Here is a 123,004-nt window from a genome sequence, read left to right as displayed (position 1 = left end):
CACTACGTACAAAACAGTAACAGGAATTGATAAACTTGATAGGGAAGATTTCCCGAGACCTGGAATTTCAAGAACAAGAGGTTATAGATTTAAACGAACTAAACAAAGATGCCGAAGAAATGTAAGACAATTCACTTTTGCAAACAGAATGGTAAACGGTTGGAACATGTTAGGTGAGAAGGTGGTGGAGGCCAAATCCGTCAAAAGTTTCAAAGCATTATATGACAAAGAGTGCTGGGAAAATGGGACACCACGAGTGTAGCTCTCCATCCATCTGATTGATAACCCAAATGAATTTTTCATGGATATGATACCAACATCAAATCATAAATCAGATGTGATCCTATCCCCACTGGATTTTGAAGAAGCCATAGACAGTATGCCTATGCACTCTGCACCAGGCCCTGACTCTTGGAACTCTATATTCATCAAGAACTGTAAAAAACGTTATCGCAGGCCCTTCACATTCTTTGGAGACAAAGCCAAGATACTGGCATTGTCCCTGACATACTAAAAACAGCAGAGATAGCACCGCCCCATAAAGGAGGAAATAAGGCAGAGGCAAAAAACTACAGACCGATAGCACTAACATCGCACATCATAAAAATCTTTGAGAGAATGCTAAGAAGTAAGATCACAAAATACATGGAATCACAGCATCTCCATAACCCCAGACAACATGGTTTCAGAACAGGGCGCTCTTGCCTATCACAGTTGCTGGACCACTCTGACATGGCACTAGATGCCATGGAAGACAAACAAAACGCTTTGACAAAAAAAAGCCTTTGACAAATGTGACCATTGTGTTATTGCACATAAAATGCGTTCAAAAGGAATTACCGGAAAAATAGGCAGATGGATATACAACTTCCTGACTAATAGAACCCAATGTGTAGTAGTCAACAAAATAAAATCTGGACCATCAACCGTAAAGAGCTCAGTCCCCAAGCGTACTGTGCTTGCTCCAATACTTTTTCTCATCCTCATATCGGACATAGACAAGGACACAACCTATAGTACTTGATCATCCTTTGCAGATGACACTAGAATCTTCACGAGAGTAGGCAACATAGAGGACACGGCAAACCTCCAATCAGATGTAAATCAGGTCTTTCTATGGGCTACAGAAAATAACATGGTGATTAACGAACATAAGTTTCAGCTCATGCGCTACGGAAAAAATGAAAAATATAAAAACGGAAACCACTTACAAAACTCAGTCAAATCATAACATTGAACGGAAAAGCAACGTAAAGGATTTGGGTGTACTGATGTCAGAAGGCCTTACATTTAAAGAACACAATAAAGTAGCCGTCACAACTGCAAGAAAAATGACAGGATAGATAACAAGAACTTTTCACACTAGAGATGCTATACCGATGATGATAGTTCTCAAGACGCTACCCAGCAAACACAGAACGTTTGTGGACGTTTTTAAATGGTTCCACAAAGGTAATACTGTAACTTTTGACATAAATACGTATATCTGATGTTCTTAAAACCAAAGGATATAACTAAAAACATATATTCTTGAGACACAGTTTTTTAAGATTTATGTAAAAATTTAAAAATAATAGTGAATGCTATGGTATTATAATGTTTTCATGCTTTATATTTAAGAATAAATAATTTTCAGTCAACATTTAGTTTTTTTTGTTTACTTTCTGTAAAGCTATCCAATTTACGTTCTTATAACATAAATATAACATTTATATGACGTCAGTATAACGTTATTTACACGACATCATTACGTTATTATGATGTTATATTAACGTATAATTCCTGTGTGAAAACCAGAATATATATTGAACTTTATGTTTTAAACCTTGTAAAGTTATCATAAAACTTGGAATAAGACGGTAAGCATGCTTTACTTATGAAAATATACAAACAAATCAACAAAAACATTTTAACATAAAAAACATAAACATAACATAAATTAATTGCATGCATGGGAGTTAACTGGAACTCTGTAATATTGCATACATGAACCTTAAGGTACAAACCCAGTGTATTTACTCATGCAGTTCTTTCCTAAATCTAAATTTTTCCAATTTTTACACTTTGTTTCGAGTTCTGTCTTGTGTTGCTACTTTTAATACCCCATTAATGTCCCCTTTGTTATGTCCATTCATCCCATTGTGCACCTCTACCATATGTCACTCCTAATTCTTTGCTTTTCTAGAGAATGTAATATAAGCTTTGACAATCTTTCTTCATATGACAGGTTAACAGGTAGAACAAAGATTACCATTTATATATGGATAACTATTATAAGTCGGTTTGAATGAGTGAATTGCTGCTTGAAGATAGGTATATACACCTGTGGTACTATCAGATTGCATCGTGGTGAGCCTAAAACCCTTCAGATCCAAGCAAAGGGTAAAATGCCAGCAGATACAATTGCGAACACATTGATACCAAAATGAAAGACATATGACGAGAATTGAGGTAACCAAAGTGAAAAGAGTGTTCACATTACATTGCACTAGAGTGCTCCCGGGTTACTTTCTCTCACTTTCTCTGTTTTGTGCGGATGGTACACCTTGCTTTTGGAGTTTATATGCATTTAAACCTGTAGATAATTCTATTGCTAACACATTGATACCAAAATGAAAGACCTAGGATGACAATTGGGGTGACCAAAATGAAAAGAGTGTATACATTTTATCGCTCTTGTGCGCTCCCTGGTAACACACTCTCGCTTACTCTGTTTGTTGCGGATGGTAAGCCGGGCTTTTGGAGTTTATATGCCTTTAGTCCTGTAGAGAATTCTATTGCGAACACATTGATGCCAAATTGAAAAAACTAGGATGAGAATTGAGGTAACAAAGTTGAAAAGGGTATACACTTTTCAGTATTATCACGCTCTCTAATGTAATGAGAGTTGCCTGAGGGTGGCTCAGCTTTCTTTTTCTGGTACCCTTGGCCTACATTCATCTTGTCGGCGGGTGGAGCGCGCTGCTGTCTTTGACATTATATGCACATAGTTCTGTTGGGAATTCTATTGCGAACGCATTGATACCAAAATGAAAGACATAGGACGAGAATTAAGGTGACAAAGTTGAAAAGAGTATACACTTTTCAGTATTTCCGCGCACTACCAGGGAATGTCCAAACAAAAATGGAGAGAGTGGAGGGGTAACTTGCCCAAAACGCGAAAGTGTTTGGGGAGATTAACTTTCGTTCAATACTATTATGCAAAAGGAGCCACACATCTATGGTTCATCCAATAAAATCAGCAGACTTCTAGATGTTACTACTGCTCGGCTTAGACTCGGTTACAAGTATTTCTGGGAATTCTCATTATCTGCCGATGTAGACCTGACCAAATGTTAACTGTCAACAAAATTATTTGCACACCCCTTCGTCACTATGTGATAGTGAATTCAGAGACAATTCTATAACCAATGTACCAACGATGTGTCAATATTTCATTCAAAATGATCTGGTACCAGAAATTTTAGCCAAATATCCCCAGTTTGCTAACTGTAAGTAGTAACTAAGTGATTGTAACCTATCCACCGCTGCCCACTGGATGGGGAGCGGTGTGCAGGACAAACATATCAATTGTGACACTAGCTCTCCACATATGTCAGTTGCTTAATTTAGAAACTGTACTTGTGATCGATCTCGAACCTATTGTTGATGTGACGACTTATACTGAATTTTGTAACTAGCTCATCAAGATTGTAACTTGCTTAGCTAAATGAATTGTTGGGTTCAGTCCCTGAGCCCATTATGTGCCTCTGCAACCCTTTCCACTACCGCCCACAAGATGGGTATGGGGTGCATAATAAATGAACTAAACTAACTTTAAGGCATCCTGAAAGAAAGCTTGGAGGGCTTGAAAAATTGCAGAACGAAGCCTTGAGGATAATCCTTGGGTGCCTTCGTACCACAAAGATACTTAATATGAGAAAGGAACTTAATATTCCGAGCATTGTTTATCGTGTTACTGAAAATAACTGTCAAATTGGTATAAAAATGCTTAGGCTAGCTCATCCTAACCGTTGCACAGAAGCCCTCCAGAATTTCTTTATTGAATGTAAACATTGTTTCAAATAGATAAATAAAATTGGAACTGAACTCAGAAAGTATCAGATTTATAATTTGTACCAAGAGAGACAACAATAGCACTTTCCTGCACTGTAGGAAATTACACCCTTTTCAATTTTAATCCCTCCCTTTCCATCAAAGGAGCAAATTAAAGATCAGTCCCAGCTTTGTCTTGAGGCAAAGCTCAACGTCTTAAGCCATATTGATGCTCTGTCCACAGAGCATTCTCTCTCTCAAATCATATACACTGAAGGTTTCCTACAGCGCCTAACGGGTGCAGCTGGAAGTGCAGTTGTCCTGGCAATAGGATATGACTTATATTTTGAGTGGGGAGTCCGTATAAACAACTGGGCCTCTACCCTTCAGACTGAACTATTTGCCTTGCTCCTTGCACTGAAATGTGTACAAGTATCCAAACTTGATACATTAGTTGTAAGTGACTCTTTATCATCCTTAATTGCTCTCAACTCTTTAAGACATAACTGTAACATGCTTGTGTCTGAAGCTAGACACAAATACAATAACAACTTGAGGAACCTTATCATAAACAATAATCTCAACAAAAATCACATAGTTCTCAGAGGTGATTTCAATATTGACCTAGGGCTACAAAATAACCCTCAAGTAGACTGTTTCCTCAACAGCATGAATTCCTGTATGCTCATCCCCGCAATCACCAGGCCCACCCGAGTCACTCAAACATCTGCGACTACCCTGGATCACTGATGGACCAACATAACAGCTCCTCTTACATCAAGTATAATCACTGACAGAACAACTGACCACTATCCTACCTTCCTTGTAGCGAACATGGCCATAACACCACCAGGTAACAAGAAAATTACCTTTAGGTTACAATGTGAAGCGGCAATAGGCAATCTCACAAATGCCCTCCACAATGTAAACTGGGAATCTAAATTTATCAATACACAGGATAATAATTCGTTAACTAGCCTCTTTCCAAAATTTAAAGCCTTTACAATACTTATTGTCCTCTCCTCACCAAGCAAGTAACTGGCAAAAAGGTTAAATAATCCCTGGCTCACTAATGGCATACTTAAAGCAATCGACAAGAAACATGAATATGAAAAAAAAACTTAGGATTGGCCTAGTTGGAAAAGAAGTAGTTAAGAGGTACTCGTCAGTGCTTACCAGAATAAAAAGAGCAAAGCGTTCTTATTACGAGAATAGATTCAAAGAAGCAAAAGGCAACATAAAAAGCACATGGAGAGCCATCTCTACCATCCTAGGAGCTAAACAACATTTACATAATAAGATAAAAATCTCCAAGGATGGTTATACACCTGCAACAGATCTTGAAACAGCAACTGAATTTAATAGCTTCTTTTCATCGTTTGGTGCTCACCTTGCCCGAAAAATCCCAGAGACTCAGACATATGTTACCACATATCTTTCACGCAGCTATCCAAACTCTCTTCTCCTCTCTCCGGTCAGCCCTACAGATGTTGTGTCCATCATTCACTCGCTAAAAACCAAAGCTGGGAACATTAGTGAAATACCATCGATGGTACACAGGCGTGCCTCCCATGCCCTTGCACCATCCATAGCACTGCTGTTCAACAAATCCCTAGAGTGTCATACCTTCCCTGATATCCTTAAAAAAGCAAGAGTAACGCCAGTTCATAAAGGAGGTAACACGGCAGACATAAATAATTACAGACCCATATCGAATCTACCTATATTATCAAAATTATTTTTTTTTTTTTACAAACAGCTCTACTCCAATCTTGTAAAATTCAATATACTAAGTCCCTGTCAGTTTGGCTTCCGCTCCCAAAAGAGTACCAATGATGCTATTGTTAGTCTGCTTGACTTAATCTTCTCAGCCCTTGACAAAAGTGAGTTTCCAATTGAACTCTTCATCGGCCTGAGAAAGGCCTTTGATACTGTTAACCATAACTACCTCTTACTTAAATTCCACCATTATGGAATCCGTGGCCTTGCCCTAAACTATATCCGATCCTATCTTAGTAACAGACACCAATATGAAGCCATCAATGATATAACCTCTCCCACTCTACCACTTAATTACCGTAAAGGTGCCACAGAGCAGCATCCTAGGACCCTCCTGTTTCTTATATACATCAATGATCTCCCTAATGTCTCTAACATACTTAAACCTATATTGTTGGCTGATGATACTACTCATCTACTCTGACCCCAACCCACTCCTGTTAAATAATGTTGTAAACAATTAATTAAAAAAAGTCTACTTGTGGATGTCAACCAACAAACCTCACACAAAACATAGAAAAGACCTACTATATCTGATTTGGAAACAAATCAACAAATGCAATTCAGCTTCAGATAGATAATGTAAACATTAGCAATAAAAATGATGGAAAGTTTCTTAGCCTATACTTAGACAAGAGACTCAACTTCCGCACCCATATACAACACATAACTAAAAAGGTTTCTAAAACAGTTGGTATACTGTTTAAGATCAGATATTATGTACCCTACTCTGCTCTCCTCTCACTCTATTATGCACTTATCTATCCCTATCATTCTTATGGCGTTTGTGCTTGGGGTTCAACCTCTGCAAACTACCTCAAGCCCATCATCATCCAGTAAAAATCTGCTATCAGGACAATAACTAACTCTACCTTCAGACAACACACAGCTCCCTTGTTCAAATCCTTAAACATGCTAAACAAATTCACTCCATACATTCTCCTGTGTAAATTACGTTTATAAAGCCCTTTTTCTAACTGCAAACCCTGTTCTGAAACTCTTCCTGGACAGATGTAATAGAACACATGGCCACGTCCCCACCAGACATAAATATCTCTTTGATATCCCCAGAGTCAAACTTAATCTATGTAAACACTCTATGTAAATAAAGGGACCTAGTCTATGGAACTCACTCCCTTATAATGATTTGAAAAGCTGTCCAACTTCTGCCATATTCAAAAATAAAACCAAAAAGTACCTGTAGTACTTTTTAAGTACGAGGGAGTAATGCGCAAAGCGTCCCTCACCTGTGACGTCACAGCGTCATCTGACGCCATATCAACACATCGGCCATTTTGTCGTCAGTTCAGTCATGGCGAGGACTAACCCTTCATGCAAACTGCACCTACTATCAAGAAGAAGAAGATTTTGTGTTCCACCGATAGTATTATCGTAAGTAAGCACTTATATTTTATATTTTATTAAATTAATTGATTCTATTTTTCTGTAATAAAGGTCCAAAGGGTTGTTAAGGAACAAGGGTGTATACGCTCAGTGCGCTCAACTCACACCAAAGTATCACCTGTGTAGCTTCTGTAATTAGTGTTAATTAGTTATGCTATAAGATAATGAAGCGAGTATAAGATTAACTCGCTACAAGGGTACTGTGTTGGGAGGTGAGGGCTGTTACTGGTGTCTGTGGGGATGTGAGGACTTGTACCAACCACTATCACCACCAGTACCTTGTCTTGCATCCTGCTTAGTATTCCTATTGAGATATGAAGTATTATTGCATTCATATAATTATTCATTCATTGTCATTACTATTTTTATGGGCTATGTTCTGTTACCCTAATGCTTTTTACCCCTGGGCATGTCCATTTACTCTCCAGCCCTTCACAAGCCACTGCTGCACCCCCTCCATGCCCATACTTACTGTGCTTATTCTTACAGGACTGCACTGCATTATGTGGTGCTCACTGCCTGGACACCTTGATACATGCATTATAGGGTTCTGGTAGTTGTTCTACTCACCAAGCCCTTCCAAGGCCAGGCTTGACATGTGAGAGCTTGGTCCAACAGGCTGTTGCTTGGACAGGCCCCTCAGGCCCACATATCCACCACAGCCTTGTTTGTCCGGCACTTCAAAATCAAATGTTTATTTACGTAAGGTACATACATATTTTTAGGTAAGGTACTCTTTATTTGGGTAAATTTATCTTCGTAGTATTTAGCTTTGGCTCGTCTAATTATCTTGGATAGCAATAACGAGTAATTCTTTGAGAATTCTTTGGAGACAATTCCTAACCTATACTTCTCCCAACCTATACTTCTTCTCAAGGTCATCTTCACTTCTTGAAGATGTTCAGGTTTTCTCTTGAAGATGTCGACGGTTGTTCCAGCAATACTGTATTTCTTTTATTGCTGAAAACCTGTTTTCAGCCATAAAAAAATAATCCTGAATCCAGAAAAAAATCCCTTTTGTATCGTCTGGAAATTTTCAAATATTGCTGATCAAACCTGAGTCTAAATTATTTGTATATATTATGAATTACAGAGGTCCCAGGACAGGGTTTTTAGGCACTCCACTTACATTTTCCCACTCTGACTTAACCCCCATTTATACAAACTCAGTCTTATCTTTTAGCTAATAATTTATTGTACACACCATACTCAGCCTGTGTAGGGTAGTTTATTGTGCATGTGTAGTATATATATTTGTGTAGTATATTTGGTATATTTAATGCCTCTAACCTCTCCTCATAGTTCTTGTCCTTCAGTTCTGGGAGCCACTTAGTAGCATGTCTTTGCACCTTTTCCAGTTTATGTGCTTCTTAAGATATGGGCACCATACAACCGCTGCATATTCTAGCTTTAGTCTAACAAAAGTCGTGAACAATTTCTTGAGTATTTCGCCATCCATGCATTTAAAAGCTCTGAATATTATCCTTTACCTGCAATTGGTTGTTGCTGTATTTATAGAATATGATTTGTTCTACTTTACATTTGTTTGTTCCTTTTTTTCAAAATTTCTTTCTGCCTCTCTCCTCACTGCCGTGTAGTTGTTTCTCTTTGTATTACTGGTATGTTTGGGGGTTTGGCCTCTTCGTATATTGATTCCATTTTTGTGTCTTTTGGTCTCTGTCCGTCTTGAAATTTCAGTTGAACAAATCCTGTTTCCTAGTTCTGCATCTTTGTTTTGGTATAAATGTTTTTGTTCCTTTATCATATATTTCACAAAATTGACATACTGTGCATTAATTCATCTCAATTACTTCCTTTCCTAACAGCAAGCCTTTCCAGTAAAATTCTTTGAATTCTTTTCTGACTTCTGGCCTAATGTTTGTTTTATCCTAGTGTGTATGATGCCTAGCGTGTGTCTGGTGCCTGTTGTGTTAAACCGAAGATAAATGCATAAGTATAGGTCAGTAATTTCTCCAGCTTTGAAAGGGGCTTTCATTATGCAGCAGTATTCCACTCTAGAGAGCACTATACAGCCTTTGACATGATTCGGGAGGTCATTCCACATTCTGGGTCCCTTGATTTGTAGAGCACTTCAAGTTTGGTTACACACAGCCAAATTGAGTAACAGGAAGAGGTCTTGGACACAAATTTGTTCCATGCTAAATGTAGAGGAATCAGCTGAGTATTCCTCAAATAAAATAAGTTGCCTCAGCTTATAAGGTAAATAAAATAAGCATTTCTCAAATAAGTAGCTGCCTCACCTCACTGCCTTACTGCTACATAGCCTTCCCGGCATGGTGCCTTCTTTTGATAATTACTTGTTCCACACCCAAATTGTATAACAGGAAGAGGTTTTGGACCCCTACTTCCCTCTCTCTTTTTTAATAATCTACAGTATATAGTCATAATTATAGCTTTAAGTATTCAATGAATAAAGTTTGTGACATTTTTACCCTTCTCCTTACCTAACATCATTTGTGCAGCATATTTTTATTTTATGTTTCACCCAGATTTAATTTCAAAATAAAACCAAACTAAATAAATTAGAAATGGGTATGTATACCTAAGGTACACCCTTACTACTAGGTGAACAGGGGCATTTGGTGATAGTAAATGATCCCATCAGGCAGGGCTCATCACCGTCTCTCATATTTCATGTTCACCAGTGTTTATTTACTTAATAACTACTGGTATAATATCTTGCTATTATAAAACTAATTCTACTATCATCAAACACATATTTACTTCAAGTTTCAAGCAGAGAATGCATATATAACTAACACGAAGGACTCCTCTTCACTAGATTCACCAGCTATAATATTTTGGTCATGTTCCAATATCATAAATCGATCCCAGTGTTATGTAGTAGAGAAAAAATGACTTATATCCAGTTTACGTAAAGCTACGAGTGGTCGAAACCACACTTAATTCCCGGAATGAACTTACGAAGGTTTTTCCACTTAGGGTAGCTCTTTGAATACGGACCTAGCCGCCACGAAGGCGCTAAGAAGGAATTCGTTCTTAGCTAAGAGGAAAAACCTTCGTAAGTACCTTCCTGAATGCGGCCCCTGAACACATCCACTATGGGAGAGCTGTTTCCTTCAAAAAGTATAATCGTGTGACAATATGTTTAAAGAAACAATTCCAAGTACATTCTTTGATTAAAAAACATGAGAATAAATACAAGTGTTAATTTTAAATGACTAGATATAAACAAAATTAAGAGGTTGGAAAAATGATATGTGGAACCAGACCAAAACATTGGAACGCTCAGGCAATGAGAGAGTAAACAACCGCCGCCATTTTAGCAGGCCGGTGATGTCCAGCACGAGCATTAGATTCAGATTCAGATTCAGATTCAGATTCAGATTCAGATGTTTATTCAGGTAAGGTATATACATACAAGTGATGTTACATTAATGGATTGATATATAGATAGAGCTAGTACATACAATGCCTAAAGCCACTATTACGCAATGCGTTTCGGGCAAGAAAAACATTAATATCTAGAACTTAATACTAATTGAGCATAAAGAATAAAAGATGTTGAGAACAAATACAAATAAAGATAAAAAAAAAGGGGGAACATGACTGAAAAAGCAGCACAAATACAATAGGTTGACAAACAGTGTTGATTAAAAAAAAAAGAAAAAAAAAGAAAATAACAGACATGGGTTGACAATAGAGGAGTGAGGTAGATTACAGGGAATTTATTAGGTAGTGTTTAGTTTTTATCTTAAACTGGTTGAGAGAGGTACAGTCTTTAACATGGTTGGGAAGGTCATTCCACATTCTGGGCCCCTTGATTTGCAGAGCATTTCTAGTTTGATTAAGACGTACTCTAGGAATATCAAAACTGTATTTATTTCTGGTGTGGTGCTCATGGGTTCTGTTACAACCTTCTATGAAGCTTTTAAGATCAGGATTGGCATTATAGTTTAGCGTTTTATATATGTATAATACACATGAGAGAATGTGCAGTGACTTAATATCTAACATATTAAGAGATTTGAGTAGGGGTACCGAGTGATGTCTGGGGCCAGAGTTGGATATTGTTCTAATAGCGGCTTTGTGTTGGGTAATTAGAGGACGTAAGTGATTTTGGGTAGTAGAACCCCAAGCACAAATACCATAGTTGAGATAAGGATAGATAAGGGAGTAATAGAGAGTCACCAGAGCAGGGCGTGGTACATAATATCTGATCTTAGAAAGAATGCCCACAGTTTTTGAAACTTTTTTTGATATATTTAGAATGTGTCCCTGGAAATTCAGCTTGTGGTCAATGAGAATGCCAAGGAATTTGCCATCTAATTTGTTACAAATTTGGGTATTGTTTATTTTGAGATTTATAAGACTAGAGGATTTATTGCCAAACAGAATATAGAAGGTTTTGTCAATGTTAAGGGTGAGTTTGTTGGCAGTTAGCCAAAGATGGACTTTATTTAGCTCAGTATTTACTGTGGCATTTAGAGCAAGAGGGTCAGGACTGGAGTAAATGAAGGTTGTGTCGTCAGCAAATAGAATTGGTTTGAGGTGTTGGGAGGCATTTGGAAGGTCATTAATGTAGATGAGAAAGAGGAGAGGGCCAAGTATGCTGCCCTGAGGAACACCAATGTTGATGGGTAGGGTGGGAGAAATTGTATTATTCACAGAAACATATTGGAGCCTGTCAGTAAGGTAGGACTCGAGGTATTGTAGGGAGTGTCCTCTGACTCCATAATGATGTAATTTAAGAAGAAGGTTTTGGTGGTTGACAGTATCAAAAGCTTTACGCAGGTCCACAAATAACCCAACAGGGAGCTCCTTTTTATCAAGAGCTGTATGAATCGAGTTAAGCATACTAATAAGTGCATCGTTAGTGCTTTTTTTGGGTCTGAAGCCATATTGGCAAGGGCAAAGTATATTGAGTTTGGCTAGATATGAGTAAAGCTGCTTGTATATAAGTTTTTCAAAAATTTTTGACAAGTTTGGCAGGATTGATATAGGTCTGTAGTTGTTAACATCTGTGGGGTCACCACATTTGTGGACAGGCGTTACTCTCGCTTTTTTTTAGAATATCTGGAAAGGTTTGGAGTTCAAGTGACTTGTTGAAGAGCAAAGCAATAGCAGGGGCTAAAGATCTGGAGGCTTTTTTGTAAATTAAAGTTGGTATCTCCTCAAGGGCACCAGACTTGGTTTTAAGGGAAAGGATTATCTCATTGACGTCAGTGGAGTTAATAGGCTTTAGGTACAGAGACTGTGGATAGTTACCTGTAAGATAGTCCTTAATGTCAGTACTGGAAGATGGAATATCATTTGCAAGGGATGAACCAATGGAAGAGAAGAACCTATTGAACTCAATAGCAGAATCAGAGGCTGAAAGCTGACCATCGTTATTAGACAGGAGAGTCGGTTTGTTATTTAAAGATTTCTTTGATCCCAATATTTGTGAAATTGTGCTCCAAGTTTGTTTAATGTTGCTCTTTATTTGAGTAAATTTATCTTCGTAGTAATTAGTTTTGGCTCGTCTAATTATCTTAGTTAGCAATAATGAGTAATTCTTTGAGAATTCTTTGGAGACAATTCCTAACCTATACTTCTTCTCAAGGTCGTGTTTTTTGTTAATGGATTTCAGTATTCCCTTTGTAAGCCAAGGATTGTTAAGCCTTTTGCTTGTGACTTGTTTTGTAAGCCTAGGACAGTGGGTGTTATAAAGGCTAAGAGTTGTTTGTAGAAAAGATTGCACTGCTAGGTTGATGTCCCCTATGTTACCTAATTCGGACTCCCAGTTGACATTATCAGCAGCAGTTATAAAATTGTTTATAGCAGTTTCATTGTGCAGCCTAAAGCTTAACTCCCTTGTTTCTAGAGGTGGTTAAGGGAAAACCTTGACACAAACTGCACTTATCATAAAGAAGAAGCACCACCATTGACCGCCAAGTGCTCACATCAAGTCTAACTCTAAGAAACAACACTCAAGCCTTGACGCTTCTCCCAACATCCGGGGGAGAAAACCTTCACACAAACTGCACCTGTCATAAAGAAGATGAAGACTCACCAGTGTCCACAGTGTCCGAAGGTATTCACCGGTGCTTCACATGTGAAGACTCACATGTTAGTGCATTCAGGAGAGAACCTCATGAGTGTCCAGAGTGTGGGAAGAAATTCAGTCAGCTTGGAAATATGAAGACTCACATGTTAGTGCATTCAGGAGAGAAACCTCATGAGTGTCCAGAGTGTGGAAAGAGATTTATTCGTCTTGGAGATATGAAGACTCACATGTTAGTGCATTCAGGTGTTAAACCTCATGAGTGTCCAGAGTGTGGAAAGAGATTTATTCGTCTTGGAGATATGAAGTCTCACATGTTAGTGCATTCAGGAGACAAACCTCATGAGTGTTCAGTGTGTGGAAAGAGATTTAGTCGTCTTGGAGATATGAAGTCTCACATGTTAGTGCATTCAGGTGACAAACCACATGAGTGTCCAGTGTGTGGGAAGAGATTCAATCGGCGTGGACATATGAAGTCTCACATGTTAGTGCATTCAGGTGACAAACTTCATGAGTGTCCAGAGTGTGGGAGGAGATTCAGTCAGTGTGGACATATGAAGAGGCACAAGATGGTGCATGTGGATGAGAGATCTCTTCAATGTGCTGAGTGTGGCAAAAAATTTAGATTACGTGGAACCATAATAAGGCACATGTTAGTGCATTCAGGTGACAAACCTCACGAATGTCCAGAGTGTGGGAAGAGATTCAGTCGTCTTGGCAATATGAAGAGGCACAAGATGATACATGCAGATAATAGGCTAAACACTTTGAGTGTGAAAGATAATTAAGAGAATGTTGAAGGATAATGACGCATATAATGGTATATTAACATACTGTACTTTTAATCTAACAGTGTGCTATCACAATGTCAGTTGGATGTTCTTCAGGGGTAATTATATTTTGTTTGAGAAACACAATGAAAGGTAAAGATCTGAAGAAATTTTATTATATTTTTTTTTATGAAAGTTAGATGACCAAGCAAGAACTGGAGAAGCTGTCACTAGGAAAACTCAAAATTGCTTATAAATATAGAAATATCTCTTTAATTTAGCAAAGGTAAAACAAAGCTTTAAATGTTTTTCTTCATATAGTTATGTAAATAATGTGCTTCCTTTTTTTGCTTCCTGTGGAAATTTATTTAAAATGTAATATACTCTGTAGCTAAGTTATGGACATTTTTGTTGTAATATTATTTAGCATAGGAGTTGGTGAAGAAGACAATCTGAGATGTACTTAAGGTGACACCATTTGATTGGTAAGGAAATGTATATTAATCAAGGAATTTTCTCATCAGATTCATATGCAAACTGATGTCCATTTTTTATTTTTTGTTTAGGCCTATTTATGAGTTCTACTCCTGATTATAAATATTTCACCGAAGAGTATATTGAAGGCCGATTGGCATATATAGCTGTCAGTCAAGTTAATATGAAATTTAAATTTATATTACTATAGAAATTTATCACTCTAAATTTACCAGAAATTTATTTTCTGATCAGGGGAAGGAAGACATCAAGTCATGGGGGCGTAATTTTTATTGACATGATAAATAATTCTGCAGAAGTAAAACAGGCTTTTAAATAGGACTTAACAAATGTATAACATAGCCGTGGCTAACTCAAAGTACACGAAGCATCTTAAATTGTACACCCGTAGTAAAAACGTAATCTTATAGCCTAGTAACAAACTCTGCAGAAACCTAATGTCCTAATGTCTAGAATTAGCAGTGAGGCGAATGTAACAAATCTAATTCTAAGTATAATAGGACACCAAAGTGAACAACATAACATAAGGGAAACCCTAGCTGGAGAATAATCAGGCGGCAGAAAATACATAGTGACTGGGGAAGCCTGATATGTATTTGGAGAAGAAATTAACCCCAGGCCAGAGGCCGAGCCGCCAAGGAAGGAATTACCTGACAAGGTAGGGCTTACTATAGTTGAATGGCTGTAAAGTCAAAGTAGTAGCTGCGGACAGCGGAACACTTGGGACGGGCGCTGCACCCCCACCCCGCAGGCCAGCAGGCAGGACCCCCCCCCCCCCCGAAGGGCGAGTGCCCGCTGGCCGCGAGGGAAACCTCAGGGTGGCAGAGCAACTACGCTACCAAACTAGGAAGGAAGGAGGACAGACTGGAGGAGCTCGCACGTCGCCTCGACTTATGCCCCCTGGCCCTGGCCCGTGGGCGATGATCGGTGAAGGTGGGGGGCAGGGCGGCTGTAGCAGCCGCGGCAGGGTCGGCCTCGGTGGTTCCCATGCCCAGAAGGCTTGTGACATGAGAGGGCCCCCGAGCCTGCGCGATGGGCGCCTGTAGCGTCGTCCAATCGTCGGCCGAAAAAGGTGGAGGCTGCGACGCTGTGCCACCCGCCGCTTTGCCGGCAGCTCTGGGAAGCTTTGGTCGCTCTGGGAAGTGTGCCACACTTTGCTCTGGGAAGTGTGGTCGCCGTCCACATCAGAGCCGCCCGAGGAGGCCCCCAAGGAGGGGGAGGCGAAGCGGGCGGGTTTTGTCCTGGCCCAGGCCGGCTGCGTCCTCACACCACTGTGCTGTTGTCCTCGCACGACGTCGCCCGAGCCCTCTTCCGTGTTGCAGTTGCTGCGTGATCCGGCTTCTCGCCACTGCGGAAAATGAAAAAAGTAAGCATCGGCAGGTCTAACGGGGGGAAAAAAAAAACAGGCAGGGAGACCCAGCTGCCGCACCAGCAACCGTCACATACACAAGTAGACAAAAGCAAGGTAAAGTTAAGTGTCCATAGTGATTGAGAATACCGGACATAGCCAATGCTATCGTAATAAAAGCCAATGTAATAAAATCTGAGCAGTTAAAATAGATTAAGAGAGTAATATTCATGTATAGATTGAACAGTATTATTCATGGTATAGTTTGGTTATAATAAGACCGTATTATTCATTGTATAGTTTGTTTATATTAAGACAGTATTATTCGTGGTATAGTTTGGAAGAATTCAAACAATAATAATCTCAAAAGTGAAAAGCAAAATTATTTGAGTATCCCACTAGAAATGTACACTGCTTTAACACTGCAACAGTGTTATTAAGTAAATACCGGGCATAACTGAAGCTGGACTATGTAACAAATTAATCTTAGAAACTTAAATAATATAAATAACATAGCGAGGCCAAAACAGTAAGAAAGGCAGGAGGCTTAAGCAGTACTAGAAAACAGAGAATAAATAGCGGAGTAAATACAAGACAAACTGAAACTGAACAAGTAAATAGCTTAAGACCGTATTATAATATACTTGTATTTAAGCTGAACAAATAAAAGATATAATATACTTGTATTTAAGCTGAACAAATAAAAGAGTAAACAGTGATAATCATGGATAATTTGGGTAGATTAAAGCAGGACTATACAAGGTATAGGATGGTTAGGTTGAACAGTAATATATGCATGGAATAGTTTGGATAGATTAAAACTGTAATGTTCATGGGATAGATTGGTTAATTAAACAGTACTTATTCATGGAATAGATGGTCTAGAGTAAAACAATAATAGTCTCAAAAGTGAAAACAAAATTATTTGCATATCCCACGGTAATGGACACTGCCTTAACGCTGCAACAGGAATAGTAAGTAAATACAAGGCATAACTGAAAGCTGAACAAAGTAATAAATTAATTTAGGGAACTTAAATACATGATAACATGGCGTAGCTCACCCAAACCGACAGACCGCTCTACGGCATGCGCCTACCCTGGAGGAGTAGAACAGAACAGTGAGAACGGGAGGGGAATATTATATTCTAATAATAGAATAAGACCGTAATATAATGTACTTGCATATAAGCTGAACAAATAAAAGAAACAGTGGTAATCATAGGAAGATTTGGTAGCTTAAAGCGGGATTAATCAAGGGATAGGATGGTAGGTTAAACAGTAACGTGCACGGTATGGTTTGGATAGCGTAAAACTGTAATGTTCAAGGGATGGAATGGTTATTAAAACAGTACTAATCAAGGGAGAATGGCTAGCCTAGCAATAATATTCTCAAAAGTGAAAGAAAATTAGTTGAGTATCCCACAGCAATCCCAGCAAACATTTTCATGTTTTTAAAACATCCTAAAAACGACATTTCATTGTTTTCAGCACGTTTATAATTACGTTTAGAAAAGGTTTTTTGAGAACTTTTATATACAACCTTAGAACGTAAATAATTAACATTTCTAAAAACTTTTTTATGATCTTTTAATTACCTACATTAAAACGTTTAGGGTAAATTAGGGTATAATAATTTTTTAATTCATATCTGAAATAGAAAGGGGAGAGAAAGAAAGAAGACATATCTGAGAAAGAAATGGACATCCTATATATGTATGTGTAAATTACAAATAAATAGGGTACAAAAAGAGAATTAAAATATTATATTTTTTTAATTAAGAATGAGTAATACAACAAAATATATGTAATAGCTCGAAATATATAGACTATATCTATAACAGAATATAAAAGTAAAAATTTAAAAATCTATAAAAATCTATGTATGGAATATGTGAACACAATAGATTTTGTGATCAAGCAGCCTGTGATTCATGTCATGCTGAGATCAGTCTGACGTTACAAGCAGTTATTGTTACTTAAAACTAAAACAAGTAAAATTTTCCGAGTATACATATAACACTATAGTTTTTCTATGACTAATAATAAAAATCTATTAATCAAAAGTTTAGGACTAATTAACTAAAAATAAAAATCTACAAGTGAATGTAAACACAGTCAAGTATAATATTCATGTAGAAAGAGAAAGAAAAAGAGAGAGAAGGAAAGAAAGAGAAAGAAGGAAAGAAAAAGAAAGAAAGAAAGGGAGAAAGAGAGAAAGAAAGAAAAGAAAAAACAGTCATGTATAATATTCATATTAGCACCATGCAATATAACTTAGATTAAGTAAAAATCTCAGACATTTTTAAATCAAATGAAATATGAGAGCCAGAGAGAGAGACCCAGAGCCAGAGAGAGAGTGCCACAGAGCCAGAGAGAGAGAGAGTCAGAGCCAGAGAGAGAGTCAGAGCCAGAGAGAGAGCCAGAGAGAGAGAGAGAGCCAGAGAGAGAGCCAGAGCCAGAGAGAGAGAGAGAGCCAGAGCCAGAGAGAGAGCCAGAGAGAGAGAGAGAGAGAGAGAGAGAGAGAGAGCCAGAGAGAGCGAGAGAGCCAGAGAGAGCGAGAGAGCCAGAGAGAGAGAGAGAGCCAGAGAGAGAGAGAGAGCCAGAGAGAGAGAGAGAGAGAGACAGAGACAGAGACAGAGCCAGAGAGAGAGAGAGAGAGCAAGAGAGAGAGAGCAAGAGAGAAAGAGAGAGCCAGAGAGAGAGAGAGAGAGAGCTAGAGAGAGAGAGAGAGAGAGAGCCAGAGCCAGAGAGAGAGAGAGCCAGAGCCAGAGAGAGAGAGAGAGAGAGAGCCAGAGAGAGAGAGAGAGAGAGCCAGAGAGAGAGAGAGAGAGAGAGCCAGAGAGAGAGAGAGAGCCAGAGAGAGAGAGAGAGAGACAGAGAGAGAGAGAGAGAGCCAGAGAGAGAGAGAGAGAGCCAGAGAGAGAGAGAGAGAGAGAGCCAGAGAGAGAGAGAGAGAGAGAGCCAGAGAGAGAGAGAGAGAGAGAGCCAGAGAGAGCGAGAGCCAGAGAGAGCGAGAGAGCCAGAGAGAGAGAGAGAGAGAGAGAGAGAGAGAGAGAGAGAGAGAGAGAGAGAGAGAGAGAGAGAGAGAGAGAGCCAGAGCCAGAGAGAGAGAGAGAGAGCCAGAGAGAGAGAGGGAGAGCCAGAGAGAAAGAGAGAGCCAGAGAGAGAGAGAGAGAGAGAGCCAGAGCCAGAGAGAGAGAGAGAGAGAGAGCCAGAGCCAGAGAGAGAGAGAGAGAGCCAGAGCCAGAGAGAGAGAGGGAGAGCCAGAGAGAAAGAGAGAGCCAGAGAGAGAGAGAGAGAGAGAGAGCCAGAGCCAGAGAGAGAGAGAGAGAGAGAGAGCCAGAGCCAGAGAGAGAGAGAGCCAGAGCCAGAGAGAGAGAGAGCCAGGAAGAGAGAGAGAGAGAGCCAGAGAGAGAGAGAGAGAGAGAGAGAGAGAGAGAGAGAGAGAGAGAGAGAGAGAGAGAGCCAGAGAGAGAGCCAGAGAGAGAGCAAGAGAGCCAGAGAGAGAGAGAGAGAGAGAGAGAGAGAGAGAGAGAGAGAGAGAGAGAGAGAGAGAGAGAGACAGACAGAGACAGAAAGACACACACACAACAAAAGAGGAGACAGAACAAAATTAAGGCAAGGAGAGAGAAGACAGAACAGAAACAACAGAGAGAGGAGAGAAATGAGAAATCATTGAAGAGAAGGGGAAGAGAAACACAAGATAAGAAAAAGATACAAGAAAAATATACAAGATAAAAATGACATAAATGAATACCACAAATATAAAAAGTAAAGGAAGAGAGAAGCTAGAAGAGACAGGAAACGAGAGGTGTTAGAAGAGAGGAGGAAAGGAGAGATTAAAAGACAAGAAAAACAGGAGAGAAACGTAAAAGAAATAAAAAAAAGGGACATTTGTGAGGAGAGAAAATAAAGAGACCAGAGAAGACCATATATCAAGAGTGTGAGGATAAAGACTTATATATTTTCTTAGTAGACATCCTCTGGCTCTTGTTGCCCCTCTTGTATACGAATTGTACTTGCAAGTTTTCCCTGAAATGGCCCACTGCCTTTTGACGAAAGGCAGTGGAGTTTCTGACGGGGGAAGGAAGAGACAATTGCGCATCGCGTCCCGCAGGCGTGGTGCGGCCAGCCTGGGTGGCATAAAAGGCGCGGGAAGTCAGGTCCCGCTCTCACTCCCTCTCCCGACCAGGTCCAAGATTCACGAAGCGGCTCCACGCTCAGCACCACGCCTCATCGACACGTGGGCCAGTACCCTTATTTATTTATTTATTTATTTATTTATTTATTTATTTATGCATATACAAGAATGTACATAAGGAATGTGAGGATACAATTATGGTAATTACAGTCTTGTAAAGCCACTAGCACGCGCAGCGTTTCGGGCAGGTCCTTAATCTAAGAAAATTTTAAGGAGGTAAATACTTGCAAAATTTATAGACAAAAAAATGATAACAGATTACATGGAATGAAAAAAAAAAAAAAAAGATGAGAGAAAATTATAGGTACAGTATATTAAAGCACATAGGTAGCTATGATTGATTGCAATGACAGCTTAAAATGGTAGTTGACAACAAATTGGTAGGCACAATACAGCAGAAACAATATAAGATTGATTGCAATGACAGCTTGAATGGTAGTTGATAAAAATTGGTAGTCACAATACAGCATATGGCTAGCACATAAAAGAAGACAGCAATGAACACAATGATAAGGTTGTTTGATATTACATAAAAATTAGGAGATTGGGTACCACTAGGTACAGAGCAAATTTAAAGCTCAGTGTAGGAAACTAAATAGATGAAGTTAGGTACTTTTTGGTTTTGCTTTTAAATAAGGCAAAAGTTTTACAGTTTTTCAATTCACTAGGGAGTGAGTTCCATAGACTAGGTCCCTTAATTTGCATAGAGTGTTTACACAGATTAAGTTTGACCCTGGGGATATCAAAGAGATATTTATTTCTGGTGTGGTGATAATGGGTCCTATTACATCTGTCCAGGGAGAGTTTAAGAGCATGGTTTGCATTTAAGAACAGGGTTTTGTAAATGTAGTTGACACAAGAGAATGTGTGGAGGGAGTTAATATTTAGCAAGTTTAGAGATTTAAACAAGGGAGCTGAGTGTTGTCTGAAAGCAGAGTTAGTTATTATTCTGATAGCAGATTTTTGCTGTGTGATGATGGGCTTAAGGTGGTTTGCAGTGGTAGACCCCCATGCACAGATACCATAATTAAGATAGGGGTAGATTAGTGCATAATATAGTGAGAGGAGAGCAGAGTTAGGAACATAATATCTGATTTTGGAGAGTATACCAACTGTCTTAGAGACTTTCTTAGTTATGTGTTGAATGTGGGTGCTGAAGTTGAGTCTCTTGTCTAGGAATAGGCCAAGAAACTTGCCATCATTTTTATTACTGATGTTAATGTTGTCTATCTGTAGCTGAATTGCATTTGATGATTTGCTTCCAAATAAGATGTAGTAAGTCTTTTCGATGTTTAATGTTAGTTTGTTCGTTGACATCCATAAGTGGACTTTTTTTAATTCATTATTCACAACATTATTTAGTGTATGTGGGTTGAGGTTTGAGTAGATAAGGGTAGTATCGTCAGCAAACAATATAGGTTTGAGAATATTAGAGACATTAGGCAGATCGTTTATATATATAAGAAATAGAAGAGGTCCTAAGATGCTGCCCTGTGGCACTCCAACGGTAATTGGTAGAGTGGAAGAAGTTGTATCATTGATGGTTACATATTGGTGTCTGTCACTAAGATAGGATCGGATGTAGTCAAGGGCAAGGCCTCGGATTCCATAATGCTGGAGTTTAAGTAAGAGGTAGTTGTGATTAACAGTATCAAAGGCTTTTCTTAGGTCAATGAAGAGTCCAATCGGAAACTCATTTTTGTCAAGGGCTGAGTAGATAATGTCAAGGAGACTAATGATTGCATCATTGGTACTCTTTTGGGACCGGAAGCCAAACTGGCAGGGGCTGAGTATGTCGAATTTTACGAGGTAGGAATAGAGCTGTTTGCAAATAATTTTTTCAAATATTTTTGATAGAATGGGTAGATTTGATATTGGTCTATAATTGTTTATGTCCGCCGGATTGCCTCCTTTATGGACTGGCGTTACTCTTGCTTTTTTGAGGATATCAGGGAAGGTGTGACACTCTATAGATTTGTTGAACAGTAGTGCTATGGGTGGGGCAAGGGCATGGGAGGCTCTCTTGTACACAATGGACGGAATTTCACTGGTGTTCCCTGCCTTGGTTTTTAGAGAGTGTATGATGGACACAACATCTGCCGGGCTGATTGGTGAAAGGAGAAGAGAGTTTGGATAGCTGCCTGAGAGATATGTGTTAATATGTGTCTGAGTCTGTGGGATTTTACTGGCAAGATTAGCACCAACCGATGAAAAGAAACTATTAAATTCATTTGCCATTTCTAAATCAGTTGACGGTATATCCCCATCCTTGTAGAGTTTTATTTGGTTATGGTTTGGTTTGGTTGGCCTTACCACTTCTACGTTTTGTTTACTGTGTACACGGGATTGCTCAAGCAATCGGACTCCCTCTCCGCTACTATGGTCCCACAACTGATATTCTCCGATCCTTTGGGGCCTTCCACATCCCAGGCCGGTACCGCAGGGGCCCCCTGCCCTACCCAGCAAACCCTAAGGTAAGAGAGTTTCCTGTACAAGTTAGTCAGGACTACCCCCAGTGCTGGCGTGTGTTTGCGCCGTCCCTCGCGGCCCGTTCGTTCCGCTTAGCTAGTTCCCTAGGGCCTTCCGCCTGCTTGCCTCCCTGGGGTTGCTGGCGTTCCTCCAGGTCGGGACTGGTGCGCTGGTTATCTGCGGCGACTTCATGTGGCCTGGTTTCGGTGGTCCTGTGCCCTGGGGCCCGGCCCTATTGCGTGCTCGGTGGACCATTCGTCCCAGGTGTGCCCTCCCCGGTTTGCTGTGCCCCTAGGCTTGCCCTAGGGGCCATGTTTCGCCCGCGCCTGGCCGTGCGTGCGCGGCCAGGCTCCTTCTGTGGTCTGGCATCGCCCTCTGTGGCGACGCCACGCGGCGGTTTCCGGGGTTCTGAGCCCTGGGGCCCAAGCCCGGTAGGCGGCGCCCACGTGGCTTTGAGCTCGGTGATGCACTCGCCCCAAGGATGCCCTTCGTTTCCTTCCCCGTCCCAGGCGTTTTCCCCGGAACCTGGTTTGTTGCGCCCTCTTGGCTTGGCCCTAGGGGCCAGGGTTCGTGATGCACTTGGACGTGCGTGACCGGCCAGGTTCCCTGCGAGCGTCCTGGCGTCACCCTGGTGGCGACGCCTCCTGGCCGGGTTTTTAGTTGTCTTTGTCCCTAGGGCCCGACCCTAGGGGCCCATGCCAAGGACGGCATCACCCACGTGGCATGGAGCTCCAGGAGCGCTTGCCTTGGGCTGTGTTCGCTTCCTTCCTGTCCTTCTCCCTTTTCGCCCTCGGGCAGGAGACGCCCTTGTGGCGGCGGTGCCCCGGTGGGTAGGCCCAACACTTTCTTGTTATTGGCTGACTTGCGTCAGCTGGTGTCGTCCGGCATGTTCTTCTTCAGACGTTTGTCTGGACGGTGATGCCCTGCTTGTTCGTCCCAGTTGTTTGTCCGTCCGGTGTTGCTCGTTTTGTCCGTATCTAGGCGTTTTGCCTGGCTGGGGTAGATCAGCCTGTTCGTTCCTAGACGTTAGTCTGGCTGGTGTAGCACAGCCTGTTTGTCCCTGTAATTTGTCTGGCTGGTGTAACCCAGCCTGTTCGTCCTAGACGTTTGTCTGGCTGGTGTAGCCCAGCCTGTTCGACCTAGACGTTCGTCTGGCTGGTGTAGCCCAGCCTGTTCGTCCTAGACGTTTGTCTGGCTGGTGTAGCCCAGCCTGTTTGTCCTAGAAGTTTGTCTGGCTGGTGTAGCCCAGCCTGTTTGTCCTAGAAGTTTGTCTGGCTGGTGTTGCCCAGCGTATTCGTCCCTAGACGTTTGTCTGGCTGGTATAGCCCAGCTTGTTCGTACTAGACGTCTGTCTGGCTGGTGTAGCCCAGCCTGTTCGTCCCTAGACGTTTGGCCGCTTGGTGTAGCCCAGCTTGTTCATCCCAGTTGTTGTCTGGCCGGAGTAGGCCAGCTTGTTCGCCCCAGACGTTTGTCTGGCTGGTGTAGCCCAGCTCGTTTGCCCAGACGTTTGTCTGGCTGGTGTAGCCCAGCTCGTTCGCCCAGACGTTTGTCTGGCTGGTGTAGCCCAGCTCGATTCGCCCCAGACGTTTGTCTGGCTGGTGTAGCCCAGCTCGATTCGCCCCAGACGTTTGTCTGGCTGGTGTAGCCCAGCTCGTTCGTCCCAGACGTTTGTCTGGCTGGTGTAGCCCAGCTCGTTCGCCCCAGACGTTTGTCTGGCTGGTGTAGCCCAGCTCGTTCGCCCAGACGTTTGTCTGGCTGGTGTAGCCCAGCTCGTTCGCCCAGACGTTTGTCTGGCTCGTGTAGCCCAGCTCGTTCGTCCCAAACGTTTGTCTGGCTGGTGTAGCCCAGCTCGTTCGCCCCAGACGTTTGTCTGGCGGGTGTAGCCCAGTTCGTTCGTCCCAGACGTTTGTCTGGCTGGTTTAGCCTGCTTGTTCGTCCCAGTCGTTCGTCTGGCTGTTGAAGCCAGTCTGTTCGTCCCAGTTGTTTGCCTGGCTGGTGTAACCCAGCTTGTTCTTCCCAGTCGTTTGTCTGGCTGTTGAAGCCCAGCGTGTTCGTCCCAGTTGTTTGTCCGGTCGGTGTAGCTCAGCTTGTTTGTCCCAGTCGTTTGCCTGGCTGGTGTAGCCCAGCTTGTTCGTCTCAGCTGTTTGTCTGGCTGGCGCAGCCCTGCTTGCTCGTCACAGACGTTTTGTCTGGCCGGTGGAGCCCGGCTTGTTCGTACACGGATGTTCAGTCTCATCCGGTGATGGTGTAGCCCGGTGTAGCCCGATCTGTTCGTACCCAGTCGTCTGGGATGGCCGGTGTATCCCGGCTTGTTCGTACCCAGTCGTTTGGGCTGGCCGGTGTATCCCGGTTTGTTCGTCCCCAGGTGTTTGCTGGCCCCGGTGTCCCACGTTATGTTCGCCCCAGCCGTTTGGCCTGGTCGGGGTAGACCGGCCCGTTTGTACCTTGACGTCTCGTCCACTCGGTAGCCGCCTGTTGTTCCTGCACGTACACGTTCCCTCCTGTTTCCCTGTCCTGTCCTCCAGCGCAGGCGCATGCCGTCGGGCGGTCTGTCCGCTTGGGTGGGCTATGTTATGTTATTATCTTTTATTTAAGTTTCTAAATTAATTATTGCATTGTTCAGCTTAGTTATGCCTTGTATTTACTTACTATTCCTCTAGCAGCGTTAATGCAGTGTCCATTGCTGTGGGATACTCAACTAATTTTGTTTCACTTTTGAGAATATTATTGCTAGGCTAGCCATTCTCCCTTGATTAATACTGTTTTAATAACCATTCCATCCCTTGAACATTACAGTTTTACGCTATCCAAACCATACCATGCACATTACTGTTTAACCTACCATCCTATCCCTTGATTAATCCCGCTTTAAGCTACCAAATCTTCCCATGATTACCACTGTTTCTTTTATTTGTTCAGCTTATATGCAAGTACATTATATTACGGTCTTATTCTATTATTAGAATATATTATTCCCCTCCCGTTCTCACTGTTCTGTTCTACTCCTCCAGGGTAGGCGCATGCCGTAGAGCGGTCTGTCGGTTTGGGTGAGCTACGCCATGTTATCATTTATTTAAGTTCCCTAAATTATTTTATTACTTTGTTCAGCTTTCAGTTATGCCTTGTATTTACTTACTATTCCTGTCGCAGCGTTAAGGCAGTGTCCATTACCGTGGGATATGCAAATAATTTTGTTTTCACTTTTGAGACTATTATTGGTTTACTCTAGACCAATATATCTGAAAAGATATTTTCGGTATATATATAGAGGTACAGGAAAAAGATATGAAATAAAATGTGACCAACAACTCCTGGCCTTCTTAAGTGATTGTGGTATATCTGAAAACCTGAACCCGACCAATGCCAGTACTTAAAATAACTCTTTCAGTGCCTGAGCCTAACCTAACTTAATCTAACTTTGTCTAAGGTGCTGTCTCTGCTTTACCATTTACCTAATGTTCTCTTATTCATATAATTTCCTAAATATTCCATCAAGTCTCCATGAACTTATGCAAGCATCTACCTCAGTTTCATTGTAAAATTTTACTCTTAAATCTAATCATACCCTATTCCATTTATATTTTAAATTTATTTGTATTGATCTATGTCATTTATTGAAATCAATTATTGATCTCATTTTTGTTCTTTTAATTAAGTTCATACTAATTATAAGTTAAAACTAAGCTTAATAAAATTTATTATCTCTAAGATTATTTTACTTTACAATTATCATTTGTCAATTTTTTTTATATATTCATCTTGACAGTCTCTACTGATTTTTTGTTCTCTCCACCAAACTTGTGTATCCTCCATGGCTATCTAGTGACCTTAATTCTACCTCTAATTGTTTCAATTCTTTTGTTTACTTGCATTTATTGTTGTGTTTTGCCATAATTATTCTCTAATTTCGCAGACTCAATACTTTGTAAGCTCTTATTGTATTGTTATAGTATTATATTGTTGTGTTTTGCTATAATTACTTTCTATTTTACAGCAGATTTGCTTTCATCTGTTCCTGTAACTGCTCATCTTATTGTATTGTGACATTCTTATCTATATTGATATATATTATCTATCTATTGTTACTTACAGTGTACCTGAGAGCACTTGTAAGCAATCTACCTCATTTTTCATTTTTGATCAATATGTTTTTGTATTGCTTAGTCTTGTTTATATTTTTGTTTTGTATATCTATATCTTGTGTTTTGTATAGTCCATGTTTATATGTTTTTTCTTTAATCTCATTTATTACCTAGGTTGCCTAGCCTAGCCATACTCCCTTCCTCCATTGTACCCCTGTAAGCCCCTTTTGTGGTTGTTTTGCACAGTATTGTGTACATTTTTTTTTTCCCCTATTTTATAGCTTATTTCTACCTTGTAATCTGCCTTTCTTTCCTTGTTTTTCCTGCATTCAGCTTTTTTTATGCAGTCAAGTATAGACCCTGAACTTAACCTCTTATCCACTATCTATGACAATAATCACTTTAATGATCTAAATTGCAGATATTTTGCAGCACATGATGTAAACAATGTAGTAACTCATAATCACAATATCTCTGTAATCAATTTGAATGTTAGATCCCTAGGTAAACACTTCGATGATGTTAGTGCCTTGATTGAAGCTATTGACAACAAATTCTCTTTTATTATACTTACTGAAACATAGTTGAAAGAGGATACCACTCAACTCTTTAACATGCCTAACTACTCAGCAATTCACAACTGTCGTCAACTTCAGAGAGGTGGTGGCACTGCTCTTTACTACCACCAAGAACTAACATGCTTAAAAGAAATTAGAACTAGAGACTGCTATGGGGAGTATATCTTTGCCAGCTTCAGAGTCAAGGGTGCCGAGTCTGTCCTGTCTGTGGGTGCAGTTTATAGAATTCCTAACACTGATGTGTCCGAATTCAACTCAAACCTTAGAAATCTAATACTTGATAACAGACTGAACAAAAACCACCTAATTATTGCAGGGGACTTTAATATTGACCTCTGCGAGCCAGAACACCCTACTGCTGTTAGCTTCCTCAACTGTATGAACTCCTGCTTCCTCATACCCTTAATCACTAGACCTACTAGAATCACTGATAGCACTGCCACGACTCTAGATCACATCTGGACAAACATAACCTCTCCGCTTACTTCAGGTATAATCACCGATAGCACTACAGACCATTACCCCACATTTCTCTTAACTAACATTAGCAAACCACCTCTTGAGTCAAGAGAGATACGTTTTAGACTACACAATGAAACTGCTATAGACAATTTTATAACTGCTACTGATAATGTCAACTGGGAGTCCGAGTTAGGTAACATAGAGGACATCAACCTAGCAGTTCAATCTTTTCTTCAAAAAACTCTTAGCCTTTATAATACCCACTGTCCTATGCTTACAAAACAAGTCACAACCAAAAGGCGTAACAATCCCTGGCTTACAAAGGGAATACTTAAATCTATTAATAAAAAACATGACCTTGAGAAGAAGTATAGGTTAGGAATTGTCTCCAAAGAATTCTCAAAGAATTACTCATTATTGCTATCTAAGATAATTAGACGAGCCAAAACTAAATACTACGAAGATAAATTTACCCAAATAAAGAGCAACATTAAACAAACTTGGAGAACAATTTCACAAATATTGGGATCAAAGAAGTCTATAATTAACAAACCAACACTCCTGTCTAATAACGATGGTCAGCTTTCAGCCTCGGATTCTGCTATTGAGTTCAATAGGTTCTTCTCTTCCATTGGTTCATCCCTTGCTAATGATATTCCATCTACCAGTACTGACATTAAGGACTATCTTACAGGTAACTATCCACAGTCTCTGTACCTAAAGCCTATTAATTCCACTGACGTCAATGAGATAATCCTTTCCCTTAAAACCAAGTCTGGTGCCCTTGAGGAGATACCAACTTTAATCTATAAAAAAGCCTCCAGATCTTTAGCCCCTGCTATTGCTTTGCTCTTCAACAAGTCACTTGAACTCCAAACCTTTCCAGATATTCTAAAAAAAGCGAGAGTAACGCCTGTCCACAAATGTGGTGATCTCACAGATGTTAACAACTACAGACCTATATCAATCCTGCCAAACTTGTCAAAAATTTTTGAAAAACTAATCTATAAGCAGCTTTACTCATATCTAGCCAAACTCAATATACTTAGCCCTTGCCAATATGGCTTCAGGCCCAAAAAAAGCACTAACGATGCACTTATTAGTATGCTTAACTCGATTCATACAGCTCTTGATCAAAATGAGTTCCCTGTTGGGTTATTTGTGGACCTGCGTAAAGCTTTCGATACTGTCAACCACCAAAACCTTCTTCTTAAATTACATCAATATGGTGTCAGAGGACACTCCCTACAATACCTCAAATCCTACCTTACTGACAGGCTCCAATGTGTTTCTGTGAATAATACAATTTCTCCCACACTACCCATCAACGATGGTGTTCCCCAGGGCAGCATACTTGGCCCTCTCCTCTTTCTCATCTACATTAATGACCTTCCAAATGCCTCCCAACACCTCAAACCAATTCTATTTGCTGATGACACAACCTTCATTTACTCCAGTCCTGATCCCCTTGCTCTAAATGCCACAGTAAATACTGAGCTTAATAAAGTCCATCTGTGGCTAACTGCCAACAAACTCACCCTTAACATTGACAAAACTTTCTATATTCTGTTTGGCAATAAATCCTCTAATCAAATAAATCTCAAAATAAACAATACCCAAATTTGTAACAAATTAGATGGCAAATTCCTTGGCATTCTCATTGACCACAAGCTGAATTTCCATGGACACATTCTAAACATATCAAAAAAAGTTTCAAAAACTGTGGGCATTCTTTCTAAGATCAGATATTATGTACCACGCCCTGCCCTGGTGACTCTCTATTACTCCCTTATCTATCCATATCTCAACTATGGTATTTGTGCTTGGGGCTCTACTACCCAAAATCACTTACGTCCTCTAATTACTCAACACAAAGCTGCTATTAGGACAATATCCAATTCTGGCCCCAGACATCACTCGGTACCCCTACTCAAATCTCTGAATATGTTAGACATTAAGTCACTGCACATTCTCTCATGTGTATTATACATATATAAAACGCTAAACTATAATGCCAATCCTGATCTCAAAAGCTTCATAGAAGGTTGTAACAGAACCCATGAGCACCACACCAGAAATAAATACAGTTTTGATATTCCTAGAGTACGACTAAATCAAACCAGAAATGCTCTACAAATCAAGGGGCCCAGAATGTGGAATGACCTTCCCAACCATGTTAAAGACTGTACCTCTCTCAACCAGTTTAAGTTAAAAACGAAGCTATACCTAATAAATTCCATGTAACCCACCTTACCCCTCTGTTGTCAACCCATGTATATTTTTTGTTTTTTTGTTTTTCAAATCAACGCTATTTGAATGAAATTTTCTGTAATAATTTGTAATTGTATTTGTGCTGCTTTTTCAACAATGTTCCCCCCTCTTTTACCTCTATTTTTTATATGTACTCATCACATCTTTTCTTTTTACCCATTAGTTTTAAGCTGTAGTCATTAATGTTTTTCCTGCCTGAAACGCTTTGCGTAATAGTGGCTTTAGGCATTGTATGTACTAGCTCTATCTATAAAGCCAACAAACTTTGTAAATCTCTTTATGTATGTACCTTACCTAAATAAAGATTATTATTATTATTATTATTATAATATCTGATCTTAGAAAGAATGCCCACAGTTTTTGAAACATTTTTTGATATATTTAGAATGTGTCCCTGGAAATTCAGCTTGTGGACAATGAGAATGCCAAGGAATTTGCCTTCTAATTTGTTACAAATTTGGGTGTTGTTTATTTTGAGATTTATTTGATTAAAGGATTTATTGCCAAACAGAATATAGAAAGTTTTGTCAATGTTAAGGGTGAGTTTGTTGGCAGTTAGCAGTTTTAAGGCAGTTTTAAGGATATCAGGTAACGTGTGACTTTATTGGATGAAACATAGATGTGTGGCTCCTCTTGCATGATAGTATGATGATAGATGGAATTACTGGTGTCAATTTCACTTTGCCTCAGATCTACAAGATCTTGTTGAAGTTCTCGGTGTACTGCTGCTCTCAGATTGCTGATTGACAATCCAAGGTTACACTCAACGGCTCCTTTAAAGGCAGATTCTTTGGCTAACTTATTAGCTCTATCATGCATTCGGAGGCCAAAATGAGATGGAGACCACATGAAATGGACTCTGTTACAATCCTTAATAATTTTGTCTAGCTTCGGACACGAGCATGTTACAGTTATGTGTTAAAGAGTTGAGAGCAATTAAGGATGATAAGGAGTCACGTACAATTAATGTATCAAGTTTGGAGACTTGTACACATTTCAGTGCAAGAAGCAAGGCAAATAGTTCGATCTGAAGGGTAGAGGCCCAGTTGTTTATACGGACTCCCCACTCAAAGTACAAGCCATCGCCCATTGTCAGAACAACTGCACCCGTAGGCCGGTGTAGGGAACAATCAGTGTATATGATTTGAGAGAGAGAATGCTCTGTGGACAGAGCATCAATATGGCTTAAGGCATTGATCTTTGCCTCAAGACGAAGCTTGGGCTGCCCTCTAATTTGCTTCTTGGGTTGAAAGGGAGGGATTAAAATTGGAAAGGGTTAATCTCCCACGGTGCAGGAAAGTGTCGTTGTTGTTTCTCTTGGTACAAATTATAAACCTGATACATTTTGAGTTCAGTTCCAGTTTTAGTTATCCATTTGGAACAATGCTGACCTTCAATAAAGAAATTCTGGAGGGCTTCTGTGCAAGGGTTAGGATGAGTTAGCCTAAGCATTTTTATACCAATTTAACAGTTAATTTCAGTAACACGATCAACAAGAGTGTGTTTATTAAGATATTAAATAAGGTAGGACTGAGGACATCTCCCTGCGGGGTGCCTAGTTATCCATTGATGGATAACTTAGGCACCCCCTGCAGAGTGCCTAAGTTATCCATCCTTAGCTGGAGCATCTCTGTGAATTACATAATTTATCAGTATTGTGCAGCCTGTGATCCCTGCCTGGCTAGATACTGATACCTAGGTAATTGTAAACATATATAGTTTCACTTGGGTTATAAATATGTCTATAGTAAAGTATTTAAAATGAAGCTTATGTTTCTGTCTTTCTTAAGATATATAAAACATTTTTGTTTATTAACGAATTTACGTGAAATAAACATTGATGTGAGAGAGAGAGAGTAGCTCCGTCGATCGATCAAATATCTTCGGTGTTACTTAAGATATTTGTCTGGTAGATATCTTACATATAGCTTCCATTTCTGTCCTTATTCTGACTAATAATTTTGGTTTAATAAGTTATCAAGATGTTTTCAACGATATTATTTCGGCGTTCGTCTATTCCAACATGGGATGACCATTTTGAAAACGCGATACATGGGTTAACCCAACTGATACTTGGGTCTGTTTCCATTATTCTTCAGAACGCTTTAGTGCATATATAAATTTTTGGAGTTATTAATTTCCAATTTAAGTGGGTAATTACTTAAAATTAAAATTTTTACTTACTCTGTATTTAGGTTAATGGTGCATAGGCGATATGCCTCCTTCATCATTATTAAGACCAAACTAAACTAAGTCCAAACTTTGGACTAAAAACCAAAGTTGGGAACATTAGTGAAATACCATCATGGTATTCAAGAGTACCTCCCATGCCCTTGCACCACCCATAGCTTTGCTGTGGGTGGTGCAACCCTTGCTCAGCCCTTGACAAAAGTGAGTTTCCGATTGGACTCTTCATTGACCTGAGAAAGGCTATTGATACCATAACTACCTCTTAATTAAAATCCACCATTATAGAATCCGTGGCCTTACCCTGAACTGTATCCGATTTTGTACCCCCAAAATGTTTTCAATCCTATTATAGTGACAGACACCAATATGTAGCCATCAATGATACATCCTCTCCCACTGTACCGTAGGGGTGCCGCAGGGCAGCATCCTAGGACCTCTCCTATTTCGTATATACATCAATGATCTGCCTAATGTCTCTAACATGCTTAAAAAAATCCACTTGTGGATGTCAACCAACAAACTCACACTAAACATAGAAAATCATTTTACTTAAATAAATAAATAAATAAATAAATTGTTAAAATATCTTTTTTTTTTTTTGGTCAGGCTGGGTGAAGCAATGAAGGGCGATTTTGTTTTTATTAATAAACACTTTACTCCCCCCGCGGACACAAGATCGTGTCCGCCGGGGCTCACTTGAAGCTTCCCGAGTAGACATATTTTTTTGTCCGACGAACAAATATTTCTATAAAATTCAATTCTTATCTGATCGACTTGGGAATAGTATGAACATGTTTACCATAAAATTTACGTTTTTTCTAACAGCCACATCGCCTATTTGGGAGAACGGTATTGTCTTGTATCTTCGTGGTAAGACTATTGTAGATCGCCGAGGTGTGGTAATGGGTAACATTTCGCCCACTTCCCACACTTTTGCGGGTGGGCCGCGATCATGATTCTACATTTATATGCATATGTCCGTGTAGGAAATTTTATTGCGATCTATTTATTGAGAGAAATCTATTTTATTCTATTTTACATTTTATTCTATTTTATTCTATTTATTCTATATATTTTATTCTATTTACAATCTATTTTATTGATTATTATTTATTGAGAGAAAATTATAGGCACAGTATATTAAAGCACATAGGTAGCTATGATTGATTGCAATGACAGCTTAAAATGGTAGTTGACAACAAATTGGTAGGCACAATACAGCAGAAACAATATAAGATTGATTGCAATGACAGCTTGAATGGTAGTTGACAAAAATTGGCAGTCACAATACAGCATATGGCTAGCACATAAAAGAAGACAGCAATGAACACAATGATAAGGTTGTTTGATATTACATAAAAATTATGAGATTGGGTACCACTAGGTACAGAGCAAATTTAAAGCTCAGTGTAGGAAACTAAATAGATGAAGTTAGGTACTTTTTGGTTTTGCTTTTAAATAAGGCAAAAGTTTTACAGTTTTTCAATTCACTAGGGAGTGAGTTCCATAGACTAGGTCCCTTAATTTGCATAGAGTGTTTACACAGATTAAGTTTGACCCTGGGGATATCAAAGAGATATTTATTTCTGGTGTGGTGATAATGGGTCCTATTACATCTGTCCAGGGAGAGTTTCAGAGCATGGTTTGCATTTAAGAACAGGGTTTTGTAAATGTAGTTGACACAAGAGAATGTGTGGAGGGAGTTAATATTTAGCAAGTTTAAAGATTTAAACAAGGGAGCTGAGTGTTGTCTGAAAGCAGAGTTAGTTATTATTCTGATAGCAGATTTTTGCTATGTGATGATGGGCTTAAGGTGGTTTGCAGTGGTAGACCCCCATGCACAGATACCATAATTAAGATAGAGGTAGATTAGTGCATAATATAGTGAGAGGAGAGCAGAGTTAGGAACATAATATCTGATTTTGGAGAGTATACCAACTGTCTTAGAGACTTTCTTAGTTATGTGTTGAATGTGGGTGCTGAAGTTGAGTCTCTTGTCTAGGAATAGGCCAAGAAACTTGCCATCATTTTTATTACTGATGTTAATGTTGTCTATCTGTAGCTGAATTGCATTTGATGATTTGCTTGCAAATAAGATGTAGTAAGTCTTTTCGATGTTTAATGTTAGTTTGTTCGTTGACATCCATAAGTGGACTTTTTTTAATTCATTATTCACAACATTATTTAGTGTATGTGGGTTGAGGTTTGAGTAGATAAGGGTAGTATCGTCAGCAAACAATATAGGTTTGAGAATATTAGAGACATTAGGCAGATCGTTTATATATATAAGAAATAGAAGAGGTCCTAAGATGCTGCCCTGTGGCACTCCAATGGTAATTGGTAGAGTGGAAGAAGTTGTATCATTGATGGTTACATATTGGTGTCTGTCACTAAGATAGGATCGGATGTAGTCAAGGGCAAGGCCTCGGATTCCATAATGCTGGAGTTTAAGTAAGAGGTAGTTGTGATTAACAGTATCAAAGGCTTTTCTTAGGTCAATGAAGAGTCCAATCGGAAACTCATTTTTGTCAAGGGCTGAGTAGATAATGTCAAGGAGACTAATGATTGCATCATTGGTACTCTTTTGGGACCGGAAGCCAAACTGGCAGGGGCTGAGTATGTCGAATTTTACGAGGTAGGAATAGAGCTGTTTGTAAATAATTTTTTCAAATATTTTTGATAGAATGGGTAGATTTGATATTGGTCTATAATTGTTTATGTCCGCCGGATTGCCTCCTTTATGGACTGGCGTTACTCTTGCTTTTTTGAGGATATCAGGGAAGGTGTGACACTCTATAGATTTGTTGAACAGTAGTGCTATGGGTGGGGCAAGGGCATGGGAGGCTCTCTTGTACACAATGGACGGAATTTCACTGGTGTTCCCTGCCTTGGTTTTTAGAGAGTGTATGATGGACACAACATCTGCCGGGCTGATTGGTGAAAGGAGAAGAGAGTTTGGATAGCTGCCTGAGAGATATGTGTTAATATGTGTCTGAGTCTGTGGGATTTTACTGGCAAGATTAGCACCAACCGATGAAAAGAAACTATTAAATTCATTTGCCATTTCTAAATCAGTTGACGGTATATCCCCATCCTTGTAGAGTTTTATTTGGTTATGTGAGTGTTGTTTAGTTCCTAGGATACTAGAGATAGTTTTCCAAGTGTTTTTCATGTTGCCTTTTGCTTCATTGAATCTATTCACATAATATGCAAGTTTAGCCTTTCTTATGATACTGGTAAGCATTGATGAGTACCTTTTAGCTACTTCCTTTGAAACTAGGCCAATCCTAACTTTCTTTTCATATTCATGTTTCTTGTTGATTGAGTTGAGAATGCCACTTGTGAGCCATGGATTGTTTAATCTTTTGTCAGTTACTTGCTTTGTAAGAAGGGGACAATGAAGGTTGTAGAGGCTTAGAGTTTTGGAGAGGAAGAGGTTAGCTAATGAATTTATATCATGGGTATTATTGAATTCAGAATCCCAGTTAATATTGTGAAGTGCCTCTGTAAGATTGTCTAAAGCTGATTCACTGTGTAGCCTAAATGAAAGTTTCTTGCTTTTTGGTGGTGTTATGTCCATGTTCGCTATGAGAAAGGTAGGATAGTGGTCAGTTGTTCTGTCATAGATTATACCAGATACAAGGGAAGCTGTTATGTTTGTCCATATGTGGTCCAAGGTAGTGGCTGATGTTTGAGTGACTCGGGTAGGTTTGGTGATAGTGGGGATTAGCATACAGGAGTTCATGCTGTTAAGGAAATAGTCAACTTGAGAGCAGTTTTGTTGACCCAGGTCAATATTAAAGTCTCCTCCCAGAATGATGTGGTTTTAGTTGAGATTGTTGTTTATAATAAGATTCCTTAGGTTGTCTGTGAAAGAAGCTATGTTAGTATTAGGAAATCTATAGATGGCTCCAATAGTCAAAGAGGATTTAAGGGATTTAATTGTAAACTGAGCAAAAGTATATTCACAGTAGTCATCTCTGTCACTAATAACACTGTTGCAGATAAATGTATCTCGGTAATATATAGCTGTGCCACCACCTTTTTTATTAGGCCTACAGTTATGAATGGCTTTATAACCAGCTAAGTTGTAGAGTTGGGTATAGTCTTTATTTAGCCAAGTTTCTGTTAAAATAATGAACGATAGGTTAGTACCTAGTGCTGTGAGTAGTGCATTTAAATCGTCAAAATGTTTACCAAGTGATCTAACATTTTGGTTATAAACTGATAGATAGGTGCTATTTTGGAGTTTGTTTTTAGCCTGGTGTGCTGTGAAATACTTGCAATAATGATGATCAATGTGCTGGTTGGTATAGATATGAGACAGAAGATTTTGATCAGGATCAATATCAGTGTGCATAGAGATGCAGAGGGATCACGATACAAGATACACGATAAAGCAAAACACAAGAATAAGAGCAGATACAATAAAATAGTAACAATTTAGAAGTAAAATAAAGATCCAATAGATAGCCAGGGAGGACACAGAAGTTACATAAAATAAAACACAAAAAATCAGTAGAGACTGACAATATAAATGTAAAATAAAAAATAATAAGAAAAATAATAATCATAAAAAAAATGATCTTGAAGATAATTAGCTTAGTAATGGTTAATTAACAGGGTAATAAAAGCCCTAGGTTTAGTGACAAGGGGATTAACTAAGAACAAATAATTAAGAGTATAAAACAGGCAAAGATGACAAACAAAAAATAAAGTAAAAATAAAAATAAAAATAAAAATAAACACCTTTGGAAAGGAAAGGCAGAGCTTAAGTACACTTTGGTTGTATGTGAGACTACAAATTATGTTCTGGTTATTCAGCTGATATCCCACAGTCATCCAGGAAAGAAGTGAGGTGTGCTTCAGTGGTTATGACATAAGTTTTTCCAGAGTCAGTCTTCCTAGCTATTATTTTACCATCGCGCACAAAACAATGTTTAATAGCAGGGGATCTTTTGCAAATTCCACGTAGTTTAAATAAGAGATTTTGTCTGAATCTGGTAAGACATTCGTTCACATAAACATTGGATTTCCTAGCGACTGCAGCAGTGATAAGGTCTGACTTGCAGGAGCAGCTATCCAACTTCACACGTATCTTTCTGTTGTTTGTACCAGATGATTTGGTACCCACTCTATAAGCTGACTTAATGTCTCTTGCTTCGATTGAATAATTCAACTTAGTACGCAATTCCTGGATCACGATGGCAGTACAGTCTTCTCTGTCAGTTTCATGGAGAAAATCATGTGATGAGATGATGACAGAATCAAGGAGCTTAAGTTGGTCTGATTCGTCTTGGGTTGCAGTGTGTTGCTGTTGTAGGGAGTTAAAATGGTTCTCTAACTTTTGTAACATCTCTTCTTGCTTCTTAGATGTTTCTGCTGGTTTAAAGTTAGTAACCGAGATCTGAAGAGAGCTTAATTCCTGTTCGAGGTGGTCGACTCTGACAGACAGATCTTGGTTAATCTTGTGCATGGCCAAAGCATCACTCTGTAGCTTCATTATCAGGTCCGACTGCTCTCGGATTATAGACTTTTGGTCATCATGTATTTGAGTCAATAATCTGAGCCATGGATTATCAGCGAGACGCTTAAAGTCAGAACATGGGGAGGCAGCTCGTTTAAGTTGCTCCATATGGTTACATAACTGTTGTAAGGCTCGAGTCAGTGACGACGCTTCAATCAGCTGGGAAGGTTTGTTATTGTTGACGCAGGGAGGGTCGGTACTCCCCCCGGTAGCCACTAAGGGGGAGACTGCCGCGTTATTCCTGTTGCTAGCTTGGCTGGTTGGGTTCATCCTGATAGGTGTGCTATCTTTCTTTGCGGCCTTACCGAACTTAGAATTGTTTTGCATGGTAGCAGCAGATGGGGTAGACTCGTTGATATGGCAGCAGCAAACGTCAGGTTAGCTTCCTCCAGGGAGCAACACTAATGAGGTCGAGATGAGCTAGTAGGTTAGGTTTTGACGAATATTTCGGTCACATTTAGGTCACTGGGTACTTAGCTGCCTTCTGGGGTTGTTACATCATGTTTGGGATGTTGTGGGCTCAAGGAGCAGCTGATAAAGTTGGAGGGGCAGCAGCACTTCCTTACTTATAGTGTAGATATGTTACTTTAAAACAGGGATGTAGAGCCAATGTGCATTTATAAACACTTCAAACCTTCAAACACAAGAGTAACAACATGGGGCTGGTACCATATTTTTTGAATTGGCAGAACTCGACAATCAAAGTAGACTTGTTATTGACTTGTTAATAGACTTGTTATTCACAAACAATGATGAACTAATCAGAGACATCACAATCTCAGATACTTCATACTCAGATCATAAGCTCATTGAAGTGCGAACTAGCATAAAAAACGGTAGTAGGTCTAAGAGACCCAACAAGTGAGAAGGAATATTTAATCAATTCAATTTCAACAATAGGAGGATTGACTGGGAAAAAATAAATGTAGACCTTGCAACCATTCAATGTGAGACGGTCTTATGCGACAAAACTCCCACACAGGGAATAGCTCAACTGACAGCTGAAGCTTACAAGGTCTGCTTGAAGCACGTGCCTGTGAGGAGGGGCAGAAAGAGGACCACTCTAGAAAGAGAACGCAGACGACTGTACAGGAGAAGGAAAAAATAACCGAAATGCTTCGGCAGACACAACTATCACAAGCAAGGAAAACAAGCCTAAGCAGGGAGATCGAAGAAATAGAACAAACATTGAAGTGATCATATGAGTCTGAGGAAATGGAATTGGAACAGAAAGCTATACAAGAGATAAGGAAAAATTTGAAATATTTTTTCACATACGCAAAATCAAAATCCAAAACCTCAACCAGTATTGGACCGTTAATTACAAATGAAGGTACGTACACAGAGGACAACAAAGAGATTAGTGAAATTCTAAGAGACCAGTATGAGGCTATGTTTAGCACACCAATAAACAACATGAAAGTTGATGACCCAGACAGCTTCTTTATGAATGACATTCAAGCTGCAGATAATATAACAGATATTACCACAAACTCAGAAGACTTTGAAAGAGAAATTGACAAAATGCCTATGCACTCAGCTCCTGGGCCTGACTCATGGAATTCAATATTCATAAAGAATTGTAAAGTACCAGTAGCGAGAGCACTCAGCGTAATATGGAGAAAGAGCCTGGATACAAGGGAGATACCAGTAGCACTTATATCTACAGATATAGCTCCGTTGCACAAGGGGGGGAGTAAAGCCTTGGCAAAAAAAGGCCAGTTGCACTAACATCACACATAATAAAAGTGTTTGAAAGAGTGATTAGGAATCAAATTTCTATTTTTTTGGAAAACAATGAATTGCACAATCCAGGACAACATGGATTTAGGGCGGGAAGATCCTGTCTGTCACAGTTACTCAATCACTATGACAAAATCACAGAAGCCCTAGAAGAAAAGCAAAATGCAGATGTTGTATACACAAACTTTCCAAAGGCGTTTGACAAATGTGACCATGGGGTGATAGCTCACAAAATGAGGTCAATGGGAATAACTGGAAAAGTAGGACGCTGGATACTCAATTTCCTGTCGAACAGAACACAAAGAGTAACAATCAATCAAATAAAATCGAGTCCAAGCGATGTTAAAAGCTCTGTACCTCAAGGTACAGTCCTTGCACTGCTACTGTTCCTTATTCTCATATCTGATATAGACAAAAATACACGGCACAGCTTCGTGTCGTCCTTTGCAGATGACACAAAAATCAGCATAAAAATTACCTCTGCTGAAGACATTGAAAAACTACAAGCAGATGTCAACAAAGTTTTCGATTGGACAGCAGATAATAACATGATGTTTAACAGTGATAAATTTCAGGTACACTGTATTCAGGTATGGCAAAAATGAGGATCTGAAACATAATACAGGGTACAAAACACAATCGAATCTTCCCATAGTAGAAAAACAGCATGTCAAGGATTTGGGAATAATGATGTCCGACAATCTAACATTTAGGGAGCATAGCAAAGCAAATATCGCTTCAGCCGGAAAAATGATCGGATGGATTACGAGAACTTTCAAATCCAGGGATCCCATCACAATGGTTGTACTCTTCAAGTCACTTGTACTCACCTAGTTGTGTCTGCAGGATCGAGTATTGACTCTTGGATCCCGCCTTTCGAGCATCGGTTGTTTACAGCAATGACTCCTGTCCCATTTCCCTATCATACCTGGTTTTAAAATTATGAATAGTATTTGCTTCCACAACCTGTTCCTGAAGTGCATTCCATTTTTCCACTACTCTCACGCTAAAAGAAAGCTTCCTAACATCTCTGTGACTCATCTGAGTTTCAAGCTTCCATCCATGTCCCCTCGTTTTGTTACTATTCCGTGTGAACATTTCGTCTATGTCCACTCTGTCAATCTCTCTGAGTATCTTATACGTTCCTATCATGTCCCCCCCTCTCCCTTCTTCTTTCTAGTGTCATAAGGCACAGTTCCCTCAGGCGCTCCTCATACCCCATCCCTCGTAGCTCTGGGATGAGTCTCGTTGCAAACCTCTGAACCTTTTCCAGTTTCATTATATGCTTCTTCAGATGTGGACTCCATGATGAGGCGGCATACTCTAAGACTGGCCTCACGTAGGCAGTGTAAAGCGCCCTAAATGCCTCCTTACTTAGGTTTCTGAATGATGTTCTAACTTTTGCCAGTGTAGAGTACGCTGCTGTCGTTATCCTATTTATATGTGCCTCAGGAGATAGATTAGGTGTTACGTCCACCCCCAGGTCTCTTTCATGCGTCGTCACAGGTAGGCTGTTCCCCTTCATTGTGTAGTGTCCCTTTGGTCTCCTATCTCCTAGTCCCATTTCCATAACTTTACATTTGCTCGTGTTGAATTCCAGTAGCCATTTTTCTGACCATCTCTGCAACCTGTTCAGGTCCTCTTGGAGGATCTTGCAATCCTCATCTGTCACAACTCTTCTCATCAACTTTGCGTCATCCGCAAACATCGACATGTAGGACTCTACGCCTGTAAACATGTCGTTAACATATACAAGAAATAGAATTGGTCCCAGCACCGATCCTTGTGGTACTCCACTTGTTACTGTTCGCCAGTCCAACTTCTCGCCCCTTACCGTAACTCTTTGGCTCCTTCCTGTTAGGTAGTTCCTTATCCATGCTAGGACCTTTCCCCCCAACCCCGCCTGCCTCTCAAGCTTGAACAGCAGTCTCATGTGTGGTACTGTATCAAAGGCTTTTTGGCAGTCCAGAAATATGCAGTCTGCCCAACCATCTCTGTCCTGTCTTATCCTCGTTATTTTATCATAGAATTCCAGGTTTGTTAGGCACGATTTCCCTGTCCAGAACCCATGTTGATGTTTGTTCACAAACCTAATGTTCTCCAGGTGTGCAACCAGTCGTAGCCTAATTATTCTTTCCAGTATTTTACAGGGGATGCTTGTCAGTGATACAGGTCTATAGTTAAGTGCCTCCTCCCTATCACCTTTCTTGAAGATCGGCACGACATTTGCCTTCTTCCAGCAACTGGGCAATTCTCTTGACATAAGTGACTCATTAAGTACCTAACTTAAGTAAGTTAAGTGGCTCAGCTAAGTACCCAGTGACCTAAATGTGACCGAAATATTCGACAAAACCTAACCTACTACCTCATCTCGACCTCATTAGTGTTGCTCCCTGGAGGAAGCTAACCTGACGTTTGCTGCTGCCATATCAACAAGTCTACCCCATCTGCTGTATACATCTCTGCTGCTACCATGCTAAACAATTCTAAGCTCGGCAAGGCCGTAAAGAATGATAGCACACCTATCAGGATGAACCCAACCAGCCAAGCTAGCAACAGGAATAATGCGGCTGTCTCCCCCTTAGGGGCTACCGGGGGGAGTACCGACCCTCCCTGCGTCAACAATAACAAACCTTCCCAGCTGATTGAAGCGTCGTCACTGACTCGAGCCTTACAACAGTTATGTAACCATATGGAGCAACTTAAACGAGCTGCCTCCCCATGTACTGACTTTAAGCGTCCCGCTGATAATCCATGGCTCAGATTATTGACTCAAATACATGATGACCAAAAGTCTATAATCCGAGAGCAGTCGGACCTGATAATGAAGCTTCAGAGTGATGCTTTGGCAATGCACAAGGCTAACCAAGATCTGTCTGCCAGAGTCGGCTACCTCGAACATGAATTAAGCTCTCTTCGGATCTCGGTTACTAACTTTAAACCAGCAGAAACCTCTAAGAAGCAAGAAGAGATGTTACAAAAGTTAGAGAACCACTTTAACTCCCTACAACAGCAACAAACTGCAACCCAAGACGAATCAGACCAACTTAAGCTCCTTGATTCTGTCATCATCTCATCACAGGATTTTCCCCATGAAACTGACAGAGAAGACTGTACTGCCATCGTGATCCAGGAATTGCGTACTAAGTTGAATTATTCAATCGAAGCAAGAGACATTAAGTCAGCTTATAGAGTGGGTACCAAATCATCTGGTGCAAACAACAGAAGGATACGCGTGAAGTTGGATAGCTGCTCCCGCAAGTCAGACCTTATCACTGCTGCAGTCGCTAGGAAATCCAAGGTTTATGTGAACGAATGTCTTACCAGATTCAGACAAAATCTCTTATTTAAACTACGTGGAATTCGCAATAGATCCACTGCTATTAAACATTGTTTTGTGCGCGATGGTAAAATAATAGCTAGGAAGACTGACTCTGGAAAAACTTATGTCATAACCACTGAAGCACACCTCACTTCTTTCCTGGATGACTGTGGGATATCAGCTGAATAACCAGAACATAATTTGTAGTCTCACATACAACCAAAGTGTACTTAAGCTCTGCCTTTCCTTTCCAAAGGTGTTTATTTTTATTTTTATTTTAATTTTTACTTTATTTTTTGTTTGTCATCTTTGCCTGTTTTATACTCTTAATTATTTGTTCTTAGTTAATCCCCTTGTCACTAAACCTAGGGCTTTTTATTACCCTGTTAATTAACCATTACTAAGCTAATTATCTTCAAGATCATTTTTTTATGATTATTATTTTTCTTATTATTTTTTATTTTACATTTATATTGTCAGTCTCTACTGATTTTTTGTGTTTTATTTTATGTAACTTCTGTGTCCTCCCTGGCTATCTATTGGATCTTTATTTTACTTCTAAATTGTTACTATTTTATTGTATCTGCTCTTATTCTTGTGTTTTGCTTTATCGTGTATCTTGTATCGTGATCCCTCTGCATCTCTATGCACACTGATATTGATCCTGATCAAAATCTTCTGTCTCATATCTATACCAACCAGCACATTGATCATCATTATTGCAAGTATTTCACAGCACACCAGGCTAAAAACAAACTCCAAAATAGCACCTATCTATCAGTTTATAACCAAAATGTTAGATCACTTGGTAAACATTTTGACGATTTAAATGCACTACTCACAGCACTAGGTACTAACCTATCGTTCATTATTTTAACAGAAACTTGGCTAAATAAAGACTATACCCAACTCTACAACTTAGCTGGTTATAAAGCCATTCATAACTGTAGGCCTAATAAAAAAGGTGGTGGCACAGCTATATATTACCGAGATACATTTATCTGCAACAGTGTTATTAGTGACAGAGATGACTACTGTGAATATACTTTTGCTCAGTTTACAATTAAATCCCTTAAATCCTCTTTGACTATTGGAGCCATCTATAGATTTCCTAATACTAACATAGCTTCTTTCTCAGACAACCTAAGGAATCTTATTATAAACAACAATCTCAACAAAAACCACATCATTCTGGGAGGAGACTTTAATATTGACCTGGGTCAACAAAACTGCTCTCAAGTTGACTATTTCCTTAACAGCATGAACTCCTGTATGCTAATCCCCACTATCACCAAACCTACCCGAGTCACTCAAACATCAGCCACTACCTTGGACCACATATGGACAAACATAACAGCTCCCCTTGTATCTGGTATAATCTACGACAGAACAACTGACCACTATCCTACCTTTCTCATAGCGAACATGGACATAACACCACCAAAAAGCAAGAAATTTTCATTTAGGCTACACAGTGAATCAGCTTTAGACAATCTTACAGAGGCACTTCACAATATTAACTGGGATTCTGAATTCAATAATACCCATGATATAAATTCATTAGCTAACCTCTTCCTCTCCAAAACTCTAAGCCTCTACAACCTTCATTGTCCCCTTCTTACAAAGCAAGTAACTGACAAAAGATTAAACAATCCATGGCTCACAAATGGCATTCTCAACTCAATCAACAAGAAACATGAATATGAAAAGAAAGTTAGGATTGGCCTAGTTTCAAAGGAAGTAGCTAAAAGGTACTCATCAATGCTTACCAGTATCATAAGAAAGGCAAAACTTGCATATTATGTGAATAGATTCAATGAAGCAAAAGGCAACATGAAAAACACTTGGAAAACTATCTCTAGTATCCTAGGAACTAAACAACACTCACATAACCAAATAAAACTCTACAAGGATGGGGATATACCGTCAACTGATTTAGAAATGGCAAATGAATTTAATAGTTTCTTTTCATCGGTTGGTGCTAATCTTGCCAGTAAAATCCCACAGACTCAGACACATATTAACACATATCTCTCAGGCAGCTATCCAAACTCTCTTCTCCTTTCACCAATCAGCCCGGCAGATGTTGTGTCCATCATACACTCTCTAAAAACCAAGGCAGGGAACACCAGTGAAATTCCGTCCATTGTGTACAAGAGAGCCTCCCATGCCCTTGCCCCACCCATAGCACTACTGTTCAACAAATCTATAGAGTGTCACACCTTCCCTGATATCCTCAAAAAAGCAAGAGTAACGCCAGTCCATAAAGGAGGCAATCCGGCGGACATAAACAATTATAGACCAATATCAAATCTACCCATTCTATCAAAAATATTTGAAAAAATTATTTACAAACAGCTCTATTCCTACCTCGTAAAATTCGACATACTCAGCCCCTGCCAGTTTGGCTTCCGGTCCCAAAAGAGTACCAATGATGCAATCATTAGTCTCCTTGACATTATCTACTCAGCCCTTGACAAAAATGAGTTTCCGATTGGACTCTTCATTGACCTAAGAAAAGCCTTTGATACTGTTAATCACAACTACCTCTTATTTAAACTCCAGCATTATGGAATCCGAGGCCTTGCCCTTGACTACATCCGATCCTATCTTAGTGACAGACACCAATATGTAACCATCAATGATACAACTTCTTCCACTCTACCAATTACCGTTGGAGTGCCACAGGGCAGCATCTTAGGACCTCTTCTATTTCTTATATATATAAACGATCTGCCTAATGTCTCTAATATTCTCAAACCTATATTGTTTGCTGACGATACTACCCTTATCTACTCAAACCTCAACCCACATACACTAAATAATGTTGTGAATAATGAATTAAAAAAAGTCCACTTATGGATGTCAACGAACAAACTAACATTAAACATCGAAAAGACTTACTACATCTTATTTGGAAGCAAATCATCAAATGCAATTCAGCTACAGATAGACAACATTAACATCAGTAATAAAAATGATGGCAAGTTTCTTGGCCTATTCCTAGACAAGAGACTCAACTTCAGCACCCACATTCAACACATAACTAAGAAAGTCTCTAAGACAGTTGGTATACTCTCCAAAATCAGATATTATGTTCCTAACTCTGCTCTCCTCTCACTATATTATGCACTAATCTACCCCTATCTTAATTATGGTATCTGTGCATGGGGGTCTACCACTGCAAACCACCTTAAGCCCATCATCACACAGCAAAAATCTGCTATCAGAATAATAACTAACTCTGCTTTCAGACAACACTCAGCTCCCTTGTTTAAATCTCTAAACTTGCTAAATATTAACTCCCTCCACACATTCTCTTGTGTCAACTACATTTACAAAACCCTGTTCTTAAATGCAAACCATGCTCTGAAACTCTCCCTGGACAGATGTAATAGGACCCATTATCACCACACCAGAAATAAATATCTCTTTGATATCCCCAGGGTCAAACTTAATCTGTGTAAACACTCTATGCAAATTAAGGGACCTAGTCTATGGAACTCACTCCCTAGTGAATTGAAAAACTGTAAAACTTTTGCCTTATTTAAAAGCAAAACCAAAAAGTACCTAACTTCATCTATTTAGTTTCCTACACTGAGCTTTAAATTTGCTCTGTACCTAGTGGTACCCAATCTCCTAATTTTTATGTAATATCAAACAACCTTATCATTGTGTTCATTGCTGTCTTCTTTTATGTGCTAGCCATATGCTGTATTGTGACTACCAATTTTTGTCAACTACCATTCAAGCTGTCATTGCAATCAATCTTATATTGTTTCTGCTGTATTGTGCCTACCAATTTGTTGTCAACTACCATTTTAAGCTGTCATTGCAATCAATCATAGCTACCTATGTGCTTTAATATACTGTACCTATAATTTTCTCTCATCTTTTTTTTTTTTCATTCCATGTAATCTGTTATCATTTTTTTGTCTATAAATTTTGCAAGTATTTACCTCCTTAAAATTTTCTTAGATTAAGGACCTGCCCGAAACGCTGCGCGTGCTAGTGGCTTTACAAGACTGTAATTACCATAATTGTATCCTCACATTCCTTATGTACATTCTTGTATATGCATAAATAAATAAATAAATAAATAAATAAATAAATTAAAGATCATTGCCAGAGGCACGCTGAGGGCCTGTGCTGCTTCTTTTAGTATCCACGGTGATACTTTGTCTGGTCCAACTGCTTTAGTTGCATCTAGAGTTGTCAACTGTTTCATTACCTCCTCTGCTGTCACCTCTATATCTGATAGTCTTTCATCTATGGTAACCCCTTCCAACAATGGGAGCTGCTCAGGCTCGGTAGTGAACACTCCATGGAAACTGGCATTCAGTGCCTCGCAGATTTCCTTGTCACTTTCAGTATATGCCCCCTCTGTCTTCCTTAGTCTTGTCACTTGGTCGTTCACCGACATTTTTCTTCTTATATGACTGTGTAGTAACTTAGGTTGTTTTTTCGCTTTGATTGCAATATCGTTCTCATAGTCCCTTTCCGATGTTCGTCTTATGTTAATGTAATCGTTCCTAGCTCTGTTGTATCTGATCCTGTTGTCCTCTGTCCTTTGTCTTCTGTACTTCCTCCACTCCCGCCTGCTGGCCATTTTTGCTTCCTGACACTGTCTATTAAACCATGGGTTATTATATTACTTGTGTTGTCCCATCTCGAGTACTGCTCAGTACTCACTTCCCCCTTCAGAGCAGGAGAGATTGCTGAAATAGAGGGAATACAGAGAACATATACGGCACGCATAAACGAGATAAAACACCTAAATTATTGGGATCGTCTCAAAGCTCTTCAAATGTACTCTCTAGAAAGAAGACGACAGAGATACCAAATAATATACACATGGAAAATACTGGAGGGTCAGGTCCCAAATCTACACAGTAAAATAACAACGTACTGGAGTGAACGATATGGAAGGAAATGCAAGATTGAACCAGTGAAGAGCAGAGGTGCCATAGGCACAATCAGAGAGCAGTGTATAAACATCAGAGGTCCGTGGTTGTTCAACGTCCTCCCAGCGACTATAAGAAATATTGCCGGAACAACCGTGGACATCTTCAAGAGAAAACTGGATGGTTTTCTAAGAGAAGTTCTGGATCAGCCGGGCTGTGGTGGGTATGTGGGCCTGCGGGCCGCTCCAAGCAACAGCCTGGTGGACCAGACTCTCACAAGTCGAGCCTGGCCTCGGGCCGGGCTTGGGGAGTAGAAGAACTCCCAGAACCCCATCAACCAGGTATCAACCAGGTAAAGTACAGTACATGCATTACATTTATTAAAACACAGGAAATGGGACAATACACTACCAAGGAATAACATCTCGCTCACCATTAATGACAGTATTCCAGTCACAGAGATATAATGGAGGTAAATAACCCCACACAGTGAGGTGGACTCCTCACCAGCACACACCACACACCCGCAGCGTGTGAAGTCTCGCTCCTCCCTCTCTGTCCTCGTAGAGTGCTGGGACGGTACTCTCACGAAAATTTGTGGGAAAACTTAATACACACAATCATACACATTTACTAATGTTCAATTTAACATACTCTCACATTACTGGAGTGACAAGACACAGGAATACAAAGGTTAAGAATAAAGAGAGACAAGACTCAGGAACACATATGTTACAAGTAAGGGGAGACAAGACTCAGGTACACAAAGGTTACGAGTAAGGGGAGACAAGACTCTTGTACACAAAGGTTACGAGTAAGGGGAGACAAGACTCAGGAACACATATGTTACAAGTAAGGGGAGACAAGACTCAGGTACACAAAGGTTACGAGTAAGGGGAGACAAGACTCTTGTACACAAAGGTTACGAGTAAGGGGAGACAAGACTCGGGAACACATATGTTACAAGTAAGGGGAGACAAGACTCAGGAACACAAATGTTACGAGTAAGGGGAGACAAGACTCTTGTACACAAAGGTTACGAGTAAGGGGAGACAGAAGACTCGGGTACACAAAGGTTATGAGAAAGAGCAGACAAGACTCAGGTACACAAAGGTTACGAGTAAGGGGGAGACAGAAGACTCGGGTACACGAAGGTTATGAGAAAGAGCAGACAAGACTCAGGTACACAAAGGTTATGAATAAGGGGAGACAAAACTCAGGTACACAAAGGTTATGAGTAAGGAGAGACAAGACTCAGGTATATTAATACACTCACCAACACACGTTAGCAACAACTGTTATGAGCCACCAGTCCCTCATAATATCCACCCCACCCAGTATGAGAGTTATAGTATTCCATACTTATACCCTGTTTGGACTGGCTTATAACCCATTAATATGCAATACAGTATGTGTAGTTAGGTAGGTAGTACAGTGGAACCTCGAATAACGAATTTAATCCATTCTGGCACTGTGGTCGTCATGTGAAACTGACGTAATTCAAAACGAAGTTCCCCATTGAAAATAATGTAAATAAAAATATTCCGTTCTACCACCAAAAAACATCAGTATAATATTCGATGTTATAAATAATGGGGAGCAGCCTACCTCACATACACTGAACAAACCTTTATGACATTTTTCTTTCTCAAAATTTGTTCAATTTTTTTTCTTTTTTTCTTTTTTTGTATAGCAAAAGGTTCGTTCGGTGTTTGTCAGGTAGGCTGCTCCATGTTTCTTAAAAAAAAATGAAGAATTTTGAAAAACAGAACAAATGTCAAAAAAGATTCATTCGAGGTTCAGCAGGTAGGCTGCTCCATGTTTCTAAAATAAAAAAAAATAAAAATAAAAAAATAAAACAGTTATATACTTTGAAAAACGGACAAATGCCATAAAGGTTCGTTCAGTGTTTGTCGGATAGGCTGCTCCATTATGACACTCTTTCTGTGTTTCAATGTGTTCCATTTGTTTTGTATTTTTCATTTATTTCTCAATAATGGAGCAGCCTACCCGACAAACGCTGAACGAACTTATATGGCATTTGTCCTTTTTCAAAGTTTTTCAAAGTTTTTTTTTTTTTAAGAAACATGGAGCAGCCTACCTGACAACCAATAAATGAACCTTTTTGACATTTGTTCTTTTTTTTAATTACTTTCATTTTTTTTACAAAAAAAGTCAATGCTTTACAACATCCCAGCATCAATAGCATCATTAACCCTTGAGCCGCTAAAGGTCATAATGGCTTCAACACCCACAGGCGCAACAAAAAAAAATAAATAAAAAAATTCTTTTGTTTTATAAAAGTGTTCATTTGTGTTCCATGGTCATGGAAAAAATAACAAAAAAATCATAGGTGGCATATTTTGGCCACAATTGGGTGGGGAAGTCTGGCAAAAAAGAAGCGTTGACAGAGCAGTCGCCAGACAAGGTCTGCTCTGCCCGAGCTGTCAGGCTTTGTTGCCACAAAGATATTATTACCTAATTATTTCAATGTCTCTGATTGATTTTTTCTTTGTTGTTTTGCAGTAATATTATTCAATAGTGTGTATTGTGATATATTTATATAATAAAATGTGTGAACCATCGCTATACTCAAAATTATGGTGTGCATATTAGTGATTCAATTATTATGTTCATAAAACAATAAACAAATAGTTTTGCTGTTATTATACAATATACACAGGTTATATAAAGGTATCTGCATGTTTTACTCACCATAACGAACCACTAAGTTGGTATTGTGAGTCAAAATGCAACGAGGAGTGACCGCCACACACCAGCCAGCCACTCGCTGGCACTCCCTCCCTCAACAACACCTCACTTGCCCACATTCTCCTCTCACGCTACTGTTTTTGCCTTTATTCACTATACACAGACTTTATATATAAGTATTTACATGTTTTGTTCACCAAAACTGTACATCTAAGCATGTATGACGAGTAAAGACAATAAGACATAGCTACTCACACAGTCAGCTGGTGGCGGCCACCTTCACTGGTTTGAGGCCAGATGCACTAATATTTCTCCTCCAACAATACTGTTTGTGGTGTTATTACACTATATACACACATTATATATAACTATCTACATGTTTTATTCACCATACCTGTACAATTAAGCTGGTATGGTGCCCAAAGACCATAGTGGCCACCAGTAAACAACAAGACATGTCTTGCAGATGATGCACCTCTCTCACCAAAATGGTGGCCCCAACATACTTCTATTGCTGTTATTACACTCTATACACACACGTTATATATAAGTATCTACATTTGTGTTCACCATAGTGAACCACTAAGCTGGTGTGGTAATTCCAGTCAATAAAAGGTGGCCACACACAGTCAGAAGATGACGCCACAACCCTCCCTCCCTCCCTCAACATTACTCCTCCCACCATGGAGCAAAGTGCTAAATATCACCACAATCCTGCTATTATCAGAATCCTGGTCAGTTTGATCACATTCAGGGGGGTCTTCTGTAATACTATCATTGCTAAATAATAGCATGAACATATATATTTTGACATTTTTAGGTGATGCTGTGGTCACAAGCTGAACAGTGGTTCTGTGAGCTCATGCCGCATGCGTCAGCCTTGGTGGCTCGCTCAGTATTGAAGCTCTCACACCCAGGAATGTTGGCCAGGATTTTTTTTCTAGGTGGTGTCTGTCAACTATCGGTCATGGCTGCACTATAGCTGCCCCCTATCCTATGCGGGGTGTTTAAATTAAGGCACTAAACACTAAAACAGCTATTAATGTATAATGTTAAACAAAGAAAAATAATTTATTTGCATCGTCGGAGGCGTTCGAGAATCTGCGAGAAGCAGCGCGACCCCACCATGTGGTGTTGACATTATTCAAACGAGTGCTCGCCAAACAAGACGAATTGTCGGCAATCGAGGTGTTCGTTAACCAAATTGCTCGCCATTTGAGGCGGTCGTCACTCGAGGTTCTACTGTAATGGATTTATAAGTGTTTCAGGTTCTCCAAACAACAGGGATCAACAAAAACTCCATGATTTGCTCATCATCAGCTCTACTGAACTGCCTGAAGAACAAGAATGTGAGAACTACTCTGGTGTAGCTCATCAACTGATTAGATCAGAGATAAACTTTAATGATACTTTTAAATCTATCAGAATAGATAAAAACAGTCACTAAAGCACCAGACAGGTAAGCTCACTAAACTAGCTTATCCCAATGATAAGTAAGATCTCATTCAATCAGCTATAAATATAAAACTAACCTTTATATTAATGAATGCCTTACCAAGCAGCGTTGATTCTCCTCTACAGACTGCATCATGTTCACAAACAAAACCTAAATCTTATCAAGCAGTGCTACACCAGGAATGGAACAATCATTGGCAAGAAAGAACAGGCAAAAGACGTGAAATAAAAAGTGTCCAACAATTATTGTCTTTCTTTGTTGATTGTAACATAACTGGAAGCCAGCAAACTTCCAATGTCATTGCTGAAACTAACACATGAGTGACCAAGCCTTACCTAGCCTAACCTTATTTAAATTTAGTTTTTTTATATTTTTATATCAATTAATATATGCTTCTTTTTTATATAATTGGCTTCAAATACATGTAATTTACCCTCTTATAACTATTACTACAATGACTTCAATTTTATAAAATGTAATAATTTTTTGAATGCTTAATTCGTCTAGTTATCAGATTCTTAGCTTACAATATTTGCAACTTACCCATTTATCTGTTGATACTAACACTTCAATTTCCCAAAATGTTATAAACCTTGAACTCTTAATTTGTCAAATTATCTGAATCTTTAATTCATTACTTTGTGAATTAAAAATTAATAATTTAATTTCTTACTTATATATCTGCCCATTAATATTAGCTACTAGTCTTATTTGTTGTCTAATATTCCAGTATTGTTAATGGATTCTTAAGCTTTAAGTACATCAGTGTTTCCAGCCCATATGTGTTTCTTTCTATTGCATACCCTTATCCAACTTGTCTTATTACCATATGATATTACTGTATTACAATTAAGAGATTATTGAATTTTTAATTTGATTAAATATGTATCCTTTTTAATTAATTATTTTGAATCTGAATCCATTTGTTTATTCATAATCTTAATCTAATTGTCTAATTCTAACTTTGTTCTCTCTCTTTTTTTTTTTTTTGCCTGTTTATATTACATATCCTTGCCCTTCTTGTATTATTACCTGTTACGGACCCGAGTCCAGTGTCCGAGCCCGGAGCAGTGACGACCACGCCATCTGTGGGTCAGCTCCCGAAACCCCCTCCAAATGGACGGCGCCGTCTAGTGAGGACGAGATATACTGGCCACAAGGGCTAGTTTCCCGTCCTGATCAGCTCATAACACAGCCGCTGCGGACCTCTGGTGAGGTGGAGCTTAGACAGCAACGCCATCTATGGAGTGGATAGGTGGGCGTTTGTGTCTAAGCATGTAAGTGAGGTGCCCTAAAGTGTCTCTATTACTGATGACGTGTCTGATTACAGAGTCGACCTGGGACTGCTGTAATGGAAGTTGGATGAGTCTACCCAAGGCAGCCGAGTAACCTCCACGTATTTGCCGCTGAAACTGTGAGTCACCCCCCGGATGAACACTGTTGTGTTAGCCTGCCTGTGAGGTGGCAGATCCAGGGATTGTCGTACCTGGGGCTGACTAGTGGAGAAGACTAACCCCTGGGGTGTTGTGGTGAGGAGAGTGATCTGTGGGATCACACGAGGCTCCTGCCTAGGGCTCGCTACCCTAGTATCGGTCGTGGAGTGGCCTAACCTGCGGAGCTGATTGGAACCTGCCAGCTACAGGCTGGATTTGTGGTTGACGGCCTCCACGACGGTGCCCCCAGTGGAGCTGTGATTTGGCTGGCCTGTGGCCAAGGTAGACTCGAGAGAATCGATGGATTCATTGTGAGGCCACAAGAGGACCGAGGGCTAAGCATTGTTGAACACCGTGGAACACTTCGCGTCTTCAGAGGAAGACCACATTGTATATTCTAGTGTTTATACCTCCCCCGTGTGATCATTTATATATTATTTATGGTGATGGTGATAATTATATTATTAAGTTTTTGCCTTTGTCTCCCTTCCCCTTTAATTTACTTGCGTTACGGAGCACACCCCTTGAAAGCCACTACTAGCTTGGGGTCGGATACCCAAACTCTACTAACATCAGAGAAAGAACCCAGTTGCGACCCGAGAGGGCCGTAACATAATTGGCATCCCCAGCGGGATCCGACCCCTTGTCAAGTATGTTTGACAGGGGTGGTGAAGTGGCACATTCCCTGTAAATAATTCCCCCTGTGTGTGACTATTAGGACGTTATACGTCCTGTGCGGTGCTCGGTGTGATTCAGTGCAATATTGTAGAGCGAAGTGCTCGCTGTGATTAAGTGCAATATTGTGTAGTGCGGTGCTCGGTGTGATTCAGTGCAATATTGTAGAGCGAGGTGCTCGCTGTGATTAAGTGCAATATTGTGTAGTGCGGTGCCCGGTGATTACGTGCAATATTGACAAGTGAGGCGCTAGGTGCGATAAAGTGCAATATTGACGTAGAACAGTGCTCGGTGCGTTAAGTGCTAACGAAAGCGGTGTGTTAAGTGTTAGTGTTCCATCTCGGTGACGATGGCGGAAAAAGCGACCATAGATGATCTAGACGATGTTCAGGCCTTTCTGAACAGGGAGGACTGTCTTGCCAGATTAAAATATCTGGGGAAACAAGAACTCGTCTTGGTTAGTGCCTACCTGGAGATTAAGATACGGGCCAGTGATTCCTGTGTGGAGATCTTGTCCAAGGTTCACCGGCATTTGATGGCCGAGGAGAAAGAGGAAAGCGAGGCACAAGGTACAAAAGAAAGTGAAGAAGTAGCTTCCACTGAAAAGGAAGATAAAGGCAGTGACATTGACAGTGATGCAGGTGAGCTAAATATAAGTTTACTTACAGTCAAAATGCGTGCCTTAGAGATAAATCGCGAGATAGAATGGAAGAAGTTAGAATTAGAACGAGAATTAAAAGATAAAGGCATGGAGATGAAAAATAAAGAAATGGAGATGAAAGATAAAGAATTGGCGATGAGGCATTTAGAATTAGAAGAAAAAGAAAGAGAGAGACAACATGAGCTAGAAGTATTGCGGTTAGGTGGTCGGAGGCAAACAATGGTAACAAGTGGTTTCGATCCGGTAAGGAACATAAAAATGGTCCCGAAGTTCAACGAGAAGGAAGTTTCGAAGTTCTTCGCGGCCTTCGAGAAAGTCGCAGCCTCTTTGGAGTGGCCGAAGGAGAATTGGGCCATCATGATACAGTCTGTCTTGACTGGGAAGGCCTAAGTCGCCTACTCCACGTTGTCCCTTGATGACTCTGGCGATTACGACAAGGTGAAGAAGGTCGTGCTCATGGCGTACCAATTGGTACCTGAGGCTTACAGGCAGAAGTTTAGAAACCTGAAAAAGACCTCAGAGCACACTTTCACCGAATTCGCCACAATCAAGGAGCGACTTTTCCAGGAATGGTGTGCCTCTCGGAAGGTGGAGACCAAAGAAGACCTCGAGCAGCTCATACTGTTAGAGGACTTCAAAGACTGTCTGTCCGGAGATCTAAAGACGTACTTAGAAGAGCAGCAAGTGGAGACCTTGAGTGCGGCAGCCACCATGGCTGAAGAGTACATCCTGACGCATAGGCCTTCTGCTAAGTACGTCCCGTGGAATTACCCCGCCGGTTTTACAAGCCTCGTCAGGAAGAAGAGAGACCTGTCCCACGAAGCGCTGAGAAGACGCCCCCAAGTAGCCCTCGAAGGACTAGTCCTAACAGTCCGAAACACCGGAGTCCGAGGAGGAATATGGTGTGTTGGACTTGTGGGCAGAAAGGGCATGTAGCTGCTATGTGTCGAGGCAGAAGAGGTAGCGGCCCACGTAGGGAGGTGATGCTGATGAGCTGCGTAACACTACCAGCAGGAAGCCAGTCTACAACTACGCAGGAAGAACCAAGATTGTTTTCCCCTCACACTTCAAGCGGGTATGTAACGAGTGATCATACTGGTAGATCAGTTGTAGTGCTCAGAGATAGTGGAGCAGCCCAGTCCCTGATCGTGAAAAACTCGTTACCCGAGGGAGTGAGTGTGGATGGGAGACAAAAAGGTTGTCCTGGTTGGGTTTCCTAGGACGCAGTACATCGCCCCCTTAGTGCCGATACATCTCGACTCGCCTTACTTCAGCGGCACATGTGCGTTGGCAGTAGTTGATACCCTCCCTATAGCTGGGATTGACGTGATACTAGCCAACGACTTGGTGACAGATTGGAGCAACAATCATCCCAAGGTCGCGGACGAGTCTGCCGGAACAGCAAGGTCTGAGGTAATAGCAGGCAGTGGTAATGTCCAGGTACAGACAGACCCGGAATTGAAAATGTTTAATCCTTCCTCTCACCCGCAGATCGACAGCATTATAGCAAAGTCTCCTGATTCTTCTCCCGACGAAGAACATGCGGTTACTGTGGTAGAAGCGACTGAGCGAGAAGAGAGGCCTCGTGTACGGACACCCACGGATATCCTAGCGTCTGGAGTGAAGGCATCTGAGTATTTGCAGTATGGCAAAGTACCGCGTTCATTGAACCGGCCAGAGATTCCCCAGACGTCAGAGGTATGTGAGGTATGTACGAAAATTCTAGTGCCCTCTTCGGTCCAAACCAGGCTAATGGATATAGCCGGTTATGGACATTACAGGCTCAGGAAGCTTATCCCTCAGTTGGCCCCATGTCTCTTAGCGGTATTTTGTTTTATTCTCGTGTGTGTGTTCTCAGTAAAGACCAGGGGACGACCCGACAGATGATGGCTCCCATGAACATCGTGAAGAGATCCCAGGGATTAGAGACGTGCACTGTGAGTGTTGCAGTCAAAGAAGGGACCTGGAAGGTGATGGTAGATACAGGAGGTATGAGAAGTAATATTATGAGTGACTGTTTCCGACAGGTTGACACCCCCCGCGTGATTGCTGAGCCTAAAATGCAGCGTTATACGGAACGTTGGTCGACCTGACGGTGGCAGAGCGAATGCCATCCTCGATGTACGAGCAGCCCTGTTGGGACTAGGTGTGGGCCTAGTAGAAGAGTATGCTGTGAGTACTGATTTAACTATCGCTATCACTCTGAATTATCAGACCCCTGTATTCCAGGTTCCCGTCTCCCTGAAGGACTACCGGACCGGTACCAGAAATGCCGTCTGTGACCAGCCATCATCAGTGCCACGGCACACGGAAGTGTCGAGTCGCCCCAGATCATGTCAATATCAATCCTTACTCGAGGCACGTGAGATTATGCCCCTGCTTGAAATTGCAGTGGAAGTGTGGAAGATTACATCAGGCAGGTCATTGCCTTCTATCTTCAAGTTTCCTTTGTGCCAGTGTTTCTCCTTAGGACAGTTCTGTGGAGAAGACAGCCTCGCCACTCCAGTTTACAGTGTACGTGAGTCCATTTGGAGTTGTATCCCCGTACTAATTTGGTTTGTATTTTTCTTTATAGAACCCCAAACCAAATTCCTTTTGGTGGGGAGGTGTTACGGACCCGAGTCCAGTGTCCGAGCCCGGAGCAGTGACGACCACACCATCTGTGGGTCAGCTCCCGAAACCCCCTCCAAATGGACGGCGCCATCTAGTGAGGACGAGATATACTGGCCACAAGGGCTAGTTTCCCGCCCTGATCAGCTCATAACACAGCCGCTGCTGACCTCTGGTGAGGTGGAGCTTAGACAGCAACGCCATCTATGGAGTGGAAAGGTGGGCGTTTGTGTCTAAGCATGTGAGGTGCCCTAAAGTGTCCCTATTACTGATGACGTGTCTGATTACAGAGTCGACCTGGGACTGCTGTAATGGAAGTTGGATGAGTCTACCCAAGGCAGCCGAGTAACCTCCACGTATTTGCCGCTGAAACTGTGAGTCTCACCCCCCCCCTCCCCCCCCCCCGGATGAACACTGTTGTGTTAGCCTGCCTGTGACGTGGCAGATCCAGGGATTGTCGTACCCGGGGCTGACTAGTGGAGAAGACTAACCCCTGGGGTATTGTGGTGAGGAGAGTGATCTGTGGGATCACACGAGGCTCCTGCCTAGGGCTTGCTACCCTAGTATCGGTCGTGGAGTGGCCTAACCTGCGGAGCTGATTGGAACCTGCCAGCTACAGGCTGGATTTGTGGTTGACGGCCTCCACGACGGTGCCCCCAGTGGAGCTGTGATTTGGCTGGCCTGTGGCCAGGGTAGACTCGAGAGAATCGAAGGATTCATCGTGAGGTCACAAGAGGACCGAGGGCTAAGCATCGTTGAACACCGTGGAACACTCCGCGTCTTGAGAGGAAGACCACATTGTATATTCTAGTGTTTATACCTCCCCCGTGTGATCATTTATATATTATTTATGGTGATGGTGATAATTATATTATTAAGTTTTTGCCTTTGTCTCCCTTCCCCTTTAATTGCGTTACGGAGCACACCCCTTGAAAGCCACTACTAGCTTGGGGCCGGATACCCAAACTCTACTAACATCAGAGAAAGAACCCAGTTGCGACCCGAGAGGGTCGTAACATTACCATATTATATTCATGTATTACAATATTAAATTAATTCTTAACTTAGCTAATTATTTGTATTCTAATTGATTAATTATTTGAATCTCAATTTGTTTACTCTAGAAATCTTAATTTGATTAATTATCTAATTTCCCACTCTTCTGTTCATTATTTTTACTTTTATATCTGGTAAATTTTATTACTTATATGCAGTATCTGATAAATTTTATTACTTACATATCTGCTGAATAATATTTGCAATCACTTCTCTATTCTTGCATTTTTTCTTTTCAAATACAGTGCATCATCACTCTAACAGACCCCGCTCTAACGAATTCCCGGATGGTCCAAATGAATTGCATTTGGCACTAAATGTTCAGTGGAACATACAAAAATTCATTTGTGTTGTTCCACTGATGGTGGTGACCTAGTCCGGCATGGCAGGGCTGTGAGAGCTGTGTATTGTACACACTCTCCACAGCGTTCACTTCACTATGCATATCACTAGTAGCAGACACCTGTGTTAGGTCTTTTTCCAGATTTGGGTTATCAAAATCATTGGCATGCTCATCTTCAAGCAATATGCCTTCTTAAAAACATGGCCGACTAGGGCTGGGAGCTTGATATGGATGAATACGACATGGTTGCTACCTTGAATATGAGCCTACCCATGACCGTGGGGAATGCTGGGAATTTTTTTCAATCTGGCAAACACCTCAGGAATCCATCTTGTACCCAAGTCAAAACCGCATTGGACAGGTGTTTGGGAGCCAAAGGCACGTGTGCCACCCATTGTTGCTCACTCAGTACTGCCCCAGCCAGCAGCCCTAGGACATTCTGGGAATTTTTTCCAAGATGGCTGCCTCTCACTGGAGGTCCTAAGAGTCCATTTTGTACTCAACCTACCGCAAGCGCGCTTCGACCGTGTACGAAGAAATAAAAAAATACTTGTGTCAGTTGGCGCAGTAATTGGCGAATGGCATTTGTCGTTTGGCACAGTGCAGTGGTTAAGGTGTTATGCGCACCCCTGATTGAGCAATATTATACGCTAATTGCATTTCAGAGGGTTAATACACTCAACATAACTGGGTAATAACACCATGATTAACCCTTAAACTGCACAACACGTCATATGATGTGTTGAGTAACTTGCTATAAATTGTGCATGATGTCATATGACGTGATGGAATACCACACAAGATTTGAATGGCCAGTGGGGTAGGGGGGGCCCCCATACGCTGCCCAGGGGCTATAGTAAACCAGCTGCCATTTTGTAAAAAATATCCAGCTCATGCTACCAATGCTTGGGAGGTACCAATTACCCAGCGGTCACCATGGCGAACGCATGGCCAAATGCCTCCTGAGCACGCACCACGCAATCACTTACTCAAGAGCAAATAACTAGTGAATTATTTTCTGATGGTGAGGACAGTGATTTTTGATGACCCTGACATTGATAAGGACTACAGACAATTGTCCGATGATAGTAGCACAGACAGTGAATATGAGATACAGTACAGTCTCCTCCCATGGCGAGGCCTACATGCTCACCCGTGCCTCCTCGCCCAGTGTCTACTCCAATTCACCCACGACCACACAGTTCTTGTGCTTATTTAGAGTATGAGGATATTTTGGGCGATGAGTCAGAGGAAGGTGACTCATTTTCTGGTTTTAGTGAAGTGGTTTCAGAGCATAGTGTTATCATGCCTGTTGCTAGTACCAGTGGTGATACTGGGCGAGAATTTGTCGCGTCAGCAGCGTCTCGCCCAGCCAAGCGCCGCCGCATGCACCACATGAGGAACCAAGACCCTCATGTTCACGTGATTTCACCTCACGTTCACATAGCGCCCGTACTATGCATAGACGGACTTTAGCTCCTGGTCCACGGTGTGCAATGCTTCCTCGCTGTCGAGCCGCTGTTGCGTCTCGCAGGACACCAGGTGTACTTGTGTGGAGTGATGGTGACGATTTTATTCCTTTAATTCCTGCCTTTGACAATAAAGAAGTTGGGATTACAGACCTTTTCTCTGATAATGGTGAGGACATGTGTGAAATGGATTACTTTACAGCATTTTATGATGAGCCGCTCATGGAATATATTGTACACCAAATGAACCTTCATGCGACTCATCTCATTGGAAAAGAGATAACAGAATATTCCGATTGCAGCGTTAGAAAAACAATACTGTAGGTGAAATGTATGTATTTTTGGCAATATGTATGTTGATGAAACATTGTGTCAAACACGCTATCACAGATTATTGGAGCAAAGACCAGACTATTTCAACACCTTTCTTCGGGAAATATATGTCCCGAGACAGGTTTCAGATACTCCTCAGGTGTCTTCATTTTGCAAGTAATGAGGACTGGACAGAGGATGATATACTTTGGAGAGTCAGGTACTATATGAATGAAGCGATTGGTAAGTTCAGAGATTTCTACATACCAGCACAGAAGCTGGTGATTGACGATTCCCTTGTGCTTTTCAGAGGATGTGTTTCATTCAAGCAGTATATTCCCTCCAAACGCCACAGATTTGGATTGAAATTCTTTGTTTTTTGTGACTGTGAAACAGGATACGTGTTACACACGATTCTGTATTCTGCTAGCGATGTAGACATTCTCGGTAACGACCAACATGGTTTCTCGGGTAGTGTGGTAAAGTCACTGATGACACCATGGATGAACAAGGGCCACATTTTATACACAGATAACTACTGTACAAGTCCCTTGCAAGCTAGGTCCTTGATTTAAAATAGAACTGGATTGTTTGGCACAGTCAAGCCAAGAAGAAGAGAAATGCCAGTGTTTGACAATAAACTTGAAGTTGGTGACTGCCAGCTAAGAAAAAGTGATCAAATACACTCAGTTAGGTGGAAAGACACGAGAGAAGTGAACTTGCTGACAACCGTTCATGATAGTACAATGGTGAACAGTGGCAAGGTGAACCGATAACGCAAAAACCAATAAGCCAGATTGTGTTCTTGACTATAATATCAACATGCATTTGGTTGATAAATCTGACATGATGGTGGGCACTGTCGAGTGAGTGCGGAAAACATTGAAGTGGACGAGAAAAGTGTTTTTCCGACTTGTTGACATAAGCATGCTGAACAGCTATAATATGTATCTGGTGCAAACTGGACATAAACCAAGTTTCCGTTTGTTTGCTTTTACACTTGGACACAGTTATTAGCAATGTTTGGCAAAGATGTTTCTGGCATACAAAGACCCATCATGAACCCAGTGTTGCAGAATGCTGCTACACCCAGGCTCACTCACATGGAGGTCATTCAAGCACACAGACTAAAACATTTGCCACCAGCTGGAAAGCATGCAATAGGCCAACGTGATTGCTTAGTTTGTAGAACAAAAAAAAGAGATCAGAAACGTAAACTTATGCAAACATGGTGTGAAGCGTGTGCAGTCCCATTGTGTGCTGTCAAATGCTTCAATGACTACCACTCTCTCCAAGAATTCTAAATGTGCAATAATAGTGCAAAAACCTGTAAATAGTGCGTGCATGTGTGTAAATATAATAATGAACAATGTGAATACTTATTATATTGGCATAATGGGAAAATATTTTTGTGCGCATGTGTATACTCAATGTATGCAACATTTATTACCACTGAACATGAAGCAATATTATATGCAACACAATTAGTGAATAATATTTGTGATAAAATATGCCTAGACACTGTAAATAATGCAGCAAAAATAAATTTGTGGCAATTCTGACTGCTTGAGGACTGCGCACAATGCCTCTGGGACGCACCTTGCATGAGCAAGCATGCAGGGTGTGACGTCATCGCTCATATTGTCGGCTCATTTATGTCATTTGTAAGTAGGATTAATTTTTTTCTCTCGTGGTCAGGGAACACAAATTAACAGGTTAGGAAGAATTTTTTTTTTCATTTTTGTTACACGCCTGTGGGCGACAAGGGACAAATAGCCCTTAGCAACAAACGGGTTAATACACTCAACATCACTGGGTCATGCCAATATGATTAATACACTCACCATAACTGGGTAATGACAATATGATTAATACACTCACCATCACTGGGTAATGACTATAATTAATACACTCGCCATCACTGGTAAATGACAACACCAACATTAATACACTAGTTAATGAAAATATCTTGATTAATACACTCACAATCACTGGTTATTGACATCAACATGATAAACACACACACTGGTAGTACAGTAAGAATAAAATTGTCCTTACCATCATTAATGGGCAAAAGTTGTGTTTGCTATCGTCCTGGGTAGCCGAGCAGAGACTGGAAGCAGTATTACCTATTAAGGCAAAATAAAACAAATTTAAGGTTTCTATGCCTAAATTTTTCCCACCAAAACATAGTACATGTTTAGAAAAATTAAATATTTTTTTTTAGGTATTATGCTTTGAGCAAAAGTAAGGAGGGTGGGCAGGAGTAAGGAGGGTGGGCAGGAGTAAGGAGGGTGGGCTGGAATAAGGAGGGTGGGCTGGAATAAGGAGGGTGGGCTGGAATAAGGAGGGTGGGCTGGAATTGGGAAGGGGGTATGGGTAGGTTCTTGACTGCCTCCCCTCCCTCCCTCTCTAACAGCCTACGTAATACAAACCATGTGCATTGACCAATAAGCTGTTACAGCCTGGGCTGTAAAAGCTGGGGCTGGGCAAAAAACCAGTGTTGAATGTAGTGAAGCGCCATTTTCTGGGTGAGACCCGGAGGCTCCCCGGAGCTTTACCGGCTGATATGCTAATGTCAGACTTTGGCATCAGTCATGTGTATGAAGTTCTAGGGCCTACCGGGGACCACGGCCAGAACCTGGCCCCCTCAGAGAGGCAAGGGGAGCAATGACCTATAGAAACCCCCGTGTGGTAGGAAGCATTCTATGTCTGCCATCAACCGGGTCAAGCATCCAGAAAGGTAAGCATTCCAAAACAAACCCCTATTCTGGTGAAAATTGCTACCTAAAGCCGAACTAGTGGATAGAACTCTTCAACAGAAAACAAGGTAACTAGTATGACGTCATACGTCACCGCGCCGCTGTCTGCGCAGCTCCCCCCTCCCCGGGAGTGGGAAGGGGGAGCCCCAGACCTCCCACGCCGGCTATCCACCCATCAGTTTTGAGGCTGGATGTCAAAACACGCGAAAAACCGCCGACCGGAGGGAGGGAGGGTTGCCGGGGAGCCTCTGGGTCTCACCCAGAAAATGGCGTTTCACTACATTCAACGCTGGTTTTCTGGGGGGAGCCCCGTCGGCTCCCCGGAGCGAACTACCCACAGAGGAAGGTCAAAGGGACAGAATCGGGAGGCGGACACCACGCACCCCCACCCCCACGGAAGCGAGACAACCGGCAGCAAACGCCAACCCAAGGCGCCACAGCCCCGAAAAGTCCCGAGAACAACGAGCAGCAAGGCCCCCGCACGAACACCAAAAATCCATGCCCGAAAGACCGCAAGGCCACGTCGCCCAGACGGCAGCGAGAGCAGCGAAGCCACGAATGCCACAGGCATGAGGGAACAACACAGGCAGCTTAGCCGCAAGAACACGGCTGACCACCCGGGACACCATCATCCACGAACCGGGAAGAACAGAACCGGATCAACGCAAAACACGCTCTGGACCCAAACGCCGTGGCACGCAAACAACAGCGGAGGGCCGCCACTGAACACCAAACACGACACACCCCCGGCCCGACCAACGAAGTACCAACAAACCCTTGACCCCTCCAGAACGCAGCAGCCCCAACCCGCGCCAGAAAAGATGGAGACTGCTGCCACCGAACAACCAAAACGCTAAAACCAAAGGAGCAAGAAAACTCAGCGACTCGACCCCCAGAGGCAAAGGCCAAAAGGAAAGAGCCGACGAAAAAACACACCGGAACCGAAGGGGCACTACCAACCGAGGAGAAGACAGAGCACGCTGACCAGAGACCAGGATGGTGCAAGCAGCGCACGAACAGGCTGGAGGTGAAACGACGCACCAGACAGCTTACTAACGGTGCAGAAGCAACACCAAGACCGAAAGCAAGCTGAAGCGGCTCCGCCAGCGCCGCACGAAAAGAGGCGACAGTATGTGGCAAGACGACGGCCCCCAACCCCCGAGAGTAAACCAAGCTAACAAGAGTAATCACCTAAGAAGGGACAGGAAAAGGAACGACCGCCAAAATTCCACATACAGCCGCCAAGAGAAGCACGCAGGTGGGACACCTACCACGAAGCCACCCGACCACCAACCGGAGGCGCGACCACGAGGCAGAACATAAGCAACCCCGACAAGGCCCCTCCGAGCCCAGGAAAAGGTGGAGCCGCGGGAAGATCTTGGGGGCGACCACCGAAACCCAGGTGGCACAAGGAGATGGAACGTCTGCAGAACAGAAAAACCCCCCAAAGCATGCAAGCCCGCCAGGAGTTCAGAAACGACGGGTCCGACGCGAGACATTGCAAGACCCCCCACAAAAAAAAAACGGCAGGGCAAGCTAGGAAACCAAAGAAGGCGGAAGGGTCGCAGCCAGAACAGTACCCGAACCAAGGGGTACGAACAACTGCAATAGACTGAGACAAAGAAGCACATCACAGGACACAGGCTGAAAAACGCCCAAGAACACACGCAGAACACCCATGCTGCAGAGGAGGCAGGAAGAAAGAGCAGAAGCACAAAAACCCCAGGAAAACAACCAGGGGTGGACAATCAGGCAGGGACAAAAACCCCCACGCAATCCCCAGGCACAAAACAGCAGCAAAGTGCCACACCACAACCGGACACAGGAACAAGGACACGCCACCGTGAAACACGGTACCAATGCACACGTGCAGCAGCAGCAACAGGCACCACTGCAACATGCAACATGTAAATAGCAACTCCCTTCTGCAAAGGCAGAGAACGGAGCAGGCAGACCCCAGACAGGGCCAACGGAGACACGACAAAACCCTGCAGGCCCAGAAACCTGCACCAGGCGACCGACGGCGGAGAAACCCCGCTCGATACCTGCTGAATGAGGTACTGGGAGCTCTTTTACACCTCAAGCCCGGCCCAAGGCCAGGCTAGACCGGCCAGAGGGTGGCCCACCAGGCAGCTGCTAGGAGCAGTCCGCCGGCCCACATACCCCCACAACCAGGATGGGCCGGAACTGCTATATGAAAACAGGCTAGTGTGCCCTGGAAGTCCACGGACGAACCAGCAAGAAGGCTTATGCTCGCAAGTAGGTCGTGTAACAAGTACAGACCTCTGATAGTAATACAGTGTTCCCCAAATGTGCCAATAGCACCACTGCACTCCACTGGTACTATCCCGCAAGTTCTACCAGATAGGCGGGACCCAAGAGCCAGAGCTCAAACCCTGCAAGCACAGCCAGGAGCCTTACCAGGTGAGTACAGAACCAACCCTACAACCCCCACACCTCACAACATTAAAAAAGGTGGGTCCCCTGAATGACTCCAGCATGGGTTGGACATGCACATGAAGGGGACAGGAAGGGTTGAAAAAGGGACAGTCACAGGTGTGCGAACGGTCTCAGTCGTACAAAAATATACCTAAATAAAGACAGGTATATAAACAACTCCGCATCCAGCGCCCGGCCAAAAGACGCCAGACCGCAGAAACTCACCTGGCGAACGGTGGCACGAACTTGACATGACTCAACCGTGCCCAGAAGAACCTGGGAGCACTGCCAGGTGAAGACGCGAAAGCCAGACCCTGCCGGACCCGCAGGAGAGCAGGGAGAGGCGAAGGAGGCGGCCCACACCCATGACACAGGGAAAACCGCGGTGTCCTCCCCACAACTGGGAACCAGGACACCCCCGGAGCGAAGGGGCACATACCGCAGCAAGGGAGAAGAACGAGAGGCGAAGCATCGTAGCAAAAAGGGCGCAAAACACCAGCACTGAAACACCGCCCAGACCAAAACAAACTCCACGGCGCATGCACATGACACGCTGGCCGAACCGCACAGCCCTCTCTGCGGGCAGGCGCCAACCAGGACTACTGCACTAGAAAAGTAGCCAAAAAAGGAAGCAGGAACAATAAAACCGGCCAAAGAAGCAAAGAGCCCAAAAAGGAACCCAACCAGGCGACAAGTAGCTCAACAGGGCGACAAGTAGCCCAACAGGGCAACAAGTAGCCCAACAGAGCGACAAGTAGCCCAACAGAGCGACAAGTAGCCCAACAGAGTGACAAGTAGCCCAACAGAGCGACAAGTAGCCCAACAGAGCGACAAGTAGCCCAACAGAGCGACAAGTAGCCCAACAGAGCGACAAGTAGCCCAACAAGGCTACAAGTATCCCAACCGGCTCACAAGTAGCCCAACCGGGCCACAAGTAGCCCAAAAAGGCGACAAGGACGAGGAGCCGACAGACGTTCCAATAATGCGGGAAGTAGCGAAAAACCTTCCCTAACCCTCGAGAACACAGAAGCCAACACTAGTCCCGAAGGCACACAAAGGCGCAGGCGCATCCGAGATCAGAAGTCACGCAGAACCCCATCGAACAAGGAAACATGACGAAAACACCGTCCCAAAAAAGGGTGGGAGGAAACATCCACCCACAGGACGGAACCAACCGACTCAAAGGCCAAGGAACCGAGCCCGGGGAGGGGCCGACGCCCAACAGCACGTACGGCGAGTGGGGAGGAAAGACCCCACTCCGCGTAACCACAAGCCCCGCCTAGAAGGGGATAAAAAAAAAACCACGGGGTCCAACGGGCCCAAGGCCCCCCAAGTCAGCCCCTTCCCAGCCCCGGGAACCCACACGACAGGCCCCGGGGCCGAGCCGTTGCCCCAAAGCCCCGGCCGTACCAGAAAACCGGGGCAGCCGTGAAAACACTAAGGAAGGGAGCCAACTGGCAGACTCATACAACACGGTTGGAGGAATAGGCTCAAATGCCCCCGTCACTACCCCGGAAGGGGAATTCCCCGAGACTGCCCGAGTCTCAACACTATCAAAAACCCCGCCCCGAACCTACAGAGGGTAAGGAACCGGATGCAGGCAGGAAGGGTGATCCAGGGGAAAGACAAGGGGGCGTGGATGGAACCGAAGCAACCAACACCCCCAAGTCCCAAAACGAACTACAACGGGGCAGCCCCGGAGCTCCCGGGGAGGAAACCACGAGACCGTTGCCACCACCAAGGCTCAAGTGCAACGCCCCTGCTGCCCGTACCAGCTTTGTCAGCACAACTGGGTAACCGAGCCACAACGAGCAACCAAACTCGCAGGATTCCGGGTCGAAGGTGTCACTGACCCCACAGGCAGCAGAAGGGAGGCAAAACAGAGAGTCACCCAGAGACAAAGGGTGAGAGCAACCCTCAAACTCGCAGGAAGCGAGGGGGGGACTCTGGGGTCACATCCATCGGACCCGCACGCCCCCAGGGGTTTCCCAGGGACGCGAGCGTTTACTATAAGAGGACTCGCGCTCAGGTAATCCCAGGCAGGGTACTGCTAACCGGCACCCAAAGCTACCAAACAACTTTCTAAGAGCTGAACCCCCGGGACGTGTAAACTCACGGGGACCTAGCAGGGGCTACCACCAGGAAATACTCAGAACACAAGGGACACAAGGGGCAAGAACGAAGGCAGACCCCCACCAGGTAGATAAACAAAAAGAAAAAGAAAACCCCGCAAGAGGACAGCGTACCCAAGCGGAACAGAGCCGGCCGCTATGATTGGTAAAGACAAGCTGCACAGTACCCTGCGCCCCACCAGTGCAAAAACTGCCCCTTACTCTAAGGCGAACAAGGGAGACAGAACACCCGAACACACAAAGAGCGGCCGAAAACCAAGCAGTAAACGGCCAAGCAGGGGCAGGACCCAAGGAACTTGTGGAAGGCGGCCCCAAGCCCCAAGGGCAGTACTTACAGGGCACCTAGGGAAGGGAACCCTAGGCGCATGCAGCCCGAGTACTGGAGAATCACTCCCGGCTCACGCACCACCTAGAAAACAGACACCACACTCTAGGTACAGTGCTGAAACAACCACTGGAGCCGGAGCACATAACCGGTGCCTATAGCATCAGCCGAAGAACTGATGGGTGGATAGCCGGCGTGGGAGGTCTGGGGCTCCCCCTTCCCCCACCCGGGGAGGGGGGAGCTGCGCAGACAGCGGCGCGGTGACGTATGACATCATACTAGTTTCCTGGTTTTCTGTTGAGTTCTATCCACTAGTTTGGCTTTAGGTAGCAATTTTCACCAGAATAGGGGTTTGTTTTGGAATGCTTACCTTTCTGGATGCTTGACCCGGTCGATTGCAAACATAGAATGCTTCCTACCACACGGGGGTTTCTATAGGCCATTGCTCCCCTTGCCTCTCTGAGGGGACCAGGTTCTGGCCGTGGTCCCCGGTAGGCCCTAGAACTCCATACACATGACTGATGCCAAAGTCTGACATTAGCATATCAGCCGGTAAAGCTCTGGGGAGCCGACGGGGCTCCCCCCAGAAAATATTCGAATTATGTGAAAATTAATATTAAATGTTAAACAAATCTCCAACTTATTGGCTTAAGCATCATGAAAGTTTCATTCCAATATTTTCAGAAATGTATTTTAGAAATTTTTTTTTAAGGAGAACAGCTCCTATTAACTGGAACTGAGGGATAATGCAGTAATAAAGAGACGCAAGCACTTGTCCAATGTACAAAAAAGAAGAACAGTAGCAAGAAGTGCCCACAAAGTAGATATGCAGCTGGTGTCTGTATAGCATTGCTGAGTAATACATAATAATACCAATAATAATGAGTATGTTATCATGCTCTATTTTGTTATATATAAAAATGCATTGCCTAATGTTAATATCTGTTACTTTCACCAATGTTCTTTTTTTTTGTCACCTTTGTTTATTATCTCCTTTTGTTGTAACCTCTACATCCTGGAGAGTACATACCCATCCCCTAACTATGTCAAGATAGAATGAAATTGATCACCAGATAAATCAGTCATAACTGGCAGAACTTGGGACTTTGATTTTTTTTACCGAGTTTTCACAGATTTCAAATTCTATTTTCTTTGTCTCTTTAGGCAGTTTTGATGATTAGGGACCAGATTAGGGCTTTATCACTTTTACAAAGCATATATTTTTATCCCCTAAATCATTATAATTTTCCCTATATATAGTTTTTTGGGGGGTTATTTTTTCTTGACATCATTCCAACACATATTGACCTACAACTTTCACATACAGTATTCGAGTACGAATGCTAAACAACGTTTATTAAAACATATAAGTAAATTAATGAATTACAGTAGAACTACCTTATTCATTGTCGATAACTTCAACTTCAATTACAAGTATCTTCAAGTATCTTCAAAACTTCAAGTATCTCTAAAATTTTGAGTCAGCTTCATAAAATTCAGTTTCTAACAGATTTTTACCATTTTTACAAATAATGTTCACTGCTGTGTGTTCTACAATCCTATTAGAATGGATTTTTCACAAACTCTAAACATTTGTAGTTATCAATTTCTTTTTTTTTTGTAAATTTGGCGCATAATTCAAATGCCACATTGACGATTTTTTTACAGTAAACTAAACTGAAAACATATATTCTAAATCTATGAAAATGAGGATCATTTACTATTCTGAGAGCATAATAACACCAAATGAACAATTGGTGATAGTTTATACTTTTGCAGCTGATTTTAAAATCTGAAGTTTTCAATATTCAATTTTATAATTACTTTTTATTTTCTTATTTTTCAAGTTACGTTTATGATCATTTAGACAAAGTTGCAGGATTTGCTAGTATGCACAAAAAATTGGAAAACATTAGAGCAAATTTGAGAAACTGAACTTTGCCATCAGATCCTGTCGTATATGTATGCCATGCACAGCTTAAGGGTTAATACAGAACTGTACTGTATAAAACAAGGTTTATGTATGAAGGTTTAAAACAAAAGAGAAAACATTTGTCAATTGATCAGAAAGTTGATTTGATAGAGAAAGCAGAGCAAGGATACTGTCACTCGACTCGCCCAAGAATTCGACGTCGGTAAAGCTACAGTTTGTGATATAAAAAACCAGAAGGATAATATTAAGAAATTCTTTGCTCAAACTCATGCAATAGGCAACAGGAAAACATTGAAGCCTGCTAAGTATACGGATTTGAACTCGTCCGTATTTAAATGGCTTACACAGCATTGTTTACACAGCAAAGAATTGCTGTTTCAGTTGATTCTATTAGAAATGCAGCTGAAAGACTTGCTGTAAAGTTAAACATAGACAATTTCAAGGCTAGCACTGAATGGGCATGTCGATTTAAAGAGTTAGGGCATCATTAACAAGAAAATTTGTGGCGAGCCCTTAGGTGCAGATGTTGGAAGCGCTAGTGCATATAAGCTTAAACTTTCTCACCACACGATATCTAATAATTTAAACTAGTTTTAAGTGTACAATGCAGATGAAACAGGCTTTAACTGGAAATGCCTTCAAAAAAAAAATACTTTGGCCTTCAGGCTTGAGAAGAGTATCCCTGGTTGCAAGGTAAAGAAGGATAGAATTTCAGCATTATTGTGCTGTAACGCAGATGGCAGTCACCGAACAAAGTACAGTACGAATTGGGAAATGTGCCAACCCGAGAGCATTGAAAATCTGCATGAACAGATTACCTGTCATCTACTACAACACAAAAAACCAGCGTTGAATGTAATGAAACGCCATTTTCTGGGTGAGTCCCGGAGGCTCCCCGGAGCTATCCCAGGCTGATATGCTAATGTCAGACTTTGGCATCAGTCATGTGTATGGAGTTCTTAGGCCTACCGGGGACCACGGCCAGAACCGGGCCCCCTCAGAGAGGCAAGGGGAGCAATGGCCTATAGAAGCCCCCGTGTAGTTGGAAGCATTCTATGTCTGCCATCGACCGGAACAGGCACCCAGAAAGGTAAGCGCCCCAAAACAAACCCCTATTCTGGTTAAAATTGCTACCTAATACCGAACTAGTGGATAGAACTCCCCAACCGAAAACAAGCAAATTAGTGTGACGTCACACACTGCCGCGCCGCTGTCTGCGCAGCTCCCCCCTCCCCGGGAGGGGGAAGGGGGAGCCCCAGACCCCCCGCGCCGGCTACCCACACCTCAGTTCTTGAGGCTGGATGTCAAAAACGCGAAAAACCGCCGACCGGAGGGAGGGAGGGATGCCGGGGAGCCTCCGGGACTCACCCAGAAAATGGCGTTTCATTACATTCAACGCTGGTTTTCTGGGGGGAGCCCCGTCGGCTCCCCGGAGCTAACTACCCACAGACAGAAAAAGAGGGACTTACCCGGGAGGCGGTCGTCGCTCACCCCTCAACTCGAAGCCGAGACAACTGGCTGCAACCGCCGACCCAAAGCAACACAGGCCCGACGAGGGCCAGGGACATTCACAAGGTAACGAGCAGCCAGGACCCTGTTCGACAACCAAAATCCCCGCGCCCGAATATCAGACCAAGACATAGTCCCAAAGACGGCAGCAAGAGCCGCGAACTTACGAACGTCATGGGCACGGGGATAGACCGCAGGCTGGCTAGACCTAATAACCCTGCGGACGACCTGAGAGACCCGAACCCGCGAACAGGGAAGAAGGGAAACCGGATCAACCCACAGCGCGTCCCCGGACACAGAAGCTGTGGCGCGCAAATAACGGCGAAGCGCCGCAACCGGACACAAAACATGATGCACCCCCGGCCTGACCAACCAAGCATCAACCACCCATGGACCCCTCCGGAACGCAGCAGTCTCATTCTTCGCCAGAAAAGAAGGAGACGGCTGCAAACGAACAAAACTATCACCACGACCAAAAGAGCAGAAACCCCTGCGCCGGAGGAGAGCATGAAGCTCCCCTACCCGACCCCCAGAGGCCAAAGCCAACAAGAAAAGTGCCTTGGAAAAACAATCCTGGACCGAAGGGGCCACAACGAAACGAGGAGATGAAAGGAAAGAGAGCACTCTGTCCAAAGACCAGGACGGCTCAGGCGACGCATGAGCAGGCCGGAGGTGAAACAATGCACGAGACAGCTTGCGAAACGGCGCAGACGTAACATCGATACCGAAAGCAAGCTGAAGCGGCTCCGCCAGCGCCGCACGATACGAAGCGACAGTGTTAGGCATAAGATGACGGTCCTGAAACAACCACGAGAGGAAGGACAAGACCACCCGAACAGACAAGGAGCTAACACGACGAAGACGCAAAAAGAAACGGAAGGACCGCCAGGAAACTTCATACTGCCGCCAAGAAGAAGCCCTCAGGTGGGACACCAACAAGGAGGCCACCTGATCACCATAGAGATGATGATAGACTCGAGTCAAAAAAACCATACGCGAAGACTCGAGGAGAAGATCGAACCAGCTACGTGACGTACCGGCCCGATCTGCTGAAAGAGGCGGAGCCGCGGGAAAACCCTCGGGTTCGGACACCGAGCAACCAGCGCCTGAAACCAAGGCTGGGCCGGCCACCAAGGGGCCAGAAGGACAACTCTCCCCCGGTAAGTCTCTAAGCGAGTCAGGACCTGGAGCAACAGCCGAACTGGGGGAAAGAGGTACAGGAACCCCCACCTCGACCAGTCGAGCCGAAAGGCATCGACACCGACGGCCTCGCAATCGGGGAAGGGCGCCGCATAAACGGGAAGACGCCGCGACCACGCCGACGCGAAGAGGTCCACCTCGGGGCGCCCGAACGTCTGGCAAAGCCAACGGAAGGACTCGTCGTCGACCGTCCACTCCGTGGAGAGGGGAACGAAGCGAGACAGGGCGTCGGCCAAGACGTTGGACACGCCCCGTACGTGAACCGCCAGGAGAGCCGAACCCCGAGAACTCAGCAGACGAGTCACCCGAAGCGACCAACCCCAAAGAGACAAGGACCGCATCGAACCCCCGCGGTTCAGGCAATGAACCACCGGAGAGCAGTCCGAATGGAGCCGAATCGTCGATCCGCGGGCCACCCGAATCCTCCCCAGAGCAAACCACACTGCCGCGAACTCCCGCACCGTACTGTGAGCTCGACGGAAGGACGGATCCCAACGCCCCTGGCCGGCCTGGTGAGCACTGGTCACAAAACCCCAGCCAAGAGACGACGCATCCGTGTACACATCGAGCGAGGGCTCGGGTAGGCGCCAAGGCACTGAACCCCGAAAAACCCGAAGAGGAAGCCGGTGACGCAGCAACCGACGCAAGTCCCCCGGGGGTCGAACTCTGCGATCGCGAGAGAGGCGGAAGGGGGAACCCCGAAGGAACCAGAACAGCCGTCGAAGCCAAACCCGACCCGGCGGGTAGACCACCATCGCGAAGTTCAGGCTCCCGCACAGCCCCTCGAGCAACCGCCGGGTGACCCGAGGGCCCTCCAGAAACAGACGAAGGCGGGACCGCAGCCGCAGGAGAGACTCCGGAGGGAGAGACAAGGAGGCGGTCCGAGAGTCCCACACGAGACCCAGCCAAGTCCGAACCTGAGAGGGAACCAGATGGGACTTCCTCCAGTTCACCAAGAACCCGAACCCGGCGAGCTGGGAAAGAACCAAATCCCTGGCTAGCAAGCAAGCTGACTGGCTGGGAGCCCAAACCAGCCAGTCGTCGAGGTAGGCCAACACCCGAACACCTAGGAGACGCAAACGAGCCACCACAACTCGTGTAAGGCGTGTGAACACGCGAGGTGCCAGGTTCAACCCGAACGGGAGACAACGAAAGCGGTAACTCAGACGCCCCACTACAAAACCGAGCCAGTCCCTGAACCGCGGATGAATCGGGACATGCCAATAAGCGTCCCGGAGGTCCAGGGACACCATCCAAGCACCCGGCTCCAAGAGGAGCCGAACCTGAGACAGCGTAGTCATCCGAAAGGAGGGGCAATGAACCCAGGGGTTCAGACGGGACAAGTCCAGAATGAACCGCAGGTCCGCGCAGTCCCGTTTCGGAACCGGAAACAGACGGGAAACCCATCTGAGGGACGACGTCGTTTCGACGACGCCCAAGCGTACCCACTCCAAGACGACTCGACAGAGCGCAGGGGAAGAAGCCTGCCCCGCCAGCCCCGACCCCCCAAAGGGGGGAGGGGCCACCCAACGCCACCGCAGGCCGCGAGACACGACCCGAAAGGCCCACGAATCGTGGGACCAGGCGCGGGCGAACAGCGCAAGCCGCCCCCCCATCGCCCCATCAAAGGGGCAAACCGCGAAAGGGCCGGCGACCCTTACGAGACCCAGAACCCCGCACAGCGCGAACACCGCGCCGACCAGACGAGGGAGGGTCCGCAGGAGGAGCCAACCCCAAACCTGACACCAGAGGCCTACCACGACGAGAGGAACCCCGAGCCCTGGCACGACCTTTCCGGGAAGACCCACCCCGGGACCCCCGGAAAACCAACAAATCCGACATCGGACGACAAGCCGCCGACGCAGCCTGAATAAACTGCGCCACGGCCGACTCCCCAAACAGGAGAGGACAAAAAGGTGAAGAACGCCTAAGAGCCAGAGCCCAAGCAGATTCCACGGAGGAACCCAGCACCGCCTGCCGACACGCGAGACGGGAAGCATAGAACAGGGAAACCGCATCCCGCAAAATCGGCGTGAACAGCTTCAACAAGGCAGCCGACGAACGCGCAGCCGAGGACAAGGTGCCGGACCCCGGGACGGACCCAAGCGTCCCCACATCCTCCACGAGCCAATCCGAAGACAGCTCCAGGAGGGAAAAGAACCGCAAGGCCGAACACAAAAGGCCCCGAGCGCGCAAGTCCTCCGCCACGAGCGCCGCCGAAAGGGAGGGAACCTGCACATGGAGCTGAATAACGCCCACATCGCGGGGAAGGGCAGGGGCAAACAAGCACTCATTCAGGTACTCAAGTTCACCCCCCAGGAAAACCTGAAGCACCGTGGAAGCTTCCCGCCACTCCAGCGTGCGGGAACGACAGAAGGAATGCCAGGAATCCAGACCAAACAAGGGGCAGTCTGCTAGCCAGGATGACTCCGGAACCTCGTAACGGAGCCAGAAAGGGAACGAAGTCCCAAACCTGAACGTGGACGGATCCATTTCCGAGGCATAATCCGGGTCACGCAGGAGGTAAGCTGCAAAGGCCGCTCGCACCACACCAGGTTGGATGCGATAAGCCGAAAACCTCCGGAAGGACGGAACCGACGTACCCGGGGGAACACGGAACCGTACCCGGGGAGGGGCCGACACCAAATCCAACTCGAACGCAGAGGGGGGGAAAGAAAACCCCACTCCTTGTAACAATAAGCCCCGCTCAGTGGGAAGAAAAACCCAGGCGGGGTCCAGCGGGGCCCAAGGCCCCCAAGTCAGCCCCTCCCCAGCCTCGAGGTCCGTCATCACAGGACCCGAGGCCGAGTCCTCGCCCCAAGCCCCGACCCCACAAGACAAGGACGGAGCAGCCGGAAAAGCTGGAGGAAGGGGGGCCCACTGGTCAGACCCTGAAGCTTCGGCCGGGAGACAAGACTCGAATGCCTCTGCCGCCCCCCCGGAAGGGGCAACCCCCGAAGCTGCCCGAGTCTCGAGATCAAGTAACCCCTGCTCCGACCCCGAAACCCTCAGACGCTTCGGGGCCGGAAGCAGGGGCGGGGGACCAGAACGAACAGAAGGGGAAGGGCGAGGAGGTGCGGACTGAACCAGGATCGAAGCGACCCCCACCCCCAAGTCCGGGTCTCGAAAAGCAAAGCGGGGCAGCCCCGGGGCATCCGGGGAAGCAACCAACCGAGCGCGTTGCAACAGACGAAACCTAGACTGCAACGCACGTGCCGCCTGTACCCGAATAGAATCATCAGAGGATTGGGTAAATTGAGTCACAAGCAAGCAGCAACACTCACAGGACTCAGGGTCGAAAGTATCACCGACCCAACAGGCAGCGTGGCAGAGGCAAAAACAATGAGGGTCACCCTGAGACAAGGGGACCGAGCAACCCTCAAACTCGCACACAGCGAGTGGGGACTCCGGGGTCACATCCATCGGACCCACGCGCCCCCTAGGGGATTCCCAGGGTCCTGAGCGTTTACTTTAAGAGGACTCGCGCTCAGGTAGTCCCAGGCAGGGTGCTGCAAACCGGCGCCCAAAACTACCAAGCAAACTTCTAAAGCTGAACCCCAGGGACGTGTACACTCACGGGGACCTAGCAGGGGGCGCCACCGAGAACAGTGGAAGGGCAAAAACAAACTGAATAAAATGACAGAACCCCCCACCAGGCAAAAACAAAAAGAAAAACAAAACCCCGCAAGAGGACAGCGAACCCCAAGGAACAGAGCCGGCCGCGATGTCGGGAATTACAAGCTGAGCAGCACCCTGCGCCCCTACCAGTGCAAACTGCCTCTTACCTGCCGGTAACAAGGGAGAACAAAACACCCAAGAGCCCAACAGGCGGCCGAAAAACCGAAAGGTAAAACGGACCAGCAGAGGCAGACCCCGAGGAGCCTGTGGAAGGTGGCCCCAAGCCCCAAGGGCAGTACTTACAGGGCACCTAGGGAAGGCAGCCCTAGGCGCATGCAGCCCGAGTACTGAAGATAACTCCTGGCTCTCGCACCCACAAAACTAACACCACACTCAAAGCACAGTGCAGTAGCGACACCGGAGCCAGAGCACACGACCATCGCCTATAGCATCAGCCTCAAGAACTGAGGTGTGGGTAGCCGGCGCGGGGGGTCTGGGGCTCCCCCCCTTCCCCCTCCCGGGGAGGGGGGAGCTGCGCAGACAGCGGCGCGGCAGTGTGTGACGTCACACTAATTTGCTTGTTTTCGGTTGGGGAGTTCTATCCACTAGTTCGGTATTAGGTAGCAATTTTAACCAGAATAGGGGTTTGTTTTGGGGCGCTTACCTTTCTGGGTGCCTGTTCCGGTCGATGGCAGACATAGAATGCTTCCAACTACACAGGGGCTTCTATAGGCCATTGCTCCCCTTGCCTCTCTGAGGGGGCCCGGTTCTGGCCGTGGTCCCCGGTAGGCCTAAGAACTCCATACACATGACTGATGCCAAAGTCTGACATTAGCATATCAGCCTGGGATAGCTCCGGGGAGCCGACGGGGCTCCCCCCAGAAAATGCCTGGTTCACACAGATTATTTTTGAGGATTGGTTCCAGAATTACTTTTGTAAAAAAAAATAAAAAAAGCAGCAGATCAATATGTGTAGAATTCATCCTGCTGAGGTAAAGGCAATGTTGTTGACTGATAATGCCCCAGCTCACCCCATTGCTAAATTAACATCGCCTGATGGCAAAATAACATGTATGGCTTTACCACCAAACACTACATCTGTAATACAGCCCATGGATTAGGGGGGTTATCTATGCTCTGAAAAGGCTTTATAAAAGAGCTATGAATTCAGACATTATGGAGGTTCTGCTCTGTGAGGAAGATGAGATGCACTGGGCAACGCAAGCTTACTGACCAGGAGCGCTCCATCGCCTAGTGCCCATAATTTTCTCAACTTCCCAGCTCCATCACGGCTAAAGTATGTCACATACAATATTTTTTGTTTAGTTTCCCATGATCAGAGACTGTATTTTAACAATATTATAAGTGAAAAAATTTTTTGCCAAGAATTTATTTTATGCCTACAGGAGGGGGAAGGGGGTGCCACATTTGGAGCCCGAGCAGCACAGTGGCTAATAAGGATACAAAGGCTAGTGAACACTAGAAAACTTCAAGAAATATTCAATTAAAGACACAATTTACAACTCGGCCAAAGAATGGAGAGAGTTGAAGGTCACCACATTACAGAATGCATGGAATAAAATTCTGAGTCCGGTACCTGGTTAGAATGAAGACGAAGATGACTATGATTTTGAGAGCTTTGATAATGCGATTTTTCAGACATTCAGAGATGAAGGTGAGGAAGATTTGCAACTTTCTGATGTGTATGAGTGGTTAGATAGTGATGCTGATGATCCAGGTTATGGTGAATTAGCTGATGATGAGATTATCCAGTCTGTTACTGGTAATAATGATGATGAGGATATGGAAGAGGAAGATGATAGTATGTTACCTATTCTAAATGCTGCATCATTGCAAAAGGTTAATGATCTGCTTGATTTGGTTGTTGTAACTGATAATGAAGAGCTGACAGATTATTACCTGCACCTAAAGGACATGAAAGATATTATAATGAAGCTCACAACAAAGAAACAAACTAAGATTCAAAAGTTTTTGGTACGGTTTCACAGTAGGCCTACAGGACCAGCACCCAGCACTAGCAAGGACTCACCTTCCGAGGATGCCCAGGCAACTGGACCAGCACCCAGCACTAGCAAGGACTCACCTTCCGAGGATGCTCAGGCAATTGGACCAGCACCCAGCACTAGCAAGGACTCACCTTCCGAGGATGCTCAGGCAACTGGACTAGCACCCAGCACTAGCAAGGACTCACCTTCCAAGGATGCCCAGGCCACTAGACCAGCACCCAGCACTAGCCATAACTTACCTGGGAGTACCAACTGAGCTGTACAGCACAGTTCTAATGACATTAAATATACAAAGTGTAGTTTATATGATATAAGTGTACTGCAGTAGTGTGATTCTAGTGGTCTGTACTTCATGTACAGACTGTAGAGTATAATGTACATTTGTTAGAAAAGTTACTGTTCTTTAGACAATTTATATTCATATGTGTGGCACTCTCAGGATATTAAGGCTAACAAAGTTTGCACTACAAAACTCAACTGGTAGAGTAAGTACAGTACTGTAATGTGCAATATCAATTTATTTCATTGCAATACAAATTCTTTATTAATTAAATTTTTCATAAGGCAAATGTGGACTGGCATATGCATTAATGTGATTGTATTTTTTTTTTGGGGGGGGGGGGAGGGAGTTGCTGGGGCCGAACGGATGGAATGAATTCCACACTGGAATGAATCGGCTATGCCCCATATAGTTCATTCAAGCGAGTACACACATTTAATTTCTACATTTACTATCTACATTTAATGTCATTTAATTTCATGCATTTCTTTGATAAAGTGTTTACTCGTGTCCTTTATGATCTTGGTTATTTGAAACTGTTGGCCAAATTAACCTTAAATTATAGTATGTTACTCTATGTTCTGATATGTTCAAAGAAAATGTTATGAGGAATAGTTCACTTGCTTTTCTAAATTACACCTTGTATTTCCATTCTATAATTAATGTAAATAAACTACTGTACTGTTGCTAGAACTACTGACTCCATAATGTAATAGTCTATGCTTGTCATCCTTAAGTATCACCTTCTTTGTATTCATTTTTTATTTTCCTTGAACATTCTCATTTTGTTAGCTTACTTCTCTAACAGTATTAAGAGTTTTATCCCGTCACAACTTTAATTAAAAAATTTCTATATTATTATTAATTTTACCCAAAACGCTTTGCGTAATAGTGGCTTCATTAGTATGTGTAACTTCTGTCCCTTTAATTGAACAATATTCTTATGTTCTTTGTACACACAATCTTTTGAATAAATAATATTATTATTATTATTTACACAGAAAATCACACTAAAGTGATATACAGTACATAAATGAGAAAATTCCCTCGGGCTGTGAGATGATGCAAACCTGCAATGTTTGCATCACCTCACAGCCTCAGTGGATTGTTCATTGATGTATATCACAGTGTGATTTTCTGTGTATCTGAAGTTGAGCATACAATGTTGAACTACAGTACTTTATCCTTCACCTGAGTGCTTGGGGGTCTTACATAAAACTTGGACTGGCTTCAGGACTGTGATATCAGGATATCACAGACTTGAGGTTATCTTGAGATGATTTCGGGGCTTTTTTTAGTGTCCCCGCGGCCAGGTCCTCGACCAGGCCTCCACCCCCAGGAAGCAGCCCGTGACAGCTGACTAACACCCAGGTACCTATTTTTACTGCTAGGTAACAGGGGCGTAGGGTGAAAGAAACTGCCCATTGTTTCTCGCCGGCGCCTGGGATCAATCCCAGGACCACATGATCACAAGTCCCGCGTGCTGTCCGCTTGGCCGTTCCTGTGATATCAGTAGAAATCCGATTGTAAGAAAGTCAGTGGTGGTACAGTAGTAGAGTATGCAGCTGGCAATACCTTGGTCATGGGTTTGCAACACTACACAGTCACAGTGAAATTTCTTATTATAATTATTATTATAAAAGTTATCATTATTTGATAGGCCAATGTCCACACCCCAACAATGCCAGGCATATAATTTACCCCAACAATTCCACTGGCCAACGTCCACACCTCCAACAATTCCATAGTCCTATTTCCATACCCCAACATTTTTGTTGAAGAAAAAAAAAACATGCTGTTTGTTGACCAACTTGTATATTGGCTATTTTCTACCATGTTCCCCCCCTTTTTTTCAACTTTTATTATTTTTATTTTTTTCTTTCAATGCAATTATACTTTAAGCTTAATTACTATTAAGTTTTAGTCTAAGTGGGGTTTTTTTCCCCACCTCACCTTGCCCAAAACACTATGCGTACTAGTGGCTTTAGGTATTGTATGTACTACCTCTATCTTTAAATCAAACAGAATGTTTGTACTGTAACTCTGCAACTATGTATGTACTTTTCCTAAATAAATTTTTATTATTTTTATTATTAACAATTGTATGTTAGGGGTGTAAGACAATATTGGAGCAGACAATGGTGGAGCAGAAAGCTCAGTACTCACTTCCCCCCTTCAGAGCAGGAGAGATTGCTGAAATAGAGGGAATACAGAGAACATATACGGCTCGCATCGTTGAGATAAAACACCTAAATTATTGGGATCGTCTCAAAGCTCTCCGAATGTACTCTCTAGAAAGGAGACGAGAGAGATACCAAATAATATACACATGGAAAATACTGGAGGGCCAGGTCCCAAATCTACACAGTAAAATAACAACGTACTGGAGTGAATGATATGGAAGAAATGCAGGATTGAACCTGTGAGGAGCAAAGGTGCCATAGGCACAATCAGAGAACATAAGAGCAAAGGCAACTGCAGACGGCCTATTGGCCCATACGAGGCAGCTCCTATCTATAACCACCCAATCCCACTCATTTACATGTCCAACCCGCGCTTGAAACAATCGAGGGACCCCACCTCCACCACGTTACGCGGTAATTGGTTCCACAAATCAACAATCAACAACCCTGTTACCGAACCAGTATTTACCCAAGTCTTTCCTAAATCTAAATTTATCCAATTTATACCCATTGTTTCGTGTTCTGTCTTGTGCTGATACTTTTAATACCCTATTAATATCCCCTTTGTTGTGTCCATTCATCCACTTGTAAACCTCTATCATGTCACCCCTAACTCTTCGCTGTATGAACATCAGAGGTCCACGGTTGTTCAACGTTCTCCCAGTGACTATAAGAAATATTGCCGGAACAACCGTGGACATCTTCAAGAGAAAACTGGACTGTTTTCTAAGAGAAGTTCCGGATCAGCCAGGCTGTGGTGGGTATGTGGCCCTGTTGCTGTATGTAGTATGTGGCTGTGGTATGTGTATGTGGTATGTGGCTGTATGTGGTATGTGGCTGTTGCTTGGAGCGGCCCTGCGGGCCGCTCCAAGCAACAGCCTGGTGGACCAAACTCTCACAAGTCGAGCCTAGCCTCGGGCCGGGCTTGGGAAGTAGAAGAACTCCCAGAACCCTATCAAGCAGGTAATGCACTCAAGTACTTACGGAGGATGATGAGAGTGCGAGAAACAAGGTGGTCAGGTGGAGCCAGTGACCCTTCATGCAAACTGCACCTATTCTCAAGAAGAAGAAGAGAAGAGCCAGTGACTCCTTCCTTCAACAGTTTTGTCTCTCCCTCGTGGTATATCCTCAATGTCTTCAGTGGTGTGGCCTCACCACACACTTACACTGCCATAAGTGTCCTGAGAGTACTGTGGAAGGGACAATTTGGCGGGTATTGTGGACACAGGTCTTTAAGACAGGCGAACTTCACGAGTCGTGGAGACGTCTATAGCAACCTTTGTTGTGATGACGTCACTCGCTCGCTCGCTTACTCGCCACGGTGCTCTTCCCATTTTCTTTGGTTACTGATCTTTGCCGACCTTTAATTAACCTGAGAGCCACTAATATTGGTGGCCTCAATGAGGACAGGAAGTTGGCGGCTTGTCAAAGGTCCTACCCATTTGCCTGGACGATCTTTTCTATCTGTATTTTAAAACCCAGTAGAGTTTTGGCGTTTACCTTACCTACTCTTTGGCGGGTAGGCTGTTCCACGGGTTTACCACCATACGGGAGAAAAAGCCTCTCCTGTTTTCTGTCCTACATTGTGGCTTGTTGAGCTTGAACCCGTTGCTCCTCGTTCGTGTTACATCTGACCTTGTGAAGAAAGTGTCCGGATCAACATCGTCCAAATTGTTTAGTATTTTAAGTGTTTCGATGAGAATCAGTGGTTCAAAAAGTTGTGCCTAGTCCTCGAGTCACAAAATACTATCATCTTGAGTCTTCTCAACGAGAATCTAGCGAACCGCGCTAATCTCCAACAACAACAACAAGAAATAACCCTCCTCCGCGAGGATATTAGAAACTACAAGGCTAGCCAAGACCAACTACAGCATGATTTGAATGATCTCCATGAGGAAAACAACCTTCGGAAAACTGATGAAGCCTTAAAAAAACAGGAGGAAGCTCTCAGCAAAATGACTGCATGTATCAGTACATTTTCAGCTCAACGTTCCGTCTCCCAGGAGGAACAAGACCAGCAAAAGCTGCTAGACTCTGTTATCGTGTCGTCCCAAGATATACCTGTGGAACATGAAGGTGAAAATTGTGTCGAAATAGCTCAGGATCTCTTAAAAAACAAATTACAGCTCAATCTAAACAAAACTGACGTTATTGCTGCCTACAGAGTAGGCAAAAAGAATCCATCAGGTCTAAATCAACGGAAAATTCGCCTGAAGCTGTCTTCCCAGTTCACGAAATCCCATCTAGTCCGGACAGCTGCATCCCAACGGAAGGGATTATACATCAACGAGTGCTTGACCAGGAACAGACAGCAAATCCTCTACCGCCTGCGTCAAATCCGTCAACAAAACCCTGATGCGATTCATCAGTGCTTCGTTAGAGATGGTCTGATAAAGGTGAGAAAAACCGCAGAGGGCAAAATGTTTACTATTACTAGAGAAGAAAACCTCAACACTTTCCTCTCCCAATGTGGTTTGTCTCACCTTATCACTCCCAATGAATTAACTTAATTAACCCCCTGTCAACTAGTGGGGCTAGGTATCCTAAGTCTCCTTGGTTCATTTTCTGACTTAATTTTTAACTTACTCTTACCTAGTCATTTACCGAAATTATTTAATTGAGTTATTAAGTAGTTCTTCAGGTCTTTTTAATTATACAATCATTACTGAACTATCTATAGTTATTAATCATTAGCTTAAATTTGCCTATGTTTATTATTCAACTTTTCTTTCATTTCATTTATTACCTAGGTTGCCTAGCCTCGCCATGCTCCCTTACTCCATTGTACCCCTGGCTTTGCCTGCATCTCAAATTGCGAATTGTTACTTACAGTGTACCTGAGAGTACTCGTAAGCAATCTACCTCATTTTTTCTTTTTTTTTCATTTTTGCTCAATTTGTTTTTTTTTGTATTGCCTAGTCTTGCTTATATTTTTTGTTTTGTATTTCTATATCTTGTGTTTTGTATAGTCCATGTTTACATGTTTTTTCTTTAATCTCATTAATTGCCTAGGTTGCCTAGCCTAGCCATACTCCCTTACTCCATTGTACCCCTGTAAGCCCCTTTTGTGTTTGTTTTGTACAGTATTGTGTATATATTTTTCCCTATTTTATAGCTTATTTCTACTTATTTCTGATTCTACAATCAGCTTTTTTTATGCAGTCAAGTATAGACCCAGAACTTAACCTCTTATCCACTATCTATGACAATAATCATTTTAATGATCTAAAGTGCAGATATTTTGCAGCACATGATGTAAACAATGTATTAACTCATAATCACAATATCTCTGTAATCAATTTGAACGTTAGATCCCTAGGTAAACACTTCGATGATGTTAGTGCCTTGATTGAAACTATTGGCAACAAATTCTCTTTTATTATACTTACTGAAACATGGTTGAAAGAGGATACTACTCAACTCTTTAACATGCCTAACTACTCAGCAATTCACAACTGTCGTCAACTTCAGAGAGGTGGTGGCACTGCTCTTTACTACCACCAAGAACTAACATGCTTAAAAGAAATTAGAACTAGAGACTGCTATGGGGAGTATATCTTCGCCAACTTCAGAGTCAAGGGTGCCGAGTCTGTCCTGTCTGTGGGTGCAGTCTATAGAATTCCCAACACTGATGTGTCTGTATTCAACTCAAACCTTAGAAATCTAATACTTGATAACAGACTGAACAAAAACCACCTAATTATCGCAGGGGACTTTAATATTGACCTCTGCGAGCCTGAACACCCTACTGCTGTTAGCTTCCTCAACTGTATGAATTCCTGCTTCCTCATACCCTTAATCACTAGACCTACTAGAATCACGGATAGCACTGCCACGACTCTAGATCACATCTGGACCAACATAACCTCTCCGCTTACTTCAGGTATAATCACCGATAGCACTACAGACCACTACCCCACATTTCTCTTAACTAACATTAGCAAACCACCTCTAGAAACAAGGGAGTTAAGCTTTAGGCTGCACAATGAAACTGCTATAAACAATTTTATAACTGCTGCTGATAATGTCAACTGGGAGTCCGAGTTAGGTAACATAGGGGACATCAACCTAGCTGTGCAATCTTTTCTACAAACAACTCTTAGCCTTTATAACACCCACTGTCCTAGGCTTACAAAACAAGTCACAAGCAAAAGGCTTAACAATCCTTGGCTTACAAAGGGAATACTGAAATCCATTAACAAAAAACACGACCTTGAGAAGAAGTATAGGTTAGGAATTGTCTCCTAAGAATTCTCAAAGAATTACTCATTATTGCTATCTAAGATAATTAGACGAGCCAAAACTAAATACTACGAAGATAAATTTACTCAAATAAAGAGCAACATTAAACAAACTTGGAGCACAATTTCACAAATATTGGGATCAAAGAAATCGTTAAATAACAAACCGACTCTCCTGTCTAATAACGATGGTCAGCTTTCAGCCTCTGATTCTGCTATTGAGTTCAATAGGTTCTTCTCTTCCATTGGTTCATCCCTTGCAAATGATATTCCATCTTCCAGTACTGACATTAAGGACTATCTTACAGGTAACTATCCACAGTCTCTGTACCTAAAGCCTATTAACTCCACTGACGTCAATGAGATAATCCTTTCCCTTAAAACCAAGTCTGGTGCCCTTGAGGAGATACCAACTTTAATTTACAAAAAAGCCTCCAGATCTTTAGCCCCTGCTATTGCTTTGCTCTTCAACAAGTCACTTGAACTCCAAACCTTTCCAGGTATTATAAAAAAAGCGAGAGTAACGCCTGTCCACAAATATGGTGACCCCACAGATGTTAACAACTACAGACCTATATCAATCCTGCCAAACTTGTCAAAAAATTTTGAAAAACTTATATATAAACAGCTTTACTCATATCTAGCCAAACTCAATATACTTAGCCCTTGCCAATATGGCTTCAGACCCAAAAAAAGCACTAACGATGCACTTATTAGTATGCTTAACTCGATTCATACAGCTCTTGATAAAAAGGAGTTCCCTGTTGGGTTATTTGTGGACCTGCATAAAGCTTTTGATACTGTCAACCACCATAACCTTCTTCTTAAATTACATCATTATGGAGTCAGAGGACACTCCCTACAATACCTCGAGTCCTACCTTACTGACAGGCTCCAATATGTTTCTGTGAATAATACAATTTCTCCCACCCTACCCATCAACATTGGTGTTCCTCAGGGCAGCATACTTGGCCCTCTCCTCTTTCTCATCTATATTAATGACCTTCCAAATGCCTCCCAACACCTCAAACCAATTCTATTTGCTGACGACACAACCTTCATTTACTCCAGTCCTGACCCTCTTGCTCTAAATGCCACAGTAAATACTGAGCTAAATAAAGTCCATCTTTGGCTAACTGCCAACAAACTCACCCTTAACATTGACAAAACTTTCTATATTCTGTTTGGCAATAAATCCTCTAGTCATATAAATCTCAAAATAAACAATACCCAAATTTGTAACAAATTAGATGGCAAATTCCTTGGCATTCTCATTGACCACAAGCTGAATTTCCAGGGACACATTCTAAATATATCAAAAAAAGTTTCAAAAACTGTGGGCATTCTTTCTAAGATCAGATATTATGTACCACGCCCTGCCCTGGTGACTCTCTATTACTCCCTTATCTATCCTTATCTCAACTATGGTATTTGTGCTTGGGGTTCTACTACCCAAAATCACTTACGTCCTCTAATTACCCAACACAAAGCTGCTATTAGAACAATATCCAACTCTGGCCCCAGACATCACTCGGTACCCCTACTCAAATCTCTGAATGTGTTAGATATTAAGTCTCTGCACATTCTCTCATGTGTATTATACATATATAAAACGCTAAACTATAATGCCAATCCTGATCTTAAAAGCTTCATAGAAGGTTGTAACAGAACCCATGAGCACCACACCAGAAATAAATACAGTTTTGATATTCCTAGAGTACGTCTTAATCAAACTAGAAATGCTCTGCAAATCAAGGGGCCCAGAATGTGGAATGACCTTCCCAACCATGTTAAAGACTGTACCTCTCTCAACCAGTTTAAGATAAAAACTAAACACTACCTAATAAATTCCCTGTAATCTACCTCACTCCTCTATTGTCAACCCATGTCTGTTATTTTCTTTTTTTTTTAATCAACACTGTTTGTCAACCTATTGTATTTGTGCTGCTTTTTCAGTCATGTTCCCCCTTTTTTTATCTTTATTTGTATTTGTTCTCAACACTTTTTATTCTTTATGCTCAATTAGTATTAAGTTCTAGATATTAATGTTTTTCTTGCCCGAAACGCATTGCGTAATAGTGGCTTTAGGCATTGTATGTACTAGCTCTATCTATATATCAATCCATTAATGTAACATCACTTGTATGTATATACCTTACCTGAATAAACATCTGAATCTGAATCTGAATCTGAGCTCCGCCCTGTCATGCCTGGTTTACTGTGTTGTTTGGCCAGTGGCCCTCAACCCTTCCTGATACGAGAGATGACTAAGCTCTGGTATGATTTTTGTTGTCCGGTGTTGCATCTTCTCCAGAGCAGCTATGTCTTTCTGAAGATAAGGTCTCAATGCCTGTATGCAATAATCCAGGTGGGGGCGCACCAGAGACTTATACAATTGAAGGACTACTTTAGTTTACTTGAAGGTAAAGGCACGCTTAATTATTCCCAAAGTTTGGTTCGCTTTTTTATTGCCGCTCCCACTTGTTGTGCAACTTTTAGTGAATGATGGATTCTGATTCCAATGTTGCATTCTTCATCTATCTGTTGTAAGGTAGTGTGGGCAATTTGGTAGTTGTGACGTGGAATGTTATGCCCTACAGGCAAGGTCTTGCATTTATCGACATTAAAGAGCATTTGCCAGTCATCTGACCATTGGCGGAGTTCATGTAGATCTCTTTGTAAGGTCTCAGATTCAGATTCAGATGTTTATTCAGGTAAGGTATATACATACAAGTGATGTTACATTAATGGATTGATATATAGATAGAGCTAGTACATACAATGCCTAAAGCCACTATTACGCAATGCGTTTTGGGCAAGAAGAACATTAATATCTAGAACTTAATACTAATTGAGCATAAAGAATAAAAAGTGTTGAGAACAAATACAAATAAAGATAAAAAAAGGGGGGAACATGACTGAAAAAGCAGCACAAATACAATAGGTTGACAAACAGTGTTGATTAAAAAAAAAAAGAAAATAACAGACATGGGTTGACAATAGAGGAGTGAGGTAGATTACAGGGAATTTATTAGGTAGTGTTTAGTTTTTATCTTAAACTGGTTGAGAGAGGTACAGTCTTTAACATGGTTAATTTGGGAAGGTCATTCCACATTCTGGGCCCCTTGATTTGCAGAGCATTTCTAGTTTGATTAAGACGTACTCTAGGAATATCAAAACTGTATTTATTTCTGGTGTGATGCTCATGGGTTCTGTTACAACCTTCTATGAAGCTTTTAAGATCAGGATTGGCATTATAGTTTAGCGTTTTATATATGTATAATACACATGAGAGAATGTGCAGTGACTTAATATCTAACATATTCAGAGATTTGAGTAGGGGTACCGAGTGATGTCTGGGGCCAGAGTTGGATATTGTTCTAATAGCAGCTTTGTGTTGGGTAATTAGAGGACGTAAGTGATTTTGGGTAGTAGAACCCCAAGCACAAATACCATAGTTGAGATAAGGATAGATAAGGGAGTAATAGAGAGTCACCAGGGCAGGGCGTGGTACATAATATCTGATCTTAGAAAGAATGCCCACAGTTTTTGAAACTTTTTTTGATATATTTAGAATGTGTCCCTGGAAATTCAGCTTGTGGTCAATGAGAATGCCAAGGAATTTGCCATCTAATTTGTTACAATATATATCAATATGTCTCAATATGTCTCAATATAACTTTCACTTCCTTCTTTATCATAGATCTTAGTGTCATCTGCAAATGTGTCATCTGCCCAACATTCCATCTCTCAGGATGAACAGGACCAGCAAAAGCTGCTTGACTATGTTATTGTGTCGTCCCAAAACATTCCTGTGGAACGTGAAGGTGAAAAGTGTATTGAAATAGTTCATGCTCTCATAAAAGACGAATTGCATGTCACTCTAAATAAAACCGACATTATTGCTGCCTACAGAGTAGGCAAAAAGATTCCATCAGGTCTGAACCAGCGAAAAATTTGCCTCAAGCTAGCTTCCCAGTCCATAAAATCGCATCTTGTCCGGACAGCTGCATCCCAACGAAAGGGAATCTACATCAACGAGTGCTTGACTAGAAAAAGACAGCAACTCCTCCACCGCCTGCGTCAAATCCGTCATCAAAACCCAGATGCGATTCATCAGTGCTTCGTTAGAGATGGCTTGATTAAAGTGAGAAAGACCTCAGGAGGTAAAATGTTTATAATTGCTAATGAGGATAACCTCAACACTTTCCTCTCCCAATGTGGTTTGTCTCACCTTATTATCCCTCTCATTGAGTCAACATAATTAACCCCCTTGTCATCTAGTGCGGGCTACGTATCCTAAGTCTCTTAATTTGTTACACTTTTTTAAAGTAAATTTTAATTTAATGTATATTAGTCATTTATTGGACTTAATTAATTGAGTGCCTTAATATTTTCTTTAGTTCTTATTAATTATAGGATCATAACTAAACTATTTATAGTTAATAATCTTTAGATTAAACTTGCCTATGTTTATTATTCAACTTTATTCTTTGCTTTCATTATTACCTCTGTTGCCTAGCCTCGCCATACTCCTTACTCCATTGTACCCCTGGCTTTGCCTGTGTCTCAAAATGCAAAATATTACTTACAGTGTACCTGAGAGTACTTGTACGCAATCTACCTCATTTTTCTTTTTTTTCTTCATTTTGTGTTTGTCTTGTATAGGTCTTGTTTATATTTTAATTTTCCCCCTTTTATATCAAAATTTTGTTTTGTAATTGCCATTCTTGCCTTGTTTTCCTACAACCAGCCTTTTTATGCAGATAAGTATAGACCCAGAACTAAACCTCTTATCCACTATCTATGACATCATCACTTTAATGATCAAAATTGCAGATATTTTACAGCTCATGATGTAAACAACGTATTAACACATAATCACAATATCTCTGTAATTAACTTGAATGTAAGATCGCTTTATTTATTTATTTATTTATTTATTTATTTATTTATTTATTTATTTATTTATATATATACAAGAAGGTACATTGGGTTTGTGAGAATACATTGGATAGTACAGTATTTACATTCTTGTAAAGCCACTAGTACGCGCAGCGTTTCGGGCAGGTCCTTAATCTAACAGATAATTTTAAGTAGCTAATTTCTATCAGAATTGATAAATGATAACAAATACATTGCAAGAGAAAAATGAGATGAGAGAGCTTAGTAAGTATATTAGAGCACATTGTTATATTAAAGCTCTGATTGATTACATTGACAGCTTGATTGGTAATTTAAACAAGATTAATAAACACCATACAGCAGATTGACAGCACATATAAGACAGCAATGATCACAATGGTAAAGGTGTTCAAATTGGGAACATAAAGGTTGGGAGATTGGGTAGCAATAGACACAGTGTAATTTTAAGGCAAAAAGTGAAAAACTATGAAGATGAAATTAGGTACTTTTTAGTATTGATTTTGATTGATGTAAAAGTTGGACAGCTTTTCAATTCAGTAGGGAGTGAGTTCCATAAACTGGGTCCCTTTATTTGCATAGAGTGTTTACACAGATTAAGTTTAACTCTGGGGATATCAAAGATATATTTATTTCTGGTGTGGTGATAATGGGTCCTATTACATCTGCCCAGGAAGAGTTTCAGAGCAGGATTTGCATTTAAGAACAGGGTTTTGTAAATGTAGTTGACACAAGAGAATGTGTGGAGTGAGATTATGTTTAGCATGTTTAGGAAGTTAAACAAGGGGGCTGAGTGTTGTCTGAAAGCAGAATTTGTTATTATTCTGATGGCAGAGTTTTGCTGGGTGATGATGGACTTGAGGTGGTTTGCAGTGGTTGAATCCCATGCACAGATACCATAGTTGAGATAGGGATAGATTAATGCATAATATAGAGAGATGAGAGCAGAGTTAGGTACATAATATCTGATTTTGGAGAGTATACCAACTGTTTTAGAGACTTAGTTATGTGCTGTATGTGGGTACTGAAGTTGAGTCTCTTGTCTAGGAATAGGCCAAGAAACTTTCCATCATTTTTATTGCTAATGTTTACATTGTCTATCTGAAGCTGAATTGCATTTGTAGATTTGCTTCCAAGTAAGATGTAGTAGGTCTTTTCTATGTTAAGTGTTAGTTTGTTGGTTGACATCCATAAGTGGACTTTTTTTTAGTTTATTATTAACAACATCATTTAATGTATGTGGGTTGTGGTTGGAGTAGATGAGGGTAGTATCATCAGCAAACAAAATAGGTTTCAGAATGTTAGAGACATTAGGCAGATCATTGATGTATATAAGACATAGAAGAGGTCCCAAGATGCTGCCCTGTGGCACTCCAACGGTTATTGGTAGAATGGGAGAGGTTATAGTGTTGATGGCTACACATTGGTGTCTATCACTAAGATAGGATTGGATATAGTCCAGTGAATGGCCTCGGATTCCATAATGATGGAGTTTACATAAGAGGTAATCGTGATTAACAGTATCAAAGGCCTTTCTCAGGTCAATGAAGAGTCCAATCGGAAACTCATTTTTGTCAAGGGCTGAGTAAATTATATCAAGGAGACTAATAATTGCATCGTTGGTACTCTTTTGAGAGCGGAAGCCAAACTGACAGGGGCTAAGAATGTCGAATTTTACGAGATAGGAGTAGAGCTGTTTGTAGATAATTTTTTCAAATATTTTTGATAGAATGGGTAGGTTCAATACTGGTCTATAGTTGTTTATGTCTGCCGGATTACCTCCTTTATGAACTGGCGTTACTCTTGCTTTTTTAAGGATATCAGGGAAGGTATGACACTCAAGGGATTTGTTGAACAGCAGAGCTATAGGTGGCGCAAGGGCATGGGAGGCGCTCTTGTATACAATGGATGGGATTTCACTGATGTTCCCAGCTTTGGTTTTTAGTGAGTGTATGATGGACACAACATCTGTCGGGCTGACTGGTGAAAGGAGAAGAGAGTTTGGATAGCTGCCTGAGAGATATGTGTTATGTGTCTGAGTCTGTGGGATTTTACTTGCAAGGTTAGCACCAATCGATTTAAAGAAGCTATTAAATTCATTCGCCATTTCTAAGTCAGATAACGGTGTAAGGCCATCCTTAGAGAGTGTTATCTGGTTGTGGGAGTGTTGTTTAGTTCCTAGGATATTAGAGATGGTATTCCATGTGCTTTTCATGTTGCCTTTTGCTTCTTTGAATCTAGTCTCATAATATGAAAGTTTTGCTTTTCTTATGATACTGGTAAGCACTGATGAGTACCTTTTAACTACTTCCTTTGAAACTAAGCCACTCCTAAATTTCTTTTCATATTCATGTTTTTTGTTGACTGATTTAATTATGCCACTTGTGAGTCAGGGGTTATTTTTTCTTTTATCAGTTACTTGTTTGGTAAGGAGGGGACAGTGAGTGTTGTAGAGGCTTAGAGTTTTGGAGAGAAAGAGGTTAGTGATGAGTTTATATCCTGTGTATTATTAAATTCAGATTCCCAGTTAATATTGTGAAGTGCATTAGATTGCCTAAAGCTGATTCACTATGTAGCCTGAATGAGAGTTTCTTGGTTTCTGGTGGTGATGTGTCCAAGTTTGCTATGAGGAAGGTAGGATAGTGGTCAGTTGTTCCATCATAAATTACCCCAGATGTAAGGGGATCTGTTATATTAGTCCATAGGTGATCCAGGGTAGTGGCAGATGTTTGAGTGACTCGGGTGGGCTTGGTGATTGTGGGGATTAGCATACAGGAGTGCATGCTGTTATGGAAATAGTCAACTTGAGGGTTGTTTTGAAGACCCTGACGACTGACGGCTGACGGCTGACGGCTGACGACACAACCTTCATTTACTCCAGTCCTGACCCTCTTGCTCTAAATGCCACAGTAAATACTGAGCTAAATAAAGTCCATCTTTGGCTAACTGCCAACAAACTCACCCTTAACATTGACAAAACTTTCTATATTCTGTTTGGCAATAAATCCTCTAGTCATATAAATCTCAAAATAAACAATACCCAAATTTGTAACAAATTAGATGGCAAATTCCTTGGCATTCTCATTGACCACAAGCTGAATTTCCAGGGACACATTCTAAATATATCAAAAAAAGTTTCAAAAACTGTGGGCATTCTTTCTAAGATCAGATATTATGTACCACGCCCTGCCCTGGTGACTCTCTATTACTCCCTTATCTATCCTTATCTCAACTATGGTATTTGTGCTTGGGGTTCTACTACCCAAAATCACTTACGTCCTCTAATTACCCAACACAAAGCTGCTATTAGAACAATATCCAACTCTGGCCTCAGACATCACTCGGTACCCCTACTCAAATCTCTGAATATGTTAGATATTAAGTCTCTGCACATTCTCTCATGTGTATTATACATATATAAAACGCTAAACTATAATGCCAATCCTGATCTTAAAAGCTTCATAGAAGGTTGTAACAGAACCCATGAGCACCACACCAGAAATAAATACAGTTTTGATATTCCTAGAGTACGTCTTAATCAAACTAGAAATGCTCTGCAAATCAAGGGGCCCAGAATGTGGAATGACCTTCCCAACCATGTTAAAGACTGTACCTCTCTCAACCAGTTTAAGATAAAAACTAAACACTACCTAATAAATTCCCTGTAATCTACCTCACTCCTCTATTGTCAACCCATGTCTGTTATTTTCTTTTTTTTTTTTTTTTAATCAACACTGTTTGTCAACCTATTGTATTTGTGCTGCTTTTTCAGTCATGTTCCCCCTTTTTTTTATCTTTATTTGTATTTGTTCTCAACACTTTTTATTCTTTATGCTCAATTAGTATTAAGTTCTAGATATTAATGTTTTTCTTGCCCGAAACGCATTGCGTAATAGTGGCTTTAGGCATTGTATGTACTAGCTCTATCTATATATCAATCCATTAATGTAACATCACTTGTATGTATATACCTTACCTGAATAAACATCTGAATCTGAATCTGAATCTGACCCAGGTCAATATTGAAATCACCTCCCAGAATGATGTGATTTTTATTGAGATTGTTATTTATGATAAGATTCCTTACATTGTCTGAGGATAAAGCTATGTTGGTATTAGGTAATCTATAGATGGCACCGATAGTCAGGGAGGATTTAAGGGATTTACTGGAGAACTTGGCAAAGGTATATTCACAATAGTCGTCTCTATCACTAATAACACTATTGCAAATGAAGGTATCTTTGTAATATATTGCTGTGCCTCCACCTTTTTTATTAGGCCTGCAGTTATGAATTGTTTTATAACCAGCTAAATTGAAGAGTTGGGTATAGTCATTACTTAGCCAAGTTTCCGTTAAAATGATGAATGATAATTTAGTGCCTAGTGCTGTAAGTAGTGCATTTATATCATCAAAATGTTTACCAAGTGACTTAACATTTTGGTTGTAAACTGATAAGCAGGTGTTATTTAGGAGTTTGTTTTTTGCAAGATTTGCTGTGTAATACCTGCAATAATGATGATCAATGTGCTGATTTGTGTGGATATGGGACAGAACATTTCGATCAGGATCAATATCAGTAAGCATATAGATAAAATAATGTCACGATACAATAAGATAAGCAATTACAGGAACAATAAAATACTAAATCTGCTGTAAAATAGAAAGTAATTATAGCAAAACACAACAATACAATAATATAACAATACAATGAGAGCTTACAAAGTATTAAGTCTACTAAAATTAGAGAATAATTATAGCAAAACACAACAATAAATGCAAGTAAACAAAAGAATTGAAACAATTAGAGGTAGAATAAAGGTCACTAAATAGCCATGGAGGATACACAAGTTTGGTGGAGAGAACAAAAAGTCAGTAGAGACTGTCAAGATGAATATATAAAAAATTTGACTAATGATAATTGTAAAGTAAAATAATCTTAAAGATAATTGTCCCATGGAGTTAATTTCACAATTGTCCCATGGAGTTAATTTCACTTCCAGATACAGTACCTATTTTTCAATACAATTTCAATATTTTCTGGCTATTTATGCTAAATATTATTGTAACTATGCATTATTGTAGTTTATACCATTATTTCAATTTGTGACAATTTGAGCAGAGAAGTGCGACGTGTGTACAAGAGGCTGATATGCCAGCAAACACTCTCCAGGCAACAATCTGTCTTGGATAAGTCGCTCCACAACATTGACGCTTGGATCATCGACTTGATTTGGCGTCACCAGCTCTTTATTTTCGTCTAATTTCTTTATAAAAAGATACTTTTTCAGATTAAAATTGTTTTTTCGTGTTGTACGTTCAGCACCAACTTTATAATGAGTAAATATATCATATTTATTCATTACTAACGTATTGACAGGAAGCTTTCTGAAGCTTGTGTAGCTTGTGTTAGCTTGTGGTAATTAGACGGACCCAATATAATTACCTCTGAAGAACATCCAACTGACATTGTGATAGCACACTGTTAAAGGTAAGTTAATATACCATTATGTGCCTCATTATCCTTCAACATTTTCTTAATTATCTTCCACACTCAAAGTGTTAGCCTATTATCTGCATGTATCATCTTGTGCCTCTTTATATGTCCGAGACGACTAAATCTCTTCCCACACTCTTGACATTCATGAGGCTTGTCACCTGAATGCACTAACATGTGCTGTATTATAGTTCCACGTTTTTTAAATTTTTTGCCACACTCAGCACATTGAAAAGGTCTCTCATCCGCATGCACCATCCTGTGAGTCTTCATACTTCCAAGACGACTGAATCTTTTCCCACACTCTGGACACTCGTGAGGTTTGTCACCTGAATGCACTAACATGTGAGACTTGATATGTCCAAGACGACTGAATCTCTTTCCACACTCTGGACACCCATGACGTTTGTAACCTGAATGCACTAACATGTGAGACGTCATATCTCCAAGACGACTGAATCTCTTCCCACACTCTGGACATTCATGAGGCTTGTCACCTGAATGCACTAACATGTGCATTATTATAGTTCCACGTTTTTTAAATTTTTTGCCACACTCGGCACATTGAAAAGGTTTCACATCCACATGCACCATCCTGTGAATCTTCATATTTCCATGATGACTGAATCTTTTTCCACATTCTGGACACTCGTGAGGCTTGTCACCTGAATGCACTAACATGTGAGTCTTCATATTTCCACATTCACTGAATCTCTTCCCACACTTTGGACACTCATGAGGTTTGTCACCTGAATGCACTAACATGTGACGCTTCACACTTTCTGGACGAGTGAATACCTTCAGACACTGTGGACACTGGTGAGTCTTCATCTTCTTTATGACAGGTGCAGTTTGTGTGAAGGTTTTCTCCCCCGGATGTTGGGAGAAGCGTCAAGGCTTGAGTGTTGTTTCTTAGAGTTAGACTTGATGTGAGCACTTGGTGGTCAATGGTGGTGCTTCTTCTTTATGATAGGTGCAGTTTGTGTCGAGGTTTTCCCTTAATGCTCGTGCTGGACATCACCGGCCTGCTAAAATGGCGGCGGTTGTTTACTCTCTCATCACCTAAGCGTTCCAATGTTTTGGTGTTGTTCCACATATCATTTTTCCAACCTCTTATTTTTGTTTATATCTAGTCATTTGAAATTAACACTTGTATTTATTCTCATGTTTTTTAATCAAAGAATGTACTTGGATTCAAGTTCAAGTTCAAGTATGTTTAAAGAGCGCTGTTTGTCGACATAATTGTATTTGTGCTGCTTTTTCATCTATGTTTTAATTTCTTGTTTTCATTCTACTCATTATGCTCAATTAGTATTAAGCTTGTCATTTAAGTTTATCATGCCCGAAACGCTTTGCGTAATAGTGGCTTTAGGCATTGTATGTACTAGCTCTACCTATAAGTCAAACAATCCTTGTAAATATTTTTTGTATGTATGTACCTTACCTAAATAAAATTGTATTGTATTGTATTGTATTGTATTGTATTGAGATAAGCAATAAATACATCTCAAAGGGATAGAGTAGCTTAGGCTATTTCTACCCCCCTCTACTTCAAGTCCCTCAAGGGGCGCACAAATTCAGTGAGTACAAAAATGTACTTGGAATTGTTTCTTTAAACATAATGCCACATGATTATACTTTTTGAAGGAAACAGCTCTCCCATAGTGGATGTGATCTGAACCGTAATAGAATCTAACCCATGTATCAATCGGGTCAACCCTTGTGTGGTGTTTCCAAAATGGTTGCCCATGCTGGAAAAAGGAACTGTATGTGAAAACTTTTCCAGGACAATATTTAAAGTAAAACCGAAGATATTTGTAGCGGTATAAAAGTTGCATATTTAATGGCTCGTAGAGCTGGAAACCCGCAATATTAATTTCAGAACAATGCTTATTTCACGCAGATTCCTTAATAAACGTAAGAGTTTTATGTCTCAAGAAAGATAGAAACATAAGCTTCATTTTAAATACTTTACCATAGACATATATAAAGCTCAAGTGAAGATATATATGTTTTTACAGTGGCATTCAGTTGCTTATCGGTCATGGAATTTTTATTATTATTATTATTATTATTTTCTACCACAGACGTGGCCACACATTTACAGTGCTAACTACTGCTCGGCTTAGACTCGGTTACAAGTATCTCTGGGAATTCTCATTATCTGCCGATGTAGACCTGACCAAATGTAAACTGTGTCAACAAAATTATTCGCACACCCTCCGTCACTATGTGATGGAGTGCGAAAAGATACGTGAATTTAGAGACAATTCTATAACCAATGTTCCAGCGATGTGTCAATATTTCCCACAAAAACCAGGTGCTGCATCTTCTGCCAGTGGTGGGCCTTCTCTTGATGTGGAGTGGCCACTTCCTGGTTCTGGGATAATGTCACCTGCTGTGAGACCACCATCCACAGCTGGACCCCACAGTTAACTGGAAGTGGGGGATAAAGAACTGGATCAAAATGAGACAGATCGCAACCTCAGCCTCCCTACCACCTCGCCCTTGGGTTGCTCCACTGTTCAAGCAGTGGTTGCCCTTCGTGACCGGTTGCAAGAACACCAGCAGCAGTCACAGCAGCAAACGGAGCGGCTGCAAGAGCAACTCCAACATGAGAAAAAATCCACCAGCGATATTTCGATGATGCTCACGTGTGTGAGGGGACTTGTAAGCAATGACCGCCAAACTCCCCCTGAACCCTCCAAACATGTGTTTGCTTGCCCATCAGGAGAAACTTCTAGTGATCTTGAAATCTTGTGTAGTGGAGTCCTTCCACGCAAGTTAACTGCCAAAGTTGTGCTAAAGTATGTTCAAAGCGACTCTATAGCTGGAAATGACCGACAAATTGTACTTGACCATTGGATGCAAATGTGTGACATTGGTAATAAACTAAGAAATGTTCCTGGACTTATACCGTAGTTCAATAGATAATATGTATATAGATAATATATATTAAGTGAACTAATAATATCAATATATAATGCTGACTTTAAATGCACAATTAACTAAGTTATCCATCCTTAGCTGGAACATTGCATCCCTCAAAAAAAGGTTCTCAGATTTACATCACAAAGTAACAACTGAACACATCGATATTGTATGTCTCCAGGAGTGCAGAGTTCCCGCAAGATCCTCACCCCCGAAATTGCCCTCATTTGTTTCTTACAACCTCAGATCCAGTAACTCTTGCATTCTATACATCAAACAATCCCTACCCCATCAACTTCTGCCAGAAAAACAAACTGCCGGTCAACAGTATCATGGAGTGAGGATCTATGTGGGCAACTCTGTTCTCAATGTATTTAATCTATATGCTCCAGCAGGAAAGTTAAATTATATTGATCTTCCGGCCTGCGCTCAAGCAGAGTCAACCATCATTCTTGGTGACTACAATGCTAGACACAAGAACATTGGTGGCTCTCGCTTCAGTAACGGTAATGGGAATCAACTGCTGTCGCTACTAAATAGTCACCAAGATGTGCAGATTGTGGGTGACCTTGAACCCACGCATATTTGTGGAGGCATTCTTGACCTCTGTGTTGGTTTCAACGTCTCTCACGTCTGGTGATCATCATGTATTGTACCAGATTTGTTGTCAGATCATCACCCTAGATTGACTACTCTATGTATAGGAAATACCATCCTGCCCGGTGGAACTTTCAAACGCAAACGGCTCAGTGTTCCTCCTGCTCGACGTGAAGACTTTGTTGCTCATGTGTCAGAGTGGTACAGCACTTATGATCCCTCCACAGTCCAGACATTTAACGACGGTCTAGTACAGAACATTCAGATGTTTGCTGACCCTTTAGGTCGGCCCCCTGCACCATCCAATAGTCGGAACGATATGAAAGGTAATAAACGCCATGTCTATTACAATGACCCCAAACTGCGTACTTTGAAACGCACTGCCAGACGAGTTGGGCTTGCATATAGGGAAACACGTACGCCAGCAATGCTCAAGCTCTTTCAGAAAGCCCTAGCCAAGGCGAGGGAGCGCATGACAGAGCTCAGGCAAGATAACTGGGAAACTTTTGTTAACAGTCTCAACTCTCACACCCCCCTCAGCCAGGCATGGAAGGATATTAAAAGAATTAAAGGCGATAAGATCGGCCAAGTAGCACACCCTCACCCTCTACACAGAGCAAACGAGTTAGTCGATGCTTGGGCAACCACTTCTAGCTTCAATAATCTTCCCCACACATACAGTTCAGATTAAATGTTGGTTACGGAGATCGAGAAAGGCTCGTTGACTTCATGCTCCACAAGGAAGATGAATGCAACGTGCCATTTATTGAGTTTGAATTACTCGCGGCCCTAAACAAAAACAAAGCCACATCCCCCGGTGAAGATGGTATCACTTATGACATATTGCGTCTGCTCCCTTTAGTACCAGGGAATCCCCTGCTTGAGCTGTATAATATGAGCTATGTTACTGGGGAACTTCCTATCTCTTGGACCAACAGTATAATCATTCCAATTCACAAGCCAAATCAAGAGAATGCTTTCCGCCCAATTTCCCTTACTAGCTGCATTTGCAAAACATTCGAGAGAATGGTCCTAAACCGTCTCCTCCATAGAATAAGAACCATGCTATCCCCCCAGATATATAGCTTCATGCATGGAAGGAGTGTGCATCATTGCATCACCACCTTTCTTACCCTGCACACTGAAAAGTCATACACCACCTTCCTAGATCTTAAGTCTGCCTTTGATATTGCAAATAGACATGTTATCTTGAGTGAGCTTGCAAGAATGAATAATAATAATAATAATAATAATCTTTATTTAGGTAAGGTACATACATAAAGAGATTTACAAAGTTTGTTGGCTTTATAGATAGAGCTAGTACATACAATGCCTAAAGCCACTATTACGCAAAGCGTTTCGCGCAGGAATATTGGTGGTCGGCTTCTTTGTTGGATCAGGGGTTACTTATCCAACAGGAAGTCATTTGTATTTTTCCAGGGGCATAGGAGTGTAACAAGAGACTTTGAACTAGGTACCCCGCAGGGAGGTGTCCTCAGTCCTACCTTATTTAATATCTTAATAAACACGCTGTTAAACTCTATACCGAGCAAACCCAACGTCCACATCATTAGCTATGCTGATGATATAATGATACACACCACTGGGTATGCTAACACGCAGAACACTCTTAACTCTGTATTAGACTCATGTCAGGACCTAGGTTTAATTATCTCAGCAGAGAAAACAAAGATACTAAATCGGCGCCCACCCAGGCAGGGAGGAGCTGTTCGCAAGATGCAACTGTCTGATGGCTCCCAGCTTGACTATGTAAACAGATTCAAATACCTTGGCCTTGAGGTGCCACTGTATGGTCCTGTTGTATTCAGACTCTGTCGTCAGTTTAAAGAGAGGCTCCGAGCTCTCAAGGCTGTTGCAGGTTATCACTCAGGCTATGGTGCCAATGTCAGAATTGTCAAAATGATGTACTTTGCATACATCAGATCTTTAGTGGATTATGCTGCACCTCTGCTTGTTTTGATGCCTGAAAGAAAGTTTGGAGGGCTTGAAAAATTGCAGAACGAAGCCTTGAGGATAATCCTTGGGTGCCCTCGTACCACAAAGATACTTAATATGAGAAAGGAACTTAATATTCTGAGCGTTGTTGATCGTGTTACTGAAATTAACTGTCAAATTGGTATAAAAATGCTTAGGCTAACTCATCCTAATCCTTGCACAGAAGCCCTCCAGAATTTCTTTATTGAAGATCAGCATTGTTCCAAATGGATAACAAAAACTGGAACTCAACTCAGAATGTATGGGGTTCATGATTTGTACCAAGAGAAACAACAACGGCACTTTCCTGCACCGTGGGAGGTTACACCCTTTCCAGTTTTAATCCCTCCCTTTCCACCCAAGAAGTAAATTAGAGATCAGCCCAAGCTTCGTCTTGAGGCAAAGCTCAACGCCTTAAGCCATATTGATGCTCTGTCCACAGAGCATTCTCTTTCTCAAATTATATACACTGATGGTTCCCTACACCACACCACGGGTGCAGCTGGAAGTGCAGTTGTCCTGACAATGGGCGATGGCCTATACTTTGAGTGGGGAGTCCGTATAAACAACTGGGCCTCTACCCTTCAGACTGAACTATTTGCCTTGATCCTTGCACTGAAATGTGTACAAGTCTCAAAACTTGATACATTAATTGTAAGTGACTCCTTATCATCCTTAAATGCTCTCAACTCTTTAAGACATAACTGTAACATGCTCGTGTCCGAAGCTAGACACAAATACAACAAAATTATTAAGGATGGTAACAGAGTCCATTTCATGTGGTCTCCATCTCATGTTGGCCTCCGAATGCATGATAGAGCTGATAAGTTAGCCAAAGAATCTGCCTTTAAAGGAGCCGTTGAGTGTAACCTTGGATTGTCAATGAGCAATCTGAGAGCAGCAGTACACCGAGAACTTCAACAAGATCTTGCAGATCTGAGGCAAAGTGAAATTGACACCAGTAATTCCATCTATCATCATACTATCATGCAAGAGGAGCCACACATCTATGGATCATCCAATAAAATCAGCAGACTTCTAGATGTTACTACTGCTCGGCTTAGACTCGGTTACAAGTATCTCTGGGAATTCTCATTATCTGCTGATGTAGACCTGACCAAATGTAAACTGTGTCAACAAAGTTATTCGCACACCCTCCGTCACTATGTGATGGAGTGCGAAAAGATATGTGGATTTAGAGACAATTCTATAACCAATGTTCCAGCGATGTGTCAATATTTCATTCAAAATGATCTGCTACCAGAAATTTTAGCCAAATATCCCCAGTTTGCTAACTGTAGGTAGTAACTAAGTGATTGTAACCTATCCACCGCTGCCCACTGGATGGGGGACGGTGTGCAGGACAAACATAAATTTTGACACTAGCTCTCCACATATGTCAGTTGCTTAATTTAGAACCTGTACTTGAGGTCGATCTCGAACCCATTGTTGATGTGATGACTTATATTGAATTTTGTAACTAGCTCATCAAGATTGTAACTTGCTTAGCTAAATGAATTATTAGAAATAATTAGAAAGTAATAATTAGAAATAATTTGAATTATTAGAAATAATTAGAAAGCTAGCGAGGATATTAGAAACTGCAAGGCTAGCCAAGACCAACTACAGCATGATTTGAATGATCTCCGTGAGGAAAACAACCTTCTGAAAACTGATGAAGCCATAAAAAAACAGGAGGAAGCTCTCAGCAAAATGACTGCATGTATCAGTACATTTTCAGCCCAACGTTCCGTCTCCCAGGAGGAACAAGACCAGCAAAAGCTGCTAGACTCTGTTATTGTGTCGTCCCATGATATACCTGTGGAACGTGAAGGTGAAAATTGTGTCGAAATAGCTCAGGATCTCTTAAAAAACAAATTGCAGCTCAGTCTAAACAAAACTGACGTTATTGCTGCCTACAGAGTAGGCAAAAAGAATCCATCAGGTCTAAACCAACGGAAAATTCGCCTGAAGCTGTCTTCCAAGTTCACGAAATCCCATCTAGTCCGGACAGCTGCATCCCAACGGAAGGGATTATACATCAACGAGTGCTTGACCAGGAACAGACAGCAAATCCTCTACCGCCTGCGTCAAATCCGTCAACAAAACCCAGATGCGATTCATCAGTGCTTCGTTAGAGATGGTCTGATAAAGGTGAGAAAAACCGCAGAGGGCAAAATGTTTACTATTACTAGAGAAGAAAACCTCAACACTTTCCTCTCCCAATGTGGTTTGTCTCACCTTATCACTCCCAATGAATTAACTTAATTAACCCCCTGTCAACTAGTGGGGCTAGGTATCCTAAGTCTCCTTGGTTCATTTTCTGATTTAATTTTTAACTTACTCTTACCTAGTCATTTACCGAAATTATTTAATTGAGTGTATTAAGTAGTTCTTCAGGTCTTTTTAATTATACAGTCATTACTGAACTATCTATAGTTATTAATCATTAGCTTAAATTTGCCTATGTTTATTATTCAACTTTTCTTTGATTTCATTTATTACCTAGGTTGCCTAGCCTCGCCATGCTCCCTTACTCCATTGTACCCCTGGCTTTGCCTGCATCTCAAATTGCAAATTGTTACTTACAGTGTACCTGAGAGTACTCGTAAGCAATCTACCTCATTTTTTTTCATTTTTGCTCAATTTGTTTTTTGTATTGCTTAGTCTTGCTTATATTTTTTTGTTTTGTATTTCTATATCTTGTGTTTTGTATAGTCCATGTTTATATGTTTTTTCTTTAATCTCATTTATTACCTAGGTTGCCTAGCCTAGCCATACTCCCTTACTCCATTATACCCCTGTAAGCCCCTTTTGTGTTTGTTTTGTACAGTATTGTGTATATATTTTTCCCTATTTTATAGCTTATTTCTACTTATTTCTGATTCTGCAATCAGCTTTTTTTATGCAGACAAGTATAGACCCAGAACTTAACCTCTTATCCACTATCTATGACAATAATCACTTTAATGATCTAAATTGCAGATATTTTGCAGCACATGATGTAAACAATGTATTAACTCATAATCACAATATCTCTGTAATCAATTTGAACGTTAGATCCCTAGGTAAACACTTCGATGATGTTAGTGCCTTGATTGAAACTATTGGCAACAAATTCTCTTTTATTATACTTACTGAAACATGGTTGAAAGAGGATACTACTCAACTCTTTAACATGCCTAACTACTCAGCAATTCACAACTGTCGTCAACTTCAGAGAGGTGGTGGCACTGCTCTTTACTACCACCAAGAACTAACATGCTTAAAAGAAATTAGAACTAGAGACTGCTATGGGGAGTATATCTTCGCCAGCTTCAGAGTCAAGGGTGCCGAGTCTGTCCTGTCTGTGGGTGCAGTCTATAGAATTCCCAACACTGATGTGTCTGAATTCAACTCAAACCTTAGAAAACTAATACTTGATAACAGACTGAACAAAAACCACCTAATTATCGCAGGGGACTTTAATATTGACCTCTGCGAGCCAGAACACCCTACTGCTGTTAGCTTCCTCAACTGTATGAATTCCTGCTTCCTCATACCCTTAATCACTAGACCTACTAGAATCACTGATAGCACTGCCACGACTCTAGATCACATCTGGACCAACATAACCTCTCCGCTTACTTCAGGTATAATCACCGATAGCACTACAGACCATTACCCCACATTTCTCTTAACTAACATTATCAAACCACCTCTAGAAACAAGGGAGTTAAGCTTTAGGCTGCACAATGAAACTGCTATAAACAATTTTATAACTGCTGCTGATAATGTCAACTGGGAGTCCGAGTTAGGTAACATAGGGGACATCAACCTAGCAGTGCAATCTTTTCTACAAACAACTCTTAGCCTTTATAACACCCACTGTCCTAGGCTTACAAAACAAGTCACAAGCAAAAGGCTTAACAATCCTTGGCTCACAAAGGGAATACTGAAATCCATTAACAAAAAACACGACCTTGAGAAGAAGTATAGGTTAGGAATTGTCTCCAAAGAATTCTCAAAGAATTACTCATTATTGCTATCTAAGATAATTAGACGAGCCAAAACTAAATACTACGAAGATAAATTTACCCAAATAAAGAGCAACATTAAACAAACTTGGAGCACAATTTCACAAATATTGGGATCAAAGAAATCTTTAAATAACAAACCGACTCTCCTGTCTAATAACGATGGTCAGCTTTCAGCCTCTGATTCTGCTATTGAGTTCAATAGGTTCTTCTCTTCCATTGGTTCATCCCTTGCAAATGATATTCCATCTTCCAGTACTGACATTAAGGACTATCTTACAGGTAACTATCCCCAGTCTCTGTACCTAAAGCCTATTAATTCCACTGACGTCAATGAGATAATCCTTTCCCTTAAAACCAAGTCTGGTGCCCTTGAGGAGATACCAACTTTAATTTACAAAAAAGCCTCCAGATCTTTAGCCCCTGCTATTGCTTTGCTCTTCAACAAGTCACTTGAACTCCAAACCTTTCCAGATATTCTAAAAAAAGCGAGAGTAACGCCTGTCCACAAATGTGGTGATCCCACAGATGTTAACAACTACAGACCTATATCAATTCTGCCAAACTTGTCCAAAATTTTTGAAAAACTAATATATAAGCAGCTTTACTCATATCTAGCCAAACTCAATATACTTAGCCCTTGCCAATATGGCTTCAGACCCAAAAAAAGCACTAACGATGCACTTATTAGTATGCTTAACTCGATTCATACAGCTCTTGATAAAAATGAGTTCCCTGTTGGGTTATTTGTGGACCTGCGTAAAGCTTTTGATACTGTCAACCACCATAACCTTCTTCTTAAATTACATCATTATGGAGTCAGAGGACACTCCCTACAATACCTCGAGTCCTACCTTACTGACAGGCTCCAATATGTTTCTGTGAATAATACAATTTCTCCCACCCTACCCATCAACATTGGTGTTCCTCAGGGCAGCATACTTGGCCCTCTCCTCTTTCTCATCTACATTAATGACCTTCCAAATGCCTCCCAACACCTCAAACCAATTCTATTTGCTGACGACACAACCTTCATTTACTCCAGTCCTGACCCTCTTGCTCTAAATGCCACAGTAAATACTGAGCTAAATAAAGTCCATCTTTGGCTAACTGCCAACAAACTCACCCTTAACATTGACAAAACTTTCTATATTCTGTTTGGCAATAAATCCTCTAGTCAAATAAATCTCAAAATAAACAATACCCAAATTTGTAACAAATTAGATGGCAAATTCCTTGGCATTCTCATTGACCACAAGCTGAATTTCCAGGGACACATTCTAAATATATCAAAAAAAGTTTCAAAAACTGTGGGCATTCTTTCTAAGATCAGATATTATGTACCACGCCCTGCCCTGGTGACTCTCTATTACTCCCTTATCTATCCTTATCTCAACTTGTCGGAAAATCCGACACCATTTAATAATCATACAGATAATAGCTGTATTACAAACAAGTTACCCATAGAAAACGTAACTTGTAGTGGAATTACCGTCTAAAGAAAACGGGATATCATCACCACATACTATTATAATTCACCAGCTATTCTGCTGGGAATTATTCTTAAATACATTAGTCTTTGGACTTTACCATCATAAAAACATCTTATATAAATTAACTTAATTATCAATATTAAAGTAGAGTAAATGTGACCCTTCTATCACTTTCTGAAATCTGGACAAAGTAGGCCAGGCGTCAGTGGGGAAGGAGGGAGCCATTGTGGTGTCACCTCCGAGACGTGTGGAGCAAATTCGGCTCCTATCATTCTGGACAATGTCGGCCAGTAACGTCAATAGTATGGAGTGTTAAACAGCCATTGTATATACGAGACCAGAGGCTCACACGGGAGCAAATTCAGCTCCTGTTAATTTTACTTGGACGTAGTGTTATGGAAACCAAAGGTACCATCTCCAACACGATGTCTACAATTCAAGTTAAGTGTCTATCCGAAACCCGTTTATCATTCATTTATGGCCATTAATGTCAGGATATAGGGTGACCCGGTTAGATCACGTGGAAGCCTCAAACTAAAGGTAATTAAGCCAGGTCTTCATGTTCCATGTACTGTTTTCTCTGATATACTTGTCATATATAGGTATCTGGCTTCACAGCTAGCGCACTTTTGACAGGTCAAGACGAGGATGCAAGATTTTGTGCACCAGTTACTGGGTGATGGAAGCTGCCTCAAAGAGGATAATTTGGTGTCTACACCCTAGTTATACCTGGTGGACTAACCTGCTGTACTATAAGATAAGGAACCTCATCAATGTATGTAGCTATTACTGTAGTTTGATTGGCTGCATATATATAAACTAATAAACCCCCCCTAATGTGAAGAGGATCGATTTGTGAGATTGAGATTATTGCAGAAATACAGTCCACTTAACATTATACAAATTGCTATCGAAGTATATAAATTAACGTAAATATAAATTCATATAAATTAAATAAATATAAATCTCACAGGTCGGTTCCCACACAACTATGGTATTTGTGCTTGGGGTTCTACTACCCAAAATCACTTACGTCCTCTAATTACCCAACACAAAGCTGCTATTAGAACAATATCCAACTCTGGCCCCAGACATCACTCGGTACCCCTACTCAAATCTCTGAATATGTTAGATATTAAGTCACTGCACATTCTCTCATGTGTATTATACATATATAAAACGCTAAACTATAATGCCAATCCTGATCTCAAAAGCTTCATAGAAGGTTGTAACAGAACCCATGAGCACCACACCAGAAATAAATACAGTTTTGATATTCCTAGAGTACGACTTAATCAAACTAGAAATGCTCTGCAAATCAAGGGGCCCAGAATGTGGAATGACCTTCCCAACCATGTTAAAGACTGTACCTCTCTCAACCAGTTTAAGATAAAAACTAAACACTACCTAATAAATTCCCTGTAATCTACCTCACTCCTCTATTGTCAACCCATGTCTGTTATTTTCTTTTTTTTTTTTTTTTTAATCAACACTGTTTGTCAACCTATTGTATTTGTGCTGCTTTTTCAGTCATGTTCCCCCTTTTTTTTTTTATCTTTATTTGTATTTGTTCTCAACACTTTTTATTCTTTATGCTCAATTAGTATTAAGTTCTAGATATTAATGTTTTTCTTGCCCGAATCGCATTGCGTAATAGTGGCTTTAGGCATTGTATGTACTAGCTCTATCTATATATCAATCCATTAATGTAACATCACTTGTATGTATATACCTTACCTGAATAAACATCTGAATCTGAATCTGAATTGTGGGGTTCAGTCCCTGAGCCCATTATGTGCCTCTGTAACCCTTTCCACTACCGCCCACAAGATGGGTATGGGGTGCATATTATATGAACTAAACTAAAACTTTATTTATTTATTTATTTATTTATGCATATACAAGAATGTACATAAGGAATGTGAGGATACAAATATGGTAATTACAGTCTTGTAAAGCCACTAGCACGCGCAGCGTTTCGGGCAGGTCCTTAATCTAAGAAAATTTTAAGGAGGTAAATACTTGCAAAATTATAGACAAAAAATGATAACAGATTACATGAAATGAAAAAAAGATGAGAGAAAATTGTAGGTACAGTATATTAAAGCACATAGGTAGCTAAGATTGATTGCAATGACAGCTTGAATGGTAGTTGACAAAAAAATTGGTAGGCATAATACAGCAGAATCAATATAAGATTGGTTGCAATGACAGCTTGAATGGTAGTTGACAAAAATTGGTAGACAAAAACTGCTTCTTTATTGACAGCAGAGGAGCGTTAGAGTCTTTAAATAGCAGACGCCCAGTATATCAGAATATTGTGATAGAGTGTAGAGAGAATTTATTTATTTATTTATTTATTTATTTATGCATATACAAGAATGTACATAAGGAATGTGAGGATACAATTATGGTAATTACAGTCTTGTAAAGCCACTAGCACGCGCAGCGTTTCGGGCAGGTCCTTAATCTAAGAAAATTTTAAGGAGGTAAATACTTGCAAAATTTATAGACAAAAAAATGATAACAGATTACATGGAATGAAAAAAAAAGATGAGAGAAAATTATAGGTACAGTATATTAAAGCACATAGGTAGCTATGATTGATTGCAATGACAGCTTAAAATGGTAGTTGACAACAAATTGGTAGGCACAATACAGCAGAAACAATATAAGATTGATTGCAATGACAGCTTGAATGGTAGTTGACAAAAATTGGTAGTCACAATACAGCATATGGCTAGCACATAAAAGAAGACAGCAATGAACACAATGATAAGGTTGTTTGATATTACATAAAAATTAGGAGATTGGGTACCACTAGGTACAGAGCAAATTTAAAGCTCAGTGTAGGAAACTAAATAGATGAAGTTAGGTACTTTTTGGTTTTGCTTTTAAATAAGGCAAAAGTTTTACAGTTTTTCAATTCACTAGGGAGTGAGTTCCATAGACTAGGTCCCTTAATTTGCATAGAGTGTTTACACAGATTAAGTTTGACCCTGGGGATATCAAAGAGATATTTATTTCTGGTGTGGTGATAATGGGTCCTATTACATCTGTCCAGGGAGAGTTTCAGAGCATGGTTTGCATTTAAGAACAGGGTTTTGTAAATGTAGTTGACACAAGAGAATGTGTGGAGGGAGTTAATATTTAGCAAGTTTAGAGATTTAAACAAGGGAGCTGAGTGTTGTCTGAAAGCAGAGTTAGTTATTATTCTGATAGCAGATTTTTGCTGTGTGATGATGGGCTTAAGGTGGTTTGCAGTGGTAGACCCCCATGCACAGATACCATAATTAAGATAGGGGTAGATTAGTGCATAGAATGTTAAGAGACTAGAAAAAACTGGGTATAAAGTAAGATTCATGTGGATCCCTTCACATGTGGGAATACTGTTGAATGAGGTAGTTGATGACATAGCGAAGAGAGCCACTGAAAAAACTCTTGTTGATGTTGTATGTCAGTTAACCTTGAAACAAATAAAAACAAGACTCAAGGTGATTCAGGAGGGTGAAGAAATGATAAAGAGAATGGCAATGGTGGACAGTAGTAACACACTTAAGAATTATTCAATAATAAATACAAATTTGTCCTTCACTTATGGTAAAGGAAAGTCTACTTGGAAGGATTCAATTTACATGAGATTACGATTAGGATATAAATATATCTGGCAATACGGTGTTGATGTCAGTGAAAAAGATAAGGATTGTAAATTATGTAGTATGCCGTACGCCCACACCTTAGAACATTATGTATTAGAGTGTCAACTTATTGAAAAATATAGAAATAAGGAAATAAATAGTGTACCACATCAAATTGTTTGGATGTGTGATAATGGTATAATAGACAGTATACTTAGGAGCTACAAGAATTTTGCCCCAAGAATGTAACAATTATATGCTGTACTTGCTGTATGTAATGTTAAATGGGATTCTTGTACTGTTATATGTCTATTTGTACTCACTGAATTTGTGCGCCCCTTGAGGGACTTGAAGTAGAGGGGGTAGAAATAGCCTAAGCTACTCTATCCCTTTGAGATGTATTTATTGCTTATCTCAATAAACATACTTGAACTTGAATTATGAAAGATATTACAGAATTAGGAGGAATTATCAATCATGGTTAAGCACTTATGTTAAAATTAACGTCAATTGAGAACAGAGAATAAGTCTTGTATGTTACCTAAGAAGCATTTGACTTCAGTAAGATTTGTATATATGAAAAAGTATTTCGTCATTGGAAAATAAGTACCCAGTCTAGTTTCCTAAATCATGTAATTAGTGAAATACAAGTGCTACTGAATATTGTAATTAATCTGGCTCTTGTATCTAGATAAATCCCAATTGTTTTGGAATAATAAAGTCACCTTCAGTGACAAATACTGGATTTTAGTTAATAATCATTTTCAAAGATTAATCTGGCAACTAGCCTGGGTCAGCCTGTGAGAGGTCAGTGTGGAGAGGTTAGTTAGTGTGTGTTGGAAGCTCCTGGGGGTCAACATCTCTCAGAGAGTAAGGCTGAACAACTGGCCTGGGTCAGCCTGTGAGAGGTCAGTGTGGAGAGGTTAGTTAGTGTGTGTTGAAGGCTTCCTGGGGGTCAACATCTCTCAGAGGGTAAGACTGAACAACTAGCCTGGGTCAGCCTGTGAGAGGTCAGTGTGGAGAGGTTAGTTAGTGTGTGATGGAGGCTTCCTGGAGGTCAACATCTCTCAGAGAGTAAGGCTGAACAACTAGCCTGGGTCAGCCTGTGAGAGGTCAGTGTGGAGAGGTTAGTTAGTGTGTGTTGGAGGCTTCCTGGGGGTCAACATCTCTCAGAGAGTAAGGCTGAACAACTGGCCTGTCTGTGGTGTTTAAGGTATCTGTCTCTGAAGTTTTAGTACAGTGTAGAGTCCACATCATTTTTGTATTCAGTATTCAGTTTAGGAAGTGTTCAGATAGAACGTTTGAAACTTACCATTATTTTCAGTGTTAATCTTTGCTGTAATAAATCTGTTATAGAATTTGTGGTGTTTAGTGGAATTTCCCCAACGATAATTTTTCATTGTTGTTGATCTTAAGTCCCCGTGTTTGAAACTTGGGTTCCCCCTGTAAGCCTGCAGCTGCTTTAGATTCAGCTACTTACAACAAAAGTTCCAAAGTAACACGGGCTATGGTGAGCCCGTAGTGGACTTACCTGGCACAGGAGCGGGGCTATAACTGCCCTGTAAGCCAGCAAACATTTATTTAATACCAAAGATAGTCCCTTTATACTTAAATTTAATTCCCACACTAACGTCGAAATCTTATCCCATCCTTTTCCGATAACTGGGGATCCATTTTCGAGGTTTATGCCTAGTTGAGGGAATCCTGCTCCACCGTCAATTGAGGAGATCAGTGGGTAGCAGATGGTGGCGGAGAACTTCAGAGTTGCAGTATAACATAGAAGGGTACAGTATCCTCCAGCCGTGACATCTAAACTGTCAAATGTTTAGATCTTGACGAGGTGAACTATTATAGGCTACACAGCACATACTCTGGTTCCTGTATATAGTTTTACTTAGTAACGACCAGCATTTAACCAGGAAAGTGAGGGTTAAAGGCTAGACCCCCTTACACCAGTAGAACAGTCCAGGGTCCCGGTAGTACAGTCCAGGGTCCCGGTAGTACAGTCCAGGGTCCTGATAGTACAGTCCAGGGTCCCGGTAGTAGAGTCCAGGGTCCCGGTAGTAGAGTCCAGGGTCCCGGTAGTAGAGTCCATCACAAGTCAAGAATTTGGACGATGTCAATCCGGACACTTTCTTCAAAAGGTCAGATGTAATACGAACGAGGAGCAAAGGGTTCAAGCTCAACAAGCCACAATGTAGGACAGAAAACAGGAGAGGCTTCTTCACCCGTATGGTTGTAAACCCGTGGAACAGCCTACCCGCCAAGGAGTAGGTAAGGTAAACACCAAAACTCTACTGGGTTTTAAAATACAGATAGAAAAGATCATCCAGGCAAATGGGTAGGACCTTTGACAAGCCGCCAACTTCCTGTCCTCGTTGAGGCCACCAGTATTAGTGGCTCTCAGGTTAAACGTCAGCAAAGATCAGTAACCAAAGAAAATGGGAAGAGCACCGTGGCGGGTAAGCGAGCGAGCGAGTGACGTCATCACAACAAAGGTTGCTATAGACGTCTCCACGACTCGTGAAGTTTATTTATTTATTTATTTATTTATGCATATACAAGAATGTACATAAGGAATGTGAGGATACAAATATGGTAATTACAGTCTTGTAAAGCCACTAGCACGCGCAGCGTTTCGGGCAGGTCCTTAATCTAAGAAAATTTTAAGGAGGTAAATACTTGCAAAATTTATAGACAAAAAATGATAACAGATTACATGGAATGAAAAAAAAAGATGAGAGAAAATTATAGGTACAGTATATTAAAGCACATAGGTAGCTATGATTGATTGCAATGACAGCTTAAAATGGTAGTTGACAACAAATTGGTAGGCACAATACAGCAGAAACAATATAAGATTGATTGCAATGACAGCTTGAATGGTAGTTGACAAAAATTGGTAGTCACAATACAGCATATGGCTAGCACATAAAAGAAAACAGCAATGAACACAATGATAAGGTTGTTTGATATTACATAAAAATTAGGAGATTGGGTAACACTAGGTACAGAGCAAATTTAAAGCTCAGTGTAGGAAACTAAATAGATGAAGTTAGGTACTTTTTGGTTTTGCTTTTAAATAAGGCAAAAGTTTTACAGTTTTTCAATTCACTAGGGAGTGAGTTCCATAGACTAGGTCCCTTAATTTGCATAGAGTGTTTACACAGATTAAGTTTGACCCTGGGGATATCAAAGAGATATTTATTTCTGGTGTGGTGATAATGGGTCCTATTACATCTGTCCAGGGAGAGTTTCAGAGCATGGTTTGCATTTAAGAACAGGGTTTTGTAAATGTAGTTGACACAAGAGAATGTGTGGAGGGAGTTAATATTTAGCAAGTTTAGGGATTTAAACAAGGGAGCTGAGTGTTGTCTGACAGCAGAGTTAGTTATTATTCTGATAGCAGATTTTTGCTGTGTGATGATGGGCTTAAGGTGGTTTGCAGTGGTAGACCCCCATGCACAGATACCATAATTAAGATAGGGGTAGATTAGTGCATAATATAGTGAGAGGAGAGCAGAGTTAGGAACATAATTTAGCAGTCTCCGTGGTGTAGTGGTAAGACACTCGCCTGGCGTTCCGCGAGCGCTATGTCATGGGTTCGTATCCTGGCCGGGGAGGATTTACTGGGCGCAATTCCTTAACTGTAGCCCCTGTTTAACGCAACAGTAAAATGTGTACTTGGATGAAAAAACGATTCTTCGCGGCAGGGGATCGTATTCCAGGGACCATAGGATTAAGGACTTGCCCGAAACGCTACGCGTACTAGTGGCTGTACAAGAATGTAACAACACTTGTATATATCTCAAAAAAAAAAAAAAATAATATCTGATTTTGGAGAGTATACCAACTGTCTTAGAGACTTTCTTAGTTATGTGTTGAATGTGGGTGCTGAAGTTGAGTCTCTTGTCTAGGAATAGGCCAAGAAACTTGCCATCATTTTTATTACTGATGTTAATGTTGTCTATCTGTAGCTGAATTGCATTTGATGATTTGCTTCCAAATAAGATGTAGTAAGTCTTTTCGATGTTTAATGTTAGTTTGTTCGTTGACATCCATAAGTGGACTTTTTTTAATTCATTATTCACAACATTATTTAGTGTATGTGGGTTGAGGTTTGAGTAGATAAGGGTAGTATCGTCAGCAAACAATATAGGTTTGAGAATATTAGAGACATTAGGCAGATCGTTTATATATATAAGAAATAGAAGAGGTCCTAAGATGCTGCCCTGTGGCACTCCAACGGTAATTGGTAGAGTGGAAGAAGTTGTATCATTGATGGTTACATATTGGTGTCTGTCACTAAGATAGGATCGGATGTAGTCAAGGGCAAGGCCTCGGATTCCATAATGCTGGAGTTTAAGTAAGAGGTAGTTGTGATTAACAGTATCAAAGGCTTTTCTTAGGTCAATGAAGAGTCCAATCGGAAACTCATTTTTGTCAAGGGCTGAGTAGATAATGTCAAGGAGACTAATGATTGCATCATTGGTACTCTTTTGGGACCGGAAGCCAAACTGGCAGGGGCTGAGTATGTCGAATTTTACAAGGTAGGAATAGAGCTGTTTGTAAATAATTTTTTCAAATATTTTTGATAGAATGGGTAAATTTGATATTGGTCTATAATTGTTTATGTCCGCCGGATTGCCTCCTTTATGGACTGGCGTTACTCTAGCTTTTTTGAGGATATCAGGGAAGGTGTGATACTCTATAGATTTGTTGAACAGTAGTGCTATGGGTGGGGCAAGGGCATGGGAGGCTCTCTTGTACACAATGGACGGAATTTCACTGGTGTTCCCTGCCTTGGTTTTTAGAGAATGTATGATGGACACAACATCTGCCGGGCTGATTGCCTGTTCGCCTGTCTTAAAGACCTGTGTCCACGCCTGTCTTAAAGTTCGCCTGTCTTAAAGACCTGTGTCCACAATACCCGCCAAATTGTCCCTCCCACAGTACTCTCAGGACACTTATGGCAGTGTAAGTGTGTGGTGAGGGCACACCACTGAAGACATTGAGGATATACCACGAGAGAGAGACAAAACTGTTGAAGGAAGGAGTCACTGGCTCCACCTGACCACCTTGTTCCTCGCACTCTCATCATCCGTAAGTTCTTGAGTACTTTCTGCTCCACCATTGTCTTACACCTCAACATGCAATTGTTGGGGTGTGGAAATAGGCCTATGGCAGTGTTGGGGTGTGGACATTGGCCTATCGAATATAATAATTTTTATAATAATAATAATAATAGAGAAAATCTACTGGGACTGTGTGGTGTTGCAAACCCATGACCAAGGCATTGCCAGCTGCATACTCTACCACTGTACCACCACTGACTTCCTAAAAGTCTTACAATCAGATTTCTACTGATATCACAGGAAGTCCTGAAGCCAGGCCAAGTTTTACGTAAGGCCCCTAAGCACTCAGGTGAAGGGGTTAAGTATTGTAGTTGAACACCGTATGCCCATCTTCAGATACACAGAAAATCGCACTAAGGAGATATACATCAATGAACGATCCACTGGGGCTGTGAGGTGACGCAAACATTGCAGGTTCGCATCGCCTCACAGCCCGAGTGAATTTTCTCATTGATGTATATCACGTTAGTGTGATTTTATGTGTAAATAATAATATTAAAAATATTATTATTATTCAAAAGATTGTGTACAAAGAACATAAGAGTAATAAATGAATAATGGCTTTACCATTGTGATCATTGCTGTCTTCTTATATGTGCTATCAATCTGCTGTATGGTGTCTGTTAATCTTGTTTAAATTAACAATCAAGTTGACAATGTAATCAACCAGAGCTTTAATAAACCAATGTGCTTTAATATACTTACTATTCTCTCTCATCTCATTTTTTTTTCTTGCAATGTATGTTATCATTTTATTAATTCTGCTAGAATTTACCTACTTAAAATTAGCTGTTAGGTAATAGTTAGATAATGACCTGCCCGAAACACTGCGCGTACTAGTGGCTTTACAAGATTGTAAATACTATGCTATGTATTCTCTAACACAATGTACCTTCTTGTATATAAATTAAATAAATAAATCAATCCATAAGGGCCGTGAAGAGGGTTCGAACCTACATCAGAGAAGATCCCAGACGCTCCTTAACCACTTAACTGCGCCAACCGAGAATACGCGGTTTGCCAACCGAGAAAGCTCATTTTGATTTTTTCGTACCCATTCTAAATGTGTGCGAGGTTGGTTGTGTACGAAATGGACTCTTAGGACCTCCAGTGAGAGGTAGCCATCTAGGAAAAAATTCCCCTTATGCCCTAGGGCTGCTGGCTGGGTTAGTACCGAGTGACACACGCGCCTCTGGCTCCCAAACACCTGTCCGACGCAAGTTGAAAGATCGTGCTTTGTCGGTGAAATTCAAACCTTAATGTTTAAAGAATATAAGGGTCATAATATTGGTGAAGCTAGACGCAATAGGACCTAACACAAAGATCAGATGCAAGTGATACAGCACCTATGAGGACGATACAGCGAGCGTATCCAGTTGTAGCTCTGAGCGCCACCCTTGCCCATCTATGCTATCTCCAATTTATTTAGATGATACATAGATGAATCGTTTTCTGCATTCATTGATGATGCATCTGATACAAGTAGCATAGATGAGCAGTGTTAGCGGCTTCCATGGTGGTGTTTTCCATAGATATTTTCAAGAATAGCTGAATCTCTTCTTTACTGACGGACACTCTTTGAGGCTGGCTGAATCTCTTCTTGTGTGGGACCTTACAAGGGGATCTTTTCATGACTACCTTACAAATTGATCTTTCCCTGTAATCTTTTCAAGACTACCTTATGTTTTACATGCTTGGCTACATACCACCTACAGGTACTAATGCCAAGGGTGTACATGAGTGTGTTATTTGCAAGCACACAGAACAAAGAAAAAAGGAAGCGAAATTCTATCTGTACCTGGTGCAACGAGAGCGAAGTTGCGCTGTGTACCCTGGACTACTTCATTGATTATTACTCACTTCCGAAGTACTGAGTGTGTAATACAGTGTGTTACTGTGTAAATAGTGTGTGAAACTGTACATATTGTAATTTTAGTGAATTTTTAACACGTAATATTGCGACAATAAACATTTATTGTGGACACATTACTGACACATGTATCACAGTTTCATGGAACATTATGAACATTCTGCTGTATACATATTGTAAAGGATACAAATATGCATCATATATGCACACAAGCATAAGAAATATTGCCGGAACAACCGTGGACATTTTCAAGAGGAAACTAGATTTATTCCTCCAACGAGTGCCGGACCAACCGGGCTGTGGTGGGTATGTGGGCCTGTGGGCCGCTCCAAGCAACAGCCTGGTGGACCAAACTCTCACAAGTCAAGCCTGGCCTCGGGTCGGGCTTGGGGAGTAGAAGAACTCCCAGAACCCCATCATCCAGGTATCAACCAGGTATACGATAAAAAAACAAACAAATAAAACCAAATTGAAAATACATAAAACAGATAATTGAAAATATATTTGTGCCAACATCTGGTGCTTGAATGGCCCGCGCGACCGTGTCTGGGCGTGTCACGCATGGGCGACCAGCCCCTGATGACATCACAACGCACCTTGTCCACATCCCCAGAGCCAAAGTAAGTGGAATTTGGTATTTATTTTTACATAGATATTGTGAGAGTTTTAAGTGGTGGAATAAATGAAATTGTTATAAGGAATTGAGCTCGGAAAATTTCTAAGAATTTTCTTTATTCTTTAACCTTTATTCCTGTCGTGATATTCAATTAGGTCGCCTGAGGAAGGACTTGCTTAGCTAATACACCAGTGTAGTAAGCAGCTCATTCCTCACTTTGGGACCATGTATGAACAATTGACTAGGCGCGAGCAAACGCCGAGACCCCAATGAAAATTGAAATCCCCTCCACTTGGTCGTCGACCTTCGCCAATCGCTGAAGCGAATCTAACGAGTAGGTCCTGGGCTCTCACAACAATAATTTATTGTTATGTGGTGCCGTATATTTGGTCCAAAACTCAGAATCGGTCTCAATTTTATTAGTCGAGTGTGAAGAACACATGCATAACAATAATAGTGTGTGGGGTGTAACGAAAAGACAGTGTTAACCATAACAACTTAGTTTATTCAATAAAGTACTAACTACTACAACAAAACAAAAAGAAATGTCAATGACGTTACTCGAAATCCTTCCTGTGACACTATCAATGACAGCTAGACACCAGCCCCTCGAACTGCATAATGAACTAACTCGAACATAAGCGTGAACACAGAGGCATCAATCAAGAAAAAAGAACTAACAGATCTATAATCACAATTACAACAAATGACACAGTGGGTTTTGAAACACGTCTCCAGTAACCTCCTAACTGTTCTACGCCTCAGTGCAGTCTACACCTGCAATGGCGGATGCAATGCAATCAAATCAATAGTCTTTCAATGACAACAATAACTAATGGGTTCACTGGCAACTCCAGCAAACCTTCCTCAAATTAATCCTTACGTTAACACTCCGTGCCACGGACGATCAACAATCAATAACAATTGATTTACGTTAATAACACAATAACATTTACGTTAATAACAAAATAGCATTTACGTTAATTTAATAACTCTTACAACTGTCACTAGTAACGCAGAAATTACACAACACTCTACCTGTCGAGCATTCAGTGAGAAAATCCCATTAATTAATCCCTGTACTACCAGACAGCTGATTAATCTCTTTACTAGTTACGTTAATTTACGTTAATCAGTTACTAATCACTCAGCGATGGTAAACTCTGATTTACAATGTCCAAAGTGCTAAGAGAACGGTAATCACTCGTGATTACCTTTAGAGTAATTAATTATTATCCTCAAGATCAATAATTAAACAATAAAAATACGCAACCTTTCACACTGGCTCAGCAATTTACATTAAGGTATGAATTCCGTCTAAGCCTTCCATACTCAGACCAATTCAGGTGGCTAATAACAGTAATTAGCTCCACGTTTACGTTATTCTAAAATGACGTTACTCCTCCCACGAGTCAATCAAGTGCCGGTACTTCCGGACAGATAAATAATGATGTTACGTTAATGGAACAATGAAGCATTCGTGTGAGTCGATCAAACAAGGATCGAGGTTAATTATTTTGACTTCCTGAAACACGTCAATTACCCGGCCCACTGACCATTAATTACGACAGACAATACTGGTTGATACCTGGTTGATGGGGTTCTGGGAGTTCTTCTACTCCCCAAGCCCGGCCCGAGGCCAGGCTTGACTTGTGAGAGTTTGGTCCACTAGACTGTTGCTTGGAGCGGCCCGCAGGGCCACATACCCACCACAGCCCGGTTGGTCTGGCACTCCTTGGAGGAATAAATCTAGTTTCCTCTTGAAAAAGTCCACGGTTGTTCCGGCAATATTTCTTATGCTTGCTGGGAGGGTGTTGAACAACCGGGGACCTCTGATGTTTATACAGTGTTCTCTGAGTGTGCCTATGGCACCCCTGCTCTTCACTGGTTCTATTCTGCATTTTCTTCCATGTCGTTCACTCCAGTACGTTGTTATTTTACTGTGTAGATTTGGTACTTGGCCCTCCAGTATCTTCCAGGTGTATATTATTTGATATCTCTCTCGTCTTCTTTCTAGTGAGTACATTTGGAGGGCTTTGAGACGATCCCAATAATTTAGGTGCTTTATCGCGTCTATGCTTGCCGTATATGTTCTCTGTATTCCCTCTATTTCAGCAATCTCTCCTGCTCTGAAGGGGGAAGTGAGTACTGAGCAGTACTCAAGACGGGACAACACAAGTGACTTGAAGAGTACAACCATTGTGATGGGATCCCTGGATTTGAAAGTTCTCGTAATCCATCCTATCATTTTTCTGGCTGTTCAATATTTGCTTGGTTATGCTCCTTAAACGTTAGGTCGTCAGACATTATTATTCCCAAATCCTTTACATGCTGTTTTCCTACTATGGGTACATTTGATTGTGTTTTGTACTCTGTATTATGTTTAAGGTCCTGATTTTTACCGTACCTAAGTACCTGGAATTTATCACTGTTAAACATCATGTTATTTTCTGATGCCCATTCGAAAACTTTATTAAGATCAGCTTGAAGTTTTTCAATGTCTTCAGCCGAGGTAATTTTCATACTGATTTTTGTGTCATCTGCAAAGAATGATACGAAGCTGTGACTTGTATTTTTGTCTATATCTGATATAAGAATAAGGAAAAGCAGCAGTGCAAGGACTGTACCCTGAGGTACAGAGCTTTTAACTGCACTTGGACTAGATTTTATATGGTTGACCGTTACTCGCTGAGTCCTGTTTGACAGAAAACCGAGTATCCAGCGTCCTACTTTACCGGTTATTCCCATTGACTTCATTTTGGGTGCTGTCACGCCATGGTCACATTTATCGAAAGCCTTTGCGAAGTCCGAGTATATCACATCAGCATTCTGTTTTTCTTCTAATGCCTCAGTGACTTTGTCGTAGTGCTCAAGTAGCTGTGAGAGGCACGATCTTCCCGCTCGAAATCCATGTTGGCCTGGGTTGTGAAGGTCATTGGTCTCCATGAAATTGGTGACCTGACTCCTAATCACTCTCTCAAATACTTTTATGATGTGCGATGTTAGTGCAACTGGTCTATAATTCTTTGCCAATGCTTTGCTCCCTCCCTTGTGTAGAGGGGCTATGTCTGCTACTCTAAGTGCATCTGGTATCTTCCCCGTGTCCAAGCTCTTCCTCCACACTATACTGAGTGCCTGTGCTACCGGCACTTTGCATTTCTTTATAAATATTGAATTCCATGAGTCTGGACCTGGGGCTGAGTGCATGGGCATGTTTTCAATTTCTCTTTCAAAATTTAGTGCGCTCGTGTTGATATCAGTTATATTTACAGGGGTTTGAATATCCCGCATAAAGAAATTGTCTGGATCTTCCAATTTCATGTTTATTGGAGTGCTAAACATGTCCTCGTACTGCTTTTTTAGGATTTCACTAATTTCTTTGTCATCCTCCGTGTATGAACCTTCACTTGTATGAATAGGTCCAATACTGGCAGTGGTTTTTGCTTTTGATTTCGCATATGTGAAGAAATATTTTGGACTTTTCTTTATTTCCTGATTTGCTTTCTGTTCTAACTGCCTTTCTTCAGTTTCATATGAGTGTTTCAATTTTCGCTCGATTTCTTCAATCTCCCTATTTAAATTATTCCTTCTTTGACAGGAAATTTGTGTCTGCATAATCAGTTCCGTTATTTTTTTCCTGCGTTTGTAGTGTCGTCTGCGTTCTCTTTCTATGTTGGATCTCTTTCTGGCTTTCCTCAAGGAACATGTTTCAGACAGACTTGATACGCTTCCGAAGTCAGTTTTTCTATTCCTTCTGTAGGACTTGTATTACTTAGAACAGTTTCCCATGGAATGTTTGTAAGTTTCCTGTTTATTATCTCCCAGTCTATCCATTTATTATTAAAATTGAATTTACTGAATAGCCCCTCTCGCTTTATCAACGTTTTAGGTCTATTCTGAGTATTGATGGTCGTTTGCACTTCAATGAGCTTATGATCTGAGTATGTGGTATCTGATATTGTAATGTCTCTGATAATGTCTTCATTGTTCGTAAAGACCAGATCTAGAATATTTTCATTTCTCTAATTCTTATCCGGCTGACGGCTAGGCTCCTTGAGACTACCGAAGCTGCTTGCAGGAAAGTAAATTAACCCAAACGTATTCTACGTTACTCAAATTGTCAAAGAACAAATTCTCTTACAGCAATGGGCGTTCCCTTGGTTACGTTATATTAATTGCCTCGCATCACCTCACTGAATAACTGAATACTGGACTTCGATGTCCTACCAGATAAACAGGAGAATACATGTGTACCCAAGTACTCGTCTACAGCCGAGTTCACCCACGACAATGACAAATCACACTAACAAATCACAGTGATTTACGTTACAATGCGGTTGCAATGACAATTCTGCAGAACCTAGTAAAATAATATACAGGACATGAACCCTCTAGAACACTGCCCCACAATGACTTTACTGAACTGCAATCACATACGGTGATTGCTCAACTCTAGCAACAATCACCATCAAATAACAACCCCTTTGCAATAACATACTCGGCAAGTACTATAATTTCCAAATATTAGAATACTGCACACACTTACTTCCTGTTGCAAATGACCCCAGTGCTCTCAATAACCCCTAGAACATAGGTCCACACATTGCAATCACCACAGTAAATAACACAATAACACTAGGCACCGTGACACTACGATTATATATATATATATAATTACTGCTGACACATGTAGCCTGCAGTTATCGAACGTTATTGGGAACACTAAGGAGATCTCGCACTCCTTAAATCACATGGGTGAGTGATTTATCGATCCCGCATGCCGATAAACACTCTCGAGAGTTACGTTACTCGACAGAGCGATGGCGGTCTCTCCAGACAGCCTCGTCACTCACCAAATTCTACCAAAATTATGTTAATACTGCAACCACAATATATATATATATATATATATATATATATATATATATATATATATATATATATATATATATATATATATATATATATGTAAATCACACTTGTCACATCCCTGGGAACAATACAAGAAATTAAGACCACACTGTGGTACACTCCATAATAATCATTGCCAGGAATCACTGACGTTACACACACATTAACCTGAGCGCTCAGTGTTGGAATTCCACACCTGCAAGACTACACATGGAAATGATATCACTCCATCCCACGGACGATCAAAAATGCTTTAATTATCACAATGGAATATAATTATTACATGGACATCCTCTCTGTCCGTGGCTAATCTATGTATACTCTGTTCCCGTGTGTACCCACACACACACACACACACACTGTACGTCTGTGTACACAAGACGCAAGTCCCTCTGGAC

At 41.6% G+C, this 123,004-nt stretch overlaps 1 long non-coding RNA gene across 1 annotated transcript; it reads right to left on the bottom strand.

Moving 5' to 3' along the window:
• Nucleotides 1-15,674: 15,674 nt before the first annotated feature.
• Nucleotides 15,675-82,194, bottom strand: LOC138371466 (uncharacterized). The gene is made up of 3 exons (XR_011230504.1): nucleotides 81,730-82,194; nucleotides 62,396-62,466; nucleotides 15,675-15,859 (listed from the first exon to the last, which is right to left on the bottom strand). It is a non-coding gene; the product is annotated as an uncharacterized lncRNA (long non-coding RNA).
• Nucleotides 82,195-123,004: the final 40,810 nt, after the last annotated feature.

Source organism: Procambarus clarkii, chromosome 35, assembly GCF_040958095.1.
Source record: "Procambarus clarkii isolate CNS0578487 chromosome 35, FALCON_Pclarkii_2.0, whole genome shotgun sequence".
NCBI classification, from domain to species: Eukaryota; Metazoa; Arthropoda; class Malacostraca; order Decapoda; family Cambaridae; genus Procambarus; species Procambarus clarkii.
This window is presented reverse-complemented; position numbering and strand designations above follow the sequence as displayed.